Source organism: Mastigoproctus giganteus, chromosome 12 (genome assembly GCF_048544385.1).
Source record: "Mastigoproctus giganteus isolate SK-2022 chromosome 12, ASM4854438v1, whole genome shotgun sequence".
NCBI lineage: Eukaryota > Metazoa > Arthropoda > Arachnida > Uropygi > Thelyphonidae > Mastigoproctus > Mastigoproctus giganteus.
In genome coordinates this window covers 89,204,848-89,326,743 of record NC_143586.1, presented here as the reverse complement: position 1 = coordinate 89,326,743, position 121,896 = coordinate 89,204,848, and the positions used below count along the sequence as shown (strand labels likewise).

Genomic DNA, 121,896 nt, shown 5'->3' with positions numbered 1-121,896 from the left:
ACCCAATGAATTATTTAATTTATTTCAGTCCTTTCTTTCTTATTCAGCCCAGCACTCGCCACGATTGACGGAGAGATTCAATTCAGTCTCGAAAGTTAGCCAAATAGTGTTAAGATTATGTATTTTAGATGGACAGCTGCATTTTAGCGTTTCAGTAAAAAAAAAAAAAACACCTTATTCCATTACAAGAAGTTTAAGTGTTTTTATATTTCTTTAATTGATTCTCTTTAGATGATCGCTACGTACGATCCCCCTTTCATCTTATTTTTGAGGTTTTTTTTGAGAAAAAGTGAGAAAGCTTCAGACAGAAGTGCAAGATTCTCTCCAGATTTTGTCCCAGTTTTTCATCCCCGAAACAAACAAACTAAAACAGTTTACAGACAAGTTATCTGTTTCGCGACTTGATTCTTTGGTGCTACTTCAAGAAACCAGCCAATATTTCTCTACTGTTTTTGTTCTATATGAACGCTCTGCAACTTGGTCATATGATTATTTGAAGCCGTATGCAAAAGTATTGATTTACATTAAAAAAAAAAAAAGCCTTCACTATAGTTATAATCGCGTCATTTCGCATCGAATAAAAAAGACCGGTTCAAATAATCTTGCCTGAGCAGCCTTTTCCCCACTTTGTGGTGGGGTCTCGACTGCATGCGGCATGCTGTTTTTCTTCAAGAAACTCGGTATTTCCTCAAGAAAACAGACCGTAGAATATACGCAATTTATACACAAATACAGATTCACAATGACCGTACCAATAACATTTCAGTCTGAGCATAACATCATTTGCATATACTGAATTACCAGAAGCATTAATAAGAATAATTTTCTTCTCATTCTGTCGCTCATCGAATACAAGGCACCGCCTTTGGCAAGTGAACTTCTTCGTGCAGTACATGATAAACAGAAATGGAACTGAAATACGCATCTGGCTCGGGTTTTGACAGCACATTTATCAACCATCTTCAAGGAAGCGGTGAGTATTAATCATTCGATTCAAGAAGTTAGATGATTTATTTTGTTAAATTTTTATTGAAGTGAAATTTCAGTGCAGCATAACGAAAGAAAATGTTGTATCTGTTTTTGGTGAATTATTTTCTGTCTGTTTTTTGGAGTTGGATGCTTGCAAGACGAATTTTGAAATTTATATTTCTTTGTGCGAATTCTACCGAGAATTTTATTCTCGGTAATGCTGCTGTATATATCTGTTTTTAAGAGGGATAGAAATTAGCGACACTCACTGATATGTCGAAGGAGAACAGGGGTAGTTTTCATTACAGCCCCCTCGAAGGTCGGTTGGTCATCTTACACACAGCCGACCATAGAATTCACACATTTGCAGACAACATATGGACCCTCAGCCTTAGTTGCTTTGGCCCAATACAGTACTAACAATATGACTTTGTACTTCAGTTATAGGTCTTTGGGAGGGCCTGTTTTTCCATAATCTACTCACTGCCAAAAGGAAGAGCAAAGCTAAGTCGATCACACGAACCCACCACAAACTAAACCACTCAGCAATAATGGACAGGAAATTGAAGCCAATTTTCAAATTTACTAAAATATTTTTGACTGAACTTCTTAATAAGGGACAAAGTTATTTCTGTATGGTCCGTGCTCACAAGAAGTAAAGTGACACTTAATCTCCACTGTCTTTTATACTACTAATAAAATTCAATTTAGTGTACCGTGGTGGATACACGTGGTGGATCGTGTATGGTCTACGTACATTTATAGCGTTAGGGTTTAACTTCATTTCAAGTGTTTCGGCTATTAGGAGTTTTGTATATTCATGTTGTGTATTAATTACTTTAACCTCATGAAAAAGAAACATGGTTCTCATGGATGGCATGAAAGGAAAGCTCAGGAGCACCTGTTCTTTTTGCCCTTATGGATGCCTGGTATTGTTATAGTCGCATTGAAAGATAATTTTGAGTAGAACCAATATAAAAAGAGTTACATTCCCCACATGCAATGTTATAGACTATGTTGGTACGTTCCATATTAACAACTGTTTTCTTCCTCATCTTCAATACTGTGTGGAGTTCAATACTCATGGGTTTCACAACAATTTTAAATTCCGTGTTTTTAAAAATAGTTACGAATTGTTTATACCTTTGTTGTACATAAAGAACTTTAATAAAATATTTATGTAATGTTTGTAAGAATTATAGAATTGGTTAAAAACGATACTTCTTTTATAAGTAAAAGGGTGGTAACTTGAATAATGTAAACATTTTCTCGTGTTTGAGGTATATTTTGAATTTTATGTTATCGTTGACTCTAGTTAACGTAAAATTAAGAAAATTTATAGATTTCTCTCCCGGTTTTTCATCTTCTAAAGTGAACTTAAGTCTCGTATGAATTTTGTTAAACGAATCCATGAGATTAATTACAATATCTTTATGAGAAATGACCAGGATATCGTCAAGGTACCTACCATTAAATGCTAAGCTTGGAATAAACGGATTTAGATGTAATTGTTCAATGTTTAAGGTAAACTTTAAGGTAAACTTCCGCGATAAGGCCACTGAAGCTTAATCCCATCGGGGGTCCAAAAATTTGTCTATAAATATTCGATTGAAATATCAATGTAATTGGCTTGAATGAGAAATGTGATTAAATAAACCCAGTACATATTTCAAAGCATTTTAAAAAATCTTTATTTTAATTTCTTCAGTATCTAGCATAAGGAAATACTGGATGTCTGACAGTTAAATTATTATTTGAACATAATTTGAAGAACAGTTTTTATTTATTTATTTTTTTTTTTTTTTTGTTGTTGTGAAAACGAACTTGCTTTGCAGCTCCCACATAAGAACGGCTTGATTCAATAGTGCTAACGTGTAGTAGTTATCTTCAAGTTGTATTTCTTTGGTTCAACTGTGACGAATGCCGCAAACCAAAATGTTTTACACAAACACGTTGTTGAAGAAGACATTAAAAAACCGAATAGCTCAGTTGGGAAATTCTCGATAGTGGTGTTTCAATTGAAGTAAAATTCTTTTATCGCTTTACTTTTAAATTGAATTTCCAACCCTGAAGGACAAACCACACTTCTACCTTTGCGAGATCTAGCCTAAGGTGGACAACACTTTGCGGATCACTGGGTTGCCATTTAGAAGAAAAAAAGATTCCGTGGCATTCCTTTAAAGTGGAACTATTCGACATTTCAAAGGCTTCTGCCAATTTAAAAAAAAAAATTCAAGGAGCGAGCAAAGTACATTTTATTCACGACAGAAAATTTTAAGATCTGTACAACCAACGCCTAACATAAAATGCACATATCTTTTACTATTTTGGGAGTTGTATATCAAAACAGTAGATCACTCATTAGTCCGTGATATTCAGCAAAATAAATTAGCAGTTAACTAATCCGGCCACTTTTCATCCAATGTGGACGGGGTGGTGATTATATCCACTGTGATACCCGGGAGGGATTGTCCTATGAACGTACAATTGCACAGACGTAAAACAGTAAAAACACAGTATGTTAGATTAGACCATACATATTAAGAACCATATGGTACGTTAGTCCATATCATATGAATTAGTACGCTCTGGCCAAAGCAGTCCGTACCCACAAAATTTTACAAAAAAGGCACAAATTTTATATTCATGAAACTAAGTACCTTCTGCTTTTGTTGTAAGATGGCTTAATAGCTTGCTTTCAGCACTGTTTCTTTTAAAGATTTTCAGAATGTTACCAACTGCCCACCGATTTTCCATTGACTTATTCCAATGAAGATTTCAATTTTCCACTTATATCAGTGAAGATCTTCGATGACCTTCAACAAAAAAAACAATGGCACGTGGCCTTAATTTTTCTATTAGTTTACTTTTGCATTGTGGCGCCATCTAACCCAAAGTTAACAAATTAAACTTGTAAAATTTGGATCGGTGATGAATAAATCGTGCGTAATCGGGAGCTGAGATTCCTCCTATTATGACCACTGGGAGGCAGACTTTAATATGAACACCTTAAGACGATTGAAAGCATTCCCATCAAGGCGAAGGTACTTCCCCATGATGGGCTTGATATGAAATATTGGTACGGTTCGACAGAACCATTTCAGAATTAAACTATCGGACGATTGGAGAACCGTTTCCGATGTACAAGAATGGCCCAAGGGCAAATTTTAGCCAAAAAAATAAAACAAGTGACACACAAATGTTGAAACACCCACTGAGCTCACTTAATGCTGCTCCACGTGACATTTTCGTGTTACTGAAACAAACTCCTTAAAACGATTTCATTTTAAATCAACTAGAAGTACTACAAGTACTTTGAAGGTGACTGTACTTATCAGATTGCGTATATTAGATAATATAGGAGTGAACATTTCTTAAAAATGTAACTGGCATTAAGTTCTTAGCACATTAATTCAATTCCTTTGGAATGGTTCCACCACTTCCTTAATAGAAGAAACCTTTTGGCAGTTATCCCTAGCGGATTAGCGTCTCAGTCAGTCTGCGCCGTGTGTATTACATCTGTTCATGTTCACGGGCCAATTTGTTCTATTTATTCTCCAGCACGACTATATAAGGTCAGCTGTGTGTACATTTAATTATTTCACAAAGATTATTATTATTAATAATCGTATTTAGCAGTTATTCGAGCTCGACCCACGGTAAACTCAAACGATGCACGTTGAGAACGCTGAAACTCAAGAAATTACTCACGGGGAGGGAACTCTTCCAATCTCTTCTATGATCAGCTAATTATAGCCCCGATTTAAGTGCCTTTAAGAATTTCTCCGTTCTCCAATGTCACTCGAACCCAGACGTTTGGATAAATCCAATCTTCTTACATTGTAGCTGTAGGATTTTGTGTTCAGTTTTGTCCAATAAAACTATTAAAAGATATTGTTTGAAAGGAATTTGTGGCACGGATATATTAATGCGTGATGAGTATAATATTCAGTTTTTGGGCTTCGGGATGGTTTATATCAATATTTCAATGAGCATATTTCAATATTTGGTTTTCAAGTGATAAAACTGTAATAGCTGCCATATAATATTATAATCAACGTGTACAGATATTTGAAAATTCAAGGTTAATGGTTTTTTGTGAGAATAAGAACATTTGGCTGGATTGAATATTTGCAGAATTAGTGCCCCTTGATGGGCCTAATTTACAGCTACGCGTACTTACCATTATTTTTCACGGACTTTGCTTTATTGTACATTTATTAATTTATGGTCAGGAAAGTGCTACTGAATCAACCATTTTGCCTTCTTGTACATCAGTCAAACAGAGCTACAGTACTGCCACCTGCCTATATTGAGCCTCACTTTTCCTCTGCGTCTGTTGGTCTTTGGAAGCATGAAAATAAATTAGATTTAGAGGGTGTAGTATGTCAGGAGGAGTACAGGGTTCAAGTGGATGAAATGATTATGATGATACCTTATCTATGCAAGGCAGAGTAAAGAGATTAAATGGATGGAATGATAATAGTAGTAGTAGTAGTAGTAGTGGCACATGATGCAAGAAAGCAAGTGTAGGAGCTTATGCAGCATCAGCCAAAAAAAAAAAAAAAAAAATCATCACGCCATTCCCTCCAAATGCCTGTCCAGTTCCTCCTTAAATTTATTTAACCTATCAACTTCCACAACGACAGATGGAAGTTTGTTCCAGCAATTAACCACCCGCTGGCTAAAGGCAAATTTCCGCACATCTATTCTACATCTGTCTTTTCTTAATTTGAACTTATGTCCCCGTAGGTTCGTAATCTGAACAAGTGGAAGGATCCCATCAGAATTCAGCGTGCTCAACCCATTCAAGGCCTTATAGACCTCAATCAGATCACCGCGCAGGTGCCTAGTCTCCAGCCACTGCAATTTGCAGAACTTAAGCCTCTCTTGGTAAGAGAATCCCTTCATTCCCCTCACCAATCGTGTTGCTCTTCTCTGTACACGCTCAAGCAAATCTACATCCTTCCTAAAATGAGGCCTCCAGACCTGTACGCAGTACTCAAGGCGTGGCCTGACCATTGCCTTATACAGAGGGACAATCACCTCCTTTTCCCTGCTAGCAAAATTCCTATATATCATTGACAAAACCCCATGACCTGCCCTAGCAGCCTGTCTGCATTGCTCAGAAAACTTCATATCTGACTGCACAATTACTCCCAGGTCTTTTTCATTTTCTACCACCTTAAGTGTAGTACCACACAGTTGGTACGTTTCTCTGGGGTTACTTCTACCCATATGCAGTACTTTGCATTTGTCAAGGTTGAACTTCAGTTGCCACTTAGCCCATCTGCCCAAATTATCTAGATCCTGTTGCAGTAGCACACTGCCATTACTGTCATTAACAACCCTGCCAACCTTTGTGTCATCTGCAAACTTCGACATTAAGCCTGATATACCTTCATCAATATCATTGATAAATACACAAAACAACAGTGGACCCAACACCGAACCCTGTGGGACTCCACTAATAACATTAGTCCATGAAGAGCAGCACCCATTGATTACCACCCTCTGTCTTCTCCCACTTAACCATCCTTTTATCCATTGTAGCAACTTACCCTTAATACCATTCTGCTCCAATTTGTACAGTAGTCTTTCATGCGCAACAGTGTCAAAAGCTTTCCTGAAATCCAAGTATATGATATCAAAATTATTTTTCGCATCCAGTTCCTTTGTGACCACATCATAATAACCAATCAAATTTGTCAGACAAGACTTTCCCTTAACAAACCCATGCTGTGTTTGAATTATTGCTGCAGTCTTGTCTAGATGATCCTGCAATGCATCTTTAACCAGTGACTCCATTATTTTACCCGGAACAGAAGTTAAACTAACTGGTCTGTAATTACTCGTGTCACCCTTCGATCCACCTTTGTGAATTGGGGACACATTTGCACATCTCCAGTCCGTGGGAACCTCCCCTGAGTCCAAGGATGCTCTCATAATTATGGCTAAGGGTTTGCTTAGTTGCTTTGCCGCCTCCTTTAAAATAACTGGATAGATCCCATCCACCCCAGGTGCCTTTCTTATGTTTAACTTCAACAATTTCTCCTCCACTTTGCTCTCAGTTATTACAAAATCATTAAGCACACTGCTACAATTTGATAACCTTCTTCCATTTTCAAACTGTAATAATTCCTCACGTGTGAATGTAGATGCAAAATACTCATTCAGTTTGTTTGCTATCTGAGCAGGATCATCAACAGTCGATCCATCGATGTCAAGTGGACCAATCATATTCATCCCCTTCCTTTTAGAGTTTATATAAGTAAAGAAATCCTTGCTGTTTTTCTTAGCATCCTTTGCCAAAGATTTCTCGTAATCCGCCTTCGCCTGCCGAACCTCCTTTGTGACCTGATTACAGACTAGCTTATATCTGCCACAGGCTTCTGCGTCACCTGATAATTTATATGCATCCCATGCATTTTTCTTCTCTGTCACGAGTCTCATTAGTTCATTTGATAACCATTTAGGCCTAAACCTTGAACGATATTTCTTAATCGGTATATAAAGTCTAGTAGCTTCCACGATTAATTCCTTGAATGCTTCCCACTTAGAATTTACTGTTGGTAACATCGTCAGTTGATCCCACTGTACAGAATTTAAAAACTGTCTGAGACCACTGTACTCCCCTTTACGGAAGCAAAAACCCTTTCCTTTACCCCTGACGGTAGTTACCTCTTTGAGTAAATCCCACTTCAGCACACTGATCACTGCCACCTAGTGGTTCCTTTATCTGCAAATTCTTAATACACGAATGATCACTGCTGATAACCAGATCAAGAGTGTTACTTTCTCTGGTTGCCTCTCGAACATGCTGCTGCAGAAAACAATCATCCAATAAATCCACAAAAGTCTGACTGGTGTGTGAGTGACCAACCCACAAGTTCCAGTCAATATCTGGGAAGTTAAAATCCCCCATTATAAGACATTCAGATTTACTGGCCCACTCTATTTCTCTGTACAATTGTTCATTGTACTCATTCAAGTCATTAGGCCTATAACACACTCCTACCCTTATTTTTCCTTTCGCAGTGCTTATCTCGCACCAAACTGACTCAACAGACCACTGTTCATCTATATTAACTGGGTGCACTTCCTTTGATTTTATGTTTTTCTTAATTAACAGCATAACACCCCCTCCCTTTCTGTCCTGTCTATCCTTTCTGTACACATTGTACTCCCCAAATTCCAGTTCTGCATTCCTTATATCTTTGTGACACCACGTCTCTGCTATCCCAACAATATCCGCCTTTGATGTCTTGACCAACACTTCAAATTCATCAAATTTATTTACTATACTTCTAGCATTGGTATACATGCAAGCATACATGCTCCTATGCCTATTCCTGGTTACCCTAACACATCCCATATACCCAACTATTCCATGATGACTGCCATCCGTCCCTGAAACCCCCAACACCCCTCGCTCCAGGTCGCTTCTTATTCTAATAGAAGTTGTGCAAGAATCGCCTTCACCTCTGCCTGCGGTTACTGTTAAACTATTAGTCTTTGTATCCCCCCAAACTAGCAGTTTTCCGACCCACCTAACACTGCCTCGATAGCATCAGCAAATATTCTTGCACCCTTTCTATTTAAGTGTATCCCATCCCTGTAGAAGCAATCTCTCCTATTAACAAGTACAGTCCAGGCTGAAAAAAATTCTACCCCTTGAGCCTTGCACAATCTTTCCAGGGCCGAATTGATCGACAAGGCTCTCATCATATACTCCCTCCTATCGTGTCTGGGCAGAATTGCAGACACTTTCAAATTCAACCCTATTTCACGGCTTTTTTTCAACAGTGACCTGTACTTGTTGAGTAATTCTGCCGGTCTCCTACTCTTAATATCATTAGTGCCAACGTGTACAACTATATCACCTTTTGTGCCCTTGAAAGATGATATCCGCTCTACAACGTCATCAACCTTTGCCCCTGGCAGACATACCCTGGTCCTGTTCCACCTATCCTTTTTACAAAGGATGTTCCCCGTTTCCCTAATGGGGATACATGTCTGCAGCTCGCGTTTCCTTAAAAGGTATGTCCTCTTGTGGAAGATGGTGTTACGGAGAGCACAAACAAGTTATCATTTAACGATAGTGGGTGTACTGAAGTGGAAATAGGATGCGAAAAATCTTAACAGACTCGGAATCTACTGAATCAGATTCCATTGAATCGGAAATAGTTTGTATGCCTAAGTTTTACACGAAGCGGAGACAGGATGTGGACAGTCTGCTAAATCAGAAATAACAGAATCTGAACCAACTGCGTCAGTTATCACAGAATTGGAATTACGGTCGAATGACTTGATTTTACAGTGTTGTGACTGGATCTAATGGACTGAAGTCTATTATGGATTTACTCAAGCAGATCGATGTATTTCCTGATAGAGGGAAGGGTTCTCCAGCTGAGCATTCTCCTCACTGTAGCGATGCTTGAGATATGAAGGAATAATTAAGGTTGAAAGGACAAAAGGTTAAAATGGAACACCTAAGAACTAATACTATTAAGCTGGATCTTATTACAATTTTATATTCACTGCGTTCTACGTACATTGATTAAGAGACATATATTAGAGGAGGAAAAGAAGATCCGTGACTGCAATGCTCTACGGAATGATAACACGCTGGATTGGACTTTAAAGATTTAGATGATCTTCCGCTGAATACGGTTCTGAGTACATTGCAAGTACAATCCTACTGATTTGGACAGCACAAACAATGAACAAGCAAAATATGTGAATGGTAAAGTAAATTGGTGTTCTGAAGTTGAAATGGGAGATTCCATACGCAAATTGGACGGTAAAAACTTTGAGATTAGAGTTGGTGCAAGAAGATGTAAAATGCAGGCCGACTATTCAAAGTGGGCTTGCAGCTCAAGATAGACAACAATCCTTCGCTAGACTTCTTCAATCGTGGTGACAGTTTATCCTCTCTAATGGCTGATGAATAGGTTTCTGTAACAGTTGAGTCAAGATTCCATTAAATCACGTTAAGAACATTCTAATGAGGTTCTCGCTGATTCTACGAAGAGAATAGTGAATCTATTGAATGAACGCAAGATAATTGTAGAGATATCTGCTGATGTAGATCAGGTGAAAGGAAATAAGATAACTATAGTGTCATCTGCTGACAGATCAAGTCAGTAAACCGTTAAAAAGACGCAAGCTCAGTAAATCAAGAAAATTGTTGAGTGATTCTTTACTTAGTCACCATAATGACTTTCGGAATGCAGTTATTTCAGTTATAGTTGTGAAATTTGAAAATACTGTAAAACCTGTTTGTAGCGGTGGAATTAAGCGTATTGTGTTGGAAGAATCTGGGTCATCACTACGTACATTGAAAGTTTGGAGAATTATGGAGTGTGGGAACAATAAGGTAATCATGGAGGGTGGTATTGCAAGAATGTTCAGTTGCTTGAATTCAATGTGCTTTTAACAAAAAGCAAGTCTCTCTGTGATTAAGCCTTTGAGGCAATCACCTCGTATTATTTTTGATGCGAATCCAGATATTGAAGAGCGCGACTTAATGAAGGAGTTGTACGAGCGGATTTTACTTGAGTATGATCTTGAAGGAATTTTCTAAAGTTTTCCTATTAGAAATTTGAAAGGAAAACAAACTCAGTACACAGCTTGAGGAAACAGCAAGTCCATGCATCCTGAAACAAAAACTTTCTTCTTCTACTGTCTTTTCTTTTCTGTTCTTGCGTTCTATTTCTTTATTTGGTATTATCAGTAGGCAGAAAGTGAATCCCTAGCCGGCACCACGTGCCAGGGATGGTAACCAACTAATGGTATTACATGTACAATAATGGCATCTGTACAATATTTCATATAGGTGGCAAGCTGCCAGAAAAGCTGGCTGGGACCGCTTAGTTTACTAAATAAAATAATAAAAAACCAGAAGAAAAAAATCAATCTTGCTCTCAATTATTATATAAGAACTTGGCGATAACAGCTATCAACAGCATTACTCACACCAAGGAATACGTTAACCAGAACAGACCGCTACCTGACTAACAGCAAGAGAACCCTACGATGTCCAGTCATCAACTGTTTGTTCAGGTGCTTGTACACAACAAGGAATGTGATACCACCCCTCCAACATCACAGAAAGGGACACTTAAGGTGGAGGTGGTGTTCTCGTGTGGGGCGGAATAATGATCAACGGCCGCACCGCACTTCATGTTTTTGATAAGCGTACTGAGAACAGATCCTCGAACCACATGCGAGACTTTTTAGGGGTGTTGTTGTCCCAGATTTTCTTTTCATGCACGAAAACGCCACTGCACATAGAGCTCAAGTGGTGGAGGAATATCTTGAAACTAAGTTATCTAGCGACTGTCGTTAGATATGTTCAGTTGCTGAAATGGCGTGCATTGCACACTGATAGTCAACTTTTCGGTCACTTAGTGAGCTAAGGTCTGCGCTGGTGGAAGAATGGAATTTGTTGCCACACTTATATCGAGCTTGGTTCACCGCTGTAAAGCCTGTTTAGCCGTTGCAGGGGATCGATCACCCGAGGTACTGATATCATGTAACCATATTTTTGAGCATCTTGTATCGACAATGTGACCCTTTTGGTAATGTCTTAATTAACACTTATAAAATGTTCCTAATATCTGTCCGAAGTTTCTCGCTGTCTCCTAATTTCATCATTCTTCTATGGTACACTACTGTACCAAATTTTGTCGCGCTTCATCGCAAGCTGCACCAATTATGTCGAGCAGCATAGTTCCTTTACTTCAGATACTCTTTTTGCTATTCCAATCTTGATGAAATGAACGTTAACTTAGGTTGTTTTTAGGATTCTCTTGTGGTGAACCATAATATTTGTAAATTCAAAGCAATTCGTTTCAAAATACTATTGAGTGAAACAGAAAAATCATAAATTGTGTAAAATCACGGTTTCAGCGATTTTATTTATAATTTTTTACATTTCTTATCAGTTTGGGATGACATTGGAAGTGCATGTGGATAACTACTGTTGTGAAAAGATCCACTGACCCTCACATGTAAAACTATTACCTCTTATTTAAATTTAGCGATGGTTATCACTGAGAACAGTAAGTTGAGATTGGGTTGTCACTTTAGTGGGCGTTCACGGTCGAATAAGTTCGCTTATCTGGCAGACATTTTCTATCATTTAAATGAGCTGAACTTATCGTTGCAAGAGGAAAGTGTCGCAGCTTTCAGAGTTGACAATAAAGTGAAGGTAGTTATCAGCTAATTGGACCTTTGGCCTTGCCGTCTTGATAAACTGATTTATGATTCTGTTCCCACACTTAATGATTTTCTCTGAACCTCGTAAAATGAACTTCCAACTGAAGTACTTGATGCTATCAGAAAACGTCTGACAACCCTCAAGGCACGTTCTAGAGTACCTTTCTGTTCTCCATCCTAAGCACAATTAGATTGTAAATCCTTTTAACACGACAAAGCCAATCAATCAAACACCAACGAACACGACATCCCTGTAGAACTTCCCTGTGATATTCTTTTAATCAGGGCATTATTTGGGACTTCGATTAAGTGTCTGATATCTTATCAGATAAGAAAGGGCTCTATTTCAGAATAACGAAAGTGTTCTCACAAGATGCCCGTGTAGCATCTATTCCAAATTAATCAGTTGGTGTGTCAGTTTATATTAGGTATTCATCGCGATTACATAGTAAGGTCACTACGTATTATTGTAAACACCTTCAGACTTCCACCATCGCCATGGGTTGCCTTGGTATTGCAAAAATAAACATTTCTTTAATCTTTTATAAAAAATAAAGATTCAGAAACGCTGGTTTATTCCCTTTTAAATTATATTTATTAAATGGAATATAAATTTGTGTATACTCTATAAGGCCACTGAGGAGTTCGTGAATTCCTTGTACCAGTCTTATCACAGCAGCCCAGTTAACGAGGCAATTTTTGGAGCAGCGTATGGGCTAATCTCTTACTGTGTTCCAGTATTTTCATACATTAATCCAGGACTACTGCTCAACTTACGTTTCATTGTACCACAAGGTACAACGAAATGTAAGTTGAGCACAAGTACTACTAATGCACCAACTACACTTATAAAACATCCATTTTTTAAGAAATTGAAACATAGGGTACTCCTCCCACTGGGCCAACGCTACTTCCCTTCACCATCATTGACGATCAGCTGGAAGATGTAATTGTTTTGATTCGATATTTTAAACTAGATAGAATTATAAAAACAAATGGCGAGTTCATCCAGCTGCACTACCTACAACATAGGATTATATGCCAGTGAGACAAGGGCAGGATGGCTTATCTGGAACTTCGGAAAAATCCAGGCCGTTCTGTTGGCTATGGTGTGCACAGTGTATTTCATCATCATCCAGTAAATCAGTCTTGTGATTGGTCACTTCCTCTGATGAGCTCTCTCCAGTCTTTTCCAGTTCGTTCAGTCGTATTTAAAAAGTGTACACAGCCGAGAAGGAATGAGGGACGAGAGAGGATTCATGCTACTTTTCAAAAACAGCTTCTACGAGACAAGAACTTTCCCAAATTTGGAACTAACTCATACTCATAGGTGCACCATAGTCTAGTCTGGATCATAGTTTTATATAAGTGAAGAAGGGAGTATCGGTCAGCTCCCCATATTGCAGAAAGCACTAAGTATATTCATTGTTATAAGTTGATCTGAAATAATGCCCCAGAAATGGTCAAGGAAAAACATTGGCTAATAGAGCGAAGAAAGAGGACAAAAAGTTAATATATGTAAACAAAGGAGAAAAGAACAAAATCATATCGGGCTTTACGTTGTAGATGGGGAAGAATAAATTGGATAGGTAATTCGCATCCGGCCCTCAGAGATGGTACAGTTGGTAGAGTCGCCGACTTCCTCCACCGGGTTGAAAAAGACCTCAATTCGAATCCAGTTGATGACGCGAGGGATTTAAGGGCCTTTTTCACAACGTGGCTGAATCAGTGTCTCGGGCGAGGGTAGCATGGTTTCTTCTCCCGGAAACTCTGGGTTTTTTGTGTATGTTTGTTGTGCCGGAGCATAAAGACACCAATGTTACTCAACTAATATTTTAATGACTTCTTTCTGATAAGGTTTATTAAGCAGGGGAATAAAAGGATTAATGTCGTACTTATTTATTGGCCCAAGTTTGGGATAAGGAGGCCATAGTGGATATTGTACACAAAAACATAATTGAGGAAAATCTTAGACCGGACATTAGAAAGTTTACAGGATTTGGTCAGCATGTTTCCGCTTCCCTTGATGATCGAGGTTGATAGTATCGATAAGTTTTGTTTTGGGCTGGTGCAGAAAAAGCTTTGCTTCCTTGTATTTTTTTCGTTTATACTAAATATTGTGAACGTTAATTATGCAGTTATTTAGACTAGGCAATAATTCCCTTGAATTATAGAAACGCTAGTCCACAAAAGTAGTTCTAAGAATGAACTAAGTAATTGCAGTTTTAAGTCTGTTGTTGGTTATTAAAGAATCAATTTTTTTTACTTTACACTAATTAATATTTGAGAAATGATCTTTTATTTTCAATTTTCATTAAATACACTTCAAAAGTATTTTTGGTTTTGCCTAATACAAAACCAGCATTTGTTTTTACTACAACCAACTTCATCGGACGTTTAGTAAAACAGCATTAATTTGAAGATACGAGAAAAGTTAATCTTCTTATCTGTCATACAAATCTTGTCTTAACTGCTTTGAATCTTTCCGTTAAGAACATTAACACCCTCTTCCCCAGTTCATCACGTGCCTTCTACATCGCCCAAAGGCGATTCACCTGCTGTCAGCGAATGTTTTATTAAAAAATTGCTGCCAAGGTAACTTTGATTTAAATATGTTCGACTTAATATTTAAGCTGGACTTCTTGTATTGATCCACAAAAACATCGCTACGAAGCGCATTCTAATCTGTAAATTTCGTAGTTTAATACAGTTTATTACATTGATAAAAATACGGACATCTTAGCAAGGATAAGGAAAGTCCAAATTAAGTATTTGATTAAGAGAGGTATAACTGGCAGAAGAAATGGAGTAGTAACGTCACCAACTTAAGTTACTTACCAAACTAGTTTTAGAATACAGCTTGAAGAGTCAATTTTTTTTGGAGAAGAAAGGTATTTAGTGCATATTATATATTAGTATTTAATCTGTAGACTCTATACTACAATTACGTTTACAAAATATTACGGAGGATAAGGATGGATTGAATGGTGCTGCTTTTCGATGAGCACCTAGGCAACTAAATAACTATAGTATAATTACTGTTTTGAGGATTTTTTTAAAACTGCTGTCAAAAAGCTTCATAAATTCCATAAATATTCAAGAACTCTTTTATTTAATTGAAATTCCAAACAGGAGAAGCATTAGAACCTACACCCAGTGATCAATGAATTATGGCCACACCAATACGTAATACTGCAGAATAACTCTCAATATACCAGCCAATCAGCTTCCTACGCTAGGGCAATTTGCATCTAGTCGTGAAAGCCAAAGTGATAAAGTAACAGTTATGGGATGTTGAAAAGATAACACGGAGTTTCAAAATAGCATGATTGTGTCGAATATAAAACTACCTCCTGCCGACAAAACTGTAAAAGATTACGAAAAGTGGATGTTTGTAGTAGTGGCATGTGAAGCAAGAGTATGAGCTTATGCAGCATCAGCCAAAAAAAAAAAAAAAAAATCCACACCATTCCATCCAAATGCCTGTCCAGTTCCTCCTTAAATTTATTTAACCTATCAACTTCCACAACGACAGATGGAAGTTTGTTCAGGCAACTAACCACCCGCTGGCTAAAGGCAAATTACCGCACATCTATTCTACATCTGTTTTTTCTTAATTTGAATTTATGCCCCCTTAACTTCGTAATCTGAACAAGTGGAAGGATCCCATCAAAATTCAGCGTGCTCAACCCATTCAAGGCCTTCTACACCTCAATCAGATCACCGCGCAGATGCCTAGTCTCCAGCCACTGCAATTTGCAGAACTTAAGCCTCTCTTGGTAAGAGGATCCCTTCATTCCCCTCACCAATCTTGTTGCCCTTCTCTGTACACGCTCAAGCAAATCTACATCCTTCCTAAAATGAGGCCCCCACACCTGTACGCAGTACTCAAGGCGTGGCCTAACCATTGCCTTATACAGAGGGACAACCTCCTTTTCCCTGCTAGCAAAATTCCTATATATCATTAAAAAAACCGCATGTCCTGCCCTGGCAGCCTATCTGCATTGCTCAGAAAACTTCATATCTGACTGCACAATTACTCCCAGGTCTTTTTCATTTTCTACCACCTTAAGTGTAATGCCACATAGTTGGTACGTTTCTCTGGGGTTACTTCTACCCATATGCAGTACTTTGCATTTGTCAAGGTTAACTTCAGTTGCCACTTCTTAGCCCATCTGCCCAAATTTTCTAGATCCTGTTGCAGCAGCAGGCTGCGATTACTGTCATTAACAACCCTGCCAACCTTTGTATCATCTGCAAACTTCGACACTAAGCCTGATATACCTTCATCAATATCATTGATAAATATACAAAACAACAGAGGACCCAACACCGAACCCTGTGGGACTCCAATAATAACATTACTCCACGAAGAGTAGCACCCACTGATTATTACCCTCTGTCTCCTCCCACTCGACTATCCTTTTATCCATTGTAGCAACTTACCCTTAATGCCATACCTCTCCAATTTGTACAATAGTCTTCCATGCGCAGTGTCAAAAGCTTTCCTGAAATCCAAATATATGATATCAAAATTAAGAGAAAAAAAAATAGATACGTATAATTTTTTTCTCTCTCAACCATGGACCCCAGTACACCAGGCCCATTCGTTACTATATCAAAATTATTTTTTGCATCCAGTTCCTTTGTAACCACATCATAATAACCAATCACATTGGTTATTATGATGTGGTTACAAAGGAACTGGACAAGACTTTCCCTTAACAAACCCATGCTGTGTCTGAATTATTGCTGCAGTCTTGTCTAGATGATCCTGCAATGCATCTTTAACCAGTGACTCCATTATTTTACCCGCAACAGAAGTTAAACTAACTGGTCTGTAATTACTCCTGTCACCCTTCGATCCCCCATTGTGAATTGATGATAAATTTGCACATATTCAGGCCGTGGGGACCTACCCTGAGTCCAAGGATGCTCTCATAATTATGGCTAAGGGTTTGCTTGGTTGCTTTGCCCCCTCCTTTAATATAACTGGATAGATCCCATCCACCCCAGGTGCTTTTCTTACGTTTAACTTCAACAATTTCTCTTCCACTTTGCTCTCAGTTATTACAAAATCATTAAGCACACTGCTACAATTTGATAACCTTCTGCCATTTTCAAACCTTAATAACTCCTCACGTGTGAATGTAGATGCAAAATACTCATTCAATTTGTTTGCTATCTGAGCAGGATCATCAACAGTCGAACCATCGATGTCAAGTGGAGCAATCAGATTCATCCCCTTCCTTTGAGAGTTTATATAAATACTTGCCGTTTTTCTTAGCATCTTTTGCCAAGGATTTCTCGTAATCTGCCTTCGCCTGCCTATCCTCCTTTGTGACCTGATTACAGACTAGCTTATATCTGTCATAGGCTTCTGAGTCGCCTGATAATTTATATGCATCCCATGCATTTTTCTTCTCTGTCACGAGTCTCATTAGTTCATTTGATAACCATTTAGGCCTAAACCTTGAACAATATTTCTTAATAGGTATGAAACTTTTAGTAGCTTCCACGATTAATTCCTTGAATGCTTCCCACTTAGAATTTACTGTTGGTAACATCATCAGTTGATTCCACTGTACAGAATTTAAAAACTGTCTGAGACCACTGTACTCACCTTTATGGAAGCAAAAACCCTTTCCTTTACCACTAATGGTAATTAAATCTTTGAGTAAATCCCACATCAGTACACTGTGATCACTGCCACCTAGTGGTTCCTTTATCTGCAAATTCTTAATACACGAATGATCACTGCTGATAACCAGATCAAGAGTATTACTTTCTCTGGTTGCCTCTCGAACATGCTGCTGCAGAAAACAATCATCCAATAAATCCACAAAAGTCTGACTTGTGTGAGTGACCAATTCACAAGTTCCAGTCAATATCTGGGAAGTTAAAATCCCCCATTATAAGACATTCCGATTTACTAGCCCACTATTTTTCTATACAATTGTTCATTGTACTCATTCGAGTCATTAGGCCTATAACACACTCCTACTCTTTTTCCTTTCCCAGTATTTATGTCACACCAAACTGACTCAACAGTGCACTGTTCATCTATATCAACTGGGTGCACCTCTTGATTTTAGGTTTTTCTTAATTAACAGCATAACCCTTCCTATCCTGTATGTACACGTTGTACTCCCCAAATTCCAGTTCTACATTCCTTATATCTGGGTGACACCACGTCTCTGCTATCCGAACAATATCCGCCTTTGATGTCTTGACCAACACTTCAAATTTATTTACTATTCTTCTAGAATTGGTATACATGTACCTATCCTTATTATTAGTTACCCTAACACATCTCATATACCCACCTGTTTCACGCTGACTGCCATCAGTCCCTGAAACCCCCAACACCCCTCGCTCCAGGTCGCTACTTATTCTAATAGAAGTTGTGCTAGAATCATCTTCACCTCTGCCAGTGGCTACTGTTAATCTATTACTCCTTGTATCCCCCCCAAGCTAGCAGTTTTCCGACCCACCTAACACTGCCTCGATAGCATCAGAAAATATTCTTGCACCCTTTGTATTTAAGTGTATCCCATCCCTGTAGAAGCAGTCTCTCCTGTTAACAAGCACAGACCACGCTGAAAAAAATTCTACCCCTTGAGCCTTGCACATTCCCTCCAGGGCCGAATTGATTGATAAGGCTCTCATCATGTATTCCCTCCTATCGTGTCTGGGCAGAATTGCAGGCACTTTCAAATTTGTGGTGAGCGAAGGGTGCAGCGCATTGTACGGGCTCAACAGTAGATCACTGTGCCACAGTTCATATCACAATACAATATGGGGAATGCAAAAACAATATCCCAAATGACGATGCGCCGCACACTCAGACGTATGGCGTTCACAGCGGTCGACCCAAGCGATACCCTGTCCTCACCGCTGATCGTCTACGGACGTCTGTGTGTGGCGCAAGCAACAAGAGTCCATGTACCCATTCTACATGGTGCTGGCTATCCAGGCAGGTGGCAATGGGGAACGTTTTGCATGCAAGAACTAGGGCCTCTAGTGTGTATGGACCAACGTTTTACTGGTGGGGTCTACCGGCACCTCTTAAGAGACATGTGTACCCTTGCCATGTTGCTTTTTATCCTGGAGAGAAACGTAATCTTCCAAGACGATAATGCTACGTGTTATCGGGCCCTCACTGTACACTAGTGGTTCGAGAGACACATGGAAGATATCACCAACCTTGAATGGCCTCCAAATTCGACTGATCCCAAACCAATTGAACACCTGTGGGATATTTTGGAACGGGAAGTGAGGCATATGGATACGCAATCGTCATCTATTCCGACACTCTTGGCTTTCCAGGCAGCATGGGTGCAGATCCTTTTTCGAGAAGTGAATAATTTACAATGAAAAACACGAAATAACAGTTTAAGAGTGAAAAATACAGAAAGATCCCAAAATGCAAAAACTGGGTAGAAAATGTTTACTGCTGGCAGTATACATACAGAAACTTCTGCTATACCGAAATACAATACAAGGTATGTACCTATCATAAACCCTTCAGATTATAATCTTCTCCATTGATCACAATGGAGAAGCAATAAGTACGATACGGCCATAGAGTAATCTTAACCTTGAACTAAGAAGACTTTGTGAGATCTGAAAATAATCTTTCAGAAGTAAAAAAAAAAAAACTCCCGAAAATAGTTAGCTAATGTTTCTCTTGTATATCCAAATCATTAACCACTTTGACAGATGGGGATCATCGAAATCATTTCTCGATGATCCTTGAGAAATGATCTCGGAACTATTTCTCAAAAATGGACTCGAGACTTCGACGTGTGAATAATGTTCCGTCTAACACTAAAACGCCAAGACCATGTTTTGTTAGTATAATAAAGTGATGGTACAACCGGGAGAAAATCTCGCTCTGATGTATGGCATGCGTGGGTAGATCCAAAGGTGTGCCATTCATCGACTCTTATTCTTGTTTAACTCAGTCTTTTTTTGAACCATCCATAATCAATAATGGAAGCAAATCAGCCATTAGATAAAGATTTCCTAATACGAAGAGCTCCGTGTTAGGTGTTGCAAATCCCTATAGTAGGAGAACACACGTGCTCGAAAATGTGGCTGAATCAAACAGTAAGTTTAATTCTACTACAGAGAATTAAAAATATAAATTAATTATAAAATATCCCTTGACTTCAACAATTTTTAAGTACTGAGTGGCCGCTTTAGGAGGTACACCTTCAGAATAGCCTGGATGGAGGTATTGAAAAACTTGCTACAGAGATGTCAAAAGCGTAGCGCGGAAACCACGTCAATGTTGAAACATTTTCTTCCCACAGTTGTTAAAAAAAATTGGATGGTTCGGAATTGACACCTCGAAGAGCGCCTTCCATCCCACAAATTCTCAGTTGGACTGAGATGTACTGACTGGGGAGGCCACCGCAGTAGGCTGAATTCACTGTCATGTTTTTGGAATCTTTTGAAGAGGGCTGGCCTTTAACACGACGCAGAATCCTGTTGGAAGAATCCATTCGCAGATGAATACATGGCAGCCATAAAGTGATGCGTCTGGTCGGAAATAATTTACAGATAACTTGGGGCGTGCAATTATTGCTCCACTAATTATCAAGGGGACGATACGCACTATGAAAACACCCTTCACATTATTACACCGCTACCAACCTACATTGTTAACATGTGGCAGGATGGGTCCATGGACTCGTGCTCTTTTCGCTATATTCTTGTACTCCCATCTGCGTGAAACAGGAGGGGCCAAGGTTTGTCAGACCAGGCAACGTTTTTTAGTCCTATCCTCCACTGTCGATTTTCCTGACACAAGAAGGAAGATATATCTTCTGTCTTGCTAATAGGAGTGGAACCCGGTTCGGTTAGCATCGGCGATACTTCATCCCTGAAAAAGTAAGATTTTGAATTTGAAATGCTTGTTTGGTTGCCAGTGTTGTGCCGCATTGTTATTTTTTAATAACGGTAGCGTCTCTGTTAACTGTTTAAGACTTCTTAGTACCCCTATACTGTCTCATGAACAAACTATTTCCCACCATAAAAATCAGCACACGTGCAGCATCCTCAGGGATACACAGATCTGTGTATGGATACACAGATGTTTCCTAGCACATTAAAACAACCTAACACTACTTTTCCATTACAAAGAATTACGTCCTCTTATTATTTAATCTTCTCAAACACATTATGTAGTAACCTCGTAAATGAAATGCTCCATCTCCTCAAATTAGAAAATCCTCCGAGAGGAGGATTTTCTAATTTGAAAACTGTCCTCTCGCACGCGCCTTCCTCCTCCTCCTATTCTCAGGGCCATCACCGGATTCATAACCATTAACTTAGACTGTAAATGCTATTTAGAATTATCGTGGCCGGGTGGGTGTGCCAAACTGATAATTTTATAATCGCAAATTAAACGCTTCAGCTCTTGTCTGTTTTTCGGTCTCTTTGAGCACGGAAAGCGTTTCGAGATGTAATTACAGGTTATTATGGTGAGATATTCAGCTGAAATATTGATCTCAGCAACTGGGGAAACGCAGCTACATTACTCTAACGTGTTCAGGGCTTTCTCCAATGCTGACATTTCAAAACCTCGCATTTTATGGACTTTTCACCTTACTTCGAAAAACAATAAATTAACTGCGATCGCTTGCTTAACCAACCAACCATCGCACTTCTTGTATTCGCTAATGTCCCTCGACATGCCACTAAAGTATGGTTCTCTTTTCCGCTACGTGTAAACAAAATTTAAGTGCTAGCCATCCGGCATTTCGTGGCAAAGAGTGGTATTTATGAGTTCGTGTTCGGCTGGAAAACAAGATTTCATTTACTTTATTACATCCTTAAAACGACTCATTTGATTTATAGTTTTATTGACTGTTCCATCTCCTAGAAGTGAGTTATTAATTTTGTCTTTCGCAATACACCATTTGGCGGTATTCTGCGGGTGATCAAGTTGTACGAAGAGAGACAAGGGCAACACTAGAAATATTAAGTTCTGAATATTATTTATAAATATTAGATATTTATAAATAATTTATTTATTTGATTTTACTTTTTTTTAACAGAGTATGTTGTAGGTTTATAAGAAGGAAAAAGACTAATCGAGCCACCCTTTAAAAAGGTTGGCAGCTGTTTGAAAATGGACTCTGCACCAACTCTAGTTGTTGGGGATTCTATCTAGACCTCTTTAATAGTTTACATCAATATTAGGCTATTCTGAAAAAAAATTGAGCTCTTAATTCATTCGGGTTTGTGGATGCTGTGTTTTCACTCACTTTTCGTTCAAAATAGTCCCATATGTTCTCTGTAGAGTTTAAATCCGTTGACTTGGCTAACCAATTTAAATGCTCCATCAATCCCTTGTGTTCTTTGTGTCGGTTTAAAACAGAAGAATTGCTGTAAACAGGACAGTTGGTCCATCCTGGAAAACAGGAGGATAGAAATCATGAGTACTTTGAATATTCAACAAAAGATACGCCCCAGTCATCCAGAACAGTGGTCCTCAAATGAGTATCTGCGAGAACCATGGCATACGCCAAGGCCTCCCCCGAAAGGAAGAAGTCGATGAATAACGAAGACCATAATATGATTAAGGAAAGCAGATAAGATTAAAAACTCGCAAGGTACATCAGGTGTTTTCTCTCGCATTCTGTGGTTTATTATACTTTGAGTTTCTCTGCACTAATTGTGCCATTTTTGTCCCTAATTCACTGGACCAGAGATTAGTGAAAATATACAGGGTGATTCACTACCAGTGCGACAAACTTGCAGGAGGTGTAGGGGACAAAAAGAATCGGAATCACATAGCATTGCAGGGTCCGAAATGCCTTCGTCATGCGGTAGAGGACATTGAACGGGAGGTCGCGTGAACAGCGATCCCGCTGGAAGTCAGCATTTGCGAACCGGTTCCCGAGGCAGTAGGATGGACGAGTATTCAAACGTTGAACTGGTCGCGACATGCACCTCGCGTATGGAGCTGCGGACTGTAGTGGGAGTGCCGCTCTGCGCTTGTACCAGGAACGTTTCCCGCACAGGCGTGCTCCTCATCATACGATTTTCGCACGTGTGCACAGAAGGTTACGTGAGACTGGCTGTTTCACGAGAGGTACCATGAATCGAGAGCGAACGACGAGGACGCCAGACAATGAGGAGAATGTCCCACGTCTTGCAGAAGGCAATCCGAGTACGAGTACTCGAGCGATAGGTCAACGATTGGGTATTTCCCAATCCACTGTACGAAGGATATTGTCAACAAACCAAATGACAAATGAGTTCATACTATCTGCAACGCGTCCAATCATTGGAGCCTGCGGATTATCCACTCCGGAGGACTTTTGCTACTTGGTTTCTTCAACAGAAACGGTTCGCAAGTGCTGAATTCCAGCGGGATCCCTGTTCACGCGACCTCCCGTTCAACGTCCTCTACTGCATGACGAAGGCATTTCGGACCCTGCAATGCTATGTGATTCCGATTCGCCTTTGTGCCCCCCTATACCTCCTGTAAGTCTGTCGCACTGGTATTGAATCACCCTGTATATAAATCAAATGTAATGAAAAATAAGCTTAGGGGCAGAAATATCCTTTATATGAGATATAAAACAGAACCGGTTTCAGAAGGATTGAAATTAACTAAGTTATATTAACCCTATTTCAGAATTACCTGGGATCAGCATTTAAAGAATCGAGACCGGATATTCGAAAAGTTGAGGGCAGGATTTCTTAAATTGGAACATAGAATGCAAAGTGCTCTCATTATCAAAACTATGAATAGGGTTTTGGATCAATTGAAGGTCATTAATATACAAGAGGAAAAGAGTGGAAGAAAGAATTGAACCTTGGAGAAGTCAGTAGACAGGACAGATAGCCATCTACTATCACCACAGCGGGCGGTCAGAAAGAAAACTGGATACGCAACTACAAGAAACAGTTGGTAATCCATAAGATGGAAGTTTATTTAGAAGATCTTTAGGCCAAACACGTTCAACAGCTTTTGAAATAACAAGAGCAGCTGCTTCAGTTTCAAAAACTTTTCTGTTGAATTTATCCATATATAAGTAACATAAACCAATATATCATCAGTGAAACCAAGCTGAGGGAATATATATTAGAGATCATTGAACAGATGGAAGGTTTCAAGTTAGCCTAGAGTTGACAATTCATTTCTCCATTACTTTAGAAAGAGTAGAAATACAATGGGGCGATAACTGAATGGGAAGGATTTCTCACCCATTTTAGGAACTGGCTGGTATCAGCAATCTTATTTCACTTCCTTTTTTCCTTTCAAGCAGAAGAAAAAACGTAGTTGAAATAAGCGTAAAATAGCGACGTAGAATACGAGTAATCTCAGGAGCACAGATTTTGTGTAGAAGTGGAGAAATACCATCAGGACCCGGAAGTTTCCTGGAATCAAGATTGTTCAAAATTCTTCTGCCAACCTTTTGACGGAACCCTACAGGAGGCATTAAATGGTAGAAGGTGGTTTAACAAGATCATCAATAAAAGAGTTCCAAGAAAAGTAGGAGGATAACAGGCCGGCTTCATGTCTAGCTGAGGTGGCAATAGAACCATCAGATTTTAAGAGAGATGGCAGTAGAGAGGGATAACAGTTGCGGCCAATAGCTTTGGCAAGAAAAGCCAGAATGCTTGACTACCGTTTGGATAAGAAGCAAGTTTTCTACTATTAACCTGTTCAAAATCTAGTTTGGACTGATTTCTAACTGCTTTACAATTGTTGCACGCTTTGGATGCAAACCAATTCCGATATAAAACATCTTTAACAGCCTTAGCACATTTATTGGAAAAGCAAGGTTTACGTATAAGGATGAGATAGATTTTAAAGTGTAATGGGAATAAAGGAGTTCATCTATGCAAGATTGTTTCACTGACACGATCCGAGGAAATTTTGATATCAGAAGATTTAAAACAGTAATCCAACCCAAGTAAAGAAGAACAGAAATCTCGCAGGTCATTCCATTTTGCATTCTTGTAATGAAAAACACTGAGAATGGCCAGGAGAGAAAGGGATCTGCTGGAGAAGACACCATCATCAATTTGATTTGTGATCTGAGGTGTCTAGAGGACCACCCACAGGGGCAATGTAATTAGAAGGGTTGTTCATGAGAAAAACATCAAGAGGCTGTGTGTAGGATTGTCATATTCTGGCAGGTAAATGAACAACCTGTACGAGGCCATTAGTAATTACAAAAGCCTCCTCATCTCAACCAGCTGGATCAAAGTGACTAGAAAACTGAACCCAGCTGGAGTTATGAATAGTAAAGTACCCAAGGAAAATTACCTCGCTGTCAGGAAAGTTGCACTGAAGAAAGTCGAGCTCCAAAAGTTTCCAAATGATTAGTGGAACTGGGTGATCTATAAAAGCAACATATGAATTTGACAGAATGGGGTTGAGAGATTTTAAACCACAACAGATCGAATATAGGAGATTTAAAATTACTAACTCTTTGACAGGGGTTATCAGAGCGGACATGCACAAGCACCACATTTTTAGCAAAGTATTCGGACGACAGCGAATAATTAGCATAACTGACATGAGCGGTGGTTGAATAAATCGATAACTACTAGTTCTGTGGGCTGTGCTTAAATTTCTAAAACGTCCTGGACTTCCTTAAGAGAGCAGTTACATTAGTGATCCTCAGTTTCTCAAGCACACTTCACTCCCTATCACAATACAGTTTCTATAAACCATTCTATATTCGGAATGGTTTAAAAGAAACGATATAGAAACTGTATTGTGATAGTGAATGAAGCTCCCTTGGTGAAACCCAAGGCTTAGTATGTTAAATAGTGAAAATGGAACAGACCAACATTCATTTATGGTTTAATTCCAAGTTCGCCTAACTATCTTTTTATCTGTTCTGTGGAACACATCTTTCTTCTTATGTATTTACTGAAAATTACAGAAATTCAAGCTCAATGTCAGTATGAATCATCTGACTTCCCAACCTTTACTCCTTCAACAGTAAGAAGAGTACTATAGATTCCAATATCCTTTCTTGTTTAGGAATACATTACCAAAAAGAAACACTGTAAATACAAAATAAAGATATACACGAAATATTGTTGTTATATATTTTTAGGAGTATCAGCGACTAAGGCCATATTGCTCTGTATATACTGTCAGTAAATTGGGTTCTGCGGTCGATTTTGTTTTCTGGATGAAACCCAGAGTTTCCCGGAGAAAAACCACGCTACCATCGCCTGAGACCGACTTAGTCAATCACGTTTTCAAATAGGCCCATGAAAACTCCTCGCGTCATCGACGGGACTCGAACTCCGGTCTTTTCCACCCGGTGTGGGCATGGCAGCGATTTTTACCAACTCTGCTATCCACGAGGGAAAATAAGAAATAGAAATATAGTATATAAGAAATAGAAATAATTAACCGTACTCTCCAAATCTTAAGTATTTCATATAACTTAAATGTTCATTTATGTTTTAGTGTACTAATTATGTTCTTTCAACAACGAAATTAATCTTTTTAACCTGGATTTCAACAAACAACTGAATTCAGGATTGTTTTTATCTTATAGCAAAGAAGCACTTTATTCTCTGGGCAAATATCGATGTTTATCAGAGAGAAAATCTCAGCTCATGGGGCTTCTTTGCCTTTAGCACCTGTCTGCTTCATCCTGTCAGTTCTTTGCGAAATCACCGTTTCTTTCCTAAGGAAGCAAAAGAAAAGTCAGCAATGAATTTGCTGTTGGACTTCCTCGCTTATGTTTTGGTGACTAAAGGTTGTTTTTCTTTTACGTGATTTGTATCACTTTCTCATTACTTTAATGCTGGCACATATTTCTTAAATTGGTGTAACGAAAACGCTTGATCGGTTATTTTTTTCTTTGTCCACGTACACACGACTAAACAAGTTCAATGCAATGGCACGTATGAGCAGCCAAGCCCTTCAAAGCTAGCTATAATTATCATTTAAGGCATATTTCCTGTAAATTTGCCCAAAATTATAACTATAACCCACACATACACAAAAACGATGTCTACTATCACTATATCCTATTCATAGTGCCGATTCGGTTTTTTAGAACTTCTTGGCATATACAATTATATATTCCCAAATGGGCACGAGTCCCGATTATAGATATACAATCGCATAGTATTGAATTAAAGTTGACGTTTAAAGATATGGAGAGAAAGGAACACAAATTAAGATTTTCTTAACAGAACGTTATTTTAAACTCTCAAAGTAAAATAAAGTAAAACAGATCTAAGAATGTCCCGTAATAACAGAATTATAACTTTCATCATATAATAAGTGGCAGCACATGGATGTCTATTTGACAATTCTTCAGTGGGTTTAAGTTGAAATTCCAGTGGTGATTTGATAAAATAGTTGAAATTCTCTAAACTTTAAAAAAACTAATAAGAATTAAAACTCAAGAATTAATCGAGAAGAAATCATTATGCCACCACAGTAATCACAGCGACCACGATCTTTTCAGTGTGCTAAAGGTCCGAGTTCGAATCCCGTCAATACAGCAGAAACTGTAATAGGCTGTTTACAGCATGGTTGTTATTTAGTCTCAGCAAAGGCTGCTCGGATTTTCCCTAAGAAATTCGGAGTTTTTATCCAATAAAAAATTCGGATTTTTATGGAATAAAACGAGTAAACTGACTATAAAATACACTGATGCCTCGTAGCTTTAACTAATTCAGCACAATGTCCACAAAGGCCAAGGAGTAGTTTGACAAAAATCTTTTTAATTCCCACTTTTTAAAATATTACTCATAAAATTCAAAATCGCTTATGACGCAGCAAACAGCAGCGATCCAGGATGAAATAAAGTCATAAATCATGTGAAAGATGCATTTTTTCATACTGTCACATGGTTCCGAAATCTGGCCTGGAGCTTTAATTAACCGTCAAAAAATTCCTTGCTTTAGAATATTGGGTTTTAAGATGGCTCAATAGCAATATTGGTTTTTCACATAAAATATTCAAGCAAAAGCTTAATGACAACTTAACAAAGACTGCAACAAATCATCAACCAGTCTGGAGTCATGCTTCTTTCAAAGTTGAAAACTTCTGAAAGCAATTAACCAAATACAACCAACATAATAACACGGCTCCCAACGGATAACAAGAAACCACAACAGTTCCAAACTAACCTCTCCAGGCTCAAGAAAACGGACAGAGTTTTTCCGAATAAATCCCTTCATCTCATTAATCTTCACAACATTGATTGGTCGGATTTCCAGTTAGTTGAAACGAAATACATATAATTCCTGGTCATTATTTTATGTATATATATGAACATACATATATTTCTTATTTACTATTTTATTCCCTTCTATACTAAATTATCTAGCCCTAACCATGTGTTGGGAAGGACTTGCTGTAATGTGCAATGAATGAACATTTATTTATAACTTCAATATCGAGATCTACCAGTGATATGCGTTACCCCTGTAAAACTGTTTTCTCTGCACCACTAGCGTGCTAGATGGTGAAAGTTTAGAAAGAAAAGATTACGTATTTATCTACTTTTCGGTACTAAATTTTATAAAGGGAATAATTAATGACCGTAAAGTGATAAATATGAACAAACTTTGCTAGAATAAGCAGCTACCACGAACATATCATAAAAAGCATAACTGTCTAAGAGTGTGTGGCAAGATAAGGAGAAAAAGATCTGTTTGTCATAGGACACTGTTTCATTCCCATCAGAGTCGTGATACATGATACTGCCTTGTCTGATGTATTTGATTTCAGCAGAATATTACGCTGTGCACGAAACACTGACCATCTCGTGTCTGAAAAAAACCTCGCTGACAAAACGTATGAGGCTGTTCGCTCAGACTTCGTTAAACTATAATGGGTTTCCGTCAGTGCTACTCGTCGCCTTGAGAAATTGCAAGTTAAGAGTAAACAGTTTCACTGAAGAGTGAAAGTAAGATCTAAATATGTGTCGCGATTGTCAAAGTGTATTTTTTTATTGTTCTTGTCTGTAATGTCTCTGCGAAAGTTAAATTTCATTCAAATGGCATATCTTCATTTCGAAATCTTTGGAACAAACTCATCCAACGACATCAAACATTTTATGTTTGCGTTGTATGAAAATAAATGAAAAAATTAATTGCATAAGTAAAGGAACTTAAAACCGGCGGCATAATTCATCCATATTATTCACAATATGGCAGTTGACGACAGGATGCAATCGTTGAAGCTGAAATAAAGTAGAGCATTATGCATTACCCTTATGCCTCTCACTGACATTTCTGCTTAATATAAAGTTGTTCTACAAGCGAAAACTAAAATTCACTCCAACTAAAAATTGCTCGTGGCAATCACAGTACCTACTACCGCTGCTGTTTCGCACTAGGTAAAAGTCTGGATTTGAATTCCGCCTTGGAATAATAAAGAATGATGATGCAAGGAAGTCATCTTATTCTGTATCTTCCAAAAAAAAAAAATATCCCTTATTCTAATCGTCAAAAAGTTCCTATTCAATTTCTCTTTAAATTTCGCCAGAATTTCTACCTCGGCCACCACTGCAGCCAACTTCTTTTAATGATACACAGACTGCCCGAAGGTAAACTTCATTATATCCAATCTATTTTTCTCCCTAAGATTTTAGAATAGCGCCCTGTGATGGTGGTCTCACTCGCCAGTGAGAATATTCTACCTCAATTCGTTTTACTAATTCCCTTAATGCCGCGTATTCTTCAATCAGATCGTTCTAAGGTGTGTAGTTGCTCAGATAAATCACGGATGGAACACAATGTATGTGTGTTTCATCTGTGATTTTTTATGCTTGTCATAACCCCAAGTCTCTTATCCTGAATATCCTTTAATTTTCTCCAAGTTTATAAAAGTCTATTGGGTTCCTGCTACCTAAATGCCACATCTTGCATTTGGTAGAATTAAACTTTAGCTGTTATTTTCAGACAGTATGTTTAATCAAAACAACCTGGTTGTGGTCTTTACCACTCTCCCCACCTTTAAGTTGTCGGCAAACTTTGATAGCTGCGCCTCTATTCCGTCATCAATGGTCGTAGCACACCAGCCTTAGTCGCTTTTGCGCTTGTAAAATCATATCTAATCCTCATTATTATTTAAGAAGGTAATAAAGAAGAGCAGCCCGAGAACTGATCCTTGAGAGATACACCCACTTGTTATACAAGTTCACTCTGAAGTATACCTATTTATGACGACCCTTTGTTCTCCTGTCTTTCATTCAATCAGTAATGCTCTAATGAATCTTCCCTGTTATCCTGACTTTATCTAATTTATACAACCACCTTAAATGAGGTACAGTATCAAAAACTACATAATGTCAAAGTTGCTTCTAGCATCCAACTGTTTTATAACCTTATCATAGTAATTCACCAGATTTGTCTGGAAAGATCTCCCTTTCACGAATACATACTATATTCCGTTTAGGGTCATTCTTATGGAGATGGTCCTGAGTTACATCTTTAACCATAGATTCCCTAATCTTGCCAACCATACAAGTCAAACTCACTGGTCTACAACAGCCCACTGCTTCATCTCCTCCCTTATGGAATGGGGAGACATTGACACTTCTCCAGTCAAAAGGAATAACTCGTGAATATAAAAAAGATTTCTTTATCATTACTAATGGTGAATGTACTCAATGTCCGCCGTCTTCAATATAATTGGATGGATGCCATCCACCTCTGGAGCTTTACACTCTCTGTTCTCTTCACTTTCTCTTGGTACTAATGTAATTTCGATACCAATAATCATTGCAAAATACTTGCTCAACTCCAAACCATGGATTATCAATTATTCCACCACTTTGACCTTGTCCAACGTACTCAATGGAAGTCATTAGCAAAGTGTTTGCAGAACTCCCTTGGCTCTCTCTTCTAACGATTTTTATATTTAGCTATTTGCAAGTCTTACTCTGTCAGTGGTTTATTGAAATTTATAAGAAATTTCTGCACCCGGAAAGCATATTTATGCATTAGTTAACGTATGAAACAGCGTCGTGCGATAGCCTGTAACTACTGCTGCTTTTTATTTTGGTCCAATTAAAGTTTTCAGCTCTATTCATCAATTTTGGAATCTTTCTTTCGCGATACTTCAACTGTAACGAATGCTTTTGATCTCCAGGATAACTCTTTTAAATACTTCCCATAATGCATTAGTTTCAAATGACATACAGTAATGTCAGTTAATAGAATCCAAGAATAGCTAAGCTCGTCGTAGTCTCCTTACGGTTAAGACCCGGTCTTTTTCCTTTAACCGCAGAAATTTCTTTCGAAACTACCCATTTTATGACATTGATTGTTTTCAGCTACGGGTTCCTGAACTGTCATATTTTCGATGATACTTGGATCTTTGGTGAGAAAACTAGGCCAATAATATTTGACCCCTTGTACTCTAACTCCTTACTTTTCATATTCTTTTAATAAATATTGAAGGAAGCAATATAAATCACAAATGATAGATGAGAAGTATTCATGAAGTTCTTCCATCTTTTACTCGAAAAATTAAAGGTCCAATTAATGTTTTAGTGCACTGTTATCAGCACGCACCACAAAAAAAAAAGCAAAAGAGCAACAAAGAACTGAAAATGCAATATTTGTTAGCAATTTGGCTGTGGTCCTGGAGTTACATGCTTGACTATCAGTACGCACGTTACGAGGTAGAGTGGTAAATTACGGTAGCTTATTGAACTGCCAAAAATATCTTCAATGAAGACGTACAAAGATTTAACAATTTATAGTTATCAGAAATACCGCCAGCAGAGTATTAACAATTTGTTCTCTGCAGCTCCTCCCTCATTTTCTAGATATTTGGAGAACAACATTGACTACAGTTGCCTTAAATATATGAATTGGAATGTTGACAATCACACTTTGAGCGATCTAGTTTAGAGAACTAAATTAATTCCGTTGTAGGTCTGAAGCAGATAATCCAAATAACCCCATAACAAAATTTCGTGGGATAAGGTTGGGAGATCTGGGATCCGCCAATGTCCACTAATGTGTTTCTTTGTAGAATGTTGCCTGTAGAAAGAGCTCCACACTAGGAACGGCATCACAGTCCTGTGAGAACGTTATCGTCATCAAAGAGCACATTTGCTTAATGTAGGGATAATTTTATTCTGTAAAAGGTTCAGACATTAGTCTCCACTAGTGGTGCATATTTCCGAAGAGCTACTTGCATTAACCTTTCCAATGAAGAAAGGTCTAGAAGTAAAGGTAACGTTGCACCACACCAGCATCTTAACCAGATGAAACGATACTTCACTGCTTGCGTGAGGAAATTCCTGCTAATTACAGAACACTTGAGGTGAAAACGAGATTCATTCCGTCCACAGAATTCTCGATAGCAAAACTTTCACTAAGCAATTAGGTCAATAAGCAATCTTACATCATCATCACAACATCTTCGATAATCATGTGGTTCCAAGTAACTGTTTAATCTGATACGAAAATTTATGTAAACTTAGTCGTAAGACTTTGCGAAGACACTCGAGTGAACCTCGGTAATGCTAGAGGATTTAAGAAAACTAATGTATTGGCTAGATTTTGCCAACACATTAGCTTTGGTTTGCTGATTTCGTACCGCTTCGGTTCTTTGAACTATAGGCTGTGTAATTGACAACCACCTCTAGGCTAAGAAGTTCAGTGAGAGGGCTGTCTTCAAAACGCTTATTAGTATTCAAAGCAGTTAATCTTGTAAAAGATGGTAGTTTTGCAATACTATCATTATTTTTATAAAAGAGGTTGATTAACGGAGCTTTATCTTTCGTTGACACCTTGCTAACACAGAAAATGGTGGGTAAAAGCAGCAAGGTAACACCAACAGTACTCTCAGTCATCTACTGGCAATTTCGGGAATTTTTTGTATTCATAAAACCCTGCCATTGTGATTTACGAGTTATATTTCTTAAAGTGAGAAAGTCTTTCTAACCACCTACATAAATGAAAAACCTTCATCACTGGAAAGGAGAGTTATGGATTAAAAATAAACTGACCACTGAATGCTGCTTTCAATTGAATAAAAACACTCCGGCAGAATCTCTTGTTATCTATTCGCATTAGTTGTCCATGGCTATCACACTTTAGTAGCCACCGTCCTGTTTGGAAGAAGTTTAATGGGCTCTTTTTTACGCTGTGCCCAAGTTAGTTGATCTTGGGAGAGCAGTCTATGATTTTCTCCAACTAGTGAATGGTTTTCATCATAAAAAAAAAATGGAAAAACCAATGATAGAATACGTGCAGTTTACAAATACTATATACTGATGCCTCATGGCCTTAGTTACTCGATGTACATTCTAAATAAACCAAACCATGCATTACTGCTTCTTGAGATACTGACAATCGGTCGATTTCTGTCTCGCTTCACACGAATCTGACAGCCAACTAATATCCTACTTGAAGATATAGCAGACATAAGCCGAAAATGAAATACAGTACTTAGTTCTTCGTCACTGCTCACTCTCGGCGCCTTCCGGATTAACATCGTAGTAAAGCTTTTCCAAGTAAAAGCCTCTTTCGAGTGAAATTGCCTTACTCCTTGAATCTTTTGGTTGTTACTTCAATAGAAATCTGTTCCATGAGCAACTGATCCATTGACACAAGTTTGATTTTCAGCCGATTTATTCTGGCTGTTAGGATCCGTTATAGTCGAAAGACCCCGTCTATTTAGATTTATATTACTGCTATCGCAGCTTTAAACGGCTCCTTTTACTCAAAAGGTAAAAAAAGTCATTCTATAAGATTCGTTCCAGCTGTTTATTGTGGAAATTTCTAGATGGATTCTCGTGGTATTCGAATAAATTCTGTATATTAACGTATCGATATCATCTCGTACCTTATTACGTCTTTAATATCGAGGACTTTTCGCCAATGCGTTTGACATTAAGTGTATCCATTCTGGCTGCTCGATAATCCCCTCGTGGATATTTACACAAGGACTTCTATAAGCGTGATAGTACCAACCTTCCCTCTCTAAGAAAGTCAACAGAGGGAGATAAAACATCGTTTCCTTCTGCAACCAAAAAGAAAATTATCGGATACTTTAATATTATAACCATAAAATAATATTTGCATTTTTCCAACACGAAGTTTTGTAACAAGAAATTTCCCTTGAGAAAAACCACACTGATTGGAGGGAACGATAATTGCAAATTAGTTTGCGCTTTAAGCTACCAGACGTCGCTCTTAGGTTACCACATATTGCTACTGTAGAACTCCTTTATGCCTATAATACTAGGATAATTTAATTCTCCCTCCTTCTCTCCTTGGTATTGAGAGAGAGGAGACCGCATATGACGTAGTGGTGAAACAGTAGCCCTGAATGCGCAAGTCACAACAGGCTCCTGCTCACAGTTTCCGAGAGGGCGCAGTGGTTGCTTCTCCCGCTTGTAGTCACTGTTTCGAAATCATGCAGGCCGCCGACAACGCTACTCCGTTGTTAAAATGTACTCGTCGGAGGGTGAATACATCCAGTGTTTGTTGCAGCATGCATGCAAGAAGGCAAAATGCCATGTTTCCATTCAATTTAGCATTGAAAGGTTCGCGGTGAGTACCCATCAATTTCTTCAGACCGCTGGCTATTCTAATTCAAATGGTAATGTCGACAAGAAGCAGAATATTTAACGCTAAATTTATCGCAGTTTGACTCAAATCTGGATTATACGCTAATCAGATAAAAAACACAACCGGAAAGGTAAGGATTTTGAAAATAAAACTTTATTTGGAAGTTAAACAATATGGCAAACCGATTTGGATGTTGTTGTTGAGACAGGTTAATGTACTTCCGGTATATAAAGCGTATATTGCTGATGATTTCAGTCACACTGCGAGTATTCTACTGATTGAAGAACTATAAGTATATAAGAGTAAATGATTAGGTAGTCTGGTTGAAAATTAGTGCGCTTTTGGATGAATTAAAACTCAGTCAATTCATATAAGAATAGTTCGTTGTGAGTTAATATTTCGTTACTTTTGCATTCATATTAGTCAATAGACCTTTAAGAATTATCTTAAAGACCACCATTGCAAACTCAATTCACATTTTACAACACCCTAATGACAAAAGAGCCCAGGGAAAATTTAACTCCAAACTGTATTCATGTTGGCTATTGTTTCTGCGTTCAGCACCATAAAAAACAATAAATTTTGATTTCTATAATGAACAGCCTATATGAAAATGCTTAACATTCCTTCATCCCTATTCTACGAAAATCTTGCAAACTTTTAACACGCGCTCTTTTTTTTTTCCTACCATCCACATCTGTACAGGACATTAGCATCCACGTAAACGAACATTGGTGATCATTGATCGAATTTAAACTGCGGTTAACGTTGAGCAGTGGTGTGATTAGCTGTGTTTAATGTGCACCGACTGTCTTAACACAGGGAGACGATAATTTATTTTTCTTAACTGTCAGCAGGATCACAACTGATCGGAGGAATAAATATTCCTTATGCATAGTTAACTAATTTCTCCTATAATTCAACCTTTGGTGAAAGAACATTCCGAATCAGCCAATACGCAGACACACCGATCATATGTCCAATTATTTCCCGAAACATAGCATATTAATAAGTCGAATATAGTATAGAAAAATCTTGATATGTTCATCTCAATCTTTTCAACAAAATCGCTTTCTTTTTCAAGAAATTTATCTTCCATTTTAGCTGGTCTCGTCAATCACTAAAGATTATAGGTGGTCTATTTTCCTTTGCATTATTTAAAATTTCAATTTCGGTAATCCATAGACAGCCAAGTCTCACAGCAGATTTATTTAATTCACTTTGAGACTTGTCTCTCAATGGATTACCCAACTTGCAGATGCTTATATGACTTAACTGTCACTATATCTTCAGCATTACAGAAAATGTACGCTTTGTTCCCTTGGTGAAATTCACAAATAAACAACGCACATTAGACTCCAGCTATAAAAGAGTGAAAGTAATAGTTTCTGTCATTTTTCTGTTCAGCGAGATAATCTTCTCACATGGCTGATAATGAGTCATCGTAAGTCATCTTAAGCCTAGCTGTATAATGGGTGATTGCTGGTAAGGCACCGATAACAGATATTGGCCATCAAGAACTAGCAGAGATAACTAAAATAAATATTCCCCTGTGGGTCAAAGAATTCTCTTTCTGGTTCTGAGCGAACAAAACGCAGCAAAGAGCTGCAACATCTCCAGCTGAAATGATATCATAACTGACAGACTACATGCAAATATTTTCCAGTTCAAATCCAATTCCCGAAAAAGACTTGGACTGATAAATGTTCCAAATATTAAGGATAAAAATCACCACGATCTCCTGAGGCATTATTACTGAGATGTTCTTCGAAATTACTGCCACATAAATATCTTCAGTAAGTACAATAGTGTGCGGCAAACTTTTCTCTGCTTCTCTGGCTTCTCCTATCTTCTAGAATCGATTCCTCAGGTGACTCTTGGGACTTCGACACGTATATAGACACCTGACTACTTCTCACGTTCGTCCCAGAGGACCTAATGGCCGTGCTGGTCATGGCATAAAGAAAGGCAGTTTGCTTGATGCATTTGGAGTCGTTAGAAATAAAGCCCTCTAAAGCCGAAGTCACTGCAGATGTCTTCCGTTACGTGTATCGATATTAATTTTCCAGCAGGCGCTGAAACTTAATTTGGAAGTGCAAAGTGTTTCCAGCCCGTCGCTATTTGTTAATTTGAAATCATAAATATGGAAAGGAGTTCGTAATTTTAGTAAAGATAATTTCATCTCATTAAAAGTACAAATATTCTAGGTTTCTTGGGAATAAACGTAAAACCTAATTAATCTTATATTCCATCTTCCTAATTATTAAAATAAATATTCGCTAAACTAGAATTAAAGTCACTTTTCTGGATTAAATAGAAATATTCGTTTAATCACAGATTTTGGAAATTAAAGTTTTCGAATCTCATAAAGAGATTTATCTTCTAAAAAAGCTCAAAAATAACACGTAAATAGTGTGTTCTGAGGTCGTGTTGTTGATTATTCTCAGTATATGCACGTTTATGTGCCTACTTAAAAAATGGGACTCACTGAATTTATTTTCCTTCTTTAGAAATTATTTATAAAAAATAAATTCAGATTACAGCGATATTCAGCATCATCGTCCTCGCAGTTACCATCGGAAACAAAGAATTGGGAAATTCGTCAGGCTTACTAGATACCTATGACTAGTCCAGGACTTTGAATTCTTTTTTGAGATATGCTACCACCTATAAATATGGTTTGTTGTTATTGGGTTTTAGGAGCATCGCCGACTAAGCCATGTTGCCCTGTGTATATTGTCCGTAAATAGTGTTCTGAGGTTGATTTTCTGTTTGCTGTACGAAAAGCCCAAACCACCCTCGTCTGAGACGGACTAACTCAGCCACGTTGTGAAAAAGACCCATAAAAATTATTCCCATCATCGACGGGATTCGAACTCAGTTCTTTCCCATCCGGTGTGGGGAGGACGGCGATCCCACCAACTGTCCTACCCACAAGGGCACCCCCATATAAATTCCCAAGTATCCTATAATAGAACATGTATTTACATATGTTTTCTGAAACTAGAGACTTCATCACCTTCATTGAAAATTTAGAGTTGAATTTCCTTGAGTCACGGATGGGCGACCAAGCGTTAGACCTAGTATTTCATCGTGCTGCAGATTTGATGAACACAGTTTAATTCGGACCACAAACCACTCATGTTTGCTTTTACGTTCCCGTCGATGCATCCTAGGGATGACGAAGTCCTAACCAAAACCACTTTCTCAGTTAATTTCATTAGTCAAGATGTCATGAGTTTTCTCACCTCAACCAACTGGACAGCACTTTCTTACCCTGCCGAACGAAGAAGCTACCAATGGTCTGGCTTCTCCCCTAAAGGCAATGCAATTCAAGGAGCTTCAAAAACCATCAGAATCTCTAAATGGACTAAACCATTTAGGTCAAGGAAAAGCGGGCTTCAGGTCAAGAGACCTGAAGCCCGCTTTTCTGGACAAGCAACGTGTCTACAGGAAATGGAACAGTACTGGATCCACAGGTGATTTCATTTTAAAAGGAAACGCTCTTTTCCTGAACCAAAAGCGACACGCCAACAACAGATACATAGCTAATAGGTTAGTATGTTCAAAGTGGTCATTTGCAAAGCATTACAAAAACATTAAGATGGATGAAAGGCATTTCGTTGAGTGGGCCGATAATAGTTTTGATCATAATCGCATAAAGAAAGAATTGAATCCTCCCATCTCCATCCCATTACGTGATTTGACCCCACTGTCAACACTTAACATCACGAAGGAGAATCTAATGAAAGTAATAAACGAGTTACCGAAAAAAGCTACTGTCGGGACAGAGATTTCCGTTGTTTATCGTTAAAATATCCTGTCTTCGTTGTGGATGCTCTTTTGCACATCTTTAATGAAATTTTGCGAACCTCAACTGTGCCCCAGATTTGGACACTAGAAGGATTTCATAGAACCTCTGTGACCTCGACTGTGCCCCAGATTTTGGAATTAAAAAAGATATCCAACGAGTGCGGACGCAAACTCTGTGTGCTCCGTGTTTTCATTTAATAGTGAAAGAAATTCTCTATGAACAGTTCCATGTGTAGTATCTACATGATCCTAAGGATACCAGTTACATAGTGATACTCTTCGTTGACCTGTGCCTTAATCAGGTAATTATATATTAATATTTTTATATTAATAGTAATTGTACTATGGACACTGGCCATAAAACTGCTTGACCTTGTTTCAAGGTTATCGTTGATCCTGCATTGAATAGAGCTATTTGACCAGTTAGCCGCAGGAGTTGAAAACGGCCTCTACCCTTCCTCAGGGACTCTTTTAATCTTTTAATTCAGCAATTACAGGAAGCTGCTTGCTAACGGCAATGATGACTAAGAACACAACAATCACAGTAACTGCTGGGACATGTGACCTCTGTCATACCTCTGCCGACGAAACCTTAATCTGCAGCAAATCAAAGCACAGAATATGCCTGTTATGCTCGGGGTATTCAAGCCTCTCTCGCTTGTCACTAAACAAAAGGAAAGGGTTTCTGGGAAAATGTTGTGTAAAGGGAAAACAAATAGGAACCAAAGCAACGGCCACTAGGGAGAATGGTACCCCCCCTCCGCGAAGAGAAGACAATGCATCGGTAGAAATACTTACTACTTTGGAAGAGGGCAATTCCGTAACCCCTCATCGTTTCACTGATATGCAAAACAATGAATTGCAGAATAAAGAAAGTAATTTGGATCAGGAAGGAAGACCTCATTTGGAATATGAGCGAGACCGGACAAATGCCCCACCCAGCGATGGTAAGGGAAAAGCCATGAGCTCACAAACGGAGCCTGACACCGCTATTATAAACAAATCGTGTTGTTGTTATATCTGTCCTGACAACGGCCAAAATGCCGGTCGAACCTGCTCCGTACACGCAGATCCCCGTGATGCAGAGAGTGAACAGACACACACCTCACATCTCAGCAACCTGAATAGCCTTAGCAGCGTAATAGCGGAAGCATTTACGCAATTTGTTTACCCTGCTGCTATGCAGGGTGAAGAGCACATGCACAATTTAGAGGAGAAATTTCCAAAAATTTATGAATGTTTATCCACTCTACTCAGTATAAACCAGGAGCTTCGCGCACAGAACGAGGAAATTAGAAAGGAAATGAGCGCATTGAAAAACGAGATGATAGATCTGAAGAGTAACGTTATGCTTTCTGACAGATCCGCATTGAGATCATTTCTGCGGGTTCCTCAGACCTCAAAACCAGCTAGCAGAGATATTGACACTGTATCTCCTCAAATGGGAAAAGATTATGTTGAAAGTGTATCCTTCCCGACAACTAGCTCTGGCGTTGAAGCGGAAAACCGACCAAAAGGCGCAGTCGCTAACATGCCGCCTATTACTGTCTATGAGCGTAATAGAGGAACAAGATATTGCGGTGAAAACCCTTCTGAGAAAGCTAAATCATATTCAAATGTGCTCAAGCTAAACCTGCCCAAGGAAACAAACGGTGTTCATGTGCCACCCGACCAAGTAAGTCCTGATCAGTACAGAAACCAAAATTCCACATCACACGCCCTTGAACTGCACGCAGGAATTCACTCGTCACTTAGTCCTAAACAAACCCGAACCACTACCAGGTCTGCCACCAACTTGGTATTCGGTGCCAAACCAGAAATTGCCCAGACTACCAATCAAAACAGTTCGAATAGGAAGAAAAACACTTGGACGGGAACTGCACTAAATTCGAAGCTTCAGCCTTTCAAACCGGTTGGCTCATCACCCCGACTCTCCCCAAGCAGTTTATTTGTGTCGCGTTTGGCCCCTAACACGTCAGCAGAACTCGTCACTGATGTACTGTTTGAGGAACTCCAGTTGGATTTAAAGATTCAGAAATTGAACACTCGTAGCACATCTTATGCTTCTTTTCGCATCTATTGTGACAGAAGCCAGTTTGAAAGGATTGGAACGTGCACCAAATGGCCCCTCGGCACCATCATCAGACCATTTTATGAAACACGAAGCAGAAATGAAGCGATACCCTCAAGTACCCCTGAGAGGCGTCCACAACAGTCCAGACTCTGACTAGACGATGTATTTCTATTCCCATCTAACAACCGAGCTGCTCTATATGGGATTGGCCATAGCAAAAAGGTAATTCCATATTTCGCCCTTAACACACCTACGGAAAAGACTCTCAACGGTGATAGAAAACTACTCAAAATCTCCGTCATCTCTACCTCTGAATTTTACGATCCCTGTCATGGTTTCAACACATCGAAAACCAGCAAGGCGTCACAGACGGAACAGACAGTGTACATCCCTCGTCAAGGTCAGGAGAACAGCTTCATTCCAACTCCTATTTCAAAATGTGCGATCCATGAGGAACAAACTGAATGAAGTTGAGGAGCTCTTGTTGTCCAGTTCAATGGATGTAGTTTGCTTTGCAGAAACATGGCTTGATCCCAGTGAAGAAACACTTTCTTCTACTTGGCCTGCAGGATATCAGATGGTGTGTACGTCTAGAGAAAACCGCAGGGGAGGAGGAGTAGCAATTTTGTTCAATGAGCAGGTATTTTCTATCGTCCACTCAGTATCGAGCCAGTCCGATTCTTTCGAGGCAGTTCTAGTCACACTAAAACCTAAAAACAACAACAGCCAGAACGTTTCTCTCGACATTGCCGCAGTGTATATCCCACCAGTTCCAGACGCACAAGTAGTTGAACTCCTCAATTGGCTGATTAACCATCTCCATTCATCACTGAAGCATATCGTGTGTGGAGATTTCAATCTCCCAAATACCCTGGGGAGCCTCAAGAGAAGACTGAGTCAGCATTTAGACATATTAGGTCTTAAACAGGTGAGCACACCACCCACGAGGGGTGAAAGCACATTGGACCTCGCGTTCGCGTCAGCAAATTGTGTGGCTAATCAAAACCCGACAAGCAACCTACAGTCTGATCATAACCCCATCATTCTCTCTGTGCAAACAGAAATACCCATCACTTCTGGCAGGAGGAAAGTCACAGCCAAACCTATTACAGCGCCCAAATACCTTGACCCTGAAAGGTGTGTTTATGCAGCCCAGGCAATTCCATGGGATGTCCTTGAGGAATGCGACCCTGAATTCGGAATTGACCTAATGACAAGATGGATAGCCACTGTCTCTCTCTCTATGCTGCAACAAAGAAGCTAACCATTACAGAGCATTCAAGGGCCTGGTGGAGTCGAAAAGTCTCTGAAAGCTTCCACGTCAAACAGAACATGCACAAGCGGTGGAAAAACTCCGGCTCACCCTCGGACAGAACTGCATTCTCCCGAGCCAGGGCTCTTTTCATTAGGAATAAGAGGGAGGCAATAAAACTTCACCTAGAGGCTACCATAAATAAAGGGAAGCCCTTCCATAGAAGCAAATCAGAGGACGCCATTCACTCACTCAATCTGAGCAGTTGGCTCGACCACATAACTAGGTTTGCGGCTCAGCCAGAATCCATCACACCAATGGAATTACCAATCAATCCGATTTCAACCGACCTCTTAAATTCAGTTCAACTTACCAAATATCAACTGATTGATGCAATAAACAGTTTAGCACCTACGGCCGCATCCGGCGCAGACGGGATTCCTCAGTTTATGTTGAAATGCCCGAGTACATTTATTGTTGATCCCATTCTGTCATTATTCAACAAAATCCTTCATCAAAAATTCTTCCCTCCTATGTGGCATGTCTATCTAGTAAGACCGCTGCCAAAAATACGCTCTGCTTCTCAGCTCAGTCACTTCCGTCCTATTTCTTCTGCATCAAGCCTACTAAAGTTATTTGAGAAATCTCTTCTGAAAACGTTAACCACACAAATAATGCCACATCAGCAACCGCAGATCCACTATGCCACCCGGTCAAGATCCACCGCTACAAATCTAGTCAGTACCACTACCAAGATCCTCGAAGCATTTGAGCACGGTTCGGAAATCACCGTTACTTATATCGACGTCCAGGCAGCATTTGATTCCGTATCCGTTCACGCGTTGATAAGGCTATTACGTGAGTATTACTTCATTGGCGGAGACGTGCTCTGGTTCATTCAGTCAATGCTTGAGAATAGGACGATTATTGTTCGCGATGCCAATCGACGCTACACCAGAAATATTACAACTGGAGTCCCACAAGGTGGGGTCCTCTCTGGTATTTTGTTCTCAGCCGTTCTTCTGCCTTTCGTGACGGGCCGAACTGATATTATCACCTTCGCCGATGATATAAAGCTGTTCACTGTTATCAACCCCGGAGACACTGCTGACTACACAAATGTAATCGAACATAAAATCCAGAACCTCGAGGCCTTCCTCTCCGGTTTCGGCCTTCACATCAATCCTGAGAAGTCGAAACAGCTCACTTTCTCGCTCAAACGGAACCCAACGATGGTGCAACCCAATATAAGAGGATCCGCGATTTCTGTTGTGCAGCAACACACCGACCTGGGCGTTATTTTTGACCAGAAGCTCTCCTTTATTCCACACATAGACCACCTGCAAAAAAAATTCTGTCGACTCCGGTGGATGCTTAAGCAACAACTTATGCATGTCCATGACCAGGCCGTTGGGTGCAGGTATATTAAGACGTGTGTCTATCCGGTCATTCTTTATGGAGCAGAAGTCTGGACCTCAACTGCCGCAACGCATCTAAGACGGATTTTTGCGGGCGAATTTTGGCTATTGAAGTGGGCCATATGGAAATTCCGACTTCCCCCTGCACGAAGGACCACCCAGATGGCAGCATCTCTAAACATCAGACGTCTTCCTGCCATTATCCATGAGAGAAGACTCGTCTTTTCTGTAAAAATGATGGTTGGCATTATTTCGCACCCAGACTTCTGGGCCAACTGTGGTTGGAGGATCCCGGTCCCAAGCCTTCGGGCCAATCCAGTCCTCCAGGCCACCCCAAACCGGTTAAAGTTATCCGATCGCTTCATACCCGTGCAAATGCTGCAGTACGTATACTCATTGGATGGCGACCTCTACAAGTTCGCATTGGATAAAAAATACAGGCAGAACTTACTCCATCGACTTCCTTCTCAGGACCATGTCACAGGGCATTAGAACCTGCTCCCAAGGACCTGTCCATCACTCCCATGGATCCCTCACTACATTGCTTCAACTTTCTGCGCCTGCTCAGATGACTCCAACACTGTAAGAGGACTGCTCCCTGGAGGATAAATTAGCATGATAACATGCTGTTGTGTCATATGTAAATTTTCCATTTGCTTTCATTTTATTACATTTGTATAATTAGTAATAAGATTATTTTTTCTCCTATCTCATCCTTGTTTATTGCAGTGTATTAGCCTTTGTACATTGCAGTGTATTAGCCTTTGTAACCTTTATATTAGACTTTTACCTTGTATTAACCTTTACTGTAAACCCCTGGCTTCTAGCCGTGAAGGGTATTGTGTACGGCATATGCATTTTTTTTCGTATGCAATAAAGATTTCTTCTTCTAGATTTGGGCTGTGCATCAAACCCATTCCCAAGAATGGGAGGCGAAAAATTGAAGGATTTTTCGTCTGATCTTAGTGGGCTCTTCGCTCCTTAAAGTTTTTGAAAAGGCAATCCTAACTCAACTTAGAGCATTTTTTCCACCACACACCTCGCCACCTTCACACCGTGGTCCCTGAAAGATCGACTAACAACCAATCTCCTTCAAACTCTTTCGCATACAGGAAGCTTTGAATTATCGAGCTCAGCTCGATATAAATTTTTCTTGATGTCAAAGCTTCATATGATAGGATTTCCATAAAATCCTAACTTAACATTCTGAAGAACTACTTGAGGATCTCCGATAACTTGCTCACCATACTCAAAATTTTGCAGGAAAGACGGTTCCTTGTAGAGTACAATGGTCTCTCTCGTTCCTTTACTGTCTGCAGAGGGGTTCCACAGGGCGGCGTATTGTCAGCAGCTGCTTTGGAACCTCTGCTGGCAAATTTCCAAAACATGATCTCGTACGCCGATGATTTGAAGCTCTTCATTCATTCGGATCAGCCAGAACAAGCGCTCAGTCCAAAGAACTGCAAGAAAGAAAATAAAATGAGGTAAACACTTTTCTGGATAACATTGGACTCTAGCTAAATTCCGAAAAATCTGCCCGGATCACGTTCATAAAGAGGAAAAGAATAATCCCAATGCACGTCTCTTTAAACGGACACCAAATCAAGTTTTTAAACTCACAGAAACCTTGGTTTGGTCTGGGATTTAAATTTGTTTTTTGGAGCACTTCGAGGAAGCAAGAAACAAATTCTATGCAGCCCTTTGGTCTGCTCGTCAAGAACTGGTTGGTTACGGCAATAAGCTAATATCTAGATTTATCCAAACTTGTTGTACCCGTGGCTCTCTATGCGTCGGAAATCTGGTCCTCCGCTCCTCCAACCTGCCTGCAGCAGTTCTTGGGGCTTGAGTATTGGCTGCTGCGATCCCTCAATAGGTCTTCAGGACATCCCCTTACTATTTCTACACGGCATGGAATGATCCCTTGGAAACAAATAATCACTACTCGCAATATAATGACCCTCTCCGAGCTTATTTCGAGTAGACTAGATGCTCCCATCATCAATAGGCAAAAGATAACAGAAGAGCAACTAATCACCAAACATTTAAGATCCGACCTGGCCTGAACCAAATCAGCTCGCTCAAGTCATACTTCCAGCAAACACGATTGGTCTCCTGAACGACCTAAATATCAACTCCGAGGCGATTTACGTGGACAAGACCTACAGATCCAGTCTTTGCAGACACCTAGCAATACTGCAATTTTAGACGTTTCAAGTCTCCTACGCTCTCCGTAGGCTTCTGTGTTTGAGGACGAAATGCATCCCCTCTTGTTCCGGACAGCCTTCTACAACTTGCCTGCTCTCCCGCACCGTGCTTCGAGGGATGCTGAATTTATTTAGAACATTTATCCTGAACATTGTCTTAGCCTGCTGTAATAAATTTGATCTGAAGCAAAGGTTGATTTGGAAAAGTTTTCCCGAAAAAATAACTTAAGTGACAAACGTAAATTTCTTTTTAGTGAAGTGGTGTCTTTGTTGTTCCATGTAGTCGAGTAAAAGACTCATTAAAGTTGACACTTTAACGCCTTTTTCGTGTTTATTTAGGAGGTTTTGTTCAACAGAAAGAACAATCCTTTTGCGTTTTAACATGTTGGACGTACATTGAGAAAATTAAAAAAAAAACGTCGGTAAAGGTTAAATGACCTTGCAGTAGTGTAGTAAAACTAAAGGATTGCTGAAATATGACAACAGTGAGCCACAAGGCAGAAAGCAAGAGTGGGAATGCAGTTTATAAGATATTCAAAGGTCTTGACTACAGAAATATTACAAAATGTAAACAGACTACATCCGTAACGGATTGTGCATATTTTTAACTGGCTTAGGCTGACTTAGACGTCCGTGAGGATTAACTGAGTCAACTCTCAACCAGTTAATCCTCCTCCGGAGAATTTTTGAACGGCACAGATTTTAAATGTCTGCAAAAATAAAACCCGGTGCACTAGGAACTAACTTTTATTGGGAAAGAAAACTCAAACAGTTTATAATAAAAAGTCAGAAGTCTACATGAGATCCTTTGGTGCAACGAAGAATGTTAAAACGATACTCAATTTCAGACCAGGTTCATTCCAACATATCTGCACTGATGGTGGCAATTGTTTGCACGATGCGTGTACGTAAGGTAATGTTAGACACTTTGGTGGAATAAACCGTGTCTTTTACATAACCCCAGAAGAAAAAAAAATTGAGTTATGTCAGGTGAAAAGAGTAGCCATCGTATGAGTCCACGACGCGCAATCCAACGGTCCATGAACGAGTCGTTCTGTGCATCTTAAAGCTTCAAACTTTTTCGAATGTGCTCTTGGATACATTCGAAGGGTTATTGGGGAGCGGGTTAGAATCCCATATTCGCTATTCAGTTAACTTTTCCCAAAATGTTAACTCTTGCCTCTTCGGAAAACAACACAAGAAATCATGGTTTCGGTTGATGTATTCAAGAATATCAATAGCAGCGAATTTTTGTCGTTGTGGTTTGTCACTTGGCTCGATTTCTTGGACCATTTGCAATTCAAAGGCATAAAAACGCAGCCAGTTGTGTACGACTCTGTGCAAAGTTGCACAAGGCATGTCCAATTCCCCTGATGCGAGGGCTGCGAACAAAAACAGGACGTTCCTCTTCAACTGGCTCGTCTGAGATGCTTCGACGACCTCTATTGCTTCTGCACGCTACCGCCGTTAAAAAATGAACTGTACCACCTTCCGTATAGACTTTGGTCAGGTGAATCTTTGTTGAATACACATCTAAAATTCCTCTGACCCGTATCAAAGATTTGCTCCCTGAAAAACAAACACTGCCTGTGCTCTCTTGCACTGACGCAATTTTAAATAAATTGCATCAGCCCAGCTCATTTTCAAAATATCGAGAATGACACTCTACCATGTCCACTTCTACTGGCTACCACTAAGTTGCCATATGTACAACACATGAATTTCAACCAACTTTTTAAAATCAGGGACGTTCCCAAAAGGTACAATCGCCCTTTATCTGAATACAAAATGTTGTTCAGCCAAAGGTATACATCATTTGGTTATATATGTCTGATATGCTTCTGCTATACAACTTACGATGGATCTTAATAATCACCTTGTTTATAAGAAAAGAGCCTAGTGCCTTTAATGACATCACTTCAGCAAAAAGTCTCATTTCTCAAGATGATTCAATAACTCCAGTGAAATTAAATCTCCTTTTCATCATAGAAATCACAGCCATTACATAAACTCGAGACTGCTTCTCTAAACCATGAATATGTTGGAAGAAATTAACTAAACTCATTTGCCTTTTCCACTTCTGTTAAGGGAGCTTAATTTCCTTTGCTGACCGATTCCTTAGAAAAAAATATAAGACTATCAACTGCGCAAATAGCAATCATTGCAGTAATTCTTCTATCTAATTGCTTTGTAGTCGCCAATTTCCATTTAGGGAAGAATGAAAAACGTAAGATCAGTAATTGCTTTTTGTATTTTCTCCATTTCCTTACCAGTTGTTTGTAAAAAAAAGAGTAAAGCGTTGTTACACACACTTTGCTGTTTTAACGAAAGCAGTCTTCTCACTGTAAGTGAATAAATAAATAAATTATTTGATCCAGAATCATTCTGTGCGCCAATGGCAGAAACACCTACACAATGCCCTCAGCATTTTACAACCTTACTCTAATTGAAACTAGAGGCTTGTGAAAAGATGCACGTAATTAACTTCATATTTGTCTGTTTGTTGAGTTGGTTTTTTTTTTTTTTTGGATGGTTTCATTTCTTATTCTGTTTCAAACTATTCTTGAGAATATCATGAAACAGAATTCGAAATTATGTAGTTGGTTACATGGGATTTCTGGAGCAAGGGCTTCTTAGGCCATCACGCCAAATTATGTAGTCAAATGACCATTATCCGATACTGCGGAATCTGGAGTAGGCCATTTGTCTAATTTTGGAGAGCTTAATTATTTATAAATAGTTAAACCTCTGGAACTTGGTCTGACTTCCTTGACTGCCCATCTGCTGCTTATTGCGTGACCTGAATAGGAATAATGCACAAGTGACATATAACTCAAAGACAATGTTAGGCAAAACCACATTGATACACTTGAAATACGTTCAAGGATTCTATTTTGGTTTATAGTCTGACAACCACATAAACCAGAGGACTGAAAAGTTATTTGACAGAATATTATCATCATGGTTCAAGTGTCCATTTTGTGGTAATGGATTTGAACCATAAGTTGAAATGCATGTACTACTGTACATTTGCGTGATCTCTGCTACGTGATTCGTTTTTAAAAATTAATTCGTATTAAATATTTCCCTCAAAATCTGAAAATATGAGGCAAAGAGCTTCAACTAACTGGATTTGTAGAACGTGGTTGTATGGTTAGCAAAAATGCGTTATGTTCTACCAAAAAAGCAAGCGTTTGATAAGAAAGACTGCGTTTGCGGAAAAATGCATCAAAAGACAATTTGGAACAACTTTTAGTAAAGTTCGTTTGATTTCTTGGCAACGTACAACAGTGAGTAAATTACTCTCTGGCGCGATAATGTTGAAGTCAGACTTGCCTCTAATGGTAACGTTTCTTAGAAGATTCTATTTTTTTCTGCTTTATACTGGTTGGGATCAAAGTTTCGGGAAGAAGGAGAAAACTATAGAATTAACATGCGAAGAGGTTAACCTGATCAATTACTCCATTCCTTTATCCCTTCTACCCCTTCTTATTCCATGGAAATTTTCAAACCATTTATTGATCGAATTGACCAATTCGAGTAATAGAGCGATTTTTGCATGGGAACTCAAAAAACTATACCTTATAATATCATTCTGAAATTATAAGTGCAATCTTCACGCTTATTCTTATTTTGAAGATTAAGTTCACTGCCTGCTATCAGAACTATAGAAAATTTTAATCTAATTTTTGTGGGCTGTATTTTTCGGAACGTGGCCAAACTAGTCACGCGAGGGTTGCATGGTTTTATCTCCTACAAACTCAACATTTTCGTCCAGCAAACAAACTGAACTTGGAACCATGCAATTTACAGACAATACACTGAGGATGTACGAGCTACTGCTCGGAGAAATCCCTAGTACGAAATGTTTTTGTTTTCATTAGGATGAGGTGTATATGCGTTAATACAAGTTTCTTCATATACGTACACAACTTCAGTTCGATTTACAGAGAGCAAGTTTGATCAGTGATTTGAAATTATTAGTGCTCATTTTCAATCAAAATAAGAGAATGGGCTAAAATTCTTAACATCTCGTATTTCTCTTAGAATTCGTCAATTCCAAAAGCACCGAGATAATTAAAACTAACTGATCTCAGGTTCCGAAAATGAACTGCTAGGATGGCAATAAAGAAGGTTATAACAACAGTGATAGAACACCAACTTTATTTTGCTAAACTTAATACTTTGCAGTACGGGTTCCCCCTAACACTTAATTGGCTATTTATTAACTTATTCTTTTACTATGTACAAATCATAGCGCATAAGTTCATTAAGCGTTGGTTGTTTTAGAATAGTTATAGCATGGTGTAAGTTTCTTCAACAACAATCTTTCTATAATCTATTTTTATCTTCCGAAGATCAATGTCCATAGGAACATGTTGCCCAACTGATCACGGGAGGGGCGTTAAGAGAGACGCCTCTTTCATCAAGATTAGTGAGAAGTTCAGCCAGTCAACAGTTTATTTTATTGTTCATCTCCAAATTCACGGAAACCTTTTCTTTTTAAACTTGCCCTAGGTCCGTTTTCTGGGCCAACATTCCTCTAGGATTCTGCATCGTCTGAATTTTTTTTATATTCTGTTCTCGAAGTTCAACTCATCTACTATATATTACCGTGTGGTTCAAAAATCTCGTGTTTGAAATAACAAGAAAAGCACCGAGTTTTTTTTTAGCAATTAAGTTCTCGAAAAAACCTAGTTTGAAATCTTCTGGTATTCTAAAATGAGCTGTTCCATTTCTCGAGAAACTAATGTTTATTCTTTAATTCGGGTTAATCCAAACAGAATGAGAATAGAATTGCTCTTCCTGAATGAATTAGTTGAAAAGTAAATCCTTCATGGAAAAAGACGCTGAAGCCACGCATACGAAAAGATAACATTCTACTTTTGAGTTACTGTGCTTGTATTCCTATGGGTAATCAAGGTCGTACCATGCGGGGTCAAGTCTTCTAGAAGACCTTAATGACAATGAAATGCCACCAGCATTTTTATCATGGATGCAATTAGGCCTAATCGATTACACTGCATCTCCTTCTAGCGGACAGCGTTAACTTTCCAAGGCGATTCCAGAACTCACTTTGTATCGATTATAGCATCGTGTATGGGGTAAAAAAACACAAAAGGAATGAAATCAGTGTGTAGTAGTTTATTACAGCAATGTCCATTCAGTGAATCATTGACTCGAAACACGAAACATGTGGCGTGGCTATTATTACAGTGAAAGGATCGATATTTTCAAATTAGTAGCGGCCATTTATCACTCAGTGCCTGCTACAGACTCGTTCAGGGGCAACTTGCACTTGTCACAATCTCCAGCAGTGACACTGATGGGAAGCGTTACAGCCTGGCACTTTGGTTGCCTTCTAGAATGTTCTGGCCACTACCGTGACCCACAGTACAAGGATACACTTGACATTGGGTTATCCTTGCATGTTTAGAGCCACCAGAGGAGTCTTACATCAGGGTAAATGGTGTCATTACCACGCTTATTAGCCAGCGAAAAGAAACTTCAGATCCAGAGAAAGATAGTTCTATTTTTTCTGTTTAGCATCCATAATTTACAGAGAACACATTTTTCAATTGCCTACAATAAACAATACAATTCTCATGTTTTCTAATCGGGTTTAGGATCACGATAATTGCCAATATTATGGCGATTAACGCATGACCACCGGGGCACTTGTGATTAAGTATGATACAAGGAATTTCTTCTCTCAAAGATTTAATATTCACCAAAATCTTGATTCCATAACACGATCTCCTTGAAGCGCGCATGTTGCTTATACATGTAATGAACAGTTGTTTTTTTTTCTGCCATACTCAATCGCCTAGTTTGCCCACTGGTTAAGCCATCCCTTGCCGATATCGTTATGAAATAAAGAAAACCCTGTACACATTCTTCTATGCGTGTTGTTGTTTATCAATTACGTCACAGAATAATACAATTATTACGAATGTAACTCAATTTGTTATTAATTATAAAACTTTCTCTGAAATATGACACTTTCTTACTCCGCTTTTTGTTCTTTACTGGTGATTTATTATAATAGCAGAACATATAAATCATCTTTTACTTAATTATCCTCGTTATGTGCATCTTAATTACCCCTGCATCTGTCCGCGGATGATTACTGCTTGACACGCGTCCACTATGTCTATTTAATGTCCTTAACATTTTTAAAAATAAATTATAAAAGACAAAGTTGCTTGAAACTCAAAGTTTATAATCATATATTCTATATATCAGGTACCACGCTTCTCTGAGACAATACTCCAACTTCTATGGATCTCCATTTAAACGCTAATATTAAGGCTTTAAGTTTAAAGTGATATCTTTATTGAACGACTGTGTACATTGCAGTAGGGCTCTTCACGAGCAGGAGTTAACATAAATCATGACAACCTCCGTGGAAGAAGCCCACATCTAGATAGGGGGTGTACCATGAAGCATTACTTAGGCTGAAATATACAGGCGTCGATGCTCCATGGGCATCAGGAGCACAGAGATTTCTCAGATTAGTGAACTCGCTGATGGCGATCCGAGAAAGGGTCCTAGCAGTAGATGATTTGCACAAGAAACTACATCTAAACTGATTCTTACTCAACTTCTTTCTTTACCCAACAAACCCTATTATCGGATTCCTCAACCCGCGTTCATTACAGGAAACATTTCTTGTTAAGGAAGCGAGAACGGATTCTTTCATCTTGTCTTCATATGATGGAGTATTCATTAAAAAGAATCTTCTTGCAGCTTTCTTTCACATTTCTAGAAAGGCACAAAAGCTACGTAATTCTAGCTAAGAAAAACGGATATTTTCCCATTAATTCAGCGATGCAGATTCTTTTTGTTTTTATTATCGCGTCAGTTAAAGCGTGCGTGTAATTCCACATGGTTCTTGACTTACGCTAAAGCATCAGTATTAGCCTTTACAGACAACAGCAGCTGTTTGGGGTTCATCAAGATGACGATTCTGTTTTTTTTTTTTTTTACAGAGAAAAGCTAATTTCGCTAAAAGGTTTTTGAAGAAATGTTGCTCATCCCATTTGTAATTCCTGCATGAGATACCATTAATGGCTTTAATTAGAAGCACATAACAGCCTGCCAGAGGTGATGTAAGCCGTTTGTCGTTATCTTATTGACGTCATCGATGGTAGTCGTGTTGTCATTTCGCTACTGTACAATAATGCGCTTTATAATTTCATCTTGTTTTGTATTAATTCCCGATGACATCAAGCTTTGTTTGAGATGATTGGACTGGATATTTAAGAGAAGTTGTCTGTCAGTTGCATAAAATCCAATTTAATCTTTCAGAATGTATAAAAACGTTGAAGTGAACTGAAAATCTGTAAGCTCCTTGTGTTACGAAAATGCGAAGTTTCTAAATCCGGACTAACAAAAATCCGAATAATTTTTCAGAGGGAAGAGACATTTAAAGATTGGTTTAGTTATAAAGTGGTGTTATTAATGCTTAGTATACAGATGTTTACGATAGAGGGAATTGTTCAGTACTTGTTTCAAACGTCGGCTAACTCAAAGATTGGGTTGAGTTCTGTTTATTTCGGGTTTGTTTCGTTTAGTTCAGGTATAAGATTGCATTTCCAGTTTATCTACCTTCAGATGCTTTACATCCTCAGTCGTAAGTTCGAAGAATTTTATATATCGTATTAATCCTATTTCGCGACCAATTTAATGAGAGTCTCTAGGAATGCTATCTCTTTCGTGCATTCTGGAGCGCGATTCGTTAGCGATTTATCAGCATTTGACAGCCATAAATGTCCATGCAGCTGAATAAGCCTGACGTTCACTGCTTTTTTTCCTTGAATTACGGTCATGACTTCAGCTTGGATAAATCCCTCGAGAGCGTAATTGCATGTCTTCTTTTGGCAAAGATGATCTTTCACACCTCTCCTGGGTAAAACGTAATGTACTTGTATTAAATCTTTTCTGGCCTTTGGATCAGATCCAGGGGATTTAAATTGTCTATTTTTTTTTTTTTTTTGCCCAAATTGAGTTTCTAATGGCTGATGTTATATATATTGCCTCTCTCTCCATCTCTCCATCCCTCCTCATTTCTCTCCCCTCCTCTCTTCATCTCTCCCCTCTCCATCCCTCCTCATTTCTCTCCCCTCCTCTCTTCATCTCTCCCCTCTCCATCCCTCCTCATTTCTCTCCCCTCCTCTCTTCATCTCTCCCCTCTCCATCCCTCCTCATTTCTCTCCCCTCCTCTCTTCATCTCTCCCCTCTCAGCACGGACAATCATTCTTTGTATAAAGAAATTCTGCTGCACTTTTATAACTTATATAGTCAGCAATTTTTGCTTTATTTCATTTAAATATAGACTTAAAATCCAATAAAAAATAAATACGTGTATGTACTACAAAAGTAAAAATATGTTTGAAGAGTGTCATATAGAACGTATATTTTTTCATAAGATACACCATATTCAGAAATACGACACACAGTAGATATAGCTTACTGTTATTTTTCACTTATTAATGTACCAATTTTGTTTTTAATGTCTAACTTTGTTTTTTTATCTCGCATTCATATGAAAATTCAACTCGAGTGAAATCAAAAATGTGAGGTGTTGCAGTGGTCTTTCGAAGAATCATTCGAAAAAGGTGAAAACGTACTAAAAAGGGAAAAATTCGTATTTATCTTCAAATAAATGCTTCCTGAGATTGATAATCTTGCAATAAAAAAAAAAAGTTTGTTTTGTGAATTAGTACATTTTAAGGATTAGATGGACTTCGAAAAATAATTCGTTTAACTGAATTTTAAATCAAAATTATTGTTCAAACAAGACTTTAACAACAGCTCTAATAACAAGGGAAGTCACGGGACCTAGAAATATTTTCGTTATAGTGAAAAAAATTCTTTAAAAATTATTTGCAGTAAAGAGATTTTAATGCATTTTAAAACCTTTTTTAAAATAAACTTATTTTGATGTCTGTTTCCTCTAGTAATATATCCAACATAAAATAAGAAAGTCTCATTTTCTTTGCATTGCACGCTTCAAAGCCATCTGTACAAAAACATTTCCGGTTAGCTAGTCTATCCAAAATTTAAAAGGCTATTTCACACTGTCTCATCCGCTGGGCTTTGAGGTTGAATATTTAATGCTGTTTAATATGGAATGCTACGATGTCCGTTTTCCCCCTCCTGTTTTTTTCATAATTTATACTGAAGGCTACCATCCATACCATTCTGTCTGTGTACATACTTTATGGATAATTTCACACAGCGATGTTCATCTCTTGGTCTTTAAATTTCCAGTTTCTATTCAGTGCAATTTAATTTGTTACATTTAATCCCACTAGCATAGAAGTTCAAGTAGTCCTACACAGGTAGGACTATTCTCAACAGAAGGCAATATGGTCTTTCTAACTGCTGAAAAAAAAGAATTCGCGGCAGTTAAACAGCTCACCTCGCTATAATCACTCCCTTGGGAAGTACGCACACGGTACACAAGCTACTGTTTATCTAGTAGCGAGATTTTTGTATCTTCTATGCTATCCTCTTAGATTAAAGCTTTGTAATCGTACCGGCTTCAGCAGTCTCGAGTTACTTAATGTCGAAGTTTTCGTTGTAGCAAAATTAGGAAGATTAAACCTATCTCACTGACATATTCGCTCCACGAACTCGAAATGGGTTGAATATTAAGAAGAAATATAAATACTCCTTCACATCCTTGTTAGTAGCAGCTATTTTCGATGCTTTGGAGTCAGAGAATGGGGAGACAATTTATTAGTAGTACAGGGAAGATGGACTTAATTTTTGTTGATTGATTCGCTACAGGACTATTCGTTGAATAGTCCTGTAGCCCATTCTTCGTAATAAGGATACTATAGCATTCTTATTATATATCTTACTGTCAAGAAAACTTTCATTTGAGATCAGTGCTCTTCTAACACGCCAGACGTAAAATATTGTCATACAGTTCAGCTTCTAGACAGCGACCTTCAGACATTGATCTCTAGCGCTAATGATATCTACCACCCTGCAGAGCAAGATTCATTAGCCATTTAGTACAATGAATCGTTAATGCAAGAGGATGCGTGGCCAAATATCGATGCAGTGCATCCTAGGTTAAAGTTCATATTTCCACCAAGGCCATCGATGTACCGTGACTGCCCATCCATGGTTATACACGCTCAATATATTCCATCAGAAATACATAAAGCTGAAATATTATGGCTGGACTAAAAGTCTTGTTCCAGAGAAGAAACTTATCTCCAGCAGCAAAAGGCAATGATAAACGTTTTGGCAAAACGCCAAAGTGAAAGCTATTGGATTTTCATATCAGTGTTAATAATTATTCTGCATTAAAATAACACCGGAAATTTCATTTAATTCTCCTTATTGCAGTGGATTCTTAGTTTCTAATAAATTCCATAATTATCTTGAACAATAGGTGCTCCCTTTTCGTTTAGTTACATATTCATCACGAATTCTCTAAAATATTTTCGCGTGTATAATTTAAGCCTATAACGAACTAAGCAACTAAAATAAAGTAGTTGATTAGTTCATTTAAAAAATCCTTTTGTGGTTATCTAGACCTCGATCTTATTGAGTCCATTATAAAAGAAAGATGAGAGATACAGTTGGTTTATTAGTATATAATTGACAATTAAGTTCCAGAAATGAAACAATTTAAAGAAAAAAAACGTAGTGTGTCTCATAAATCAGGGGGGATGGATGGTTTTGGCTCCACACTCCCACGCTTTACCAAAAACTTCTTGATAATCAGTGAAGATACGGCCTGGCGTTGTCGAGCAACAGGCAGTGAGAAATTAGTTTTATAACAATAATTCAAGCGGGGTACAGTGAAAGGTATTTGTTCAAAAAGAGATGGAGAATCGACAACGGTTTATGATATTGTAGACAAAAAGACCCATGGAATTGTCGAATGGAGTGAACAAACGATTCTGAAGCGCCCACAAAGAGCTCCATAATTTCCACGGTGAAAGGCAAGACGATCTCTATATATCATAAGAATTAAACAAATTTAATTTGAATTCTCTCAATTATTCTCTGCTTGTAGAGATCAATTATAAAAAACTTTGTCACATTTGAAAATAGAGGAAGAATGGTTGATTAATGCAAGAATTATTACGGATAGTTTACGATTTCTAAGTAGTAAAGAAAAAGAACCATCATCAGTTTGGTTTTTGAACATTAAAAACCAAACGTGTTACATCGTGATCCTATGTGCTTTGGCATGCGTGCAATGAATTTGGTCCTGGAACTTAATTATAAAATCTGACGAGTTTTATGACATGAAACTAATTGTAATCTATTGTATTTTAAGTTTACACTCATGCATATTAATGTAATTAAACAATTAGGGTTAGATTTTAATAAAATATAATTTCTCTCTTTTAGGAAGATTGATTAGACGCCAAATTTCATCTGAAAGGAAGTTTTCAGGATGTGCACAGAATAAATTCACCTTCAAATTCTATCATTTAGAACCTAAGCAAAGCGGTCGCACGACCATTTCAAGTGAGACGCAGTACCTTTAGCAAGGTACCCATGCATGTAGCTTTCATCAAATAAAGCCCCAATGGGCAATTCTGGAAAAATACATTAATATCAGAGATATGAAAAGACAGAACGTGCGCACGCTCTCTCTAATAGTTTGCACCTTCACATACTTGCTGGTAGGAGCAGCTATTTTTGATGCATTGGAGTCTGAGAACGAAGATAGACAAAAGTTGGTGCTAGACTACGTTGAAGAATTGTTCATTCAGAAGTACAACATCAGTGACGAGGATTACACGGTTTGGACCACGGTTATCATTAAAAGTGTTCCTCACAAAGCTGGAATCCAGTGGAAATTTTCGGGCGCTTTTTATTTCGCTACAACTGTCGTGACAACCATTGGTAAGTAGGCAACAGTGATAATGTGGGTGAGTAATATCAGTTACACAAAACACTAAATTGGACACTGATGTTCAAAATATGAAATGTCAGAAATTTCATTCTGGTTCTCATCACTTGAAATGGGCTTTGAAGTTAATTTTAAAGTGAATTAAAATGCTAATCGATTCTTATATTTATTATCTCTGGTTTAAACAGAAAATTAGATGGCTTTCAAAGATTTGAGTAATTAATGAGAAACAAACTTGTCGTTTCTTACACAACTTCTATTCGCCCGCGAATAGACGACAAACATGTCTGCATTTCCTGTTCAACTGAGAGAATTCTCTCGCGTTTCTTAATCGTTGTTAGTGCTGAAAAATCCAGCTCGCACAGGTAGGTGATTGAAAAGATTAACAGCGTTCATTCTGCTACTGCTGGGTACTCCCCCCTTCGACAATATCCAAAATTGTAGTAAGTGTAAAGTGTATTCGTGTCAAACGGCACCAGGGGTTTTCCCCCATCTCCACGTAGTATACATTGTCATGTGAAACAGAACACTGTTGAGGCCAGAGATTTAAAAGTGTATGGATTTTGTACATGTGTACTGTCGTGTACCGTTGTTAATCTGGTCATTTAGCCGCTGGACCCCTACTGAGGCCCAACGTTGCCCACACTTGGCCCCGTGGAGGCAGACCAGGTACACCAGTTTTACAATTATTTACTCTGGCAGGCCCTGCCACCTAATTTCCTGAGATTTCAGTGGCTAGGACCTATGTAAAAAAAAAAAAAAAAGGGTAGACACTAGAGGTTTAGGTAAGGTCGAGATAGGTTTTAAATGAAGGTTAGGTTAATTTTTTACATTGAAATTTAGCAGCATGCAGTGGGACATTCACGGTCGGTAAAGGTAGAGTGGGGGAAGACTGAAGACTGGGGGGAACAGGTAGAAGTATGGGAACGAAAGAGAAGGCGATCCCAGGAGTGTCAGTGGAGCAAGCCCCACCAGGGAGGAAAGGGGGGGGACAGGGGAGGGGATGAGACAGAGGCCTATCTCTTCCCCTTCCCTGCCTAGGGATGGGGTTTTAAAAGTGAACTGGGCAAAGGTGCCCAGTTCAGAACGCCAGGCGGCGTGCTGCAGCAGAGCTGCTGTGGTCATGTGGTCCAGTCATTGCGTCGCACATGGGAGAAAGAGTCCCGTCCAGAAAGAGATCATTGTCTAGCAGGAGTCCGCATATATGGTGTCGGATCGTCTATCATTTGCAATGGATGTTCAATTCTAGGAGACAGGGAGAGTGAGGTCCCACCATAACGGCCATAGTCTGGTTCAGTTTGGATGCTCATCTGCAGGGAGCCCTGGGCTAATGGCGTGCATTATTGATTGCAATTTGTGTTCTCCTTCTTGCAAATAAGTCTTGTGCAAATTTGGCGAGCGCACTATATTCGTCGAAGCTGTCCAGGAGATGGTGTTCTTGGTCCTGAGGTAAGTAAGTTAGTCTGGTGATTAAGATTCCACGTAGGTCGTCGTACAGTGGACATTGGTGCATCAAATGTTGCCAGCTCTCGCGTTCCCCACATGGACAATGTGGGTCCTCCACAAGCCGAAAGGCTGCAAGTTTTTCATTGAAAGGTCCGTGACCCGTCAGGAGGTAAGTGGAGTGCAGTCCTGGGTGGAGCCAAGGCGGTGATTTAGGGTACACTTTGTGTATGTCCGGAAGAAATTTCCTTGTCACTTCTCCTTTGGTGCTGTTTGTCCAGCGGGTTTGCCATTCTTGCTTTAGATGCCCTAATAATCGGGTTTTTTCTGTCTTTCTGTCATTTGTAAGTTCGATGGTGTACCCCATGAATGTGACGGGCATCCCTTTAGATAGGTAGTATGACAGGCCACACCTGACAATCTCCAGGTCCAGCGGGAGAACCCCGCCAGCACCTGGAGCGCATGCGTACTGACAGTCCTGCATGCGCGGGTTATTGTTAGAAGTGATAGTTCACCATATTTAAGCTGCAGTGCAGTCCGAATGATGTTCTACGAGTTGTTCTTGTTTCTCCAAAGATACTTGTGTCGCCGCATCAAGCATTGTTTCATTTTATCCTCAAGAGCTAAGTGGTAATTTAAAATCAGTCAAGATGTCACTATCCCGTGTCAGTCTGCTTCGGAAGTAAGAGGAAACATTTGAAGCAGCTTCTTTTCCACTTGTGATTTCCATATTTTAAATTTTATTAAGAAACCATTGAGTTTATCACTTGAAGAGTTAGCACATTTTCTTCTTTCCATTGAATACTGATATTTATGCTGTTTAAATGGCTTAAAATATCAATCAAAATGGGAAGGGCTTGTGCACCGCTCCTCATCATTTAACTGAACAACAAAGTCCAGGTTTTTTTAGGGTAAATTTATTTAACTCATTTCTCTGTTCATAAAATCTCGCAAAAACTTTACCCCTTGATAACTAGCGAATATTAGTATGAAGAACCAATGTGTCACGGCGAGATCCCACTTCCTGGCACATTTGTTTGAGAAAATATCTAACGCGCACACCCCCACATATTACCAGTTGATTAACAGACAACTTAGGAAAAAAAACTCTAAATAAGAAATGAAAAGCGCCTGTAAAGGTCGCATTCTGGCATGGCAATAATGTTCTACAGGATAGCAATTGGAATTAGATTTTTGTCAACCTTTCAAGATACTATTTCTAATTTTTTTTTTTATAACTAATTATTCCTAACCTCTGATGTTTTGAAATTCGGAATGCATGCCGTATAATTCTGCAGTGCATATATTTTCTTTTGACCGAATGCTTTATAGTTTGATTTTTTAAATCAAAAGTTAAACAACTGACCCATTTTAAATACAGCCATGTAGATTTTTTCATAAATTTCACTATGAACTTGTAAAAGTAGAAAATGTTTGGGCTATACACAAGCATTTAACACCCTGCAATATTCAAATGATGGCGAACCACTTCACACATGCCACGCAATAACTCAAACGCACTTTAAATATCACGCGATGAATTCTCATCAACCATCAGTGTTTGCTAGGTGTCATTAAAATTACGTTGCACTTGTTTTTTTATATAAAAACACCACGTTACACTCTCTGTCAAAGCTATTGACAGAGAGTATAATGTGGTGAGTTAGTGAAGCACTGGTATATGTAGGTATGCAATGCTGGTTTCACCACGAGAATATCGAATTACATCATCTCCCTTCGTGGTTCACTTTCTAGCAAAACCGTCAGAAATTTGATAAACGATATTGAGACAATGGGCTGGACGTACTACAAGACCCCGTAAATAAAAAAAAAGATGACTTTGTACCAGTTAATAAATGATATTTCAATTCCAGGTTACTCGAGCAAGCTTTGCGATCACTTTGCCACTTTTTGGGACCAAAAAAACCAAAGTACCCTTGAAACAGAGACCGACTAATTTATTCGCGTGAATAAAGCGTTCTTCGCATCAGCAACGGTATCCCAGTTCAGACCTTTGTTATATGATGTTGGAGGACTAGTGGACATAGTATCTGTCAGTGGTAGCAGTGATCCCCACAAAACTGTAAAGAAGCAAAACTGCCAAGGCCAGATGAAGATGTGAGTAGTGTAGGTATAGTGATTTTCATCTGGGCTCCTAATTATTGGAAAGACCCCACACCAAGAAGGAGCATTCCAGCAGCCATTCACGGCAGAGGAGCCGGACCAGGATAGTAGAGGTAAGCCTGTCGGGGTGAACGGAAGACTAGTGGCATAGTATTTTGGGTCAGGCGCCACCGATGGTTTCCCACATCTGCGCCGTATGTACTCGGTGATGGAATGCAGTTGAGTTTTTAGGAGCATTAGCAACTAAGACCATATTTCTCCGGGAATATGCGGTGGTCATTCCCTGACCTTTCCGCATCCTCCGTATTTGGTGGTGACAGGCTCGAACCCTGGTTTAATCAAGAAGCGTGTGCTACGCACTGCTGCTCCTTCCCACCTGGCTACGGAGGCGCCATGGAATGCAGAACTGCAAAGGCCAGAAAAAAAAAGTAGTCTGGTTTATGAAGTTTTTTTTTTTTTTTTTGTAATTGTTGGCGCATCGGCTTCTGCGGCCATAGTGCACCTCCCAAGGTTTTTGCAGTACTTTGATCCAAGCCCGAGACGGGATTCGAACCCGCGACCTTTGGGTTGCCAGGCAGGCACTTTACCTACCTGGCTAGCCCGGTCGGCGGTTTATGAAGTACTGTGTTTTGTTGTCTCGGGCTGCTTGGCCACAGGGCCCCTAGTGGGATCCTAGGTTGCCCGCCACCACCACTGGGAGGTGAGCCAGGCTGCCCGTTATACTCTGGCTGGTCTCTGCCAGGGTCGCCTGAGCTTCCTGACATAGACTAAGTAAAAAAAAAAATAATAACTTTGAAAAGAGCACACAAGGAATTAAGAGTAAGAGTAGAGTGGGTCAGAATGTAGAGTAAGGAACAGAGATGGACCAAGGTGAAGGGCCCACCCAATGATTTAAGGCGAATTGGGGGAGAGAGTATAGGGAATTAAAGTCACAGGGGCAGGTGCCCCCGTATGGGCGCGATCGGCCTTGCGCTCTGAAGGGATATTCCGCACTCAGCAGAGTGCCAGCAGCATAGATCCCGCACCCACAACAGGGTACCAGCATAATCCTACCCCAGAGAGGGATTTGCATGATAGCTTTGGTTGCTATAATTTCCTGCACACTACGAATTAGAGTAAGATGTGGGTAACGCATTTATTCTACCCCTGTTGAGGTTTGCAATGGTGGTGGAATATTCCGTTCAGGTCTGTCATGGGTGTGATAAACCCGTCTGGTGTTAACAACTGCCTGTGCAAATCGTGTGAAGGCTGCATAAGATGTTTCATCGTTTATGAGGATGTGCTCTTGTTGGCAGGGGTTGGATTGTATCTCGGTGAAGAGTCGTAGGCGGTAATCATCATATGAGGGGCACACGTACATGACGTGGACCCAGGACTCCTCATCTCCACAGTGGCAGTAAGGATTGTTTTCGATACCGAGCGCTGTTAACTTTTGCTGGAATGGGCCGTGCCCAGTAAGCAGAAAGGTTGCCTGCAGTCCAGGTGAATACCAGGGAAGAGGCTTGGGATACGTAAGGGCGATTGTGGAGAAGACCTTCTTAGTTACTTCTTTATTTGTTGTATTCCAGGACTCCTGCCATACACGCTGCAAGTGGCTGGCGACACGCCTTTTTTCTTGCTTATGGTCATTTGTGAGGTCCAGATGCAGATCCAGTAGTTGGGTGGGAATACCTTTCTTGTGGCGCTGGTAGAGGCTTCTTTTCAGTACTTCCAGGTAGACGGGCATGAATCCTGCGATGACGTGGAGCGCAGGGGTGCTGACTGTGCGGCACGCCCTGGTAACAGACAGAAGCATAAATCGCTGAATTGAATCCAGTTTATGCCTGTTCCGCTCAAGTATTGCTCTAGTGTACCATATGGAGGCCCCATACCATACAATCAGTACGAATATCGCTTTGTAGATTAGATAGAGGGCCTTGTGCTTCAGACCCCAGTCAGCCCGGCTTATTCTTCTGATCATGGCTGCATATTTTCTTATTTTAATGGCAAAGTACTTCAGGTGAGGATGAAAGGTGCGGGTCGCATCTATGTGAAGGCCTAGGTAATTAACTTCAGTATATAATCTGATTGGTATGTTGTTTATCTTCATGACTGGGGGTCTGAGGGTTTGAAGTTTCCCTTTCAACAGGATGGGCTTCGTTTTTTCACCCGAGATAGATAGTTGGTGCAGTGAGGCCGTGAACGGAGGACTGTGATAACTAATTTGCTAACTGCGAGGGCCGGAAGAAAATGTGGTATGATCCAACAAAATCTTATGAGGATCTCGAATTTGCGCGCTGCAGTCTGTCAGGTGGTGTAAAAACAAAACTGTGTCCTACGTTTAGAATTAACATTCCACTAATAAAAGTCCCCTTGGTGACGTTAAAGTAACAGTTTTGAATGGGTTCACTGCTCATTTCATCTTGGCCTATATCGTAACACACGCTACCACAGTTTAACGAAGGCATACAAAACTGACAGGCAACGGGAAAGGTTATTTTATGCAAGGCAATACTCCACATTGGCTAACAAGTCAACGATTTCCTGAGCGAATATTAAAGCAGGGTAATTTCCGTTGCTTTCCATGTAGGTGGCTTCGACGTTCAAGGCCATAATATCAGAAAATTTCTGTATGTGGGGGATACCAAATTCCGGAGTTCATACAGGAATTCCCACGACATCACGAGAACTGAAAACAGTTAAAGAGGTAACCAGGAACCAAAGAGAAACGTTTTCATCGTCACTACAACTGGAGATCAACCGTGTGCAACTCATTGCACTGAAGACGTCAAGGATGATCATATAGAATGTTGTAGTTCACGTGTGGATCAGTAATATAGTTTTCGTTTTCTGACAGTCATTTTTTGTCAGTTTATTTCTCCCAGTACTGGCCATCATACATCTGATTGCGCAGATATTTTTGTCAACAGAAGTAAAAGGTAAACTTGGAGGCGGTGTTGCGATATCGGAAAACTAATTTTTTAAAAAAATATTTGTTTAAAAGTTTACTGAATACAAAAATTGAATGATTCAGTTTGCTTCTGATCATACCATCTTAGTCTTTAGCTGTGCTAATAGTTTGCACACATCTAAAATTGAAGTTCTGTCTGCGTCCCGGTCAGTTCGTGCTATTGGAGATAGCAAGGACCGATTGGGACTCTGTCTACATCATTACTACGCTTCCTAACATTTAATAACGCGCGGTATTGGTTTGCCATGTAGCTTTGCGCGATTTTGGTTAACTCGATGTCACGTATTAACTGATCAGTTGAAGTCCTGGTGGTCTGAACCTCAGATTCACTGAAAGCAATTAGTATTCTGTATCCTATCAGTTTGTTCCTCTGAATTATCTAAAGTTGAACATAATCAAGAAATCCTTTTAAGATTCTTAAGTCTTCCAGATCAATTCCCTCTTCCATATTGTGAAATTCCAAGTTTTTGTTTGAAGGCTGCTTAGTTACATATTTCTTCATATGTTAGTGTCCTTGGCACTAACATATCAGAGTTGTACGTTTATACAAAAAAATGGACATAATGAGGGTATTTTTACCAGAGAATTGGTAAATTTATAAGGTCGTTGATATTCTTAAAAGAATGTGGCCATAGAGGAATTTAGACCGATTTCAGTTAGATATCGGCTTCTGAAAATTATTTAAATTTTGCCTTCCTTTCGTGTCTAGAAAATTACTTTAACGGAGTCAAAACTTTTCACTGTGGATGTGAACGTAGATCTGCAGTCGCATGTTTGAATTAGCTAATGTGAAAGATTTGTAAATCCAGAGAAGGAAGGAATTGCATGTTCTGTATTTTATTTATTTTTTTTTTGTTATGTGTGCTGCATTTGACTCTTCAGATAAATCAGCTGTCTTGTCTTTTAGATAATTGTTGTTTAATAAACCGGATCCTTGTTAGCCCCTTTGGTATCCACTTTGTCAATATTTGTTTTGACGTTTCCTTGTACCAAAAACCCCTTAGTGAAAGAATTTTTCCAAAGTATTGGTTAATATATAATTTTTCATAATTCTCAGAGAGAAAATTCGCTTCGTTTCTGTGGGTTTGCCCAGAGCGAGAGTCTTACTGCCACCGTAATTCCCTTCTTGATGGTTAATCAAAATTATTCCGCCCTAGCTGATGACCTAATTATCGACAGGCGTTCCATAGATTTTTCGAGTTTTGGGGAGGAATCTTTCAAATTACACATACCGGATGCCATTTCATACTCGGACAGACTTGGTCTTAAAATAACTTCTTTAAAAACAACAAAATGTATTTGTTTTTACAGAATTTGTTGTCAGGTTGATGTAATGTTGTCCAGACCATTGGGGATGTTTCTGGATTCCAAGCTGTTGTTTTGGGAACACATTGCTGTTGTTAGGAAGTCTTTATTTGGTGCCTACTGGAATAATCAACTCGTATCTTATTCATGTATCACATTATTAGAAAGTATTTTAATTTACACGTGAAATCTGTTGCATAATACGTTAGAGGATGAATACTGAATCTTCATCGAGCTTAAATCATAAGTCGGGTCTTCAAGAGCTGTCAAATCTCTCGATTTAATTGATTTCAGGACTATTTGGCTAATTACTGCTTAAAAGGCAGTTAACCTCATATCTGGAAGAGATGATTATCTAATTTCCTATCATATATTAGCTTGGAGGATACCAGAATCGGCTTCATGCTATTCCTGTACTTTGATCACCATTTCGCAAACTGGAGAAGTGTAACCAGAGCAACGTTAACGCTATTTTTAAGTTATTTAACTTTTTGAAGTGTATTTTCTGAGTTTGCCTTGACTTCGCAAACATAAAACTAATGTGAATAGTCTGTTGAAACATAACGTCTGATAGATAACTGGACCTGCAAGTAAATCAGATTTCCTTACATCAATTAATACACCACATGTTTCAAAAGTCAGTGTTTTCAAATCACCCATAGTCTTGATCTGTTGAAACAGAACATCCAGTAAGCCGTTGGGGTCAGATGATCGCGCAGTATTGATCAAAATGTTTACTGCATTCACAAATCTGAAAATACTGCTGCGCAACAGTTTCGGCACTGGAAACCTTCCCATGGATTTGCGCTATTTTACGAGCATTTTTAAGGATAGAATGGACCTGAGTAAAATCAAATAATATTCTGCTCACCAGTGTGCGAGCTTTCCGGGTTTTTTGATTTAGACCATATAAGATCTATGGCCTAACTTTACGACTGTTCCTCTCAGTAATATTGCTGTTATACATTTTTAAATCAGCTGATGTGGTGCTTTCACCAGGACCATAAATTTGATCTCCACAAATTCACTTTCTACAGAAGCACAAAAATTTACTTGAGGATGTAATATATGGATTTAGGTTCGCGCGATATTATATTTAAAGACAAAGTGGATAGCCGCTCAATAATTCAGAAAATCTCAGCTCAATGTTGCAGTGAAATTAAAAATACTAGATTTAATACCCATTATTAATTATTCATCAATTATTTCCATTCCTTTAGTTGGAGTTTTTATCCCTCCTAAAATGTGTATGAAGTAGGTGGTTTCTTACCTTATGTACATTTCAGGATGGGCAAAATTGATAAATAATCTAGCTTTGATGTTAATGAATTCCAAATTATATGGTTCCTGGCCTTTTTCTTTCTTTTGTTTGAAAATTAAACAATAGGTCAGAATTTCATAGTTTGACCATTATTTGCTAACATAATGGTCAAAATGTGAAAAGCAGAATCAAAAAACAGTACATAGCTATGCTTTTATAGCTCATCCACACACTAAGATTTCGCAGATAATTTAGATGTGATAATTATAATTGTAATTTTACAGTCACTGTAAAAATGCCCACATTTCTTTTCTTGCAGGTTACGGCCATTCAACTCCAACCACTTGGGGAGGAAAGACTTTCTGCATGTTTTACGCCTTGGCCGGCATTCCACTGGGACTTGTAGTTTTCCAAAGTATCGGCGAGAGATTGAATACATTCGTGGCCTACATGCTGAAATACTGCAAGCAGTGTCTCGGAATGAGAAACAGCGATGTCTCCGAAACGCATCTTATTTGTCTCGTTTCGATACTGTCCACACTCGTCATGACAACCGGAGCTGCAGCGTTTTCAAAATACGAACGCTGGAACTACTTCGACTCGTTCTATTATTGCTTCATTACACTCACCACCATCGGTTTCGGAGATTATGTGGCCCTACAGAAGGAAAGTGCCCTGCAGAAATACCCCGAATATGTCGCTTTCAGTTTACTCTTCATCCTGTTCGGCCTCTCCGTTGTTTCTGCAGGTATGAACCTTCTCGTCCTTCGCTTCCTCACTATGAACACCGAGGACGAGCGAAGAGACGAGGCAGAGGCTCAAAGTGCAGCTCAGGAAGCGGTGAGGTTGGAGGGTGACGTCATCACAGCTAATGGCAGCATCATATCCGGTCACGGTCCGGACAGTTCCGACAGCGACGACACCACGTCGGTGTGTTCGTGTTCGTGCTATCCCCATAAGAGAATAACCAGCCAAAAATACGCGCTGAGGCGATCTCTGAGTAGATCACCACACCTGCTTCAAATGAATATCATTAGTCCATCAGACACGAAAGATGACATCCTGGACTCCCTCCATCAATCGGAATCAGATCTCTCCGAAGAATACTTCGAAGCGAATCAGAAAAGGGCTTCCATTTGACAAAAACCTTCCCGTAGTAATTTTAGTGTTTTTTCTATAAAGGCGGACTAGGTTAATTAATTATGACGAAATAATTTATCTAACAGAAACAATGACTGAAGCTTTAATTCAAAGATCAAAGACTTTGACAAGCTTCTTAGAAACATAGTTCAATGAATTTACGGATTTACAGTTATAATTTTGTATTGACTGAAACATTCTCCATGGCTATAAACCGAGTTTTCTGTATTCATTGAGCAAGCGATTGGTAAGAGAAGCTTTGAATGCTTTATCTATTGGTATCAATCGTATATTACTAGTACCAATTAGTTTAAATCATCACGTTATTTACTTATTAATAACAGCATTCAATCCTACTTATTTCTCTAACTCAGGCATGGGCAACTTTTCAACAAAGGCATGATGGAATTTTCAGTAGGTAACCGCGCGTTACAGCCCTAAGTTATACTATTATATTTATATATTATAAAATTTAAGTGAATTAAAGCATATTAACACAAAAATGCAACTATTATTAATTTGTATCAGAACAAAATAAATTCAGCGATTAATGGAAATTTCATAAGGATATCTATATTGATATTCTTTTGTGAAGAACATCAATTGATAGAAAATTATTTTGGTGCTCTGAAACAACGAAGTTGAAATTCGTCAGCCATGATCCGTTTGTCTGTGACTTTCAATTTTGAAAAGGGCTGCTCGCAATTGCGAATGTTACCGAAGAGGAAAATTTTCTTACTGCCAAACTCCACGAGCTAGAAAAATCTTTAGAGATTTGTAGAATTCCAGTAATGAAACTTTTCTCTATAAGTCATGGCATCCTTGGACTTCAATCATCTCCATATATAGAGAAACTGTCAAATAGCGAGGAGAAGATACCCAGACTTTTGAAATCTGTCACCGAATTCTTCATTCAGGGACTATTTCATGAGTCCCCGACGTTACATTAACTCGATGCACCAATAGAAGTAAAAGCCGTTGCTGTTCTCAAGTTGTCTTTCTCGAACATTTCGTCTCGAAATGTATATTGAACGTTTCGAGTCGTGACAATGGGATAAAGCTATGTGAATATCATATTTCATTAGTAGTTTTAAAGATAAACAGCTTAATTAATCCTCCAAATGAACATTTAAGACTAGGAAAGTTAGGATTGAGCCACATGATTATCTTTTTATTATAAGTCTTTAAGATGCAAGAATTTTACTAGAACGAGCCTTCGTATGAGCTTTGATACTATAGTGCTTATTTGTTGACATTGATTTTCTCCAACTGATCGCATTTATTCATTTTAATCTTGCAAATTAAGATAAGCGAAGAATCCGATATATACACGGTTCTCCTTTTATTAACTGTCAGTCCATTAAAGCCTACTGGCTTTACAATATTAACCACGCGCAAATTAAACTAAGTGTCCTGTCCTCATCCAGTATATTTAACCTTTCTCTAATTTTCAAAACTAGAAAAACAATTTTAATTATGTAAATTCCAGCAAAAGAATTTTTCTTAATTGATAGCCGAGATCGAGTTCTCTAATAAGTCAGAGACATCGTTTAGGGTGTTATAAATTACAAGAATTCCAAGGCTTTAGTCTCTTTCAACAAATTGTCAATTCTGAGTAATAAAATGTATCGATGCCTGGCAATATTATTTCAGATCTGTCTTTGTGGAGACTATTTTAGGGATAAAGATGTCATCGAGTAGGAGTATGTTGTCTTTCTGTACCGATTTGATTAGAAATTAATACCATAGAGAAAGGGTTTGTATTAAATAGTTTGTAGTAGAGTATCACGTAGTGATAAATCATGGAGCTGTTTTTGTTCATGATATAACGCTGCACCATTAATACCATAGAAAGGTGTTGGTGTTAAATGGTTTGTAGCAGAGTGTTTCACCTGGCATGAAGCTGTTTTTTGCTCATGTACATTTTGTTTATAAATCATTATCTCGAGAGAAGCTGGGTTAGAACACTTCTATCTACTAGAGAGATAATTCAAATGTTCTGTTGCGTGAGAACAGTTTCTGCTTATGTAAAACAGAAGCAAGTTATTTGCCAAAGTGTGACAGCCATTACACATGTGTTGTAATTCTCTAGATGTTCCTCATTGTCATATTTATTTATTAATGTAACGTAAGACTGTTGTTTAATGTTTTTGTAGTATTTAACTAATGTTGCTCAACTATCATTGACATATAAACAGCGAAGTGTCCTGCAGAAGTTCTGCATAAGATTTATTTTTTGCTAGGTATCATTTTTGTAAAACAGAAGCGAAAAAGACTGTATATTGAACATTTCGTGGGAGTTAATTATAAAATTAGACGTAGTATTTTTGTCGTTCGCTAGAGGAACCCTAGTTTGAAAACAGTTCCCCATTGGAATCTAGTCAGTGTAGTATTCTGTGTCATGGTTATATTTAAAAAAGGTATATGAGAGAGAGAGAAAGAGGGAAAAGTTACGTGTCGAGATAGTAAAAGTGTAGTGATATCTTATGTACAATTACCATAGTTTGTATAATTTTTAGTAAACTGAATTTCATTCAGTAGAAATTGGATTCATTTGATGAATACCTAAGTGTTAAGCTACTAATAAATTTTATATATTTTTCTCTTTTTTATCCAAAAATAAATAGTTCTTTTCAAGGTTTCACTTGCTGGAGTTTGAAGTCCACATTTCTTTAACACAGAAAATAAGATGTAAGTAGAAAGTTTACAAATAATTCGAAACTTAAAGTTGAGGAAAATTAATTTTTTGTATTCAGTTCTACACACAAGCGCCTCGTGACTTTGTCTGGTTTTTCAGTAATCCTAAAACTAAACCTAGCACGAGGAAGTAACCATCAATCATACATGATAAATACAAGTGCCTTACTGCAAGTGATTTTCATACAAATCACTTTGTGTATGTTCAGGAGCGCGTGTGTTCAAGCGAATATTTCACTCTTTATCTTGTCCATAACACATTCTTGGTTGATATTTATATCCTAAAGTTTTGCATCTATATTCAGCGAGTTTTCTCCTTTAATAAAGGAATCTGTGCTCTGACAAACTGTTTGCATATACAAAAGGTACACTGAATGTCCACTGTACTTGGTAAGCCTACTGTTTTCATCAACTGGAGATAGTAAACATCTCGGAAACTGAAACCATGCTGGAGTTTCACGGATGAATTTATCCCTAGTAACATCCAGCCAAAGGTGGCGGAAAAGACTTATGCAGGGGTAACGCAAGGCTGCAGTCAGTCAAATAGCAACCAAGTGGTAACAAAACAAGTATTTTAGAACAACTCGTTAAACTTTATCACAGATGGAGGTATCACTGCCGAATACCAAGAGTAGAACTAGAAAAAACATACTGGTCTCTCTAATTCCGGTTTCTGTGCCTTCACACTGATGGGAGTATCAAAAAATTGTGAAAGCTGCAAGGGTCGATGGACCCATCATGCCAAGTGTCAGCAATAAAGGCTAGTGGTGGCGTAGGGAGTGTTGTGATCCGCATTAGCACAAGGCAACTGGTTCCAAGAACATGAGTGAATCCACCTACTGGGGTGGCCTTCCCACTCACTAGATCTCAATGCAATTGAGCATCACTGGGATGAGGTGGAGCAATCGCTTCGACAAAGATCAGCAGTCATCCAATTTGGAACTGTGGGAAATAATTGCGTCGGACCAGCATCCCTTTGGCTCACTTTCGACACCTCGTTGAGTCAATACTACGATTAAACGACGTTATTCTGAGGAATAGTAGGAGGGATTACTCGTTATTAGCCACTAATAAAGTAGCGGCCACTCAGTGTATGTGGCCAAGTTGCGACATCTCGATGTCCCTTATATTTCAATTCCAATTCTCTCAATTTTAAATTTAAAGCAACTCGTTTATGAAATTTATGATACTGTATTTTGACAAACAACTTATAATTTTTATAGTAGACATTTTTGCTATATGATGAACCCTAAACTAAATTATTATTAAATTCCAGTGAATTGCGAAATTAATAAACGACAGACACGTGCATCTTTATTGAAATTAATTTGAATATAGTCTGTGATGATGAAATAGATGCAGGATATGTTTTAATGAAAGTATGCTGGGAAGATGTGCAGAAGGGACTTTCCACTGCGCTTTCGAAAGTTTATTTTGCAGTGCAGACAATCACGCAAATTGCACATCTAAATGTTCTTTTTTACTTCCTGAACCATAAATACTTTTCGACGCAATAGGCGCAGTTGTCTCAGTCATCATATTTATCTTGAGACAGTCTGAACTCTCGTGTGCTAAGTCCATATACAAATCACACGAACATGAAAATAGCCGTTGGATCATTCGCAAGTATATAAAAGGCTAAGAGAGAGACAGTAGAATTAACGAATTTTGTTTAGAATGTGCTGGTAACTCTGATGAAGTGGCAGAGTGGCCACAGGATTATTCTGCGATTGGAAAAAGTGGTCAAGAATGGCTAGGATTAAATTGATAGATTTCCATCGCCTTAAATCCAGACTAACTCGTACAAAGGCAGCCTTTTCCAAACTAAGATATCCTTGCCTGCCTGGCATCTAATTTTCCTACTTTTAGGATTTTTAGCTTTCATTTGCTTCTTAATTAAAATAAAGTTTAAAGATTGGAGATAACTTCGATTGAACGGGTGGAGTGCAATAGCACAAACATATCGAAGTGGTTAAAAAGATCCATTTCAAAAAAGCCAGCAGAAATCAATGCATTATTTATTCTTAGGGACTACCATCAGATAAAACCACAGTATTTAATGCACCAATAAATAAATGAGAGATTGCTATCAAAGGAAAATCGCAAAATGATGATTTTCTATTCACATAGCACCAAAGGTGTTTTTCGTCATAAACCCTCTGATATGAAGGGCAATCGCTTATCGCGCACTTATCGTGCGAAGGACTATAAGACGATGATGAATGAGACTAAGTAGTAGTGAATGGCTAAGACCCGAAGCGTAATAACGGAGCGTCGAGACAAAGTTCACCTAAGTGTTGGAGCAGGGCGACGTTCTATTACAGCGCAGCTTAGGGAAGAGAAAACAATCAAATTTTAATTAACAGCCACGAAAACTGGAACTTAAAAAAATATTATTGTCCAAAAACCCTAGATAATAAGGATTAATAAAGCTCCATTATTTCTTTCTTTACGATCGAGATCAAAGTGTCCATGTTCAGCATACGGATGGTCTTTGTTTGCCGAGTTAATCGATTGTGGTTTCCATCGTTGAAATAAGTTTATTTTGAAAGAAAAAAGCATAAAATAAAATTATAATTAAGCTTATATACTTCGTTAGCTTGTTTTGCAGATTCCTATTAAAATAGCATAAAAATCGTGCGTAAAAATAATTAATCAGATGGGAAATTCAAATCATTTTAAAAACCACATTGTAATAAACTTATTTTATTTTTTGTGTTATTAATAACAACAAAACAGATTAAAAGACTAAGAAATTATTACACACGAGCTAAAAAAAGTTAACTCTAATTCCAGTAATTCTAGGGTTCAGGTAGTTTTCATTCCTCATCAATCCAGAAGCCAAGGATAATGGCGAGAAACATCGCAAATCTGCCTGTTTTATGTGAAGGGAGAGAACTGTATCTGTCAATCACGTAAGAGCATTAATAATTGCTGTTGTTGCGTTTTAGGCACATCAGCCACTCTGGCCATGTTGCTCAGTAAATAATGTCAGTAAATTGCGTGTATTCTTTGGTCGATTTGCTGTTTTCTGCACAAAACCTTTCCGGGAGAAAAAACTATGCTATCCTCGCCTGAGGCCGACTAACTCAGCCATGTTGTTAAAAACACCAATAAAATTTCCTCGCATCATTAACGAGATTCGAAGTAGTCTTTTCCACCTGGTGTGGGGACAATGGTGATTATACCAACTGTGCTACCCATGAAGGCCATACAAGCGTAAGGACAAATAACCTTATTATTAACTACATTAAGAACAGAAATCATGGGATACCTAACTAGTAAAGGATAGGCCCACCTTTTTCCCTGATAATGGCAGTAACAAGGCGAGGCATTGAGTTCACTAGTCTACGAAAGCGTTCCACAGGTATTTCCATCCATGTTTGCTGTACCGCTTCAAATCCTGTCGCATTTCTGGTTGGAAGATCCAAAACTCGAATAGACCTTCCCACACCATCCCAAATATGCAACACCGGGTTCATGTCTAACCTTCCCGTTCATTCCACTGTGGTAAAGTCTACGGAATGCTTTTCGAACCATGTTCTACTTACCACGGCTCTGTGGAGAGGCGCATTGTCCTCCTGGAAAAGGACATTTCCCTGTGGGTGCACGATGACCATGAAGGGATGGACACGTAACCTGTACAGTTCAGAGATGTGTCTAGACGTACCAGAGGTCCCAACGTGTGCCAGTTGAACACGCCCCAGACCATTACAGACCGTCCACCAGCCTGAACAAACAGTTCGTTGAGACATGACGGGTGCATAGCTTCCTGAGGTTTCGGCTAGATACGCAATCTCCCATCCGCTCGAAATAACTGGAAATTGGACTCATCGGACCAGGAGACCCGTCTCCAGTCATCCAAGGTCCAGTTCCGATGTTCTTTCTCCAAGTTGAGGCGTGGAGTCCTGTGGCGTGGTGTTAGCAATGAGACTCTGGTGGATCGGCGGCTCCCATAACCTATTGCGGCTAATGCTCGGCTGATGGTCTTGGTGGATACGTTTCTGACATCTCCCTCGTTGAAGTCGGCAGTGATTTGTCCCACTGTTGCTCTCCAGTTGGCTGAAACAATGCGAGACAGACGTCGATGGCCACGTTCATCCACCACCTTTATCCGCCCACAGCGCTCTCACGATTAGATGTTATTCCGGAAATGGCGTATTCCCGATACTCTTGATACTGTCGAACGGGGAAGAGTGCAATTTCTGTACCACCTCCGCGATAGTCACCCATGCGTCGGGCACCCACTATCATCCCTCTTTCAAAGTCTGTTACCTCACGACGTTTATCCATACTGACATCGAGTTACCGTCTACATGATTGCAGTGTACCTATATACCTGCCAAGCGGTGGGTTCGTCCACTAGCAAGACAGCATCGCGTTCATGGAATAGCTAGGAACCAGGTAGTCAATGAATTGTCCTTTCAGTGTAATGTATGAATAACACTAAATCAGAAGATCATTCTAAATACTCATCGTGCTTTCCCTTAAAGGAATTTCACCATTAAATTTTAGCATTTTTAATTTTCAGTTTTCTTCTCTAATAGCGATATAAAATTTTAATGTCGGTGTAGTAACCCAAAGTTTCGGAACTATTAGTAATATATACAAAACACGATTAAAAGAGGAACACAGCTGAAAAATGTATCACTTCGATAAACCAAGACTGAATCTGTTCGCATTCTATATTAAAATTTTTCCATCTAAAAGGAGTGCATGTTTTGAGGTCGACCTAAGTGGACTGACATATCAATGTAGACAAATTATTAAGTTTAATATTACGAGATTCAAGCAGTAAGTATTTACTTACGAAAATGCGGAGCACTGCCTCCATTAACAAGCATACAAGCCACCAAATGTCACAGTAGCAGTCGGAAATGTCGCGAACGTCATCTTGAACTGTGAACCATGCCTCTTGCTCGTCTACTACCAGTTAAGCAATAGTGATACAGTTAAGAGGCAGAGATCACTGAACTTCCCATCATATCCCAAACGTGTTCGATGGGTAACAGACCTAACGAATGTACAGGCCAAGGAGGCATGTCCATATCACGTAGGTACTGTAGGGGTATGAGGGCCATATTTTGTCAGGCACTGCCATCATAAAATAGCAGTTAGGATGGAGCGTAGAAAAGGCAGAAGCACTGGTGTTGGAATGGTTTCGATATAATACCTTGCTGTCAATATCCAACAATAATGACTGGATGTGAAAGTTAACATCCATCAATAATGCAATTGCAAATGGCTTCCCGCATACCATGATTCCGAGGCAAGGTATTTCCGCTCCCTGATGTAAATTGAATTACTTCTTTCCACGGCATGTCTCGAGACAAGTATATGGATCTCAAACAGAAACGTGTTTCATCAATAAATACAGCATAATACCATTCTTGCCCCTAAATATATCTCTTTTTGTACTACTGCAGACACTGACTTCGATAGCATGGCGTCAAAGGCGGATAAGGCAACGGATGGCGAGAATTCAGTTCAATTAATCGTGCTTCCACCAAGGGCACAAGTTGAGATTCTGTTAAGACATTGCAAATCAGGCGGATTCAGATATGTTCCAGAAGGGTAGACGAATTGAGGATCCATCTACCCTTCCGCCGCTTTGGTGTTCGTTTGGTGGCTGTCGGAGCCCTGAAAACATGCTCCACTATACCTTCCAGTACCCATGTTGCACAGCGTCCAACCATTCGTGCATAACGACCTCACACTAAAGAAATTTACCTTGTTGACTATTCACCTTCTGATATCTGACCCCTTTAAACAAGGTTGCCTTACCATGATAAAGGCATTGTACACTCTCAGGCATTTATTTGCTCACCGTTTTGTTTGCATACTTTTATATCAACTTTAGGTTCCCATGTCAGGACCGTAATAAACAAATCGGTTGACGTTCTTGTCAGAAAATGAATGATCGGACGTTAAACGATTAGCACGTGCGCTGATCAGCTTGTGCACGCGTCCATATATCAGTTATGCATTCAACTTTTCAGGTACATCCATTCACTCGAAATGTCAGTGACAAGCAGCGTATTATTGGGATGCAAAATGTATACGCGTAAATCCTTATCAGATGCAACCCCTGTTAAAATGATGTTATTCATATTTAATAGGAAGTAACTATACGTGCACAACATTAGAATAACTGAAGATGAGTGAAAAGAAAGAACAGAACAAAGTATTAATTATTAGCAAACTGATTAATGAATTAGTTAATTACGATGTGTAAGAACATACTTGTGCTCAATTCATCGTTCTTTGCCTTTGCTTTCAAAACTATTTCCATGTTTATGTTCCGAGTGAGTCGCGCATATTCTCCAATATTTGACTAATGCAGGTTGTCACCATGGAAACAACTCATCCCGAAAACTCAACGTGTTGGTTAACAATACTACCGCTAATACTTTGCTCGTCATCAGGAACAGCAGATGTATCGATCGAAGACAAGTAGAAACCATAAATAAAAAATAAAAAAAGTGGAAAGTTCGCAGCATACGATATGAAGCCATCAATCTTTGACAGGATCGAGATGCTTTTCACTACAAAAAGATAATGGGAGGCAGAGGAAACTATACATCTTCTCTGAACTTTCGATCCATTCTTCATTTTTCTTGACTTTCCAGAGGAAATTTAAGTACCAGACTCTTCCAGTCAGGGAAAGAAGAAGTATTTCCAACCATCAATAAGGTCAAAGTGACAACGTGGCCTACTGTATATACTTGTATCATTCTGTTTTAATAAAATGTTTAAGAATTCATAGTCATGACAAATCAACGTAGCTCATACGGGTTAATAATGTTTGTTTAACAAGGGGTGTTTTGAATTTCTAAAAGTTATCTACTACTGCCCTCCTTACAACTGTTTCGTCAGCATCTACAAGCAGGAACTTCTCTTATGCCATTTCTCCTTTGTAATAACCTTTATGAATACCGCGTTTGTTGATCCACGCATGTAGCATCTACCCGTATGATGACAACATTCGTGATGATACAGGTCAGCCTTACATATTCCAGTGGATGCAATTATTGGCAGCCAGCCAGGAGCATTCGCCATCCCCGATTACATAGCTTCGAGTAATATGAAATGTAAGTTTACTTTTAGTATTGCAAATGTTTATAAGACACGAAATTCACCTGAGAATTTTCTGATACACATACTGAAGGTAAAAATGAGTTGCTTGACAATTCAGCTAGTAGTATATTCCTAGTTCGATTAATATTTAGCAAAATAGGCATCCACCAATTCAGGATGCTGTTAAAACGTTAGTTTCACTGCAGTAAATGAGAATGTGCTGATCACAACTTGGCTTCAGTCTTAACATGAATAGCTTTTGTTTCCTGAAACGATGATGTGGAAAAATGGCTTCGTAGCCACTGTGCTGTTCCACGAGGGCTGATAATTTCTAAATATATCTGTCTGAATATGTTGTGCCTTGTTATGGTGATGGGTTTTAACTAGTGTTGTTCTAAATTCACCAGATCTTAATAAGAAAAATACAATACAGTACATACTCTCACTGTCCAAAAAATTAGAAAAACCTTTATTGAATATCTAGTGGAGTCAACTTCTGCCCGAATTACAGTCCGTACACGTCATGGCATGGATGAATTCCCCTAGGCGCCTAGCACCAGATTTGCTCATGCTTCCATAAAGGTGTCAGTGGTTGTATTATAGTCGGTAGAGAACTGCGAAACCGAGCTACAACTGGATTCAGTCTGAAGAATTGGGCAGCCAGGATAGATGCTGGAAATCATGGGAACATTCCCATGAACCATTCAGATACAAATTTTGTATGGATAGTTGCATTGTCGCCTTTAAAGATTATCTGTAATAAATTATAAAAAAAAAAGATTACCGGATTACGATGTCATATCAGACCAACTCCACCCTGTAATGAAGTACTGCAATGTAAAGTTAGACATTACAAAGACATTCATTGGTTTGAGCGGACCCAGTCTGTGCCAACAGTACATATTCCAAGCATTAATATCATCTCCAGCCGCTTGAATAGTGGTCACGATACAGTCTGGATTCATGCGGTTCGCACCAGACTTTCACCCTATCATTGAGCGCGAAAAAGTGCAAATCGAAACTTATCAGACCACATGATCTTTTTTCACTGTTCCACAGTCCGGTCTTGGCAGTGGTGGAATCAATCCAGTCGAATCCTTCGAATTGACTACTAAATACCAGATTCTTCACCTCCCACCATACAGTTCTGTTGGAAGTAGGTCTTTCCTTACCTAAATTTACTTTTGTCATTTGCTGCACAATGGTGGACTTATTCTGAGGCACAACTCGCTTTAAATTCCAGGGGGCTTGGTTTTGTAGTTTCGATTTTTTGCCGTATTTAGGGCTGTATTTTCCTTTCGTTGTTCACTCATTGAATACTTTGGAGATGGTTGCTTTCGAACACCAGCGATTTTCTTTCTTTTTTCAATTGTGACCCCTGTTAAACGTGCTCCAACGATACCCTCCACCTTTCTGAAAAATCGGAAAGATCACTTGCCTTTCCCCATTGACTGAAAAACTCCAAGAAAGCGTGATCATAATGTGACAACTTATATTTGTCAACCGTGCGTTTAAGTATCAGTTGACGCCAGTTTCAAGCGCTTTCTAATTTTTTGGTTAGTGAGTGTAATACAAAAATACTTCGTGCATGCCCCGTGAACAGAAATACTTCATCCAGTTGCTTCTCTAATTTATCTGTGTGTTCCCCCATATCTGCTGACGTATAAGAAACAAAATTCTCATCTCCGAAGGACAGTTAAAACGTCCATATTATTATAAATAATAACTTTCAGATGTTTCTTACTTTAGAATGCTTTCGAGAGGTACTCTACTTATCTATTGAACAATTTATCGTTATTAGTACAAGAAACACAGTTTGGGTGTAAACACATTAGAAAACATGCTTTTCGAAAATGAATAAAAGTAATGTATTCAAAGCTAAAATATAAAAAGGAACATGCGCAAGTATATGATGAAAGAAACTCTTAAATGGCTTCATTAAAATAATTTTATTACTCTTTGGAATGGACTGCGATCTACGAAAAGACCATTACCTTTCTTTTGTGCCATTAGTAGCGAAAATAAAAGTATTCCACAAGGATCAATCTAGTTTTATGAAATGGCACTTTTAAATAACAATTGTAGGAATGGAAAAATAAATGCATCCATTAATTTCTTCAACTAAGAAGAAATTGTGAATCTAGTAGCTAACCTCAATAGAAAGCCAAAAATGGATTCAGGTTCGCTGCGTATTGTTATTTCAGAAGCATGCGCAGAGTTATTTTACACTAAGAAAAACACCATATAAGTTGATCTGTTGTTGAATAAGAATGGAAAATTGAAGAACTGTTCATAAACCACAATGGCTTTAAACCTATCTTTGGATTTTATTCAAAAACAGACAATAAGCCAAAATATTTATCAAGTGATGACGTCAAAAAGTGGTTCACATTGTCTTAACGTGAACCAAAATCTAATTTGGTCAACGAATTTCATTTCGGACGTACAATATTAATTTTATCAAAATCTATCCGCCAAACCGGCGCTGTTATTTACGCCTGGACAAAGCCAAGTTAATAGGCTCCAGTACTATTGTAATCTGGGCCTTGTTTAAGTTTGACCATTATACGCATCTTTGTCATACGAGATGGTGGGCAAAAGTTATTGAATGCAAACTGCAGCAGCCAGATCAGACAAAAAATAAATTGAAAGAACTCCAAATTGTTTGCATTTTCTCAAACTGAAATATTATTAAATTACAGCCAGGCTTGTGTGGTACCATCATTACTGACATCCTTGTAAATGAGCACCAACTTCTCAAGATTAGCAAACGTGTCCTGACCTTTTAATGTTCACGCCACGCATTTTTCACCCTCCGATTCAGTTGTGGTTTCTCCATATTTAAGTATTAATAAACCTATCTGGAACTGGAAATTCAAAAATAAAGAATTAGCTAGAGTGCATGAACTCTGTTGCTATGGAGACATTACGTCTAAGAAATATCTTGAAGCAAATGGGAAATGTGTAGGATAACTAGAGGTAGAGCCAGTCCAGTTACTTTCATTCGATTTCGCCATCATTACTAATTGAAACAGGCTTGGCATCTAAGCTGCTAATAATGGTTATAATTTAATACCTACTGTCTAAATATCATAATAATTATGATACAAAGCAAGCATTCTCACCAAGACTGTTAGAATTCTTTCTTTAAGAACATATTGAACGTTATTAGGGAAAGTATACAGATCGTAATTATTTCCTCGGCTGTTGAACCAATCCGAAGAGGTTTTTATGAGTCAAAAGGTTCACCATAGCAACGAATAAAACGTCTTTCAATAAGCTAAATCGGTTATCACCCGGGTGACCAACAGTTGCGTAGAACTTAGGAATTCTCTCCTAAATCGAATATTTCGCAATACACAATTACCATGACTACGATATCAGACGCTGGATGTATAAGCCAACTCAATTAAAGATTGACTGTCCATAGTCTCTCAGAAATTTTGGTTGAGGTATACAGATCCTGTAAAAAACTTGACAAATCAATACGCTTTTATTAATACTGAGTTAGAAATAGATAATCAAGAAGAAACGAAATTCTCAGTCGTGGCCAAATCGGTTGGGTTTGCTAGGTTTTGTACAAAGTTAACTGAGATCTCAGTACACCTTGTACATTGTGACTAAATTGTCACAAGGTCACAGATCATAAATTTATGATCTCAAGGTGTACTTAGAGGTGTACTCAAGGTGTCAAATTTAAAAATTTAATAATTGAGTCATAAATATAAATTAAAATTAAGGTGTTTCTGAAATGCTTGTTGAATTCTGTTATCTGATCAAGGTTTGGGCAATGTTGGAATTGTATAATTTCACAGCTAATTAGATTTTGTTAGGTGGGTAAGGTGAGGTGTTGAAAGATTTTTACTTCGGAGGGATTTTTACTTTGAATTTCTAAATCGGACCTTTAGACCCCATTTGGAAATTCAGCGAAATCTCATGGTGTCTGAGGGAACAAAGCACATGAAATAAGCCGGTGTTTCTACCATAGTTCCTTTACCGGAAGTGGATTCCTCTTCTTCCATATAAATTCTGGATTAAAAGCTTGGACAATCCTGTGATTTTCATAATTCTTGGTGCTGCCGGGTAAGCTTCCAAAGCACGAAGAATAACTCGTTGTCAGAATGCAGTTATATTATGCCTCCTGTCCATTGTGACTAAATTTCGGTTGTTTCCTCTGCTGGCTGCCATTTAAGGAATTACGAGACAAGATTGTGTGCTTTCGTGATCTGAATATCAGGACATATTTATTATTTTTTTCATTTTCTGCTTGAATAAGATCATAACGCAGCCACACATTTTTTCAGCTTATTGTCGTATAAGGTTCGTTATTCCAGTAGGATTTTAAGAGCATCAGCGACTAAGGCCATATTGCTCCGTATATACTGTTTGTAAACAGTGTCCTGTGGTCGATTGTCTGTTTGCTCGAGGAAAAATACGATTTTCCGGGAGAAAAACCGACTTACTCAGCCATGTTGTGAAAAAGGCCCATAAAAATTCCTCACTTCATCGATGGGACTCGAACCAAAGTCTTTTCCACCCTGTGTGGAGAGGACGGCGATTCTACCAACTGTACTACCACGAGGGCATACGGCTCTTCTTAGTAAGCTTATTTTAACAGTCGGTTACAATCGGGCTGAAGGCAATTTCTCACATCTGTTCTGAAACCATCTTTTTCAAATTTAAATTCCCTTGGTTGCGTCACCGAAAAATAGTATGACGCCATTACCGTTTGGTTTACTCAACCTATTTATTGCTTTAAACATTTCAATTACAGAAATGCTGCAATTCACAGAATTCTAATCTTTCTTGGCACCCGTTTATTTAATAAAATAAATGATCCATCGTATGTGTTATCCAGTACTACACCCTGTACCACGCTGTTTTTACTTTGTTAATGCGAATTGAGTAGGGTTCCAATATTTTTGGCAGGTAGCGTATACCTAAAGACGATTGGATAAAGATGGCATTTTAATCTCACAAGTTAAATCAATTTTGTATACAAGTTCACAGTTGAAAAGATAAAAAAAAGTAAAGGTATAAAAAGAAACCAAACAAATTTAAGAAACGTAAATTCCCTTTCTCTCTGACGCATCCAAGTAAAAGAACGTTCTGATACTTGCAGAGGATATTACTGCAGCCAAAATGTGTAAATCACGGGTTTACTTATTTTGTCTGTAAGGAATATAGACAAAAATATTTTAATAACGAACAAAAGAAAGGGTAAGCACGCGAGCTCTGATTAATGAATTGAAATGTATTTGGTACATCGCTATTAAACTTTGCACTCCACTTTGAAAATAAAGCTTGTGTTAACTCAATAACCAAATCAGAGCAGAGATCATGTGCTCGTTACTAAAAATTTCTAAAGTGTTCCTTCATTTTTAGGATGGAAAATAAGTTGGGTTAGATCCTATCAAATAAGCACCAAAGTAAGTAACACCATGATGTATCAGATTGTTTGTATATTCCACATACTATGATACTTCTGCCAGTGTGAAGCTCGAAAAACATGAATTACAGATAAAGAAAAAAAAGATTGGTTACTTAACTAGGGCTGTTAAGTTCTAGTTAAGTCGTCTGAAAAGAAATACGGCTGACGACTTAACTAACGACATATCGAAGCAGAGACCTGGTATAATCCTATGACAAGTCACTGGCCACCTCAATCGGCAAATAATACCACATTATCTCAACAACGGTACAATATCGGAGGCCATCTACACAGTATACTGTGCTGCCGTAACAGCCACTAGGATCAACGGAAGAGAAACCAGGAAGAGAAGCGACCAAAAGAAACGAAAAATTAAGGAATCGCCAGCTGGGGAAAGAAGACTTCAGCAAAAGACAGAATTAAGATTGAAGATAGGTTAATTTATCCACAACTGGCCGGCCCCAGGAATAGATAACACGCACAACTGCTGGTAGAAGCTCTCTTGCACACAGAAGCACCTAGCAGAGCAGCTCACCCGGATGATAAGTCGCCTGGAGACAATCCCAGAGTTTTGGTCAAAGAATCACATACCCGAGGACTAATGACCAAGATACAAGAAACCTGACGAAACACAGGCCGATCAGATATCTCCCATCATGTATGTACATGATTCTGACGAGTGCCATAACTAAGATATCAGACCACTTGGAGAGCCAGAATATCATGGCCGAACATCAGAAGGAATGCAAGGAGCGATTAACCATTAATGCCACAGTTATAGAGGATTCCTCTGGTACCTTCTGGTCGGGGGGTTCCGTGGCCCTCCTTTTGTCCGATGTTCCTGTAGAAGGCTCTAATTTATCAAATACAAGAAATTTGCAGACAATGTATTGAGGCCTTATGACCTTGGAGAAAAATCGGATAACACACCGTTTGTGAAACAAAGCCTTGAGGGGAAAAAAATCAAACTATTTGGGTTACAAATGCCCGCATTTCATAAGACAGCTCACAATGCACAGTTAACAACTAAGTTGTTAACAACTCAATCTTACCGGGAAAAGATGGGCAATTCTTGCAGAATAAATTACAGCATTTTGTTGCTGTATTCAATACAACGTTCTTACACCGAAATTAACTTAATGAAAACAGGCGGGTAGCAATAACTGACATTATTTCTAAGCTTTTGTCTTTAGCAACACATTCTGCCACCACTAACAAAACTTCCCTTTTACGACATCATTCCCCAGCAATACTTCCCTTTGTGTTTCGTTATCTCCTCGTGAATAAAGAAAACTAATAATCTTCACAACGTGGAACGTATTACTCTGTTATTAGCAGCTAAGACAATCAACACTCGCTGGGTAATTACCATAATTCTGACTGCTCCAAATGGTCTCATGCCTCGATGAGCCAGTCAGCAAAGGAAGGCACCGTTGCGTATCTTCAAATAATGCCACTGTTTTCAAAGTTAATTAACGTGCATCTCTCTTTCTCTCTTCTATTATGCATTAGGCTTAGTTAGGAATAAAAATGTTGTTCAGTAATAAATTTTTTTTTTATTAAAACTACAGATAAATAGCCAAAAAACAAAAAGGTTACTCTTTCTCCTTAAAAACGAAAAGGATTTTCAAACCAAGGGGACATTGCAATGTTATTAAAAATCGATTTTTATAATATGGATTATTCGTATCGTATGGGTCTAGTAACGTACATATTTGGTGCAGTAGACTTGACTTTCTCTTCTAATTTGATTAGACAACCTCCCGTCCAGCTTGCATATAATTAACTTCCATCTGATTTACTTAATTCTTCAATTCGAGAAGCGATTCATCATTTATTATGTATCGCATTAAACACTAGTTAATCTGCAAGTGAATAACTGCAAATGAAGAATATTTAACTTTTTTACTGCATGTTTCGATTTTTTAAAATTGCTTCATGTATAATATAAATCACGCATTATGTAATAAACTGATTATAATCTAAATCAAATTTTATCAACTTTACAAACTTATTTCACAAGATTATTTGAAAACTTTCAAGACTGTCATAAAAATGTTTCCGTGGCTTCTCCTTTGAAATATTCCTCTTGAGAGGTAATTCGTGTTGTTTAGTGATTCTTCCATTGTTGGAAGCTCTTTTGAAACCACAGTTTCCTTGTTCTTTTCTTTTGCAGTATATGTTGGATTTCCAAAATATCATTAAATCTCTTCCCTTTAAATTTGATTTCGAAACAAAAAGAAACCCCCGTCGAAGCAAGGTAGAATTATGATCCTGTGTAAATCCTTGCTCTTTCAAACATATCATCCTAGTAAAACATAGAAACCATAAAGTTTAGTTTGAACTCTGATCTTACCAGAGTTCAAACTAGACAGTGTACAATTCACAAAAGGTATGCAATGTCAATCTGGCAACAAAACTCAATACTGTCATCGTGTTGCCACAGCATGAGTTGTCCGGATAATTCCGTCTAGTGCCTCTCATCCAATAGTCCTGAAGGACTACAATTCGTTCAATAAATTTCTATAATTAAAACTTTTAGAATAAACGTTTGGTTTTTATTGCAAGATTGTAGATACAGGCTATTCTACCAGAAGTATTCGCGCACCATCAACATTTGGAAAAACGCTAGTTTTAATGAACATACTTAGATAATTTTTTCATTAACACTAATTTGTTAATTTAAAGTCGATGCTGTAGTTGGAGCTCACTTTGATCCTAGTGAAAGAGTCGATCCGTCGTGGAGCTCTTGAGCAGATCCTTGTTGCAGGCAGCAGGAAACTTTCTGTTCCTACTTCACCGAAGTCGCCAGTTTGGTTGTAAAAGAGGGGCGAATTAGCTGCTCCCCGATCCGACGTTTTAATTCTTCCCAAAGTTGTTCAACTGGATTCAAATACATCATCCTAATAAAAAAAGAAATCTTAAAGGATACTCAAGACGATCTTACGCCGAGGTTTGAGATAGTGTTGATTAAAAATGCTTATCTGGACTCAGGACAAGCCAAGAGAGTTGAACTTCATTTTCGTTTAACTAGATTTTAAATTACTTGCTGCATGGGATGGAGCATTATTTTGCTGGAACATGTACAGCGTAGACCAAATTGAGCAAGATGCTGTACCGGTGTGCAACTTGACATGATTTTTGTCAATATAACCAAAGGTCCTAATCCGAAACACAGAAAATAACATGATACAAATAATGATCCCACCTCCTCTGAACTTCATTATGGGCAATAACACTGCAATAGTTGGCACCACCTAGGTATTTTCTACATCCACAATCGACTGTCTAAATATGAAGACTGTAAAAAGCATCATCCTCCATAGGATGCTATTTCCGCTGCTCCATGGGTCAAGAAAGATGCATCATAAAACAGAGAAAACAACTTTGAGTAGCCGCAACTACGTCTTGCATTCGGTAGTGTTAGAGGGGGTGGAGAGGACTTGAGTACAGCAGGTCTATCATATAAACCAATTCCCTACGGAGCTGAAACTTACACCGGACATTGCCGTGGACACCAGTAGCCCCAACGTTTATATCATGTTTATAAAGGATGTTGCTGTTTGCACTTTCGTCACTTTATGATTGGATAAAAAAAACTGTCATATTAGGATCACCCAAAAAATAACTTACATGTCATGTGTATTATGTCCATAAATTGCGTATGAAAAACAGGCGATCGATATGCCTGTTTTTCTGGACGAAAAAACCTAGTTATCTACCATTGGACCCGACCAACTCAGCAGCCAAAGAATCAAATTCTGTGATAGGCCAATCCAATTTTTCCAACCTCTCTGACCTCACACTATATCGTCTATGGTTAACCTTGTAGGTTACATGCGGCTGTCGCAAACAGTGAAAAATTGCTAGTACGGCATCCCACGACTGAGCCTATATGAAATCTTCCAGACACTATTCCGTGACTTATTCTTCATGTTGGTGAATCTCTGCTGTTGACTACACATTCTTAAAATTTTCCTGCTTTCCATACATCTAATTCACACCGTTCATTATATTGAAAGGGGGGATCCGAATATCTTTGGTAGAGTAGTTTATCAAAGGTGGGTGTCTGTTCGCATTTAATCTTTGAAACTAACAATTATAGCAGAAAATCTTATTTTGAAAGGAAAGATCTCTATTGCACACAGTATGTCCAATCAAAAAGAGTTTTCTCAAAACTAAATGTGTTTTGGAATTGGTAATTTATATATTCAGAATAATAAACAAAATATACCACAAATTTGGAACCTATTCAGTTCATACTGGAATCTCGCCATTTGAAATAAATGATTTCTTATGGTACCATTTTGGCTCAAATTAAAATCAACCCAAAATGACACCAACGGTGGCATTTTAATCTCCAAACCGAACTTAGACTGCTCATCGCTGTTTGCATCCATTGTACCGAATGGATATTTTGAATATACGCACAGGACGATGACCAGTTTTCTTCCACCATTAGCAGCGAGGAATATCAGAATACTAACACCATAATACATCTAGCTGATAGAAAATATATTAATTTGATAAATAAAACATCGCTGTGTCAATATATTTTTTTAAGCTCCTGGTCGAATTATCGCGTCGAGTGATCATTTTAAAGCTAATAGAAAGGCTGTGAAAAGGAGGTCGCCTGGAACTACAGCAAGCCTTGAAATTAGCATTTATTATCACACTGATGTGAGTCTTGAAAGCGCAGTTCCAGCAGGGTTGTACCCTGAGGTCAGACTGCGTTAAAGCATTGTATTTAGAGAAGTAAACTGTCAATGTCTGATATGGTAACATCATTGAAGATTGTCTGGAGAGATAATTCGCACTTTGTACAGTTCAATGTTGTTAGGGATACAACGCAAATTAGCCAGTTCTACTCTTAACTCTTAAAAATTTGAAGGTCATCTGTAAATGTAGGTGGCAATACAGAAAAGCTTGATTAAACTCTTAACATCATCAATCGAGGCAGATTATAAAAGAGAATTAGAGAGAACTATAACTCTTTAAATCTATATATTTCCATCCACTAACACTGGAGTAAATTCTCCATTAAACTCAATAACCAAGCACTTATAAATAAGGAGTTTATTAACATCTTAGAATTAGAAAAATTTATGTAGATTACATCATCGGCTGCAATTTAAGCATCATAGAGGATGATGCATCTCAGAGTACGCAATGTCTTAATCTTGTTATAAGAGTATTAGGCATATCAAGAACAAAATCTTATTTTTCCCCCAAAATTTATCCAGCTGTTATTTTGTATAGCCTTCGCTAAAAACCATTATTGATTAACCCCTAAAAAATTAAGGGTGCATCCAGAGATAACATAAAATACGCAGATAATTTAAATTAATGCTATAATTTCGAAATATACAATTTATCTTTTGAAATTTCCCCCGGTTTCTGTTTATAGATAATCCTCGCGCAGTTTTAAGAGACGTATTAGAGGAGAGTTTTGTTTAAATTCTAGACCAGAAAGCACTTGAGATTTTTTAGAACCGATATAGCACTAATGGAGAAAGAAAATAAATCGTGATGATGCACAGCTATAACCAAAAGTAATTGTATATATTGTCTTGTTGGATTTCTTCTAGGGATGAAAATGTTAAATTTCCAGGCGAGGATAATACTATTCTACACGCACATGAGACTGACTAACTTGATCGAAGTGTGAAAAAATAAACCATAAAACTTCCTTCTCTCTATGGCTATACGTTTAGCTACGAAGAAACTGCATTCTTTAATATTTTTCATGAAATTTAGCATAAAAGTGCAATGAAAATAGGAACTTTATTAAAATACGAGTCATACTTTAAATAATTTACAGTTATGTCAGGTTATCGGCTGCAAATGAAATAATTTCTTGCTAACAATATTTTTCTGAATTTCTTGTTATAAATAACACTGTCCTAATTTCCCAAGGGTTCCATCTCACCTCTCTGCATCTAGAATAAACAAAAGATGCCAAAAACAGCAAAAACGAAAGAATATACCAAGATTGTCTTCAACTGTTTATAAAAAAATTAAAGAAACAGGAAGCTACAAATGTGAATTAACTAAATATTAATAAGATGAAACTGTTTCGAAACAGACTGCGAATATATAGTCTTTAGAGACAACCATTTTCACCATAACATAATATCGAATGGATGCTGCGAAGAAACGAAACCGTAGAGATCCAAAAATGTAACTCTCATTAAAATCCCATAAAGCATCTTATCCCTTTTCCTCTAAAGTGTTCTTTGTTGTGGTTTTAATGATCGCTAAGTATTCAGATTTTAAAATCTGAAAGCTTGTTGCTATATATAGCTGCTTCGTGTTCCCTGCTGTCGATTGTCTAACTCGAGGCTTGTATTCCATAAAACAAAATTCTGAACAAGAAATTTTGAAGATAACGCTGTTTCGATCATCATTTTCTCTAAAAACCCTATAAATTACAAATGGACTGAATTCCAAAAGGTAATTCTTACAAGTTTTCTTCATACATATAAGACGCGTTATGACAGGTAACTTCGAAAAAAAGGTCGTAAAACCAGAAAAAGAAAACAGATGAAAAGGAGGGTTGATACTTCTTACTCTCTAAACCACATTTAGATTACGGAATGACTCATTTTATTCATCAGATGAAAATTGAGTTTAAAGTGAAAGTTAGAGAGAATTGGATTTCGCTTCATAAAAGTACACAAAGAAAATTCTGCAGCGAAAATTTCATTGCGCACATAAAACTGAAATAAGAAGGAAACGAGGAAGCTGTGGGTTACGCTGTTTAGTTGAAAAGATAAACTAGTTAGCTGAGAGAAGAAACGACTTGTAGCATCCAAAGAAGGAAACACAGTCAGCAGAGTGGAGGCTCCGTCTGGGCAAAATTTATAACTGTTCAGCTCTTACACTATTGGATTTGACAGCTACAATGGAGGCAATATTTCAAGATAAGTGGTGTACAAGTTAAAAACATGGAAATTATATAATCGCATAGAAAACATAATCATGTCATTAAAGAGATGCTATTGGCTTATGGAGAGTTGAGTTGAAGAATGAAGAGAAAGAAAATATTCAAATCAGGAGCCTGGATGAGTAATATCCCGCCCCTAGACCTCTCAAATCTGAAATTATTATAGAGATTCAAATTCAGTTTGACTGAAAAACTGTAAGAAAAAGGCATCGCTTTATTTTCCCGAAAATTTTGTAAATTAAGGCTGTTGTGCTTCTATGGAAAAAAGCAGGAATAATCTCGAGTTCTTTAGATATTTCAAACCCAGAAAATCCATACGCCTCTGCCCAAGACAAGCCAACTTAATCTTGCTTCAAAAAATCTGTTTTTTGCATCATCGAAAAATCAAGACAACTTTTCTCAAACCTGTGGTGTGTGATAAATCTACTCTGCGAGGGAGGCTTGGAAAAACGAGGAATACCATTCAAATCGAGATCTGCGAGGAAGAAATCGATTGACTGTTTAAAAGAAAAATCCTAGGGAAAAATAAGAAAGTGGACAGATAACGATAAAATTTAATTATAAACATGTGTACCTAAAAATGCGCAGATAAGTAGTAGCGAGTGATAAAAGGGCCCCCTAAAATCAGACTCCTTGACATGAGAGAACAGGATAAATGAATTGTTCGTGGGCACATGAATAAGAAACATCAAAATAATATTAAATTAGTTAATTTGAATGAGCTTTAAATTAAATAAAATACCTAAAAATAAAAATGACAGGTGGAAAACTTCTCTGCCAATCACAAATCATCCACACTGCTCTTATCTGAAACAGCGAGTTAGTTTGAATTAAACAAAATAAGAAAATTTGCTATTGAGATAGAAACTTACAGAATGATATCGCTGAGATTCATAACGCGCACCATGTTATACTGCAGTTCCTATCTCGTTCAAGGTATCAAGAAACTGCTCATACGTCCACCCCCCATCCCGAAGGGAAAACACGACAAAACTGAAATTCAATTTTTGCATCGTGACAGATGTCATCATGATTCCTACATACTTGGAGGTAGCTTCACTGCACAGCGCATGAATGATGCAGTGAAGCTATCTCAACGTTATGTATAATAACATTGACAACTTGTCAGATAACCAATATTTAGAGTTTCTCAGCTGGAAACGTGGGCGAGTTGATACCTGAAATCCGATGACGATAATATGAATAATATCAGCTTCAAGAGGAAATAGGAATTTTCCTTTGTGTATAAAATTAACTTGCGCCGTCCATAGCTTGACTTTGTTGCGCTGAAAGTGCTGAGTGTAGTCAAGAATAACATCATTAGAGGCAAAAGCTAACTGAAAGGAGTAAGGTTTCCTTCAGAATGTAATTAAGTGCCAACAAGTATGATAATTATATCAGATGGCTTATCCATCTATTGAATGATGGAAACTGACAGTGCAGGAAGAAACAAGGAGTAATTAAATCTGTACATTTGCTGTATTGAATTGTTAAAAGAATATTTTCCATTATATTCATACCTTAGTAGAAAACCGACAAAGGATTTTAATGTTTTTTAAGAAAAACCTAAACATAAGGTATTAGAACCTCTACTACTTAGAACGGTGCATGTTGAAAAGATGAAGATACTTGCTGACATTATACTTTAATTTCTGTAGACTAATTTTCAGGAAAAATGTATGAAAGAAGGTTGTATCAGAAAACAGAAGTTAAATGAGGAAGAAGAAAAGCTGGACAGTAAAAGAATGTGTACTGGTAGTGGCAAGTGTTCGATTGCTTTGTGGGGGAGAGGGGGATTATAGAAGCCAATTCAGAAGAACAGTGCCCATGGAAGTATCTGTAGAAAAGTCATGCAACAAAAACAAGAATGTCAGAGAGCGGAAAGAGACTGTTAGATATGAGTCATCAATTAGCTTAACTGCCCTTTCTTTGAATGAAATCTAGAAGACAGATTTTTTGGGGCACCGATCGGATGTGGGAACAATATTCCATGGCAAGGCGAATTTGCGATTTGTACAGAGCGAACAGCTGTTTGGAATAAACGAAACGCCGATAGCAAACCAAAAGTGAAAACCCAGTTTTATCGATGCAGATGTGTTATGCCAAAAGAGATTAAAGTTAGGGTAATCTCAACAGAAATATGATCTTGTCTAGAAATCAGTGTCATCGAAGATAAGCATAGAAGTAGAGTAATCCTTTTTGCTAGATATAAGGTACGACTGACTTTTAGAAGTATTGAAATCAACAAAGTTATCTTTGCCCCACTGGAGAATTACCTGGAGATAAGCATTCAAGTAATTAGTAGTGGGTATTCGAGAAGTTGAAACTGTTTTTGTGCAGGACACGGTTTCTCAAACTGGAAGGTCGAATGTAATACGTTATCATCAGCAAAACTATGGATAGGATTTCCGGTCAATGAAAAAAAGAGTGGGAGAAAGAACTGAATCTTTGAGAACACTAGCATTAGTGGAGAAATTAGAAGACAGCCTTATACCATCATCCACAGTGAGCGGATGAGAGAAAACTGGATACCCTACAAAAAACAGTTTGAACACCATAAGATGGAAGCTTATTTAGACTTTTATACCAAACACGATCAAAAGCGTTTGAAATGTCAAGAGCGACTGCTTGAGTTTCACCGAAATTTTTCATTGAATTTGTCCTCAGGTGAGGAACACAAGCCAGAATATCACCAGTAGATCGAAAATGACGGAATCCATATTGACGATCATTGATTAGATGGAAGGTTTCTAAATAGTTTGAGTTGGCCGTTGATTGATTTCTCCATTACTTTAGAAAGAGTAGAAGTGCAACAGGACGATAATTGGATGGGAGGGATTTTTCACTAATTTTTAGGAACTGGCTGGATATGAGAAAATTTCCAAGCAGAAGGGAAAACACCTTTGGAATAAGAAAGTAAAAAAGGTGACACAGAACAGGAGTAAGGTCAGGAGCACAGGTTTTCAGAACAAATTGAGAAATACCATCAGAACCTGAAGCTTCCTTAGCATAAACTGATCAAAATCCTAGCATCCTTTTGACGGAAGACCACAGGAGGCATTGAATGGAGTGTACTGGGAATTGTAGGTGGTGGTTTACCTGGATCATCAATACACGAGTTGGAGGAAAAATAGGATGCTAGCATATTAGCTTTATCTGTGGCTGATACAGCAATAGAACCATCTGGTTTTGATAGAGGTGGGGACAGGAATGGGCAAAGGTTGCGGCCAATAGCTTTGGCAAGAGACCCGAATGCTCGACTACCATTTGGACAATAAGCAAGTTTTCTACTCTAAATCTCTTCGAAATCTAGTTTGGACTGATTAATAACTGCTTTACAATTGTTGCGAGTTTTGGAGCAGGCAGAAAATGAATCAGGAGATTTGTACGAAAGCCAATTGCGACATTCTTACCTTGAACAGCCTTAGCATATTTATTGGAAAACCAAGGTTTAAATAAAAGACGAGATTAAGATTGTGTAGAATAAAGGATTTCATCCCAAAAGCATAATTTCACTGACACGATCCGAGAAAGCAATGACATCAGAAATCAGAAGATTTGGAACAATAATTCGACCAAGGAAAAGAAGAAAATAAATCTCGCAGATCATCCAATTTTGCAGTCTTTTAATGCCAAACAACAAGGTTGAGAATGGCTACAAGATTCCATTGAAGAAGAGACCGTCAACCAAGTTTTGATTTGAGGTACCTAGAGGACCGCTCACCTCGACTGTGTACTTATAGCGGTTGTTTGTGAGAAAACGATCAAGCGTGTTGGCTGCGTATTTAGGATTATCTAGTATACAAGTTGGTAGACGAACAATCTGTGCGAGGTCATTAGTAATTGCAAAAACCTCAGCAACTAGACCAGGTGGGTCCGTATGACTAGAAGGCGGAAGCCAGCTGCAGTTGTGAACATTAAAATCACCAAGGAAAATTACCTCAACGTTAGGAAAGTTGGATTAGAGAAAGTCAAGTTTCAAAGAGAGGAAGCGAAAGAGTTCCAAATAATTAGTGGAGTTGGGAGAACGACAGAGGCAACAGATGAATTTAGCAGAATGTAGTAGAGCGATTTTAAACCAGAGCAGGTCGAAAAGGGGAGAATTCCAAATTGCTAAATCTCTGACAGGGAATGTCAGAACTCACATATGCACAAGTACCACCTTTTCATCGAAAGTAACCATACAGCGAATAATTCGGACAACTGAGATGAGCAGTGGTTGAATCAACCAATAATCGAGATTGTCAGAAAAGTACATTGGGTTTGGCAAACTGCAAGTGGAAATGGACAGCGTTGAGATTAGAATTGAGACCAGATCATGTATATTTGTGAAATTAACTAGGAAGTGTTTGGATCTTTTTGCAGATAAATTTGTTCTGTCAATTTTACAATTCATGGTGTATTCAGTAGTAAGAAAAGGTGGAGAAGACATGTATTGAAATAATGAAAATTTTGGATATGGCAAGAATATACCCAGCTCTTTTACATAACGTGGCCTCCACAATGCACCCCTCATAGACCCTACTCTAACTCCCTCCAGTCGCTATCTGGCAGAGTAGAGGCAGCGAGGTTATACACTAGCTAATCCGGAAGCCTCCTAAAGAGTTACCAATAGATTCGTTCCGGTGTACTATCAGCGGCCGACCTGCGAGCACTATTTTAGAGCTATACCCTCGAAATACAAGGAAGATTTTTTCTCGCCATGATGTCCATTATAACCTCGGAAGACAATCATACTGGATGATGGAAGAGATGAGATAGTTACCGGAGCTTTTCTCAGGAGACTAAATATGGTTCCACCATTACAAGCCTCCATTACACAAAGTGGTGGTATTGCACCGGTTGATGAGTCATCTACCACCTAGTATTGTCTGGTAATACAGAGGGGCGGACACCACACCTCAACCCCTGCTTATGCTGATCGCACCTGGATGGTGACCTCAAGTATGCCAGGTGCCGCATTTCAGGACTTGCACATGGGAGTTATACCCAGGTTTACTAACAGTCCCACCACGTGAAGACGGAAGCAGAGGATTTGGCTGTCAGACAGATCAGACTTCCCCGAAATTAGATTCATTTGACTTGAATATAGATAAGGAAGACGTTCTCTTCAAGATCAAAGTTCTAGGTGACTAGTAGTTACTTATGGTTCTACTATTGAATTTATATCTTGTTACTTTTATCAAGTCTAGCGCCAAACTATTAAGAAGTCAAGGATCCGCCTAAGTTTCTTTAAAAAATCGTAAACAGTAATTATAAAAGCACGTTTATTTTGAGAACCAGTTTCCCAAAGATTTGATACACTAGAGTGATTCGTAACCATAGCATCACTGACTTATGGATGATGGTCAGAGCCTAATGGAAGTTTAAAATATCATTATTGTCCCTCGATCTCGTCTCGCCTTTAGGTTCGATCTCAAGGCTATTTCAGTGAACTTCGTAATTACCCGGTTGACCTCGAGTTGGCCCTTCCCTGGAATTCTCATTTTCTAAATAATTTCAGACTTTGTAATTCTAAAATATGTTAAAACGATAACTTATCTTTCACTATCTATACAATTAGTTTAAGCACTCCATAATCAAATTGGGCTGACGTAAGAAGTGGGGTACCCCAAGGATCAGTACAGAGACCACTGTTGTTCCTCATTTTCTTTAATGACTTTGACGAAGGGATACACGATATGATAAACTTTACAGATGACATCAAGGTCGAGAGAGTAGTTAATAATCAGTAACAATCAACTCTTTTTCAAGACAACTTAGATGATCAGAAGTGTCAGCTATGTTTTAATATTTACTGAAGTCTTATACTTGGTGAACAACAACCCCATAATAACTTATACATTTGAATGCGCTAACTTAGTTTTTGAAAGGACTGAATTTAAGAAGTATATGAAAAAAGGTGTTTTGTTTTTTTATATAAAAACAGCGCATCAGAAAATGTGAAAACATGGAACAGAAAAATGTTTATTGCTAAATTGGATATGTCAGCAAAGCACGGACAAGTGGACAGAAACAGGATTTCGATGCTTCATCTCGAGTAAGCAAAACATGTTTTTCCGCAAACGTGATGCGAATGGATAAGTAACGAATAAGAGTGGGACGTTTTCCTGGCATTCCTAGAAATATCAGAGTAAAGAACAGGGCGATTAAAGAGGAAGAATAAACAAAATGTTCAGTATATAATTCAGCGAGCTGTAAACATCAACTACTCAAGAGAAAAGGAGCCTGCAAAATGCAAACTTCAGCACGCAGAGAACTCTGGAAAATCTTGTATCTTCAGGAAAAGAAGTAAGACGGATGGCGAGGTAGGTCACGTACAGATTACATTAGGTGTAGCGCACTGTATGGTAGCCTCTCACTGGAGAAAGAGCGGTTGGAAAGATTAATTTATGCTGAACAACGACTTGCCAGAGTCGGGGCAACGTAAGACATACTTTAGTATCAAACTCAACTCTACAAAGCAAGATGTCAGTGGTTAAAAAAAAAGCTGAGACTTATTCGTTATGTTTAAATTTTCACGTCAACGTTCTAGAACAGTAGATTGGCAGATAATTTCGTTTTACAATCAAATAATCTGCCCATCTACGGATCTAACTATAAATAGGATTTTCTTCGATCCTCTTTAAAAACTACCCCTTCTTGAAGGGCATTTAAAGCAGCCTTCTCACTGCGATGATTCTAATGTGTAAATAAATAAATGTAATGAAGCTAAATTATTCTACTGACTATTTAACTTCTTTAACAAATTAAATGAACTTTATTAAACCCTAAAAATAACTTACTTAGTTAACCATTTAAGAGACACGACCAATTAAAGTAATTTATATAATTAAGTGAAATATTTAAACTTGTTATTTAAATAGTGTAATTTAACAAAATCTGGATATTTGTAGTTAATGAGAAGGACGCAAATTTACCCTGAAATATTGCTAATTAGCGCTGAGAATGTTATAAGTGTGTGTACAAGTAACCATCCAAGTAAGTGGGGATTTCGCAAGTTAAACCAAGGCATTAACGAGCCAGAGTGATTAGAGTTCAGTCTTCTGGGCGATCTCGTTAATCATGGGGCCTGGCATCAGGTGGTAACCAAGTCTTTTCTAATTACTGCATAAGAACTATCACTTGAGTGTTGCTAACTTTGTAGGCGGCAGTAAACAGAAGGAAGTCTTCTTTTTACTGACTCTAGTGAGAGAAATTAACAAATCGTTGGTTTTCTGGTTCTGACGCTTGAATTGTACTTCATAGTACAAGGTTCAACTGCCCAGCAAGTGAGTGAAAAATGTAATTTAGCCAAAGAAAGGTCCATTTCCAACCGAACTAAGCAGTGGGAGTTTAAGAATCTGGGATTTGGTAGTCTTGTGCCTTCTTTCTATAAAAAAATAGAAAGATTCGACTGAGACGATGTCGCCAACTCCAAGACTGGACTAAGCAACAGTTGAAAATATCATGTGGCTTAATAAGCTTCGATTTACACTTTTTTGTAACAACAGTAGGGTGTAAGTGTCGCGTGAAGATCATAATACTAAGCATCCAGACTGTCTCGTCTCTACCATTCAAAGAGCTGGAGATAGCAGCCGGATGGCCAGTGAGCGTATATGCTGCTATGCTTATATTAAGGTTTATGCGTCATTATGTAAGGTCTATGTAATGATCCGTGATTATGTAAGATTATAAATGGTATCCTTCGAAAAATTTAAAATAATGGGTTCTGTAAATTCAACTCGCTCAAAATAAATGCTTTAAATAATTATATCGTGGTGTTAGTGTTGTGGGACCTCTGGATATCGCTGTGGTTATAAATCACTGTCATTTAGCATCGTGTGGATAAGGCATTGACTCACTCTTGTGGATTGGAAGAGTTTTAGCATAGCGTCTAATTTAGTCACAGAAACCCGGTTCAATGGTTTATCGCGTATTTATACATACGTGTGTGCGCGCGCCCGCGCGTTCACTGACCGATTTCCATGATAACCGGGCTGAGTAGTGTCACGTGTGCGTTAAGCGCACAAAATTAAGACTGATGATTCAGTATATTATGTTGTGGTAAAAAAAAGTTAGGGACTTCTGGGTGCAACACTAGTCAGCTCCTCGCGCCGCACCCTGGATAACGCTAATGAACCAGTACAATTGGCGGGCAGAATTTGGCAAACCCTTCGAATTAGTGAACTTAATATAGAGGGCATAAGCAGATCTTAATGCTTATCAAAGTTCTGATAACAAAATTAACGTGGTTCCATTCAGGAGACTCAGGTTAGGATATGATATGAACTTTCTTATCACGCACATGGCGTGGCAACGTACGTGCGGAACACGATTGGGGATGCTCCACAGATTTCTACTAACACCAGTGACAACATTCGTGTTGTTACCATTAAGATAGAGAATATTACAGTCCCTAACATCTACCAGCCTCCAACCACTCTGTGACCATTGTATATTCTCCACGAGCAGGCGCATCCAGCAGTTTATTTGAGACATTTAACAGTCGCCGTGAAGAACGTAATATCCACCTTGTTTTTGATGCAAAAAGATAGTACGTTCAGATCGGTTGCGTGGAACCGGGAGTATAACCCATAGTTGTTTTGTTTCCGGGGATGAGAGAACTCAACATCTAGCAATCTCTCGGAAACTAATGATTTTCCTTACAGTCAACATGCCTTGTGCTCCTCATAGTCGGCATTTAAATACCACTGGTGACACTTTCCCTGCCCACATTGGAATTTTAAGAAAGCCAACTGGGCAGCTTTTTCCAGCGATCTACAAACCTAACAATAACTATGATAAGTTTGTAGGTGCTGTTACAGCCACAGCTAAAAAGCATATCCCAAGTGGGTCATTTGATTGGGCTCTCATCCTAGTCGTCACCCAGGCTTGAGCCCGTATACGACTAGTTCTCATTTGTGTTCTGCGCCAGAAACCACTTCTCAGTGGGTTACGATATCAAGTTACAACTCACATCAACTCAAATATAAAACAAATTAAGAAGAAACGACTGTTTGGTTTCGCGGCGGGGACTGACTTCACCATCCCCACCATGAGGTATCCAGCGATTTGTACCCTTCTTAAAAATATGTCTAATAAAGTCGGCAAACAAGCCGGGGGGGGGGGGGGGGAACGACTTGTCACAGAGCTCCTAGAAGGTGGAAAGGAAAAGAGCGAGCGTCTCTCGCTTCAAGGTCCAGATATTGTGCACACTGCAGCACGATGTGAAGGCCATTTTCTGGCTATCCACAAGAGCACATCCCAAGAGGGTATTGGAAGGAATACATTCCTGGGAGGAGTGAGGCCAATGAAAGTCTTTGCCAAGAGTTCCTTAACAGTGGCGACTAGGTAGTTGGGTTATTACAGTCTAGACAGTGCAAGGAGACAAAGGGATAGAAATTGTTGAAAGCATGAATTTTAAACAATCCAGTAGAAACGCAACCCAGTAACTAGTGAAAATCCGCCACAACCCCTACAAGATTGCTACACAGTCTCAATATCCAGAATTCCGAGAGACAGGGAATATACTACACATTAACAGAGAATTAAATTTCGAAATTTACAAGTCGTCCCGAGTCGGTCAGAATATCCTCATCCCTTCACCACTGACGATATTACAACCGCACTAAAGACAAAGCTGGTAAACCTCCAGGATTTGATGGAATAAATCCAGAATTCCTGATTAACTGTGGGAGAAACGCGCGAATGTGGTTGTCTCAGTGAACTGCTTACATCCTTCAGACTGGTAATCTACCTCGCCTATTCAAAGAAACAAAAATTATTGCAATTTTGAAGCTAGGCAAGCCTAATTATAGGCCGGAGAGCTATCGACCAAATCGCACTGTGATAACTGCTGGAACGACTCCTGAACAGAATTGGCCCCAAAATATTAGAACAAATACCTATTGAGCAAGCAGGCTTCAGGCCTCAACGAAACTGTACCGATGAGGCCTTTTCTCGAAATGACCTTCACAGAAGCAAGTGTCCAACGATGCGTAAAAATATCCATTCCATTGACCTCAAAGCTGCATATGATACTGCTTGGAAAGAAGGAGTGATCTACAAATTACTCCAAGCCCTGCAAGGTCACAGCTCAATTTATAGATGACGTGTTGAGCAATAGACTATTTAAAGTCATTATGGGTAGTGCAATAAGTAGGCAAAAGAAACTTAATAAAATACTACCTCAAGGTTCGGATTTCCTGATGACTGGGCATTATCTAAAAGACATACAGCCATACAAAAAAAAAACATAAGAAATACTTAAAAAACGACTTCACTACTCTTAGAAATTAGTTTCGTAAATATAGGGTCCAATCTATTATGAATAAAATAGAGGTTGCCTGTTTCCGTCTTAATAATAAAATGGCTACCACAGATCTCGGGGGTACTTTTATAATTCTCTCCTACAACATAGCGGATACACTAATCACTTGGGTGTAACACTTGATAGAACTGTCTTTTAAAACATATCTGTTAAAGACCGCCGCAAAACGGAAAACCCGAAATAACATTCTCCAAAAACTGTGGTACAAGATGGGGTTCCAGAGCAACAACTCTTCGCTGCTCGGCCATCGGACTTTGTACTCCACAGCTGAGTATTGTGCCCCTGTCTCGTTACATAGCCCACATGTCAAAACAATCGATGTATAACTGAATAATACCATGCGCTCACTTTCAGGAACAATCAAGTCCACACCTACGCAATGGCTTCAGTTCTAAGTCACATTCCTCCATCAAAACTGTAGATCCAACGCACTGGTTAGTGAATACCATAAGATATCTGAAACTCCTAACTGAGTATCCATATTGCTGATTTAAGTATAAACAGACTTGGTTCCAGACATCCTGCAATTAGAACAGCTAAGAATCTAACAGCTAATACGAACTAATCATGGAATTTGTACAGATTTCCTTTACAAGTAGAATAAAACATCTCTTCCCCCACAGTGCGATTGCTGTGCTGAAAGAAACTATCAAACATTACTTAAGAATGGTGTCTCAAGCGGTTTCTTTCTACTGAAACCAGATTTAAGTGAACATAAATTTAGACATACAGTTGGTCTCTTTTACTTATTTGATGTGTTGTATTGTGCCATACGCTAAATACATAAAATAAACAGTTAGGGTGACCCACATACAACTATTTTACCACTGGTACTTTAACAATAGTTATAAGCGATAACCAGTAAACCGTTTTGTTCTAAATACCATACAAATTTTGAATATAAAATCACAAAAGTTCGTGTTAGCTATTTTAAAAATTTCCTTTACGAGTTTACTCGTCATATAAGCGAAGTTTCTTTATCTAACGCGAAATTTCATTATCGAAAAAAAGATCCTTTCTTTCCCATATTGACTTTCTTATCGCTTAAGAATGAAAAGGGTGTTTACCGATCTTATAGTTCGGTGAGCATTTATCCTTATCTGAATTGAAGTCATTCGGTGCTCATACAAAGAGAAGACTAACTACAGACTGGAGTGTGTTGAACAGAGAGTAAGGGTAGAGAACATATGTGCAGCAAGAACAAATAATATTAGCATTTAAAGACTGCTCGGAGAAGGGACTATTCCTTTTTCTGTTTCCGCAGTTAACCCTCCCTTCAACTGCCTCACTAAATCTCAAGCATTCTCTAAAACAATCCTGTTTTGGATAATTAGTAATAACACATTTATTAAGGAGAAGTAATAAACTTGGATACGCTTTCAGTCAGAACAGAAAGTTTAATTCTCATCTATAACATCTACTTATTAACATACTCTAAGATGGAGCAATATGGTTTAAAACTACTTTTTATACTGATTTAAAACAAATAGATTCGTATTGGTTTTTTGCTTTGTTTAGTACCAAAATAACTGAAGCATTGTCTGTAAATTGCGCGTATTCTATGGTCGGTTTTCGGGATGAAATCCCCATGTTTTTTGGGAGGATGGTGACACGCAACTTTCGTCAAGCACAAATAACTCGGCCATGGTGTGAAAGAACCCAAAATTCCCCCTCATGGGGGAGGGGGAATTCGAAAACAGACCATAAAATAATGACAAATTTAAGTTGACGAACTATTTAAATATGCAAAATCGACATATTTAAGATTATCCTGCTTATTCATTTTACCCGAAAGGTGATCGCTGATTTTCGTAAATAAGTGTCCTCAGTTAAGCAGATTTTGATTCTCATCCATTTCTGAAATATTCCAACGGCTTCAATAATTTATGAGTATGAAAAGGTAGTCGACAATACTAGCCCTGGCTTTAAATTTGAAGCCATCTTAAGCGGATAGTTAAGTGACAATTCAGTAAATATATCTGCATAACAAACACCTCTAAGAAATCCAATTGTCAAATTGTTTCAGCGATACGAAATTATAAATTCTCATGAAAAGAAAATTCAACAGAAGCAGAGTACAGAATTCCAGGGATAACAAGAAGAACCGAACCCTTGCTAACAAGAAGAAAGTGTCCGAAATATACACAAAAGCGTTGAGAGGAAAAAAAGCGGAGACAATATCATTGGTATGAAATGGCGACTGGAGCCCGTCTTAATAGCACACATCTGGGATCCAACAAAGCGGGAGAAACAGGAAGGTGGCAGACTGTGAATGGTCACCGAGTAATCTCAAAGGAGTATAAACGATACAGGAAAGACGAAGCGTGCAGAATTTATCAAGGAAACTCGCAGTGAAGTCATTAAAGACGACGACCGTATTAAAAGAATGGAAGGCGCTTTTGTGAACTCCACACTCCATTATTTCATAACGTCATTGTTTGCTGGAAATGTGTATAGTCTGGATCAGGAAGGGCTCTTTCAGTAACAGCATCATGTGTTCTTACATCGATATAAATTAGGTTGGAAGAGGACTACCGATGCGTATGTGCGCGTAATTCAGTGAGAGAACGAGCAAGACAAAAGATTTAACTGAGTTTTAACGTGACAGTAGTGTGCATTAGACATGCCCGTACGAGTATCTCGGAAACTGCTGAAGCTTTTTATGTAGCATACAACTGTTTCGGGTGTATCGAGATTGGTCCAAAAAATAACCAGTTAACGGCGATCTTTGGGTCAGAAACAGCACATTGAGGCAAGAGGCCAAAAGAAAGGCTAGAGTTAGTCAAATAGCAACCTAATAACAACAGCAGTAACCAAAGAGGTATGGATGGAGTACGTAGCCGCCAACCAAACTGGGATTCACTTCCGTCAGTAGTCCACGTGATTAGCATACAGATTATGATCACTGTCCTCCCATACCCTGTGAAAAAAAGGCCAGAGTTTGAATCCCGTCAATGACAATCAATTTTTTATGGATTTCTTCATGTGGGCGAGTTCACTCTCATGTTCCTGGTCTTAGGTTGTTGCATAGTTTTTCTTCGGAAATCGTTCAGCAACAGCAAGAAGACCGAAGAATAAACCAACTACAAACACAATACGCCAATGCTTCAGTCTTAGTTGTCTTGGGACTTAACACACACACACACACACACACACACACACACACTTTCTCTCAACTAATAACAAGAGAATATGGTTACAAGGTCAGGAACACCAGCAGTATATCTTCTCTAGGAATGGATATTCTAGTAAAAAATTAGATATTGGCATTTCAAAGGCTTTAACAGTAAACGCAAGAAACGTTACAAAAGAGTTCAAAAGCCTTTCCATCTTTATAGCGACCTACCGCTTCGTCTGATTTAAGATTATCTATATGACATGTACAGTATCTTATGCAGGTCAACTCGGCCTTTGTACGCGGTGACGAAGAGAACTCTGTAAAAGGCCAGAATTGTGCGTAATGTTATGTTTGTGAAGTATAAGTGTTATGTTGTTTCTGGCTATTTTACCACAAGGAAGAAGATCACCTGGAATGCCTGCCCAGTGCCAGAAAAAAGAAAATAGCAGAGAGGGGAAAAAAATGATACCCAACCATATCTTTATCCAGTGTTGCACAAAGCAGTCCGCAAAAGGTAAAAATCTTCAATTAGATAACTGCAGTGTAAAGTTATCCAAAAACAAGTCCAGCAAGCAAAAAACAATTTCAAAACGTAAATCCGTTAATTTATAGCTGATCAGAAATCACTAGCTGATGACGGTATTACCGAATAGAGGAAGGATTGAGTGCGAAGACGCTTAATAAAGGAAGGGTCAGAAAAATGCAACATCTGTTAAACTTTCTTGGCGTGTTTTTGAGAAACCTGCAAAAATTGTTCATGAGGCCATCAAAACGACAGACGAGACAACAGGTTGTATATACATTTATGGTGTGTTTTCACTTTGATTGCTTGCATTAACATTGGGGTTTAAGGTCTTCCTACGATTAAGAACAGCATTTCAGAAAGTTAAGGGCCTGAAAACTACTGACAGATGAAATAAGTAGTTCCTCACATTCAGGAGACAAGTTTGGAACCTCATAAAAATGCCATTCAAAACGGACGTGAAGAGTTTTCAGGTAATTTATGGGCCTTTCTCACAACGTGGCTGAGTTAGTCGGTCTCAGACGGGGGTAGATGGTTTCCCATCCAGAAAACTCGATTTTTTTTCGTCCAGCAGACATGAAAATCGCACCACAGAACACACGCAACTTACAGACATAATACATGTATATATGGCGCAATACGGCCTAAGTCGCCGATGCTTCTACAACAAACAAACTAAAGTCTACGCTGCCTGACAGTGGAGAACTGGAAACCGCTTGTGGTGCTGACGAATGTCAGTTCTTGCTGTTTCTGCTTCACGCTGATAGAAGGAACAGAATAAAAGCAAAAACAGTGACACCATCAACCCATGTAACAGCGATACAGATCGGCCATGGTGGTAATAGCGGGGCACCTTTATACCAGGGAAGCAACGTTTTGTGGATGCCACACCTTTTCGGAAAATTGTCTCAGATCCAGCGCGTCCCTCCATGGTTGCAGTGTTTGCATCTGCCAATGAGTTTTTCCAACAGGAAAATGTTGCTGGGTCACAACGCCAGAATTGTACAGGACTAGTCCCAGGAATATGAGTGAATTCACCTTACTGCAGTGGTCTCCCAGGTCATCACATCTCAACGAAAATCGTTGGATGAGATATATCGAGCTGTTCAGAGTAAAGATCTGCAACCATTCAATTTGTAACAGCTGTGGAAAGAAGTTAACAACATAGATCAGCATACCTTTCGACACCTCGATCGGTGCATGCCATGCCGTTCTGAGGGTTTAAAAAGGAAATACTTGTTAGACAGATATACCTAATAAACTGGTCACTCAATGTACTTATCACATTCACTATGAATCCCAGACAGATCTGCAGAGAGCTGTAAGTCTAGCGATAAAGACTGATTTACTTTTTTTATTATTTGTCCGTGGGAAAAGTATTCTGAGTGTCCCTTTAGGATCCATTACGATAAATATTCCAAAAAATTGAATTTAAATTGTTGATTTGATCTTCCATGACATCTGTTATCTCCTCAGAATTCAATATTTCTCCAAAGAAAAAAAGTTATTTATTATCACTTTTTTTTCCTATTCAAATCTATTTGATTTATGTTCATGTTTTGAAATGATTAATTGGATATAATACTGTACAACAATAAGTATTTATCAGTTTACAGTTTAACCAGACCTTCAGTTAACCACCTACACCCTGATATACAGAATAATCTCTGGTATTAGAATGTTGTTGGGAACACATTCGTTGCAACCAACACTGAAGTGAATTAGACAAGAAGAAATAGTTTTCCATATCACCACCAGTTGGTAATAAATCAATAACTCATAAATATCAAAAATTTCGCCACCAAAGCTACTATAATTCCCTTGTTATGGCTAAGCTACTACTAAATTAAATCAGGCCTCTCTCCAATTCTCATCTCACCAAAGATGACAGGTTGGAGCTGTTCCGCGACCAAATTCATTGCTGTACATTTTAATTTTAAGAACGTAGAGTGCAAATGGATTCAAAACAATGCTGTACAGGGGATGTTTCACTGAAATTTTTCTTGTAAATTGCTAAAATGTTCCAATTTAAATTTTGGCATATATTCTTTCTGACGAATTTCATCATAGAAACGAGAATCAAGTGTTTCGCCCGTTTGGCTCCACTCCAATTTGTACCAAAGTGAACTACCGATGCGTCTACACGATATATCATAACATGTGGGACCTACTTCAGGGATGGATTTAGGAGCTAAAAACAACAACAAAAAAAATTCACGTAAACATAGGTCTGATTTTGTCTCGTCTCCTAGTTTTGGCCATTTTTGTATTCGAGCAATTCTTTCCGCAGACTGAGTTTAGCACAGCTGTCTCCATTCATCTGTTTACAAACAATTCAAACACGGCTTTGCTGTAGTTATGTAACCAAGAACCAGCTGTGTTACTAACATTTTGGCACTGCGTATTTGCTGTGATAATGGAGGCTTATTCAAGTGGCAGATATGTATCTCCTGTATGGATGAGAGATTCAATGCAGCCGATGCAAGACATCTGTATGCAGAAAACATCCCTAATTGGCATGTGCCAAATAAGATCTTTCAGAGAAAACACGAAAGCCTTGCATAAACTGGTTCATTTAAAAAACGAGTTTCAGATGGTGGCAGACACATAAGCACTAGAGCTGTTGATTTGGAAGAACGGATTTTCAATCACATTGAAGAAAACTTCAACGTGATTATCTACTGTTGTTATCCTTAGGATAACAACAGTAGAGAATGTGGGATATGTGACTGTGTGGAGAATTTTACGGGACCAATAGCTTTATCCATATTATCTTCTGAGCATACGAGGATTTACTGAAGCTGACATTCCGCAACGAGAAGCTTTCTGTGCTTGGCATATGTGTGTGCTCGTGATCAACATTTCCTATCCGCCGTCTTGTTTACCGATAAATCTGGATTTTCTGAGATGGCGTGGTCAATTTTCACAACGTTCATCGAGGGGCTGAAGAAAATCCCCATGCCATTGTTCAGTCAAGACACCAGCAAAAATTTAGCGTGAAGGTATGGGTAGGAATAATTGGCGAAAATTTAATCAGGTCTGCTGTTCTTCGTGGTAAATTAACAAGAGCGTCCAACTGCACTTTAAGGGAATATTCAAGTGAGTTATTGGAAGAAGTTACATAGTTTGGGCGGGTAGCACGGTTGTATCGTCACCGTCCTCCTAATACTGGGTGGAAAAGGCCCGGATTGGAATCCCGTCGAAGATGCGTTAAATTTTAGTGGGCTTTTTTCATTCCGTGGCCGAATTAGTCAGTCTCAGGCGTACATAGCAAGATTTTATCCCTCAGAAACTGGAGTTTTTTTCGTCTAGCAAATCAACCTGAGAACACACGCAATTTACGGTCATATTACACAATGTACGGCAGATGAATTAATTATTCGGATGGCCTAAAAATAGTTTTTTTTTTTGGAAGAAGTTAACACTTGATGGCATTCGTCGCATGTGGTTCACGTACGACGGGGCTCAGTCGCATTTTAGAAGGATTACCAGAAACATTTTAGTGATTCGTTAACAAATGGATAGGTCATGCAGGACCCAATGCCCGGCCTGCATGCTCTCCCGACTTGAATCTACTCAGTTTTCACCTGTGGGATCATCTCAAAGCCATTGTTTATTCCACTCCAATTGATAACATTTAAATGCCACGATAACGTGTGGAACAAGGCAGTCAGCAAATCCTACAGACACTTGGAACTTTTGAGCGGTTGGGAAGGTCTGAATGTTTCCTGATCATTTCCTAGTATATTTTCTGGAAGTTTCTGGTGTTGGGCACCGCTATATCGATCAGCAAATAGCCATTTCCTTCTTGTCGATGAGTTATGTCTGGTCTGCTGTCTGGCATCGTCTTGTCCGTTATGATGGCACGGTCCCAGTATAGTCTTGGAGTAGAGGTCTTTAAATACGGCAAAGTTTCGCCACAGGGTGTCTTCTTCGCCCATCTTTGGTTCTTTATTATTATTGTTACTCTTATATTATTTCATCCTGATTGAGGGTTCCACCTCGCGGTGGGTATTGCTACCTAGTACACGGGGTGGTTGATATTATGACTGGTGTTACTGTTGGTTGAGGAACTGACTATCCTACAGGTGTTCAGGATTGCGACTTTATGTAGTTCCTTGTAGGTGTTCACTGAGAGATGTAATGTCTGCTATGTAGGGTCTTTGGTACCATACCGGTGGTTGACACGATGGGGATGGTCGTTACTTGTTGCATATGCCACAGCTCTTTGATCTTCTGTCTTAGGTTCGTGTACTTCCTGATTTTTGACTGATGAGTTTTCTGCAGGTTGCCAATGTTGGGTACGGCTATGTCAATCAGACAGGTAGCCTTTTCCTTCTTGTCCACAAAGGTTATGTCCGGTCTGTTGTGCGGGATTGCCTTATCGTCATTACTGCGCGATCCCAGTACAGCTTCTGGGTTGGGATCTCTAGTACTGCGTGTGGTTCGTACTTGTAGTACAGTACACTTTCTTTGATCAACTTAATATTAAACAGATAATTAAAGACAAATCCCAACGAGAGTTTTCAGAAGGGAGTCGTAATATAGGGGGATGTTTAAAATGCAGGTTATTTCATTATTTGAAACAGCTTCTAAAATAATACTTCTCTGCTTAACTTTTGCAGTCAACCATTAGGGTGCGGTGTTGACTCCAGTGACGTCGACAACACTTGGGCTTACGCTCTTTAGAAACGGCTAAAGTTGTTCAGTAGGCAATTTAAAATGACTAATATCGTGTTTAATTGGATAATATCATCCATTAGGCGAATCAGTTATTCATTAAAAACTCGAAACACTACCGTGACCGGTTTCAGAACTTATTCCTTCCATCAAGCGCTTTTTCAAAAACTGTCATTACTTTTCATACTGTAAATATATTAATCACTGTTCGATAATGTATAATATTGAACTAATTTTTGAACGATAATATTGAACTAATTGATTTAAACTAATTTTTATTTAGTTTCTTCAACAAATTCTCTAAGTCGAATAAAATAATGTAATCCTCGCACACAAACCGGATACACCGTCCCCATCCTATAAAGTATATTTGGCGAATAAATAAATGCTTCGTAACTGCTGGTCGATATCAAGCAACGCTGCTAGTGAAACACGTTATTCTGCAACTGCAGCAGAGGGACATTCTAACGCATCACTTTTATGCAAGAAGTACATCGCCTCGGTCCGCACATCTCTTAAGCAGTTCTTGAAAGTTGTTTACAAAATGACACCCATAACACTTCGTGTACTTACATCAGCCATAGGGATAAAAATAAAATGATACTGGAAAGGACTTTTAATTTGTTCCATGTGTCTACTGCAGAATACCGCAATGCATCTCAGCTCTGATTTCAGATTATTTCTAGTCAGGCATAAGTTTATAAATTTGCTGATGAGAAAGACCGTGCTTCTTTCGAAGGATCCGTTTAATATAATTTCACCATTTTAAATAGAATATATTTAATGTTTCTATATAAACATCTTATTTGCCTTTGTATTAGGTTTATAATTTAAGAACACTCGTAATGACCTCTTGAATGAAGGTGCAGTTATCTGCAGTTCCATTGAGACCTGATGTTACAATTTGGAGTGCCATACATTGTATCAAGTCCAGTTCCATCATTGCTGGCTCTCTAGAACTGTGGCAGTTTTTTTGAAGCATCGACCATTTTGGTCATATGCCTAAGTTCATATGGTTTATGGGGAATTGTCGATACAATTCTATCGTGTGGACAGAAAAAAACTCAACAACTCACTGGAAAAAAGCTTTGTATAGTGAAAAACCAATGTAATGCTATATATTAGTGTTACATATCTATGACCGCGTATATTGCAACCAGCAGATCCTGAAGTGTAATGGTAATAGACGACGGAAGATTAGTTCCAGTATATTTGTAAATCGAGCATCATTCAGTGATACGTCCATGTATAACAGTAATGGTAGTGTGCCTGGCACGATTTATAGCTGAGAAAATGAGCCACGAACGTATCATAGCAGTTGCTAGGAAACTCTGGGACACATTGCACCATACAGACGTATGTGTGATTCACTGCTTCTGGGAACAACGCCCAAAGAGCACCGGAAACTAGTCAGGACTGCATTAGCGTACAAACACGACGCTCCAAATAAAGCCTCAATACAACCGTGAACCATCATGATATCAGTTCCAATGCACTGTGGACATTATCCAGTCAGGGTGCACTCACAGATAATGATGCCTTACATCACCAACGTCTGCACGTAACAAAAGAAATGCCTAATGTAGTGGACTACAACCCAAAAAAAAAAAGGTTGAGTCGTTCAAAATTTGTATTTGGAACACTAAGACGATGAGTCGTCAGTTAATCGTGTAAATTATATCAATTCCATGGTCGGTTTGCCTATTTTGCAAGACAAAGCCTGACTTGGTGAGAAAAATCGGTGTAAATTCGCTCCCGAGACTAACTCAGGCACAATGGAGAGAGAAAACGATTATTCCTACTTCCCTCTCCACACAGTTCTCGGATTCAAAACACTGATATACAAGACAGTACCTCACCATCTTCACGAATCGATGTCGGGCTAACTGTTCTGAAAGCGAATATCGCTTCAGACTTAATAGTTAACGCTCTTAATAAATTGTTCACTTAGTGTATATTAGCTGAATACCTTTGCCGAATTAACTTCATCATTGTATAAGTTTGTTATTCTTAAGTTCGTTATCAGAGTAGCCATGATATGCATCAAAACTTTCTTCGAAACACTGAGCCTTAGGTTCATTAAATGCCTGATATCGTGAGAAAGGAAAAAAAGGGTTTATTACGCAGACCAAACTCTCAGCTATTTCGCAACTCTTAGATGTTTACAGTTTTCTGCGTACAACGAAAACGTTTTAATCAAAGCCATCTACAAATATTATTTCAATCCTCCAGCCCTTTCGTTGATGCAATAGTTCCGCTTAAATGGTTTTCTGGCGCCGTGGAATAGAGCAGGGCGTTGGTAGTCAGCTCGTGTTTCTCTATAGCCGCTTATAAGTGGATGACAAGACCGAAGAGACGGGAGGTCACCACTCAGTTATTTTCGCCAGGAGAATTCTTTGGCTTGCTTGTGTTGCGAAAGGAGAAAGTTTGTCGGTTGCGAATGATTGCAGCAAGATGAGCGGAAGTGGCAGAAGTAATTGAACTTTTTAAACTGCAAAAATTAATAACTATCAGGCTGGTTGAGAAACTTCAACTTATTTCTTGAATTAGATATTACCAAAGAAATGTTGACTTACCTAAAAGAAATCTATAAATAGTTAGAACGTAAATGGTGTAAGATATTTGAGTTCAGTAGAGATTGTCCCTTCTTGCTCTCTTGGCATGAATATTACGCGATGTCTTGGGGGAAATTCTTATCAAAACTGCCATAATTGCTCTGCACTCTTAAGCTTGATGACTTGAATCATGTTCATACGCTCAGACCATGAGGCGTCAATGCTTGGCGTACGTATCTCACATGTTCTAAAATTGGTCTGTTTATAGGACACCATTTTTCTACAATGGTTTTCAATGAGAAGAATCTATAATAAAACACGTCCACGATCTTAACCATTACAAATTCCTCTTCATACGCAAAATCTTCATCTTAAAAGAATACAGTGAGAATTAATGCAGATAAGATTAACTTATGTCCTTTATCACTTTTACAATCCCCGAATCTTTAATGAGCCCATCAGTCTTCATTAAGAACTAACATTATGGTCAGTTAAAAAAATTCTTCTGGCAAACTCCGGTGTTTATCAGCTTAAGCATGAGATTATAATCTCACGCTTAATAATTAATATTTTCTTAACAGAATTCGCCATGCCTGAAGAACTTCAGTTGTCGCTAGCTAATGTAAATTCATGGTCTTCAAATTTCGTAGTTTCCAAAATGCTCGCTAAAGTTTTATTTTTACAAAATATTAAAATTATTCCTTTAAAAGTTGTTGTAATACGGATTAAGGGCTTAGTAAAATACTGGAGTGAGTGAATGTAATATTTAAAGGTCCAAAAAAAGCAATAAATGAACAGAATAAGCATAAATCACTACAATTTGAAGTGAAGATAAGTTCTGCGATATTAACTCAAATTCTTTAAACTTTATTTCCGGTTGAAGAACCCTGATCTGACCATTAACATGACGAATACTTAGAATACGACAAAAAGAATTAACATTTTAATTTTATATCAAATACGATTCTATTGCTTGTGCATCGTGCATCCACTCAATGATTAGATAGCAGTAAATGTCTTTAGACCTATTGCATTGTCTTGATTTATGGCACATTCCACTTTAGAAATGTGGTCCATCCAGAAGAAAACTATCACAGAGAAATGTCAGGAGAAGATTTTTTTTAATGTAAACCTCAAACACGAGAGATATCAGAACCTATACTATTTAGTACCGTGATTGGGCTGGAGGTTGAGAAGACAAAAGAAGATATTTGTTGACATTGGACTTGAACTTCTGTAGACTAATTTTCAGGGAATACGTATGAAGGAAGGTCGTTCCAGAAAACGGCAGTTGAATGAATAAACGCGGAAGATGAAAAGTTGATTCTGTGGGTTTGAAGTTGGACAGTAAATGGATGTTGGCTGGTGACGGCACGTATTCGGACTGTTTTAAAAGAGAGAGGGAATTATAGAAGCCAATTAAGAAGAACAGTGCCCATGGAAGTATCTGTAGAAGAGACAAGTACTGTTTCTGCTGCATGTATCTGTAGAAGAGACATGCAGCAGAAAAGTACTTCTATGAGACAGCGAGTGGAGAGACTGTTAGAGGAGTCATTAATTAACCTACCTACCCTCTTCTGAATGGAATCAAGAAGCCTGAGAGAGGTTTTGGGGGCACCACCCCAGATGTGGGAACAATATTCCATGGTGGGACGGATTTGCAATTTGTACAGAGTGAGCAGCTGTTTGGAAGAAAAGTAACGCCGAGAACGCAATTTTTTTAGATGCAGAGGAAGCAATATTTGTAATGTGCTTGTGCCCAAGAGAGATTAGAAGTAAGGGTAATCCACAAAAGAGATATCTTGCCTAAATATCGGAGTGTCACCAAAGATAAGCATAGGAACAGAAGGATCCTTTTTGCAAGATATAAGACAAGACAGTTTTCGAAGGGCTGAAATCAACTAAGTTGTCTTTGCCCCACTGGAGAATTACCTGGAGATCAGCATTTAAGGAATTGGTAGCGGATATTCGAGAAATTGAAACTGATTGAGCAGGACAAGGTTTCTCAAAATGGAAAATGGAATGTCATGTGCTATCATCAGCAAAACTATGGATAGGATTTCCAGTCAATGGAAGAAGGTCATTAATATACAAGAGGAAAAGAGTGGGGGAAAGAACTGAACCTTGGGGGACACCGGAATTAGCGGAGAAGTTAGAAAACAGAGCCATCTACGATCACCCTCAGTGAGCGATCAGAGAGAAAACTGGATAACCAATTACGAAAAACAGTTGGCAAACCATAAGATGGAAGCTTGTTTAAAAGAGAGATTAGAAGTAAGGGTAATCCACAAAAGAGATATCTTGCCAAACACGATCGAAAGCCTTTGAGATGTCAAGAGCAACTGCTTGTGTTTCACTGAGCTTTTCCCTTGAATTTGTCCATAAATGTGTAACATAAGCCAGAATATCACCAGGGGATTGACACTGCCGTAATCCATACTGGACATCATTGATCAGATGGAACATTTCATGGTGGTTTAAGAGTTGCCAGTTAATTGATTTCTCCATTAATTTAGGAAGTGTGGAAGTAATGGAAATAGGACGATAATTGGATGGGAGGGATTTGTCACAATTTTTAGGAACTAGCTGGATATGAGCAAATTTCGAAGCAGAAGGAAAAACATCTTTGGAATGAGAAAGTGAAAAAAGCCGGCAAAGAATAGGAGTACGTTAAGGAGCACAGGTTTTGAGAACAAATGGAAAAATACCATCAGGACCTGGAGCTTTCTTAGCATCAAGGTTCGTCAAAATCCTTCTGACATCCTTTTGACGGAAGACCACAGGTGGCATTGAATGGAGCGTGTTGAGAATGGTGGGAAGTGTTTTACCAAGATCATTAATACAGGAGTTGGAAGGAAAATGGGATGCTAGCAGATCAGCTTTAGCCTTGGCTGAAGTGATAACAGAACCATCTAGTTTGGACAGAGGTGGAAGCAGAGATGGATAAAAGTTGCGGCCAATAGCTTTGGCAAGAGAACAGAATGCTCGGCTGCCATTAGGGCAAGAAGCAAGTTTTCTACTCTTAGCCTGTTCAAACTCTAGTTTGGACTGACTAATAACTGCTTTACAATTGTTGCCAGCTTTGGTGTAGGCAGAAAATGAAACTGTAGAATTGGAAACAAGCCAATTACGATATGCAACGTTCTCTTGAACAGCCTTAGCACACTTATTGGAAAACCAAGGTTTAGATAAATGAAGAGATTTTAAAGTGGAGTGTGGAATGAAGGATTCCATTCCTACAGAATAATTTCACTGACACGATCTGAGCAAACGTTGACATCAGAAGTTTTGAAACAGTAATCCGACCAAGAAAAGAAATCTCGCAGGTCATCCCATTTTTCATTCTTGTAATGTCAAACAACATGAGGTTGGGAATAGCCAAGAGATAAAGGTTCCATTGGAGAAGAGACAATCACGAAATTGTGGTCTGGGGTGCCTAAAAGACCACTCACTTCGACCGTGTACTTAGAAAGGTTGTTTGTGAGAAAAAGATCAAGCGTGTTGGCTGTATTAGGTATTCTTGTAGATAAATGAACAATCTGTGCTAGGTCATTAGTAATTGCAAAAGCCTCAGCATCTCGACCAGCTGGGTCGGTGTGACTAGAAAACGGAAGCCAGCTGGAATTGTGAACATTAAAATAACCAAGGAAAATTACCTCACTGTTAGGAAAGTTGGACTGGAGAAAGTCAAGTTGCAAAGAGGAAGTCAGAGCTCTAAGTGATTAGTGGAGTTGGGAGAACGGTAGGGACAACAGATGAATTTGACACAATGAGGTAGAGAGATTTTAAGCCAGAGAAGATTGAAAAGAGGAGATTCCAAATTACCAAGTCTCTGACAGGGAATATGGGAACGAACATGTGCACAAATATCACCTTTGAGGCGAAAGGAATCAAACAGCGAATAATTTGGGCAACTGAGATGAGCAATAGTTGAGTCAACCGATAACTGAGATTCGGTCAGAAAAAGTATATGGGGAGACTGAGTGGAAATGGACATCGTTCAGATTAGAATTGAGACCACGTATACGTGTGAGGTTTAGATATTTTCGCAGATAAACTTACTCTATTAGTCTGACAATTCACAGTATATTCAATAGCAAGAAAAAGTGGATGGGTCATGCTGTATGAAGTAATGAAATTTTTGGTATATGGCGTACACACGGTTAGAATATATCCATATCCTTGACATAACGTGGCCTCTTCAAAACACACTACTCGGACACCCTCCAGTCACTATCTGGCAGAGTAGAGGCAGCAAGATTATACACTAGCTGATCCGAAGCCTCCTAAAGAGTTACCAATAGGTTCAGTCCGGTTTACTAACTAGCGGCCGGCCTGCGAACACCGTTTTAGAGCTGTTCCATCGAAATGGAAGGAAGACTGGATCTTGCCATGATGTTTATCATAACCTGAAAAATCAGTCATACTACATGATGGAAGAGATGGGGGAGTAACCGGAACTTAGCTCTGGAGGCTAAACATGAGTTCCACCACTTCAAGCCTCCAATAAGCAAAGTGGTGGTATTTCACCGGTTGATGAGAGTCATCTACCACTTAGTATTGCCTGGTAACACAGAGGGACGGCATTGCTCGACCCCTGCTTACGTTGGTTCAGATGGCAAGAAAATCTCGCACAAAGATCTTAGTTTCCATATGAAGACCAAATTGCTCAATACTTGAAACTTACATTATGAAACAGATTAGGATATTGTCAAACTACATTAAACATCTTTGAAGACAATAGAAATTATACAATCTCACTGCTTATGCCCAATGAGCTGTTTCGATTTCAGTGGTGAAGTTAACCGATAGAAATGCTGGATATGGGAGGAAAATATTTCTCAAATTATTCAAGAAAGATAAAGGAACCAAAATCTGGTTACTGTGCAATAATCTTTCCAGAAATGAAAGTACCAATGCTGGGTTTCCCAGCTTGATCGCCCTCGAAGAGGATAGTGATTCTTGTACTACAGAATGTAGAACGTTGTGGAAAAATTGAATGTTTTTTTCATTTTCACAGGAAAAAAAGGTTCCTAAATGCTTTATCTGGTTCCAGTGAGACGCATATTTCATTTTATTATAAAATGAAATTGCTGAATTTTTTCATTTATTATATTTACACTGTTTTACAAGCAAGGTTATATATAGCAGAAGTACCTGCAGGTTTATTTTGTGTGTGCCGATTTCATTTCTGGGACCCAAAGAAACTTTACTGTGGGTCTGAAAACTGCTTTAAACTCAATAAATCTGGCCATAACTGTAGGAAATGTTCTCGTATATTCATGGGCGCAAAGCCTTAGACATAAAAATCGATGTACAGAACATTGGCATAAAAATAATCCCAATTAATTTCATTGACAAATTATCTTTTCCATTATAAAACGCGGGTTCTTTGGTAGTATCGTGGGTCCGACAATGATAATGTACATTCATGAAATACTTCATGCTAGAGAAGGCAAGATAAAAATAACTGGTAATGTTCCTTAAAGTTTAATGATGCTTGGCCTATAGAAAGGTTTCTGCATTCATGATAATTGACTGCGATCTTCTCTAGTAACGAATATTCCAGTAAAAAATAAGTTATTAGCATTTCAAAGATTCTAAGAGTAAGCGCAAGAAATGTTACAAGAATTCAAATGGCTTTCCATCTTTATAACCCTACCGCGTTGTCCGATTTAAGACTAACTATCTTGAAAATCTACACCACCTGCTAAAACCAGAGTGTAAACGGCATAAAAATCTTTCTGTGCACGTGAATAGCTCACAGAAGTAGCTATAAAACTGTGCTTACTTATCCGTAAAGCGCTTGCGTTCTGTTCTGTCAGTTAGATTTTTACCACCCTTCCACGATGGACTCCATCAGGAACTTCGAGTCGTTAAATTTATCCCACACTTCAGTGAATGCCTTTCTCTTCTCCTAGTGTATAACTCCATCTCTACTTGCTCAGTGTGTTTCTCCTTATATTCTATTAAATAAGAATTCACTTAAGTGGTTAGAAGAATTCTAATTGAAATTCTCCGGTTGTGCTTCACCAATCAAAACAATATTGGGATAAAAAGTATAGAATTGACGCTTGCGTTTTAAGTCTGTCTCGCTTGTTTTTTTGACCCAAGAAACTTGGGGGGGAGAGGTTATCAAAAGGTAAACCAAGCGTACAACGCATGCAAGTTGCAGACCCGATATACTGACGCCTGATTGCTTTAATTTCTTCAGTGCAAATTCGAAACAACCCAGCCATAAATTAATCTAAAAATTGTCCCAAGAAACAGTTGATGATACACTGCCTTTTTAACCATAAGCTTTTCAGTAAAAGCCTTATTTATTCATAATACAAAAGCCTGAAATTTAAAGTGTTAGAAGATGGAAGAATGTGATCCCTTGCCAGGATTTGTATTATGAGGTAAAGAAGCCTTACCATTTATACATAGATAAATGTTTGGATGTTTTGTAGTAATTTGTCCTTCCTAATAACTAAATAGCTTGCAGTCTAAGGAGTTGTGGGGGGCGGGGTAAGTTCTCGCCAATTGTGGGGGTGTGTATTATTGTCTTTCTTGGTTGCCCTAATTTTCTTTATATTTTAATTATTATAATTTATCCCCTTTTTTTTTTTTTTTTTATATATATCCCCGTAGTCCAATCCTCCCACTTAGCATCTGACTTGTTTGTTCTCAGAAGATTACCTGACTCGTAGGGGACCTTAGTTACTTTAAGTATTTCTCCACAGGATTGGCTGAGTTTCGGAATGACAGACTCCAACACATGAATGTAAAATAAAACAATGTTTATTAACATATCATACAGAAATTAGCAATAGTGTTTGGCCAAACTATATTTGGCTGGTGACTTGTTAATTCATTAACCTTTATATGTGTAAATATCTTGTTCAAACTCAATTGTTTCATCATCAGATATTCTATTCTAATACACATTATTATTCATTATGACATGGTGTCTCTTCATGTTCTTTACAGGGACTTCAATAGGTCGTGTCATACACCTTACGTAGATTCTTCCCACTCTTCTTCTGAACAGTCTGTATAATAAACCAACTACCAGCCAATGAACTGGCTCACAAAAACTTTCAGAGTTCGTGTCTCAATTTGTAAGAAAATTTCATTTATTCAATCAGACACCCTTTCTGCAATCAGGTCAACAGGAATTATTAATCAATTCAATTTAACATTACCCTTCTGAACAGTTAACCCTCTATACCTTTATATATATATCACTTATTAATTAGCCCCTACTTAAATCAGAAATACTCTCCACAAATCAACTCATAATAAATCGAAATTTCAACCTTTAATTTCATACATATTATAAAAACCTTTCCCAACTTTAAACAATTCTCAGTTATCTATTATAATCTCTCCTTCCAGCAAGCATAAATATGAGGAGCTTCACTTCAAATTATAGGCTGCGTCCGTCTTAAATACATTACCCTTTTATTCATATATTCATTACTTAAACCTCCCTCCTTAACCATATATGTCTAGTTATCTTAAAGTCCTCTCCTTAATAAATTAAGTACACCTATGTTGGTAAACTCTCTAGCACTTACGTGTTAGGCCTGGAACTTCCCTCTCTGCTCGGCTTCCTTTCATATCGGTCATTCAGGTACTGGAATGCGGGGGCGCTCTTTTGGGGATCTCGGTGATTTATGGTGTCTCCCTAACGGATACTGCGTGGCTGGAATCAATCAGGGTCGTATATTCTTTACCGGTCAGCATTTCGTCTTCCGTGGATAGAGTTGTCTAGTAGGTCAATGGTTCGACCACTCATTAGACTGGCTTTGCCTATATAATTTTCAGGATGTGATTCTTCCTTGCTACGGCTTCCATGCTTACAGGTGAACATTCCTACGGGCTGTCGGGATACGCAGAATTTCTATCATTGCTTCCATCTACCTCAGGGCTGCAGCTATCACCCAAATTAGACTACTGCTCTGCTTTGTATCGTTCTCCAACTCATTCAAATCATTCTCCAGACCGCTTCGAGAACTTCTTCCGACTCCTCCGAAAACTTCTTCCGAATCCCCCGAAACTTCTTCCGAATGCCACGAAAGCTTCTCCCTGAATGCCACGAAAACTTCTTCCTAATCTCCCTCTCAAAATTCGCTCCACTTTCTTCCTGGCCAATAGGAGATCTGCGCATCCCTTTTCCTGTGCTCTCATTTGTCTCCTCTCATCTTCCGTGGGCGGGTCTTCTTCCCAACTTCCGTGGCCTAGAATATACGAGAACCATCTAGAACGAGAGGCGGAAGTTCAGGTTAACTGAGAAACGTCACAGCTCTTCCCGTGACCTCACGCGCGCACACCTGGTGACGTCGCCCACCTCTACTAGCGTTCCACTGTGAAATTTCTAAGAGAGCCAACTTAAGTGCTCTTGGCCCTTACTATGGTGCATCTGCCTCTGTCTTAATGGGGATTTGTCACGGTTATTTACTTTTACTGACTCGTCAAAGAATTTCCATACAAACAAACTACAACTAAACAGGGAGTGACTGGAAGGTATTTTTGAATTCCAGAGCTTCTTAACCCATGTTGTTTTTATCAGAAAACCACTATTCGTATTACAGTTAAATTCACATAATATTTAACAAATTTTTATTAATTAATGTAAGGACGGGTCCTTACATAGCATTCCTCTTCCCCTAAAAAAAATTTATATTCCATATATAAATTTTTTTCCTTTCTGTCCTCAGACGGATATTCCTTTATCCCAGATCCACTTAATCGACAGCCAATCTCCTCTAATTGCCTTTTTATATTTTCTAATTACACTTATATACCAGACATTACTTAAACTTATATTAAGCTTCATTAACTACTCCCATCCCATATTTTCGTCGAATACTGCTCCTAGATACATTTGCTGCATCCTGTTTATTTCCTTTAGTTTGTGTGCCTTCTCCTCACTGGAAGCTTCAGTTCTGTAATTTCCTAATCCTTCGATTCCTTTAATTTCTGTTGCTCCATTTAATTTACGATCCTTCTCATCACAGCCATTCTCTCCCCCTTCATGTGTTTTCTCTCCCGAATGTAAACCGACCCTTTCTCTCGTTTCCAAAATTCCTACGTGTAACACCCTCCCCTTCTCTTGGCACTTTCCCTCATTATTCCTATTTGTTTTGGTGTTCTTATTTAATTCCCATTTGTTTTGTGTAACCAGAACTTTATTATCTGTGCTTGCCTTACACCCTTCTAATTCTTCCCCACTAGCTTCCTTCGAAGTTTCCCCTTTCTCTGGCTCATACTGGGCTCTGCCGCCTGCCTTTCGCCTCCTGTCTACCTTTGGACTCTCCTGGGCATTACTGCCGAAGGTAATGCGGCCATTTCTCACATCTATCTTGGCTCTTAATTTCCTTAGGAGGTCCGTGCCTAGTATTGCGTCGTGTCGACGACTGTTTATTCTGTTTGCCACAAAATATGAATGGGCCACCAAGTTTTCACACCCCTGTATTCTTACCTTGTCTCTGACAATATAATCGGTGTGAATTCCTTCAGCACCTACCCCCTCCACAAGAAAATCGCGGCAACATCTTATATCTCCCTTACTCGGCCTTTTGCAGTATTTAATGAGGTAGTCCCACATTAAAATAGACCTCGAGGCTCCTGTGTCCACCAGAAACTTACCTGGTACCCCTCCTAAGCTGCCTCTCACATATAATAGGTCGTTTCTACTGCCATTAGCACTTACCGCACCTAAAGATATGGCCTTTCCTTTGGCGGTGTTTAAGTGTAATGATGGCCTCCTGCAGCGGGCATGTCTAAAAGATCCATGTCTCTTGACTACGGCATTGTTAATGCGCTCTCGTTCATTCCGATACCCCCCTTGTTTTGCGCAATGCCTTTCCTCCCTGTGCTTGTCCATGTTTCTGGGGTTTTTTACGTGTGGGTACCTGTCTCGTTCCCAATACTCTTCCCTTTCCCAGCTTTCTTTAGCACCCTGTTTCACTTTGCAGTAGCAGGTCCAATGGTCTGAGTTCTGGCACTTATAACACCATTTTTGACCGCCGTCCTTGTCTCCCCCCTCGTTTGTTTGTGAAACTGTACCCAATCTTTGTTTCACTTCCGTTTGTTGCTGATTTTCTCTAGCATCATTGCTTAAAGAGAGCCTTTCCATCATCCACTCCATCTTTCTTTCGATGCTATTTAAATGTTTAGCTAACCCTTCGATTTCGCTTCCCCATATGCCCACTTGGTCTTCATGTTCGTCACTGTGGCCCCCAAAATTTTCGCAGTCCTCGCCGCGTTTCCTACCCTTTCTTGGCATTTTTATTTTATATCTATTAATCTCTGGCTATCAACTTTAACTAATTAATGTCTGCCGATTAATCTTTCTACAATTCTTTAACTATATTAGATAATCTAATTCAATTTACCATTAACATTTACCTGCTTGATCAATAATCAATTAGTAAAATTTCAACACCCAATAATTATAAAACTTATTAAGTTTTTTTACCTATCTATCCTTGAAGTTTCCCTGTCCGGTCTCACTAATTAATTCAATTGTACATAAATAATAATTTCCCGTTCAATGCTAAATCAATACTTGTCTCTAAAATCCACCGTTATTTACCTGTTCCATCTAAAATTCATTCAACAATAATCAACTCAGTAATACATATATAATTCTAACTTATGCTTTCTGGCTCGCCAGCTAAATTTTTTCTATCAGTTTCAGCAACTGGATTGCATGTATATATACGTGTATATATATTTTCCTGTCGTTCTGAACTCAGCCTTCCATTGTGCAGAATTATCCTGGCTTTCGCTCGCCAATTGTGGGGGGCGGGGTAACGTTTATTACTTATGGGGTTATTTTTTTTGTATATCTTCCTTTTGTATTAATATTTTAATTTTTTATTACTTATATCCCCTTTTTTATATGTATATCCCCGTAGTCCAATCCTCCCACTTAGCATCTG

The 121,896-nt window shown here is 38.6% G+C and overlaps 1 protein-coding gene across 3 annotated transcripts; it reads left to right on the top strand.

The window, feature by feature from the left end:
• Window positions 1–957: 957 nt before the first annotated feature.
• LOC150077257 (two pore potassium channel protein sup-9-like) lies at window positions 958–67,684 on the top strand. Of its 3 annotated transcripts, none has more exons than XM_090386126.1 (3): window positions 958–973; window positions 56,893–57,393; window positions 66,803–67,684. In XM_090386126.1, exons 2-3 carry the CDS (start codon window positions 57,111–57,113, stop codon window positions 67,621–67,623), a joined length of 1,104 nt encoding a protein of 367 aa, XP_090242252.1. In that variant the 5' UTR covers window positions 958–973; window positions 56,893–57,110; the 3' UTR covers window positions 67,624–67,684. The 3 variants fall into 3 exon arrangements, with proteins under 3 accessions (XP_090242252.1, XP_090242249.1, XP_090242250.1); XM_090386123.1 differs by lacking the exon at window positions 958–973 and adding an exon at window positions 34,598–34,728; XM_090386124.1 differs by lacking the exon at window positions 958–973 and adding an exon at window positions 34,748–34,876.
• Window positions 67,685–121,896: the final 54,212 nt, after the last annotated feature.

What these genes read in the sequence shown, in the direction of transcription:
- LOC150077257 (XM_090386126.1), top strand. Translation starts at nt 57,111, where the DNA reads ATGAAAAGACAGAACGTGCGCACGCTCTCTCTAATAGTTTGCACCTTC. An exon ending in AACTGTCGTGACAACCATTG is followed by an intron (nt 57,394 to 66,802) that starts GTAAGTAGGCAA and finishes CTTTTCTTGCAG; the next exon opens with GTTACGGCCATTCAACTCCA.